General features: G+C 46.9%; 4 protein-coding genes and 1 long non-coding RNA gene across 9 annotated transcripts; 3 read left to right on the forward strand and 2 right to left on the reverse strand.

The window, feature by feature from the left end:
- Positions 1 to 20,263: 20,263 nt before the first annotated feature.
- Positions 20,264 to 20,419, reverse strand: LOC101093741 (ATP synthase subunit epsilon, mitochondrial-like). Its single transcript, XM_045048521.1, is given in 1 exon segment — positions 20,264 to 20,419. A coding segment is annotated over 1 exon segment (156 nt).
- Positions 20,420 to 22,789: 2,370 nt separating this feature from the next.
- On the forward strand, positions 22,790 to 58,982 carry SLAMF1 (signaling lymphocytic activation molecule family member 1). Of its 3 annotated transcripts, none has more exons than XM_019821312.3 (7): positions 22,797 to 23,350; positions 31,104 to 31,442; positions 33,146 to 33,427; positions 42,911 to 43,009; positions 46,934 to 47,007; positions 54,776 to 54,868; positions 56,471 to 58,982. In XM_019821312.3, exons 1-7 carry the CDS (start codon positions 23,275 to 23,277, stop codon positions 56,549 to 56,551), a joined length of 1,044 nt encoding a protein of 347 aa, XP_019676871.2. In that variant the 5' UTR covers positions 22,797 to 23,274; the 3' UTR covers positions 56,552 to 58,982.
- On the reverse strand, positions 58,818 to 66,081 carry LOC123382752. Its single transcript, XR_006591631.1, has 3 exons — positions 65,944 to 66,081; positions 61,362 to 61,491; positions 58,818 to 58,941 (listed from the first exon to the last, which is right to left on the reverse strand). It is a non-coding gene; the product is annotated as an uncharacterized LOC123382752 (long non-coding RNA).
- Positions 66,082 to 66,219: 138 nt separating this feature from the next.
- On the forward strand, positions 66,220 to 94,358 carry CD84 (CD84 molecule). 2 transcript variants are annotated; one of them, XM_006943037.5, is made up of 8 exons: positions 66,220 to 66,355; positions 77,444 to 77,791; positions 83,895 to 84,146; positions 84,517 to 84,636; positions 85,287 to 85,319; positions 86,352 to 86,449; positions 87,088 to 87,147; positions 89,082 to 94,358. In XM_006943037.5, the coding sequence occupies exons 1-8, from the start codon at positions 66,289 to 66,291 to the stop codon at positions 89,145 to 89,147; spliced, it is 1,044 nt and encodes a 347-aa protein (XP_006943099.1). In that variant the 5' UTR covers positions 66,220 to 66,288; the 3' UTR covers positions 89,148 to 94,358. The 2 variants fall into 2 exon arrangements, with proteins under 2 accessions (XP_006943099.1, XP_044904634.1); XM_045048699.1 differs by lacking the exon at positions 87,088 to 87,147.
- A 13,583-nt stretch (positions 94,359 to 107,941) lies between these two features.
- On the forward strand, positions 107,942 to 129,816 carry SLAMF6 (SLAM family member 6). 2 transcript variants are annotated; one of them, XM_006943038.5, is made up of 8 exons: positions 107,942 to 108,118; positions 120,564 to 120,896; positions 124,953 to 125,216; positions 125,645 to 125,764; positions 125,991 to 126,029; positions 127,064 to 127,143; positions 128,549 to 128,623; positions 128,987 to 129,816. In XM_006943038.5, the coding sequence occupies exons 1-8, from the start codon at positions 108,004 to 108,006 to the stop codon at positions 129,131 to 129,133; spliced, it is 1,173 nt and encodes a 390-aa protein (XP_006943100.5). In that variant the 5' UTR covers positions 107,942 to 108,003; the 3' UTR covers positions 129,134 to 129,816. The 2 variants fall into 2 exon arrangements, with proteins under 2 accessions (XP_006943100.5, XP_019677876.3); XM_019822317.3 differs by lacking the exon at positions 125,991 to 126,029.
- The last annotated feature ends 12,598 nt before the right edge of the window (positions 129,817 to 142,414 follow it).

Raw genomic sequence — 142,414 nt, forward strand, 5'->3', positions numbered from 1 at the left:
GCACATGGAATGCTGCCTGACTCATGAATAAAGCCAAGAAAGAGCTTTAAAATGTACTCGGCTGAATTTTTCATTTTTAACTTTTGACACAAGCCGTTTGTCTTCGTGCAAAGAAGATATCCCAGCATTTGCCCAAAGTTCTTACCAAGAACTGCCTCGTGTGACGTCCCCAGCCGTCCTCCCTGTGGCCACTCTGGTGAGCTCTGCAATACTGCCCTCTGCTGTCTCCACTGCAGCCAGTTGGGTCCGTGCGACTCAAACGTTCACTTTAGCTGCAGCCAACCCAGGCATTTTGTTAAAATGCAGACTGAGTCAGTAGGCCTGAGGTGGGGAGGAAGATTCTGCATTTGAGAGAAGATTCTAGGAGATGCCGGTGTCATTGTCCACAGACCATTTCTTTGAGCAGTAAGGCACAGGTGTCCCTGAGCTCTGTTGTTCTGACTTTCAGCTCCCTGGTTTCTAGGTCTGTCCAAGGGATTCCCTTCTCTCCCACTTCCTGCCCTGCTCTGCTCCTGGACACCACACTCCTTTCCCTTCTCAAGTTAACATGTCCGGTGGTTCCTCCCAGGTTCCCATGATCCCCAGGTGCACCACTACGCGACCAGCTTGTCTCAACAGGCAGCACAAGATGGCTCACAGGTTTGCAAGGCCAGGATCTCCTGGGAAGAGAATGAAGGCTTCGTATCTGGCTCTGCACTAATCAACAGCTTGGATTGGACCCCGGTGATGGGACCTGGACCATGAAATTAGACCCGGACCCTTCGGCCAATGAGCTCATTCATTCCGTTCCGCTATCTCCCAAGTGCTTGGCCGTGCTGGGTGCCTGGGAGTTGCTTAATGAAAGGTACCATTGACCGAGGCCCATGTGCCTGGCTCTTGCTGAGCAATTTACCCGAACGCGCCCCTTTGAGGAACAGGGATGGGTGTTGGGAGAGGAAGTCTTTCCAAACTCTTAATTAGGGATTTGGATTCAAGTGGCTTCCTTGACCCTGTTAATTCTACACAATTCTTGCTGACGCCAAAGCAATCTTAGAAAGGCCCCATCCTTTATCCTTACTCCTTTATCCAGGAGTAACAGATCAACCTCCTCCAGTGCCTTTGGGCTCTATTCAAGCGCATTTGTTAAAGTGGCCGTCCCTGCACCAGGAGAGGTGTGCTGTCCCCTCCCCCTGCCCGCTGCTATTGTCCCCCCCACTCCTCAGAAGACTGCATGGTGGGGGAGAGGACAGATTTAACCCAGAGCCACCTGCATGAGCTGCAAAGTGGCAAGCTCTTATTCCCTTTCACCAGCTGCACTGCCCCTCCCCCATGCTCTGCTCTTGCCTCCTTTTCTTTCTACTTCATTTAATTTAATTTAATTCATTTTTTGAATTTGCATCCAAGTTAGCTAGCATATGGTGCAACAATGATTTCAGGAGTAGGTTCCTTAATGCCCCTGACCCATTTAGCTCATTCTACCACCCACAGCCCCTCCAGCAACCCTCGGTTTATTCTCTCGTTTTCTACGCCCATCGTCTTACTATCTCTTATTTTTTTCATTCCTCTGGTCCACCTCATCCTGCAGATGGTTTTTTCACTACTTCTGCTTCATGCAGCCATTTCTGCCCCTGACATTCCATCTGCCCACAAGGGTCTGCGCAGCCCCGATAGGAGACGCCTTGGTGGGTTTCTTTCCTCTCCTCTTGAAATAGGAAGTGTTGTGCCTTCCAGCGCCGTGACCTCTGTGCCTGGGGGCCCAGCTCGGGCAGAGCTTCCTTTGGAGCAGACAGCACAACAGACACACCGGCTCATTCTCTCAACAGCTATCTGTGATGGGATTCCGATGGCACTTTTCCTTACGCTTCAAATTTAGAGCTGGGCCCAAGAGACGTCACTGTCTAAAGAGAGCTACAGATAGGTCAGGGGTAGTACCACTTCCAGGGGCGACTGATCTGATTTGGATTTAAGTGGCTTAAACCCAGCACTTCTCATCTCCATTCCCAGGGTGGGGAGAGAAGAGAGAAAAGGAACCATCGGGACTGAAATTGTCACAGTTGGGAGAGACCTGTGGCTTTTCCCTCTCCTCTCCCCGAACCAGGTGCCTTTCTCATGATGCTCCTTGAAAGGGACCTCTCAGCCAGCACCGCTTGAGAGATTCAAGATATGCAGAAGAAATAGATACTAATGTCTCCCTTCCCGGTCAGGCAGTGGATGGCTTGATCTTCCCTGAGGTAGAAACGTGACATTGGATGGGAGCCGCCTGTATACTCACTGCTTGGCATTGGCAAGGACGTAGTTTCCGAGGATGCTATAGACCAGCAACAAGGCCTCACCAGGCAGGCAGATCCCAGTGATCAGAGGTTGCTGCGTCATCAGCGGGAGCTGCACGGGAGGAGAGAGGGCCAGAAGAGGCCAAGCCCGAGAGCCTGTCCCACATCAGCACGCTCTCCAGCGGAGGGCTCCTGACCCCCACCAGCCTTGCCGAGGCTCCTAAAGCGCTGGCACCGTGCTTCACAAAAGAGCCAAAGTCATGTGTCTGTTATGGAGGCATCTGCCAGTGGGTCAGTGTCAGCCAGAGCAGCGGAGATGGTCAAGAGCAGTTGGGTAACTACGAAACAGTTTGGTTCTCTCTTCCCGGCCCTGAGCCACTTGAGAAGCTGGAACTGGAGGAGGTAAAAAAAAAAAAAGGTGGGTGGGGGAGCTTAGATCATACCTCCCTCCCCTATTGCAGCGTTTCTGGGCCATGAGACAAGCCTGAGCTGGAGTGACAGGAAGAGGTTAAAGGGGAGTTTTACTTCGAACTGTACTCTTAAATTACTAGAAGTGATAAAAATGAAACTGAGGGATTTTCCCGAAACATCCTAATGTGATAGAAGACAGATTTGACACAGACCTGGTAGGAAAGGGGAAAAGAATCACTCTTTGATGTTAACTCCTGACCAGCTGAGTTCAGAATATTAAAAAGAGTGGTTGTGTGTATTTATTAAACGATTGCTAGGCATCAAACACGATCCTAGATGTAGTACTCAGAAAGACAGACATAGATCTTGTCTTCATGCAGATGATACCCTGGTATAGAAGACAGCCCTCGCCTGGGTGGCTCGGTCAGTTAAGCGTCCAGCTTTGGCTCAGGTCATGAGCTCACAGTTCGTGAATTTGAGCCCCGTGTCGGGCTCGGTGCTGACAGCTCGGAGCCTGGAGTCCGCTTCGGATTCTGTGTCTCCCTCTCTCTCTGCCCCTCCCCTGCTTGCGCTCTGCCTCTCTCTCTCTCTCTCTCAAAAACAAATAAAGATTAAAAAATATTTAGAAGACACCCTTAAGGAAAATTAGTAATTTAATTTCAATTATGACAGTGGTACGGGTATCAGCTATGACAACTTCTAGACAGAAGAGCTACTGGGGATAGAAATAATGCATATCAGGAAGATGGAATCTGGTTTTGAGGGGCAGACAGAAATTCCCTTGGGAATAAGAGACTGAAAAAATGGAGCACGAGACAGGGATGCTCTGGAAGGAAAACACCAACCTGGTTGCTGGAGAGATTTGAATAAAAAAGTATTAAGGAAATAAAAAAGTATTATGGCCACATTTCTAGACAGCAAGTAGCCATCTTGGGTGGTGGTCCTTGAAAAATAAGCCAGTTCTCAAAGAATTGAATGTTCCTCAGCATAATAATTCTGGGGCTTTAATCTCACAAGAGTCAGGGTTGCATCAAAGAAAAATGTCATTTTCCTGATAGGACTGAGCCTGCTTATTTCTTAGAAAAACTAGTAAGAAGATCAGCTGTAAAATTTCACCGGCATGAAGACTTGATTCGATGGAGACCCATTTTCTCCCTCACCCTTTAGACTGGAGTTTACCTTTCCCCACTCCAAAACCAACTTTGATTGTACAAAGGAGAACTTCAGTCAGCATCAGGCCAAAGCCAGAGGATTTGTAGTCACAAAAGGCAAGGTGGGGGAGGATTTTACTGAAGGGTTTGGGTGTAACTGGAAGAATCATGGGAAAAGCTAAACCCTGATGTCTAGGTAGCAACGTTTAATGGGCAAATTTTTAGGGTTCCCCATCAAGATGAATCAGGTCTAATTATTTTCCAGACTTGTGACATTGCTTTGTGTGCAAATTCCTATAACTAACCACTGTTTCTTCTAAAGTTCCCTGGGCTTTTGAGATCTATTGGGCAATTTAGTAAAGGCTTTTATTTGCATCCACGGCAGGGCAGTGTTTATTTTTCTGAGAAAATCTGGAAAAACGGGAGTTACTCTGAAAAGGGCCAGTAATCCCTTTGCAAGTTCTGGTGAGGGCACTTGGAGAGGTAAGGTTGGAGGAGAATCAGCCCCACCCTCTTGTGAATTTCCAAGCAGGGTCAAGAAAGATAGTTATTGGTAGCATTGGCAGATCCGTAGGCCAGAGACCTACAGAGATACATTGCCGTTAATTCTCACCTCCTACCTCCCCTGCTTTGCACCAGCACCAAAGATTCCACACTGAATCCAGGAAACCCTAATTCAGCAAAAGGAGGAAAGCCTTATCATTCCCGAGATACAGACGGAGAGATCAGTGGGTCTGGGAGGACTAGAGAAAGCATGGCGGGAGAGGAGACGGGTGGGGTAGCAGCACCCATTTCATACAGGGTCTTGGGAATTTTATCCCAAGAACATTGGCAAGCCAATGACGGGCTTTCAGCAAGGAGGGTGCATGGCCAGATTTGTGTTTTGAAGATTGCTTTCATTGAGTATGGCAACTTTCAAGAATGTTACAGATGTTGATAGAAGTGATTCTAGAGGAACTTTCTGCAGGGTGAGGAGGCAAATAAGCAAATTTGAAATATCTCATCGGAAAATTCTGGATATCAATTTGGTTTTGTTTTATGAAAATTTTTTCCAGATATGGGATGATTAATGTAATGCGATACTGAAGTTTTAGGTAGGCATCAGAAATGATTGTGGTAAATATATATACTTTCTATAAATTTTATCATGTATCTACATATGATAGTAAATACATACAAATATATTTACATATTAAATAATTGCATATGTCTACATATACATATGTCTACATAAAAGAGAGACAAAATGGGTTTGAAATGTGGCTAAACGGAGACAACTAGGGAAGGATTTGAAGTTAAACCTTGAAGACAAGTGTTTTCTCAGAGCCAACTTTTATGACTATCTTTCTTTACTGAAATATTATATATGTACTGAAAAGTGCATGGTAAATTTCTACAAAGTAAACATACCTCAGTAATTATCACACAGATCAAGAAACTTATGATTAACTTTTAATAAACGTAAGGGATAGATTCTGTTGTGACATGCTCATCGAGAAAGGCGGATGAGTACATACCTTGGTGGATGTCCCTCTCATTCTCCTTGACTGCCAAGCACATATATATGCAAGCAGAGGAACACGTTCACCTTCTCATACATCTGATTACCAAGATGCCCCCTCTTATGATCAAACCATTCTCAGTGTGGCAGGGACTACTAATTGCTCATTAAATACTTAGCTTCTCTTTTCTCAAATCAACCAGCCTGATTGCATGTCCTGATTCCTTCACACGTAGATAAATTTTAGCCATTGCTATATAGGCAGAATTGTGTGGGATTTCTGGGAATGGGTAGGGAAATATTTTCCATTTCTTCATTTACCTTGCTACCAGGGACAAAAATGCATGGATGGAGTTTAGCCATTTTGAACCATGAAGACAAAGGCCATGATAGAACATCATATCCTAGAGTTATCCCAGATATCCTAGAAATATCCAAAAAATCATCATCCAATCTAAACTGCCTACCTCTTTTTTTAGTTGAGAGAATAGTAAACATGTATCTTGTTTAAAGCACTCTTTTTCAATTCTTTTTAACTCATCTAATATTAATCTTAACTGATTTTCATGTGTACCTTCAAATAGATTTACTGACTCTCCAATAGAAAACAACTAAAAGTTATAGCCAACTCTTATACATAGAAGTCATGTCATGGATAGTCTTCTCTGAGTTCAGTCACCCAAATGATGGCTATTTTTCCTTTAGTTCTCTTTATTACAAGCCAATCTTACTTGCTAATAGAAATTCTAAGTAAAATATTACCAAATTGAATTCATCTACATAATAAGATATGCCATAGTACTTATCATCCCCAGAATGCTAAGATGGCTTAACTTTTAAAAATCTATTTATGTAATTAACCACATTGGCTAATTAAAGGGGGGAATGCAGAAGTCACTTCAATAAACGAAGAAAAAATATAAAATACTTATGACAATTAAAATAAATCAACTTAGTGGCTGAGAATTCTCTTAACCTAATAAAATTTCACACATACACATGCACACACACACACACACACACACACACACACAGTACATGCTAGCAAAAATGGCAGAGAAAGGGCCTCCAAAAACTCTCTCATCTGTAAAAGCAATAAGAAAATGAGAGAAAAAAATAATCAAAATCGGCCTTTTCAGAATTCTAGAAATCAACCAAAAGCTTAACAGCAATTCAGAGTGTTTATTCAAGAAGGATGGGTAAATCCCAATAAGAACAGTGACCTCTGTGGTATTTTAACTTGTCCTTCACCCATCCTACTCTGTCTAGCCTCTCTCTTGCCTTTAAAACCAAGAGCCCCAAATCATGGTGAAAGCCAACAGTCTGGCAGCCGCTGGAGGGGCAGAAAGGGGTTGAAACTCCTTTGAAACTTCATTCTCAGAGAAGTGTCCTTATTTGATATATGTGCTGGTTGCTTGAAAGACCCCACTTGCAAGGCTGTCTTTATTGGACCTGACTTGAAACCACACAGTGTGAAAGTCTTTATCCTGGGAGTGTTTGTCAAAAACAATTAGAGGCAACTGACTAACTTTGAAGCTCTCTGAGGTGTTGGAGAACAGTTCCCTTGTTCTTATTTTGTTGAGTCCATCAAGAAGAGAAGAAAGCTTCCATGAATAACAGATAGGTAAGGGTTATAGGTTGGTTGTAGTTCAGCAGGGCTCTGCCCCACAAATGTCTTTCCATTCTAGTTCCCAGGCAACAGGAACAGCTTCTCTCTCTGTTGTGCTATTCTTTGGCAAAGGGTATGACTATAAAGTAGAGGGTCTTTTTAAAAAGGTGCGGGGCACCTGGGTGGCTTAGTCGGTTAAGCATCTAACTTCAGCTCAGGTCATGATCTCGCGGTTCGTAGGTTCTGGCCCTGCGTTGGGTTCTGTGCTGACAGCTCAGAGCCTGGAGCCTGCTTCAGATTCTGTGTCTCCCTCTTTCTGCCCCTCCCCTGCCCATGCTGTCTCTCTCTGTCTCTCAGAAATAAATAAATGTTAAAAAAATTAAAAAAAAAAGTAGAGGGTCTTTTTACTTTTATTTAAAAGAAATTTGTTTTAACATTTATTTTTGAGAGAGAGAGAGACAGAGACAGACAGAGAGAGAATGAGCGGGGGAGGGGCAGAGATAGGGAGACACAGAATTGGAAGCAGGCTCCAGGCTCTGAGCTGTCAGCACAGAGCCCGATGCAGGGCTCAAACTCACTCACGTATGGTAAGATCATGGCCTGAGCTGAAGTTGGTCGCTTAACTGACTGAGCTACCTAGGCACTCCAAAGCAGAAGGGTCTTTTTAAAACACACGTTTGACTGTGACATCTCCATGCTTAGAATCTTCAAAGATAGGTGCTTTAAAGGGCCTGAGGGTGACTACTAATCCCTACATGACTTGGCTTCTGTGGATTTCTTCTGTCTAATTTCTAGCCTGGCCCCTCCCTTGCAACAATGCTGCAACCTTCCCGAACTACTTGTAGTTCCCCAAATTCACCCAGTGCCTTTACTCAAGCTTTTGTATTTCCTGGAATCTCCCCTTCCCCCACCCTGCCTTGTTTGCCCAAAAACTCCTACTCATTTTTCAAGATTCAAACCAATTGTTGCTTCTCCAAAGCCCAAAAACCACTTCTTGGGGATGAGACTCTCTCCCTCCCCCATACATTATTTCTTTTTGTCCCCTGTTAGGTGGAGATGATTATTACAGAGGAGACTCGGAAATCATCAGCAGGGAAGCCCACAAAATTTATATTTCCCCATATTTTCTTGAATCCTGGAAGACCAAGAAGGGGAAGTGGCATGCCCAAGTCCATGTAACAAGTTACCAGCAGAGCTGACGCTGGAAGTCAAAGATGCTTTCTCTCTCCTTTGAGATTTGCTGATGCCCACTGAGAGCTCTTTGGGACTTGATCTATTTTCTCTCCTATGTTCATAAAGTCTCCTGGATTCTCTCAAACCCCAGACCACTGAATTTTGCAAGACTTGCTAAAATGGCAGCATTGGAGGTCTTGTTGGCACCTCAAAAAAGCACTGGAATGGGTTCCACTTGTAGGCTTATACCTAACATCTGGAACCACCAGTGGAAGCCTCTGGAAGAGCATCAACTCCAGAGTCGGACATCTTGGGTCTGAATCCCAACACCCACCAATTACAAGTTTTAGAACCTCAGGAAAAGTGAACTTTCTAGCCTCAGTTACCTCACGTGAAAAAAAGTGGATGCTTTTTTCCATCAGGATTAAATGAGTTTACCTTAGTAAATCATTCAGCAAAAATCTGGCATACAGTAAATACTCCATAAGTATTAGTTGCTTTTCTTCTTCTTCTTCTTCTTCTTCTTCTTCTTCTTCTTCTTCTTCTTCTTCTGTCTCATACTGTTCCCTCCTTTTTCCCAGGCTCAGGACTTTAATTTGAGTGAATCGAGACAAGATCTCTTGGCCTAAGTTTTTCCAAGTATAAAATAAGAGGGAATTGATTACGTGATCTCTGTACCTAAAATGATACTTTCTTTCTATCCTTCTTGCTTCTATCAATCTTCCACTCAGGTCTGTGGACCCCGCACAAAGCCTGCCCCTGGGTATGACCTGCACAATAGAGGTTTTGCTCTCAGAGGAAGTAGAAGGGAATTGGAAGGTACCTGGGGAAATGCAAATTTGGTGGCTCAATAGGACTTCCCTAGGTCTGATGACTTCCAAGATGCTGCTGAGATGTAATGCCAGTGATGATGCGAAGAGGAGAGGCCGGCCCTACCTCAGAGAATGGTTGTAATTAGCATGTCTATCACACAAATATTTTAAACACCTACTGTATGTCAGGCATTGTTAGATTGGGGAAATACAAATATAAATAGAACAAAATGAAACTCAGCGACGGGGTGGGTTTGTTGACCTAGACTGAAGAGACCTGGTTTCTGGTCATGGCTTTGTAAAACCTGGCCATGTTGCCTCTGGCAACTCCCTCAGAAGTGTTAACCTCTAAATCTCAGCTTCCTGATGGTGAGAGGAGGGAGATAGAAAAATAGCTTCTAAGGTTTTGTGTGTGTGTGTGTGTGTGTGTGTGTGTGTGTGTGTGTGTTTCCCCACATTATACCTCTCTTCTGAAATTGAGCTCTGTATGTTCAAGTACTCTCTGGAAAGCTCTATCTGGATGAACCACAGACACTTAAACTGAACATATCCCAAGCCAACAAACTAATCTTACACCTTTGCTCCCAATTTTGTCCCAAAGTTATCTTTACTTCCTATACTTCCTAGCTCAGAGACTGGCATTGCTATATGCCTAAAGACTACACCATAATCTAAAGGCCATTGTATACAGGCCCCTCTCTGTCCAGTCAGTCACCAAACCCTACAAAATCCAGCTGTGAAATGAGTCTTCCAAGGACTACCTTGTCTCCCACCTCTATCACTTCCTTAGTGGAGACCATTATTCTAATCATCTCCCTGCCTCCAGTTTACCTCCCATCTCTCCCATACTGTGGCTGAAGTAATCTTTCCGAAGCAGAAATATGAAATATGGTCACTTAGCAGCTTACAACTTTTGGTGGCTTCCATCAAGAAGATGAACAACTGTCCAAGAATGTGTTTAATTATTTGTGTGTGAAAAAGAGCTTTCTGAGCAGGCAGAAGAAGGGACATTGCCTCCTGTTGGAAGGCCTCGGTTCTCCAGGCAGAGTTTCCTTAGGAATGAATGAAAGATGAAATAATGAGGGAAAAGGAGGGAACTGACAAATATCGAGTGCCCATGTTATGTCAAATGCTGTACTTCATATACACTATGTTGTTTTACCACTTGGAAAATATACAAATATAAGAGACATTTGAGGTCAGGTTCCCCCCCAAGTAGACTCTGAGATGGAGACTGGTGAGCAGGAAGTGTACCCGAGTATTTGTGAAGGTCAATACCTGTGGGAAGTGAAGGACAAAGGGTTGAGCAGAGGGAAGGGTTGAACTCTGGAAGCGGTTGGAACAAAGGCCTCGCCTGACTATCTGAGGACCTCCAGAGCTGGGATGCCTCCTAAAGGCCACTCCAAATCGCGGCAAGGGGACGAGACTTTTATGTTCTTTCAGTGACCACCTGACCAGTTGTTGGATGTAGGTGGCGCTCAGGGAAGGAACTGGCTGAGGGCAGGTCCCGAGGAGGGACTCCCCCGCTGCTTCCAGCAACTGGGCAATGGTCGCTTTGGTTCTCAGACCTGGGCAGCATGTAGTGGCATCTGTGACATGAGGAAAGTCGCAGTGCACTATTTTATAGATGGGAAAAGTGAGTGTTACCAATAATGTGATTTATCCCAGGTCACACGACTAGTGTCCCTGTAGGTATAATTCATATTTTTCCGACTCCATGCTCCTTCAGCTACGAATATTTCTGCAATTAGAAAAGGCTTCACTGGGGTCAGGTCAAACCTGAACCCTCAGGGACTTGGGGCGGCAGCATGAGTTATCACATGCAGTGATCGTTAGAGGAAGAATTAGAACCGGCTGCTGGTGGGGCCAAATATTTAAGGTCTTAGAGATTTCTGAGACCAGACAGCGTAAGTTTCAAGATCTGAGGGCCTCAAGGTGAAATCCAGGACAAGCGGAGCAGGGCCATCCTTACGGCGGGCCCAGCATGGGTCTTTGCAGAAGACTGGTAGCTGAAAAAGTCAGCCAAGCAGCGATCATGGATGGGAGCCAGAGGCCAGAAGTGGCCTGCAAACTGGAGAGTTCAAAGGGTTGATGGGAGTGGGGCCAAGGGAGGGGGAAAGAGAAGGCCTTAAGGGCAAATGGAGGCAGTTCCTAAGAAGAGAACAGGAAATACCAAAGAAGTCAAGAGTCAGAGATAATAATAAATACGTTAGAATATGGGGTGCAGATACTAGCTATTTATCCAAAGGATACAAGGATGCTGTTTTGAAGGGACACACACATCCCCATGTCTATAGCAGCACTTTCAACAATAGCCAAAGGATGGAAAGAGCCCCAATGTCCACCGATGGATGAATGGATAAAGGAGATGTGGTATATATACACAATGGAGTCTTACTTGGCAGTCAAACAGAACGAAATCTTGCCATTTGCAACTATGTGGATAGAATTAGAGGGTATTATGCTAAGCAAAATCAGTCAGTCAGAGAAAGACAAATATCATATGACTTCACTCATATGAGGACTTTAAGATACAAAATAGATGAACATAAGAGAAAGGAAGTGAAAATAATATAAAAACAGGGAGGGGGGCAAAACAGAAGAGACTCATAAATCTGGAGAACAAACTGAAGGTTACTGGAGGGGGTGGGGGGGGGGGTGGACTAAGTGGGTCAGGGGCACCAAGGAATCGACTCCTGAAATCATTGTTGCGCTATGTGCTAACTAACTTGAATTCAAACTAAAAAAATAAATCAAATAAATAGAAAAAAAAAGTGCAAAAAAAAAAAAAAGATAATGGGGAGCAGAGCCCAGAAAGAATGATAAAGACTTTGCTAGGCAGCATGTAGCCCAGGCCAGTCTGGCAGGAGGTGGCAGACCTTAAGTTCCAGTGCTTTCCGGGGCGCCTGGGCGGCGCAGTCGGTTGAGCGTCCGACTTCGGCTCAGGTCACGATCTCGCGGTCCGTGGGTTCGAGCCCCGCGTCGGGCTCTGGGCCGATGGCTCAGAGCCTGGCGCCTGCTTCCGATTCTGTGTCTCCCTCTCTCTCTGCCCCTCCCCCGTTCATGCTCTGTCTCTGTCTCAAAAATAAATAAATGTTAAAAAAAAAAAGTTCCAGTGCTTTCCCTGTTTCTTATTCATTGCGTGGCCTCAGGCAACTTTTTAGCTCCTAAGCCTCAGTTTCCTCATCTGTGAATTGGGGATAGTAATAGGAAGATCTAGACCCGCTACAGAGCTCGTGGGAAAGATAAGCTGTTTCTGTGATGGGATTCTCCACACCCATGACCTGGCATTACTGTGTGAACAAGCTGAATTTAGAACCCAGACTCTTCAAGTAGACTCTTGTGTTTTGAAGAATTCAGTAAGCAACGTAGGAAGCAATGTGATTGCCCCTCTTTCTCCCAGCCTTCCATCCCAGTGTAGAATGGTGGACCCTACAGGATGTGGGGAAGTCCCTGTGAGTCGCGCTGTCCAGAAGGAAAGGTGGAGAAGGACTAGGTCTCAGGGTGCCATCTGAGCACACAGGGTTTAATATCCCAGCCTCGTAGGGTCCAGACAAGGCCAAGGATTAGCATTTTAATGGCCTTTACCTTGGTTCTATCGTCAGAACAGGGAGCTGGGAGCCATCCTTCCTAAGGGCAGTACAAGGCCACGGGATGGGACCTGCTCCTTGTTGTTTTAACTCTGTTATCAACAAAGCAAACAGGTAAAACTGGAGAAGGAAGCCTCCGTCTCCAGATACGGTCTACACTCTCGCCCCACAGAACGCCTTCCACAGCTTAACTTTTTTTTTAATGTTTTATTATTTATTTTTGAGAGAGAGAGAGAGACAGAGTGCGAGTGAGGGAGGGGCAGAGAGAGGGAGACACAGAATCCGAAGCAGGCTCCAGGCTGTCCGCACAGAGCCCCACGCGGGGCTTGAACCCACGAACTCAGGAGATCCTGACCTGAGCTGAGGTCGGATGTTCAACCGACTGAGCCACCCAGCTGCCCCTACAGCTTAACATTTTAAACAACCTCATGATCTTCTTTGGCTCTCCTTTCAAGGCAAGATAATTAATACAAAACTCTCTAAGAAATCATGGGTCACGAAACCAGGCAGCAGCCTCTAAGAATACATCCTTGTGTCTTTCGTTAATTAAAAAAGAACACAGAAGCGTGCGCACAGCGGTTGTTGCAATTACAGACGTGCTCGTGGAGTGAGTGGACGACTGAGGCAAGAAGAAACTGCACTTAAGCCACAGCTCAGGAAGGAGGGTCGGTCGCTTTCACAGCCTCCACGCTGGGCACCAGCATCTGGACTTCAGCCATCACTTAGAACTAGTTCAACTATCCGCTCTTCGCTTGTGATCATACCCAGAGGCGTTTTTTACTTGAAATTTCATAATACAGCAAAAGAATACACTGAGGTGGTCAGAGCCATCCTACAGAGCGAGAGCTCGACAGGCATTTCATATAGTCACGGGATTTACATCACACGATAACCATAATTACTATGCTGCATGCTTTGGACTTCCAATCCCTCCGCACGTGGATTCTGCGAAACTGAATCAGGTGTGGCCAAGGGCTCGGTTCACATTTTCATTCTGTTCCACATTTTCGGTGCCGACTTACATTTAATTGTATCGTGGCTGTTAACGTTTTAAAACACCCATCGGTATTTTTCTCAATGAAATGTGGTTTTCGACACCGCGATGTCCAACTCCTTAACACCAGGGCTTTCAAACACTTGTGGCAGAAAATTCACCCCTCTGTCTGAAATTGCTAACGGTTCTTTATGGCCCCGTCACGTGCTTTACCTCTAAGGGATGCTGCAAAGTTACTGTTGGCCTCTCGCGGGGAAGCCCGGGAACGACATTCATCGCCAGGGTGCCTATAGCATTCTGGTCCAGGTCTCTGAGGATCGTCCCCGATCTTGACCACAAGGTAGTATTTCCTGTGCATCACCTGCTGCAGCTACATGCGGTTCATCATCTAATCGCTCGTGGCCACTTTCAGGAAGCAATGAAAACAAGGGCCGCCACGTACAAAATGGTTACTGCGTGCCAGGCTCCGCGCTGAGCACCCCACTCGCACTGATGTCATTTAGTGTCCCGCAACCCTGTGAAGCATTTCCTTATATATTTTTTAGTTGTTGAGGAGGAAAGAAAGGCTCAGAAAGATTATTCAACTTGCCCGGGGTCGCATGATTTATAAATAAACAGGCTGGGGACTTGAAGCCAGGTGTCTCTGACCACAGAGCCAGGGTTCTGAGCCAGTCTCCTTTGGTGCCTTGTAAACAAAGATGTGGAGATCTGCAAGTGTGAAAACTGTTGTGACAAGGTTAGAAGACTACGGGAGATTTTACTTTATCTCTTCTTTGGAAATGTTCTTCAATACTGTATGACATGTGCAATTTGAAAAAGAGGAGACAGAGCCTAACGTTTCAACATCCCATTTCCCGCGTAGCTTGCTCTGAACTAGAAATGTTGTTTGGTAAAGTCATTCGAGTGGTTGATAATGAGGTGTGTAAGTTTTTGTATGATTACATCATTAAAGGATTTTGAAGGTCATTATATTTCAATTGGATACAGTATTTTCCTTGTGGTTAGCACTGGGGCAGGCAGGTGGACGGAGAAGGGGAAGCTACTAGACTTTCTTACTGTATTTCCCACACTTCATCGCTCTCTCCAGTGATCCCAGCTAGAGCTCTAACTGTTCCTTTTTCCCTGGGCTCACTTTCAGGTCAACGTATGTCACTGGCATGGTGGTGTGGGAATGTCACTCCATACGTGGCCTGTGAGCATCTCAGAAGGTCATTTAGTGACCTCACGGAGCACTCAGTCCTTCCTCCCCAGCTGTCTTTGTCTCGCAGAGGGTGAACATTGGTTAGGGACTGGGACTATTCAGAAAGGAATGAATCTTCCTCTTTGCCTGGCTCTGCAGGAAGGGTGATCCGTGGACTTGCCAAAGAGTCTTCTAGAACTGCTGAAGAGGAAGCCTCAGTTTGAGCTTTGCGTGAAGGGAAGAACAAGGTTGGCCATGGCTATCCGGGGTTTCTAGGGTGCTCTGCAAATGCTTTTATATTTATTACTCTGTCGGAGAAGGTGGATCAGCATTATGGGAGGCACTTTTTGGTGCACAGAAAGAATTTGAGGTCGGTGACTCAACAGCCACTGTCACTGGTTCCTAAACTCTGTTCCTTCCTAGAAGGAGTGGAATGGCATGGGCATTTCCCTCTCTCTAGCAGTTTATGCCAGTAGAAAACAGGCTAATAAATCACATGGCTGCCACGTAGGGTAATGTGGGGGATACTAAGAAGCACCCCCAACCCTACCAACAATGCTTCTCAAATCGCCGTGGAGACTGTAGGGACAAGAGACATGGAGAGTCAGTCCAGGGAAGGCCCCAAAGGGAGGGATCTCCACCTATTGGCTCTGGGGTCTGGAGGGAGGGCAGGAGCATCAGTGGAAGTGACAAGAGTTTGGGGAGGTAGCCCTCAGATTAGGGGTGCCCATGGCTATCTCTCCTCAATCTCTAGATTCCAGTGTTCTGACCCGATCTGAACCCTGGAGGAGGCATTGATGTGGGAGGGTCTTGGAGGGAGCGATTTCAGTATCACAGACCAAGTAAAGACCAGAAGTAAAGACCAAGTAAAGTATCTTCACAGGCCATACTGGGCCATGTCCCCACCTCCCCTTTCTGAGGCTGGGTCAGTCAGCGCGTCCATCTGTTCAGGAGGGTGGCTACTGGTGTGAACACCGAGGATGAAGATGTTGGGCAAAACCGGGGCCTCAGTCTGGGTGAGAGCCACCTCATACCATGGTTTCCTCCCATGTCCCCGAGGCCCTGCAACCCCAACCCACTTGGAGGGCTGTCTGCTCCACTGGTCTGTTCAGTCCCCGTATCAGACACCTGTCCCGTGGGCTTCCTCATCGCACCCAGCAGGGCTGAGCCAGGGTGTTTTTTCCAGTGATTTCCCCAGGCCGATTTTAGACTCTGCAATCAGGTCTCCTAGGAGATGTTTCAGAGTTTGGGGGAATTTTGTATTTTCGTTTTGTTTTTGTGGGGTTTTTGTTGCTTTTTGTTGTTGTTGTTGTGTTAATTTTGCTTATTCGGATAAATGTGCTTATCATGAACGCCAAGCAACCAGGTAGTCTGGTTGGCTCCTCAGGGATCCTTCCCTGTGGTGCTGGCTCATGGTATCGAGGCCTCTCTGGTCAGAGGCCATGATGAGCATGGCCGTCGGCTGGGAAGCCAGGATTCACAGGGGCAGCCCAGCCCCAGGCACCTTTAGGCAGGTCACTTTGCCGCTGTGGCCATAAAGTGTTAGGAGAGAGAGAAGCAAATCTTAGGGGGATGTTCCATCCTCCTGTTTAAGGATAAGAGATAACCTCATTGTTACAGGAGATTGTTTGGGGAGGGCTCTTTTCCACAGATATGTGGTCCTCCTCACTCTCAGAGTGGGGCTCCATTTGGCCAAAGGATTCCACATAGCCAAAGGAAGTGCTGTTTTGTCACAGGGGACGGAAGTCAGAGGTAGCAAATGTTGCTCCCACAGGATTCTCCTGTTGCCCAGAACTTCACCCGTGCCAGAGGGAATGTTCCATGGATGACAGGCCATTGGCCAACAGGAGCCTGAAGATTGGCTAAGGTCCTTGCCCATTGTGATGGAAATGAGGTGGTGAGCGGATGGAGCACAGCCTCTGGGGTCAGATAACACAGGAATACATTTGAATGCAATTCTTCCATTTTGGGGACTCTGGGCCATTAGACAAATTGTTTAGCAGCTCTGTACCTTAAGCTGTAAAATAGTGATAATTATGCCTGCTTTTTCCTGTTATAAAAATTAATGAAGGGCACCTGGGTGGATCAGTTGGTTGAGCGTCTGATTTTGGCTCAGGTCATGATCTCGCGGTTTGTGAGTTCGAGCCCCACATCTGGCTCACTGCTATCAGCCTGTCAGCGCAGAGCCTGCTTCAGATCCTCTGTCCCCCTCTCTCTGCCCCTCCCTTGCATGTGCTCTCCCCCAAAATAAATAAATGTTTTATTTAATTTTTAATTTTTTTTAATGTTTATATTTTATTTTTGAGACAGAGAGAGACAGAGCGTGAGCGGGGGAGGGGCAGAGAGAGAGGGAGACACAGAATCCGAAGCAGGCTCCAGGCTCCGAGCTGTCAGCACAGAGCCCGATGCAGGACTCAAACTCATCAACTGCGAGATCATGACCTGAGCCAAAGTCGGATGCTCAACCGACTGAGCCACCCAGGGGCCCCAAGTAAATAAATGTTTTAGAAAATTAATGAATTAAATAATGTATGTGGAAGCCCCAGACATCCAGGGGGTTCAATTAAGATTTGCTTCCTCCTTGCCTTCTTGAGTATTCATGGGGAATAATGAGTACACTCCAGGGAAAGAGAAAGGTTTTGACTTGGAGTCAGTGTTCCCAAGTTTGGTGTAGTCCCTGCCTTCCACCACCACCAGCTCTGCCTCCTTCATAGGGCTGTAAAGATCAAATAAAGGAGTGAATATGAAGGTTTTTGAAAATGGATTCATAAAAACAAGGCTTTATCATTTGTGTATTTTTAATTGTTTGTCCAAGTCTGCTCTCTTTTTTTTTTTTTAATTTTTCACGTTTATTTATTTTTGAGAGACAGAGAGAGATAGAGCATGAGTGGGGAAGGAGCAGAGAGAAAGGAAGACACAGAACCTGAAGCAGGCTCCAGGCTCTGAGCTGTCAGCACAGAGCCCGACGTGGGACTCAAACCTATGAACCATGAGATTATGACCTGAGCTGAAGTTGGGCGCTTAACTGACTGAGCCACCCAGGCACTCCAAGTCCAAGTCTCCTCTTTACAGCTGATAGAAATAGCTTGCCGTACCAGATACAGTAATTATAAACTTCATGGTAGTCGCCTTACCCCTATCTTGGTTTTCTGTGGCTGTTGTAGCAAATTACCACAAACTTGATGGCTTAACTGTAGGTTTTTGTAGATGTTCTTTATCAGGTTGAGGAAGTTTCTCTCTACGCCTAGTTGGCCAAAAATTCTTACTACCAATTTTGTCACCTGCTTTCTTCACATGTGTCGATATGATCTTGTGATTCTTCTTTATCCTGTTGATAGGATAGATTAACTGATTTTCAAACGTTGAGCGAGCCTTGCATGCCTGGGATAATTTCCACGTGGTCAAAAACATCCCACTTTATACATTGTTGGACTTCATTGGCTAATATTTTGTTGAGGATTTGTGTACCTATGTCCATGAGAGATATTGGCCTGTGGTTTCTTTTCTTTTAATGTTTTTGCCTGTTTTTGATATTAGAGGGAGTTAGAATATGGAATAAGAGTGCCTGGGTGGCTGAGTTGGTTAAGCATCAGATTCTTAAATATGGCTCAGGTCATGATCCCCGGTGATGGGATCAAGTGCTGTGTCAGGCTCCATGCTGAATGTGGAGCCTCCTTGAGATCCCCTCTCTCAGGGAGCCTGGGGGGCTCTGTCGGTTAAGCATCCAACTTAAGCTCAGATCATGATCTCGTGGCTCACGAGCTTGAGCCCCTTCAGATTCTGTGTCTCCACCCCCCCGCCCCTCCCCCACTCTCACTCTGTCTCTCTTTCTCAAAAATTAATAAACATTAAGCAAAAAAAAAAAAATCCTCTCTCTCTGCCTCCCCCCAAACCCCTGCTTGCAAGCTTTCTCTCTCTCAAAAAAAAAAAACCAAAAAAAAAAAAAAACAAAACAAAAACGGTATGTAATAGAATGAGTTAGGACGACAGAATAGAACCGGTGAATCAGTATGCTTTCTGGTTTGGAAGGTTATCAATAACTTGTTTAGATTGTCTATTTCATGTGTGAGTTCTGGGAGATTATGTCTTATCAAGGAATTGTTTCATTTCATTGAGGTTATCACATTTGTAGGCATAGAGTTGTTCATAGTATTCCTTTACTGTCCTTTTATTTTTTTTTCCTTTTTTATTAAATTTTTTTTTTTACCGTTTATTTATTTTTGAGACAGAGAGAGATAGAGCATGAACGGGGTGGGTCAGAGAGAGAGGGAGACACAGAATCTGAAACAGGCTTCAGGCTCTGAGCTGTCGGCACAGAGCCCGACGCGGGGCTCCAACTCACTGGCCGCGAGATCGTGACCTGAGCTGAAGTCGGACGCTTAGCTGACTGAGCCACCCAGGCGCCCCTTCACTGTCCTTTTAGTGTCCATGAGTTTGGTGGTGATGTCCCCTCTTACATTTCTGATATTAGTAATTTGTGTCCTGTATCTTTTTTTATTTAAATTTATTTAGCCTGGCTAGAGGTTTACCAATTTTGTTGATCTTTGCCAAGAACCAGCCTTTGCTTTCATTGATTTTCTCTATTAATTTCCCGTTTTCAATTTCTTTGCTTTCTACTCTAGTTTTTATTATTTCTTCTCTTTTGCTTACTTTGGAATAAATTTGGTCTTCGTTTTCTAGTTCCCTAAAGTGAAAGCTTATATTCTTGATTTTAGGTCTTTCATCTTTTCTGTTATATGCATTCAATGTTATCAATTTCCCTTTAAGCACTACTTTTGCTGAATCCCACCAATTTTGATAAATTGTGTTTTCATTTTAATTTTGCCCAAAATATTGAAAAATTTCTCTAGAGATTCTTTGGCCTGTGTATTATTTAGAAATGTATTGTTTAATCTCTACATATTTGGGGATTTTCCAGATGTTTTTTGTTGTTGATTTCCAGTTTATTTCCAGTGTGGCCTGAGAACAGACAATGTCTGATTTCTATTATTCTAAATTTGTTACATCAAATGCAGGGCTGTCTATTATTCTAAATTTGTGACCCAGAAGGTGGTCTATTTTGGTGAACGTTCCATGTGAGCTTGAGAAGAATGTGTATTCTGCTGTTATCGGGTTAGCATGTTTTCTCTTTCTCTATTTACTTTTATTTTAAAATTTATTTATTTTTGAGAGAGACAGAGGCAGCGTGAGCAGGAGAGAGGCGGAGAGAGAGGGAGACAGAGAATCCCAAGCAGGCTCCACCCTGCCAGCACAGAGCCCGAAGCAGGGTCTGAACTCAGGAACCATGAGATCATGACCTGAGCAGAAACCAAGAGTCGGAGGCTTCCCTGACTGAGCCACCCAGGGGCCCCTCTCTATTTACTTTTAATCTATATGTGTCTTTATACTTAAAATGGGTTTCTTATAGACTACACAGAGTTGGGTTTTGTCTTTTGTCTTTGTTTTTTTGAATCATACTTCAGTATTGTCATTGTCGATCTGTGAACAAGTATGTCTTTTTCCCATGAAGGGAGATCCTTTTCAATCTGCTGTAACACGTGCCCACACATCTTCAACTTGAAAATGTAGCTTTTCAAGCTTTAGTAAGAGTAGACTATTCCTTTTTCACTTTCACAATTTTTAGGCTGCTGCCGGAAGTCTTCTTGGCATCTGTTTTCAATTCTGTTGTCAGTGCATCTCTCACTGCTTTTGCAGAGATCTGGAAGTATCAGATGTAGCTGAGCCCAGCCTGTCACCAGTACACCACCATGATGTCTCAAGAGTGAGCACCTTTGACCAAATCGCAAGGACGTGTTACCGCCGGCCTGGCGGGCAGCCCAGCTACAGGAAGTCAGGCCCGAGAAGCAGAAGGGGCAGGGCCCACACCAGCCAATCCTGCCGCCTCTTGCCCTGCCCCACCTCCCGAATGGCCCCTGCCGCCCACCAGGAGCCAATCAGGTCTCGTTTTTTTGAGCCACTCTGACAATCTCTGTCTTTTCATTGGCTCGTTTAGACCATTGACACTCAAAGTGATTCTTGCTATAGTTAGGATAATATTTAATCATATTTGTTACTGTTTTCTGTCTGGTTCCCTTGTTCTTTGTTACTATTATTGCCTTCCACTCTTCCTCTGTCTTTTGTAGTTTCATTAAGCACTTCATTTTCTCTCCTTTCTTAGTGGGTACCTTATACCTTTCATTTTTTATTGATTTTTTTTACTGGTTTCCCTGGATTCTGCAATATACACTTACAACTCATCCAAGCGCACTTCCAAATAACACTACACTGCTTTCTGGGGAGTGTGAGTACCTTATATAACAAAATAATCTTAATTCCTCTCTCCTGGCCCTTGTATCCTTGTCATTCATTTCACTTATACATAAGCATTCATAAGCATAGATACACATAAGGGATATACGTAAGCACCCATAATTGAATACATTGCTGCTATTATTATTATTTTTATTATTTTTAATTTTATTTTATTATTTTATTATTTTTATTATTATTATTATTTTGAACAGAGTGTTATCTGTTAGGTCAGTTATGAGTAGGAAAAATAAGTTTTCATTTTACCTTCACTTACTCCTTCTCTGATGTTCTTCCTCTCCTTATGTAGATCTGTTTTTTTTTTTTTTAATTAACGTTTATTTATTTTTGAGAGACGGAGAGAGGCAGAGCACAAGTGGGGGAGGGGCAGAGAGACAATGAGACACAGAATCCGAAGCAGAGCCCGACGGCGGGGCTCGAACTCGGACTGAGCGATCATGACCTGAGCCGAAGTTGGACGCTTAACCAACTGAGCCACCCAGGCACCCCTCTGTGTTTCTGACCTATAGCATTTCTTTCTCCCTAAAGAACTTCTGTGAACATTTCTTGCGAGGCAGAACCACTGGCAACAAATTCCGTCAACTTTTGTTTGTCCAAGGAAGCCTTGGTTTCTCCTTCGCTTTTGAAGGACTCATTTCTCAGGATTCAGAAGTCCAGACTGGCATTCTTTTTCCTCTCAACTCTTTAAATACTTCGCTCTGTTGTCTTCTTGCTGATCGTCAGGGTTTTGTTTTTTTTTTTTTTTTAAGCTGAAGACAGGTGCAACGTTAAAGACATACATTGCAAACCCGTTTGCTCATCAGTGACCCTTGTGACTTTGCCGAATGAGACGACAGTTATTGAATACGACATCAAAGCTGCCGTCACGACATGCCTTTTAAGTTCAAACTGAATCATTGCTTTTTTCTCTATCACTTTCTCACATCTAGAAAATCAACAAAACATTGAGCCAAAGCTCTGGTTCTGTCGTTTGCCAGTTTCCATGGTACATATACTCCCACGCTGGCTGATTTCAAGTTACCAACGTGGTGTCATCAAACGCAGGGCTGCGGGAGCACCACAGCAGCCCATGTGATCTGGGATTTTAGTTCCACCGTAAAGATACAGTAGATGGAAGCATCCTCAAGGGCACAGATAACAGTCAAATGTTGTGAACTAATTAGGAAGTAATGCGTTTTGAGTTTGTATTCCCTTAGTTTTAATACAATGCATTTAATCGTAATTTCACATCATTCACCTTGTTAATAACGGCAATGCTGCTCAACCACCCAGCTCACAGGGTGCCTGAAAATTTAACCATCGGCTCTCAGGAGTTGGTCCGTGCTGACTCCAGCATGCCGCCGGGTAGTATTGTGGGGAGGATGGTGTCCGGTGAAGGAGGGGGGGAAAGCAGCGAGAATAAAGGGCAGGTTCACCTAGATCGCCAGCCCTTGCTGCCCTGACTCCCTTAGGGAAGCCCATTGGAGAGTGCCTGTGACCTGTTAAAATGGATTTCAAAACGCAACGGGCTGGCCTTGCAAAGTCTCTTCTTGCCACACACCAGTAAAATCATCTTTCCATTGTTTCATTCCCTATGGCTTAATTCTTGGAAAAGCGTCTGTGTTTCTTCTGCCAATTCTAGCCCCTTCTCTTCCACAGAAAGTTAGACACAAGCCCTGAGATGAAGGCTCCCCTCCCCCCACACACAACCCAGGGCTCACTGGGTTCTACCACAACGCACGCAGCTGGGAAATTGGGTTTCTGCCAGTTGATACGCCCTTGCCCCCCCTCCCCATGTCGCTGTGGCTTTGTCAGCAGGACCTCACGGCATGTGGAGGTGTTCTCTGAAGTTATGGAACAAATCAGACGTGAGACGCAAGAACCTTTTAAAGCTCAGTCATCCAAGTTCAGCCTTGAACTGAGTGACCAGATTTCGGGGTGGTCTGCCAGAGCCCCGCCTCCTCTTTGTGCTCTAAGAGGACTTAGCGGGGCAGAACTCGCAGAGGGAGCTAAAGAGGGGAGGGGGGCCGTTTCTGCTCAAGGCTGGGCTTGCTGAGCCACTTTCCCGGCTTCAGCAGTCTGTGCACTTGACTCGGACTTCTTGGGAACAGCCAAGTGATTTAAAGCCCGAAAGGAGATGAGCAATCCTCGAGACTCAGGCAGAAAAAGTCCCAGCGACACAGGAAGCCATCTGGTTCCTGATGCATAACTAGTCGGGAGTGTCAGCTCTGTCTGACACTGACCTCGCTCTGCCGTGGCATCTTCGACCAGCTGCTGGGCTCCTCACCGGGCTCCCTTCTCTTTCTTCAGTGGCTGATGGATCTCAAGGGGCTCCTCTCCTTGAACTTCCTGCTGTTTCTCTCCTTGGCTTTTGAGCTGAGCTGTGGAACAAGTAAGTGCTCATCTGTTTGAGGGTCTGAGTCCCACCATTACCTGCCAGGACTCAGCCAGCCCAAGGAGAGAGAGAGAGAGAGAGAAGTCAGCAGGGGCTGGGGGCTGTGGCTTGGCTGCCTCCTCCTCGGGGACTGGTTCTGAGTTTCTCCTGACTCTTTCAAAGAGGAAGGAATATCATGAGTCCCTGGAGCCTGGATTTTAAGGCTCAGTCTTACCAATGCTGGGAGACCAGGAGCCCTAAGCCAAAGGCACTGGCCACCTTCCAGACCAGCCTCTCAGGGCGAGAAGCTGGGTGGTCAAGGTTCTGGTTGAGCGGTTGGTTTTGCATCTGGCGAAGACCCAGGCTGTGGGGCTGAGATGGACGGGCTGAGCTCTGGGAGGAGACTCCTACATCCCTGCCCGCGGAGGGGATCCTCACACACGCGAGCAGACAAGCCAGAAACATGGTCCAACAACAACGAGGGGCCGCCGCCGTGCGAAAAGAAGTTAGAAGTGAAAACCCCAGGCATCAGCTGAGAACAGGCAGTGGCCACAGTGTGGTCGTACCGGTGGCTACTTTCCTGGAAGGGAACCTTCCACGGCAGCAAGCGGGGGGGGAGAGGCCAGGATTTTTGGTGTCCAGGGCTGGTTACAGGAAGTGGGAAATGCGAATTGGGAACTCTCAAGGGTCAAGGCATCTCCAGCCACAGCGCCAGACGCACCAGAGAGCCTTTGCGCCTGTGCTCTGCTCCTGCCTTTCTGGCTCGTGTTCCTCCGAAGGCGCGCCGGTGTTCTGTTAGTAGTCTCAGGGCTACGAGAAAAGGGATTTGAGACTAAAAAGGCCCCGCGAGAAGGGACTTCGGGCTCCCTGAGGAGTGTTTAAGCGTCTTGAGTTCGATCAGACTTGGGGAGGCAGCTCGGCGTGGAAGCAGCTTTAGGGAAGGTGGGGGGAAATCCTGAGGCTCCGGTGTTTTGCCCTTGGGGTTTTCAAGACCGCAAATCCATTAAGGACTTTTCCAGGAAAAGCCCAGAGATACGCTAGGGATGTCGGAGAGGCTGCACATGGGGTCTCTCTTTTGTTAGATTTCCAGATAAAGAGGCCCTTCCTTGACCCCGGTTCCCTCAGAATCAGGCAGACCCATGGCTCCTGCTCTCTGAGGGCTCAGGGCTCAGGGCTCAGAAAGCCAAACGGATCCGCTTCAAGCCCTTCCAGGTGCGTCCCATGTGTGACTCTAGCATCTGGGGCTATTTCTGAGTGACCGTCAGGAGGGATGGGGTTGAACAGTGGGATGGTAGTTTTAAATCTCTGGGCTTGCTTGTCTGCCGGCCAGCCTGGCCCACAGTGTCCCCATGGTGTCCACCAGGTGCTCCATTGGAGGCTTGGGGCTCCCTGGTTACCGAGAAGCAGCCCAGCCCCATGGGGCGTGTCTACCCAATAGGCAGCAGCTGTCTTCTCTGAAACGCACGCACAATTTTTAGTGTTTTTATTTTTAAATACACCCGCTTTTGTGAAACCCCAGTTAAATACAGACGGAAATGCTTTGCAAGTGGGACAGGTCAACCATGACAGTTATTCAACCAAGAAGCGTGATTCTTGTAAAATCAGGACCCAGTCTCCCTCCCGTCTCTACTCGGCGTGCCTCCCAATTCCGAGTCAGAATCGTAAAAATCAAAAAGTCCACATGTCCCTTCCCCTAATAAAGTGAATTTTCCATTCCCTCAATGGTATTTTTTTTAAAGTAGACTTTATTTTTAGAGCAGTTTGGGGTTCACAGCACAAATGAGCAGAAGGTACCAAGATTTCCCCCTACTCCCACACATGCACAGCCTCCCTATTACCAGCATCCCCCACCAGAGGGATGCGTCTATTGCAACTGATGAATCGCCCCAAGGGGATTTTGTATTCCTCCGTGGGGGTCCACCCCACCTCCTCCTCACACATGAAGGGCAAGAGTGTGGGTTCCAGACTTGGCCCAACTTTGTTCACCTGCCTGTTCCATCCCGAGACGGAGGCCTCAGCACCTTCTATTTCTCAAAAGCTTTAATAAAGCCATCACCTTCACGTCTCTCGCACCAGACTGGAAAGGGGAACGCCGGGGCTATTTGGTTTTATCCACAGACTGACTTTGGACAATCCGGTTCCGCAACCATCTATTAAGACACACGATGGGGCAGGCGTTGTGCGAAGTGTGGAGGAAACATCAACCGCAGCCTCTGCCCAGCACCTGACATGCTGTCTGGTCAAGGAGAGCCCTTCCACAAATGTTTGTTGAATGGATAATAATAGTAAGCACAGCCTGCTTGCTTTATACAAGGCACTGTGGGTTCTAAGTGCTTTATGTGTATCATTCATTGAATTCTCACACCAACCCTATGAGATATGTGTTATTGTTGTTACGTTACAGGTTTACCCAAAAAGGAATGAGAGGCACAGAGTAGTTTAACAGTTTCTCTGCAGTCACACAGCCTGACTTCAGAAGCCTCGATAAATGACACTAGATAAACTTCTGCTCGGTGGGGGAGGGGATGCTAAAATCCGTATCCAGGTCCCATGGTGAATAGTAGAATATGTTACCTATAATTGGAGCATGTAAGTTGCTTTTAATTGAATGGAAGTACAGGGAGTATTCAAAAGATGAGAGAAGGTGATAAGATCATAGAAGGAAGTAGAGGGCGTCTGGAAGTATTTGGTCTGGAGTTTGGAAAGTGGATAGGAACTGCTTTCATCAAGTAAGTTTTCGTTTAATGTTTTGTGTGAGCTAGTTTGTTTATTGGAAGGGTATCATGCATACGTCTATAAAGCTTCCTCAGTACAAAAGGGTATACAGTGGAGATAAATCCCCCTTCTGCCTCGTGTGTCTTCCCAAATACATACATCTGGTAGGTTGGGTTTTTATAGGACTTGAAGAGAATATTCCAGATGAAGGCACCAATGCAGAGGTGAAGCGTTCTGAGTGTTCAAGGGGAAATGGCAAGTGGTCTGTTGAGCTAAAGCCCAGGGTCTACAGCCACGGCTTTTCCATGTCCTCACCTGGCAAGCGGGGACAAAGGTCCCCACCGTTTGCCCCCATCCTATACTCCTGAGGGGTGATGTCAAGGTAAAACATCCTGATTTGGGAGAGAGGAGAACTTAGCCTCTCTGTTCATTCACTTATTCATCTCATTCAGTGTTTTGTTCTCTTGAGCAACTGAGTTTCTGCTATGTTCCAGCTGGGCGTTAGGACTCCAGGTGGACAAAACAGACCCAGTGACTACTCCTGGAAGCTTATTCTTAAGTCATGATGACAGGCACAGATCAGGGTTAAAAGCGTGATGGGTGAGACGCAGGTGTGATACAAAGGCACGGGATGGGGCGCCTGGGCGGCTTGGTCAGTGAAGCGTCCGACTTTGGCTCAGGTCATGATCTCACGGTCCCTGAGTTCAAGCCCCGCGTCGGGCTCTGTGCTGACAGCTCAGAGCCTGGAGCCTGTTTCAGATTCTGTGTCTCCCTCTCTCTCTGCCCCTCCCCTGTTCATGCTCTGTCTCTCTCTGTCTCAAAAATAAATAAACGTTAAAAAAAATTTAAAAAAAAAAAAAACAAAGGCAAGGGAGGCACTGGCAGGGAGGCCTAGACTAAGCCAGGGGTCAGAGGCAGAGACCTGAAAGACAGAAGGAGGCAGCCAGGGAAATACAGGGGGGCAACAGGCATTCAGGCTGGGGTAAATGCAAATACTCTGAGACAGAAAGACCCAGCAACATCAAGGAACAAGGGAAAAGAGGATGGTTCATGGGACTGCAGCTTACAAAGCAGGCTTGGACAAGTTATCTTTTCTCCCTGGGCCTAGATCTGCCGTAAGAAGTGAGAGCTGTTAAGTGCCGCCCCCTCCTCCACTTGAAAGAAACGCTATAGGGAGATGTGAAAGTGTCATGGCGGCAGGAAAATGGAGGGTGGGGGGTGGCTGTCATTAGGTAGAATCCCATCTCGTGAAGGGTTGGCTAAATGCTGCTGATTTCAGGAAAATATCCATGGGTCCACGTGAATCACTCTACTTTCTAAGTAGAATTACCCTTGAAGAAAGTGAGTTGGTGTTTCCTCCAGACGCTTTAGTAAACAGGGGCTGACTGAATCACAGACCTGCTGGAAAACACTCATCAGACGGTAGGAAGTTTCGGGAGCAGGGACTCCACTTGAAGGGTTTTGTGAACCACTTAAAAGTCCCCCTATTTTTTTCCACTTGTGTTTAGGTGGTGCTGGTTTCTAGTCCCCCCTCCCGCCCCAGCCACTGACACGGAGTCAGTTGGTAGGTCATCATTCTTCGTGTGGGTTGCAGGGTGTGAGGGTCTCTTCCTGACCAAGTTTCAATGCCACTCCCCGTGAGTGAGCGTGCACACATCACTCAGCCTGCCCTTCTCGAACCTGCTCCTTCTCTTCTTGTCCTCTTTCCCTTCCTACTTGCTTTCTTTGATTCCTTTGGTGAGGGGCTCCCCCCGTCTCATCCTATAAACTCCTTTTCCTTCATTGTTATGAGTCTCCCCCAATGTCACCCTTGTTTCAGCCCATGTGGACTGCCTTGTGCTTCCCCCCACCTCGGAATCTCTAGCCCAGTGCCACCTGGGCCCTTTACGGGCCAGTGCTGGGATTTCAGGGCATTTTTGGTGTGGAGAGGATTTGGTCTGTCCAATTCTCCAACAGCCCATCGTAGTCACAAGTCACTTGTGTCCTTTCTAAGTGCCTTAAGTGCCTGCGTTACTTAACCAGGTGGTTTTGTGTTACTTTTCTGGCTTCCTTATCAACTAGAACAATCTATGCTCTCTGAGTCATGGGCTCCTTCTTTTATGAGAATTAACTTATGGTTAAGTTCAGTTATATATTGGGCACAGCTCAATAAAAGAGATTTTAGTCAGGTAATGTCATTTTTTGCAGTCGTAGATCAAACAGATATTTGCGAAAAGCTTACCATGTACCAACTACTGCTGTCGGTGTTAGAGACAAAACAATTGAACAGAATGAAATTCTTCCTCTTGAAGACTTGCGTCCTAGCCAGGGACACAGAAATAAGATGAGCAAATATGCAATGTATCACCAGACAGTGGTAAGTGCAATGGGTAGGAGTGCTATTTTATATATAAAATGGTCAGAGCCAGTTTCTCAAAGGAAATACTTTTTTTGAGCAGAAACCTAAAATGAAGTGGAGGACTGAGCTACCTAGATATGGAAGGGAAGAGATTTCCAGAGAACAGCAAAAGCCAAAGCTTGGAGATGGGAATGATCTTGGTGAGGTGTGCGAGCCGGTGCGAGCGGAGTGCAGTGAGTGGAGAGAGAGGGCAGGAGAGGGGTCAGGGGTGGGGTTACTCGCCATCTTTGAAGCCATAATAAAGCCTTCGGATATTCTTTGCATGGGTGCTAGAAAGCCCTGGAAGTTTAAAAGCAAGAGAGAGACAAAAGCTGACATAGGTTTAAAAGATGACTCTGCCCGCTGTATGGATGCCGGGGGATGAGTTGGAAGCCAATGGCCATGCCAGGCTATGAGGGAGGTTCTAAGTGCTAGGATTGCAGATCTTTTCTGAAGGTAGAGCCAACAGGATTTGCTGGTAGACTGAATGCAGAGTATGAGAGAAGGAAAGGAGTCAAGGATGATTCCAAAGGCTTCGGTCTGAGAATTCGGGAGAGTTGTAATGCCGTTGGTAGAAGGGGCTATAGAACCAAGAGTTCATCTGCTGAGTTTGCAATGCCCTTCAGACCTCCAAGTGCTGATCTGTGTAGGCAGTTTGGGAGGGAGATCTAGCTCTGCAAGCATTCCAGAAGTATGCGACCCATGCAGCTGGGTGAACATGGCTGGGAGAGAGGAGGTCTGAGTGCTGAGTCCTGGCATGCTCCAATATTTAGAGGTTAAGAGCAGCAGGTTCTAGTCAAGGAAACTGACAAGGGGCAGCCAATGAAAGAGGAAGAAAACCAGGGGAGGTTGATGCTCCAGGGGACTGAATGAAGACTGTTTCAAAGAGGGAGTGGGGAACCATGTCAAGTGCTCCTGAGAAAGCAAGTTGAGAATGGAGAATGGACTCGGCACCACGGTGCATACAATGACCTCGACGAGTGACCTTCCAGTGAGTAGTAAGGAACAGCACCTGCCAGGAGCGGGCACAGGAAAATGGGTCAGGAAATGGAAACAGAAAATATCAACACATATTAAAGGGCTTTGCAATAAAGGAAAAGAGAGGTATGAGGCAGCGGCTAGGGATGAACCTGGGGTCAGGGGAGGGGTTTGTAAATGAGGGAAGTTACAAGCGGGTTTATTGTGTATTGATGGAAATAACCCACAACATTCTATGCCAATAACGGAGCTGATGATGCAAGGGATGAGGGCAATTGCAAGAGCAAATTCTTGAAATGGGCGCGTGCTCCGTGAAGGAAGAGGCTAGACCTAAGGGGAGCACAGACTACCCATCTAAGTAGGTAGGTTTCCTGGTCGTGGCTACAAATGGAAATTCTCCTCTTGTTTCGACTACTTTTTCAGTGAAATGAGAATTAGAGTCATCAGCTGAGGTCATCAGTTTGAGAAGAGGAGAGGAGGTGTTAAATAGTCAGGAGTAGGATCCCTTACAGTGATTTGAAAGGTTTGGTTTTGGGTTTCTTTTTCTTTTTCTCTCTCTCTTTCTCTCTCTCTTTTTCTTTCTTTCTTTCTTTCTTTCTTTCTTTCTTTCTTTCTTTCTTTCTTTCCTTCTTCTTTCTTTTTCTTTCTTTTTTTGGTTGTTGTTGGCTCAGCTCTTTTGAAAAAGAGAAGTATGATAATTTCTCACCCTTGATATTGGGAACTATTTAACAGTTTTTTGGAGAGCAAGAATCCCAGAGTTTGAACCCTGGGCTTACTACCTGCCTGGCTCCACACCCCTCAGACTTTTCTCTTTCTGTGTCATCTGAAAAAGGACGTTCTGTAGCCTTGGTGTCCTGGGCTCACAAGCTCAGAATCAGCTTTGGTTGCTCTCCACCCTTCATGTTATGTACCCAGTGGTGGTGAGAAGTCTGGTCAAGGAATTAGCAGACCTGGATTCTAGTCCAGTTACTAATTACGTGACTTTCGGGATGTCATTTAACTTTTCCACATCTTCGCTTCTCTGTGCCTTCACTATAAATCTGAGTTGAGAGAATTCTCTCCTAGATCAAAGAAATCCAGTGTCCCAGTTAGTCTGCACACCTCCATTATAAAAAAAAAGAGAAGATGTGGTTTATATATACAATGGAATACTACTTGGCAGTGAGAAAGAATGAAATGTGGCCATTCATAGCAACGTGGATGGAACTGGAGGGTATTATGCTGAGTGAAATAAGTCAGGCAGAGAAAGACAGATACCATATGTTTTCACTCATATGTGGATCCTGAGGAACTTAACAGAAGACCATGGGGGAGAGGAAAGGGGGAAAAGTTACAGAGAGGGAAGGAGGCAAACCATAAGCGACCCTTGAATACTGAGAACAAACTGAGAGGGGAAGGTGGGCGATGGGCACTGAGGAGGGCACCTGTTGGGATGAGCACCGGGTGTTGTATGGAAACCAATGTGGCAATAAATGATATTTAATGTAAAAAAAATTTAAGATTTCCATTGGGATTTTTGAAACATTGAGAATACAACGGGACTATCGTGACTGCCCTCATTGGCTGCTAAGCACCTGGTAATGCCAGGGAGAGGCCGGGAAGAAGAAGGAGCACCTATAGTCTGTCATTCCTGATCCACAGAGAGGATGTGATTCTCAAAAACTTCCACAATAAGGGACTTTCTTCTTCCTCCTCCCACAGGTGAGAGCTTGATGACTTGTCAAGAGGTCACCGAGCAGTTGGGAAGAAATTTGCTGCTGCCCCTGGCATCTGAAAGCATCAGTAAGAGCATGAACAAGAGTATCCACATCCTGGTCACAAAGTCAGAATCACCGCAAAAAAATGTCAAGACGAAAATAGTGTCTCTGAGTCTGCCGGAAAGGGCCTCTCCACGCTTTCTGGAAAATGGCTATAAATTCCATCCGGAAAACCTGAAGCTGGAGATCCTGCAAAGCAAGAAGGAAAATGAGGGCTGGTACTTCACGACCCTGGAGGAGAACTTTTCAGTTCGCCATTTTTGCCTGCAGCTGAAGCTCTTTGGTAATGACAGGGTTTCCCCAGTCCCCACCAGGCAGGGGTGGGGGGTGGGGGGTGGGGTGGGGGTGGGTGGGCAGCGATAGTCCCTTGCCTAAGAATTTAGCGAGGGTTCCAAGATTGGGAGTGACTTTTAAAGATCAGCAAGTCCAGGGTGTTTAAACTGTGGTTTAGGAAGAGGTTTTAGAGATTCACGAATCTTTTTTGTCCAAATGGCCCACTGGTGGTAGCTGAGAGCACTAATTACTACCCGCATTTGCCAAAGACCAGGAGCCTAGCTGCTCACGGACTACAGGGCCTAGGAGCCTGAGAGTCTCAATTTGCAAATAAGATCTGGCTTGAAAAAGGGTTTCGTTTTTCCCCGATTTTTAAAATGTTTGAATGCCGCGGATCAAGTCCGACCTCTTTTCCATAGATGAAGACATTGAAATCCACAGGACTGTCATGTGCTTACACACGTCCTCGTGGCTGGTCCCCTGCACTAGGGGCCTGGGCAAAGGAGAGCTGAGTCTCAGCCCATGCACCACTCCCACACCCCATGCCCAGGAACAGGACCACATCCACCTGCTAGAAGGGCTCTTTTTTTTTTTTTTTTTTTTTTTTTTTTGGCATCGCAACAGAGACTCTGGTTATAAAGTCGCTTAGTTGCAGAACTTAAACTAGAACCTAGGTCCATCTGAGTCCAAGGCCAGTGCTTTTTTTGAGCCTCTTTAACTGCCAGCCCCTCTTGAATGCACCCAGAGTTTGTGTCTTTCAAGCCCAGAGGCTCCTTTATAGAGAGACTTATCTCTGAGATGGGATAGAGAGCCTCACCTACCCAGCATTTCTTTGAAATCCCCAGATGTCTACAGGAGGACATCAGGAGAGTCCTTCCCCCTCCTCTTCCACACAGTGTATGCAGACTCCCTTCAGCCCCCTGACAGGTACCAGGGAGTTCTGGCCACTCCAGTAGTGCCCCCCAGGGATGACCCATCATGCATTTTCCAGAACAGTTCATTGCCTTTGTTACGTCTTGTCACCTAAATTCTCACCTTGGAAAGTGCGGTCTATGCGACCACGAGAGTCTTCTCGAGTCCAAGGAAGAAGCTGGATTTCCGAGTCAGACAGACCTAGGTTCTGAGCTCACATAATATGTGACCCCTGCCATCCCTGCGGGACTCAGTGTCTTCACCTATAAGATGGGAATACTTACCACTAAGGCTACGATTGTTGAGCAAGTTGTGGAGAAGATTAAAGGCTATGATGAATGTGCAGTGCCAGAATCGTGTCTCTCCTACAGTAATCGCTAAATAAATACAACTTGCTCCCTGGCCTCGGCTATTTCCTGGCATTAGAGTGAGCACCCCTTCCCAACACACACTCTAGATAAAAACCCCACCACCCAGTCATTCTTTCAGATCTAGGAGGTCATACTCAAGTATCAGATCAGGAGTATTAGCAAGAGGAGGTAGGTTCCTAACAGTAGTGGGAGGAGGGGACTAAACGACAGATTACTTTTCTCTATTTTGTCCCGAGCTCGCACCGAAAGGGAGCGTAGTGGAGAGAGAGGGATTTGGGGAACCAGTAAGTCCCCACTAGAATAAATCGCACTGCAGACCCACAGGGAAGGAAAAACACCATCAGGCTGCATTTTCCTCTGACGGAAAGGTCCAGTCAGAATCCCAGGGGGTTCACTTGAGTGAGGCCTTCTTTCCTCCCCCTCCTGACAGAACAGGTCTCCACTCCGGAAATAAAGGTGTTGAACTGGACCCAGGAGAACGGAAACTGCAGCTTGACGCTGGCCTGCGAAGTGGAGAAGGGGGACCATGTGGCTTACAGCTGGAGGGAGGAGACGGGCGCCGACCCACCGATCTCAGCCAACAGCTCCCACCTGCACCTCAGCCTGGGCCCTCAGCACGTCCACAACGTCTACGTCTGCACCGTGAGCAACCCCATCAGCAACCACTCGCAGACCTTCACCCCGGGGTCCGTGTGCATGCCGGATCCTCCAGGTGAGTGCCCTGGTGGGGGCCGGTGTGGCACATTGACGATAGGGGCTCAGTCCCCAACCGGAACCAATGGTTCCCGCCTCCACCCTGGTAACGACACTTTACGTTTTTCTCTACGGTTGATAAAAGCTCCCTCGGGTGCGCTCAGTGGGTGCCTGCCGCTCGTAATCGCCAGGAGGGCATTCTGCTCAGTTCCCAGCTGAGGACACCGGTGGGAAACGATGGAGTCAGACCCAGAGCGCGGGCCTCCCCGTTGTGATTCTTCCTTTCCCCTCCTGTCTTGGCTCTAACCCGCAAGGGTGGCAGGTCTCGACTCCCCCGGGCACGGTCTGCTCATGGTGGGACAGGTCTGCACCACCGATAAGACTTGTCGACCCCCTCCGTGCAGCAAATTGGGCACGGCCAGGAGGCCTGACCTGTGCTCTCCAGCAGCATGGTGTGATGACAAGACGTGAAGCATCTGCTCAGTAATGGAAAGCAGGGTATCATGAAGGGCCACCTGTTAACGGTATGGACCGTGAACCTCGTAGCAAGTCAGATGTCCCGGGGGGGGGGGGGGTTAGCTCTCTGACCAAGACCTGGATTTTGGCGTTCGGGAATGATGACAAACCGCACAGTACTTTGTTATTGGCAGAGCGCTTTCAGAGGTCTCATCTGTTTTGTCCTCACAACGACCCTACCGGTTAAGTGTTCATGCCGTCCTGATTTGACAGACGAGGAAGGTGAAGCTCGTAGCATTTAAGTACCCTCCCCATGCTTCCTGAGGTTTAGCACCTAAGCCTCCACCTTCTGACTGCGCATTCTCCAGGAAGCACAGCATCATTATTCTGCTATCAAAAGGAAGGGAGGGCCGATTAAGTGACCCTCTGAGGGTGGAAGCTAGCTAGACAGACCGCTGACCCTTTTCAATGACAGATCCTGTGTCTGTGCCTCAGGTGGGTTCAGGGACAGAAGGACCCGGCTGCTGGCCCTCCGAGCACTACTGATGCCCTGACATTCTCTTTTCTGCATCCACTGTGGGGAACAGAAGCCATTCCAAGGGGACTTCAGCCCGCTGTAGACTTGGTGTGTCTATGAGGGAGGTGTTCTAGGGTTTGCGGAAGGTGTCCCCAGTGGCTCTGGACCCAATGCCACTCTTGCTTACTTGCAAGCGTAAGGCCTCTTAACCTGCCTGAGACTTAGATTCTTTATCTAAAATCGTAACCACTGACAGGTCTTAACTGTTTCCTATATGCCACTTGTGTGGCCTCGCACTCAATTCTCACAGCCACCAAAGAGCATCAGTACACCCCCACTTCACAGAAGAGGAAGCAAAGACATAGGAAAGTCACACACAGAGCACGTAGCAGGGCTGAGCTGTCTGATCCTGGAATCCTCCTAAGTAGTCGTGGAAAACATAACACGCTTTAAACGCCTCGTAAATAATTGTAAAAATGCAAGGATTTTCTTGAGCCTTCTGTGGTCATGGCCAACCTCCTGGAGCAAAGACAGGGCATGAAGAGTTTTACCCTGGCCTATCTCAAAAAAAGGAAGGACTCTCTTTGCGCTTTTCTCTGTGGTTCAAGAAGAATTTAATTAGTGCTTTCCAAAGTCTTCATAGGTCACGAAGCTCTGTCCAGAGTCGATATTCTATGATTCGCTTTGCACGTACAGTGGGAAGAAGGCTAACCAAAGTTTACAAGGGATATTTGCTGCTAGGGCTGCTGTGACCGAGTTCCAGCAACGGGGTGGTTTCAACCACCAGAATGTATTGCCTCACAGTTCTGGAGACTGGAAGTCCAGAATCACATGGTCAGTAAGGCTGGTTGTTTCTGAACCTGTGAGGAAGAGGTCTGTGGGGGCCCCTCTCCGTGGCTGACAGGTGGCTGCCTTCTCCTCGTGTCTCTTCACACTCTCTTCCCTCAGAGCCTATCTCCGTTCAGATTCCGTCATCTTATAAGGACACCAGTCATGTTGGATCAGGGCTCCCCTGTAATCGGTTTTCTGGTGTTGCCATAAGAGAAGACCACGGACTGGGTGTTTGAGTGACAGGAATTTATTTTCTCACAACTCTGGAGGCTAGAAGTCCAAGATCAAAGTGTTGACAGGGCTGGGCTTTTTTGTTGAGGCCTCTCTCCTTGGCTTGCAGATGGCCACCTTCTTGCCGTACCTCCCTATGGTCTTTCCTCTGTGTGTGCACACATCTCTTCGTGTGTCCGGATTTCCTGTAAGATTGGATTGGAGCCCATCCTAATGGCCTCATTTTAACTTAATTGCCCATTTTAAGATCCCATGTCCAAATACATTTGCATTCTGAGGTACTAAGGGTTAAGGCTTCAAAATATGAGTTTGGGAGGGACACAGTTCAGCTCATAACGCCACCCGAATGATCTCATTTCAACTTGACCACCTCTGTAAAGACACTGTTTCCAAATAAGGTCACATTCTAAAGACTTCAACATGTGAATTTTGGGGGAAGCACAGTTCAATCCATAACACAAATAGAGATCCCTCCCTCCTGCCTCTGGGGTGGGGAACAATGGCGCATCAGAACAAATTCACATAGCTGGGCTGTGGCATGCCATTCCCAGTACACCAGGCTGCCTAAAGACAGAAAACAGAGTTCTATTAGCTTATTGACTTGTGTTTAATGAGTATTACTAATCCTTAAAATACTGTGCTTAGTTTGACAACCTCTGTTGAGATTCTACTACGTTCCAACATTGTGCTAGGTGCTGAGTGCACAAAGACAAAAAAAAAGACCTGATCCTTGCCCTTAAGGAAAGAGATCATTCTGGAAGTACCTAATCCTAGATCGTGTAGTGGTACGGGCAGAACAGAAGTAACAAAGAAGAAGGAATGATTGAGGCTATCTGAAGGAATCAGAGAGACCATCGCAGAGGATGCGACACCAAGTGGGTTTTGGAGAGTAAATACAAATTACCCAAGCAGGTCAAAGAAAGACATTCCAGGCAGAGGGAAACGCAGAGGCAGCTGGGTCTTGTCCTGTGTTACCCTACAGGCGATCGGAAGCGATAATCGATAGAGGAGTAACACGATCGGCTTTGCATTTCGGAGAGAGATTTCAGTGGTGTGGAGAATAGGTGGGGGCAGGGAAGAGGCGGCAGAAAGAGACACTAGTTATGGGGAAGGGCCACCCTTGCAGTGACCCATCAAGAGATGATGAGGAGTAGCTGTTAGTTTAACAAAGACTTCATACAAGGGAAATTCCAGCCTTGGGACTGAGCGGTGGAGTCTGAGGGTTTATTGGAGATCTCTTCACTGTGCCATTTTTCTGATGACATTTGTCCAGGCTCCCAGTGGTATACTCATCCTTCTTCCAATGGCCACTTCATTATGTTACAGTAAGAAACGTCTTTGTTTGTTTGTTTGTTTGTTTGTTTGTTTGTTTCTGCTGATTCCCAGTGAGCACGGTAAGAAACATCTTAATGTCTCTTGCTAGGAAGCACCTTTATTGCCAAGTCCAAATCTTAGGGTGCTATAAAGCACTCTCGCGAGGTCCCCCAGAGCATGTTGATGGGGGTCGACGGTGTGGGCCTTGCTGTTGTCCTTCGTGACCGTCTTCGGAAAGAGTTACATCTATGCTAGAACGAATAATACAAAACCTTAAGCAATTCAGCTAAAAGGGAATGTCCCTGGGAGCTCCTCTTGGAAAGAAGCTACCTTTCCGTAGATCGCCAACAAGTTGGCTCAGCAAGCCTGGGTTAGCGCAGAGGAAGAGACAGGTGACGCCTGCCAGTGAGCCCCAGGGGCTCCCCCTTTCTAACAAGGCCAGGGAGCACCCACTGCTACCGAGGGCAGAGGCAGGTCCTCTTCATCGTGCACCCAGTCCGGCCGGCGTGACAACAGTGGCGGAAGGGTGGAGCCTGGAAGGTACCTCATGGGCTGGAGCCTTGTCACATGGCCACCCCTGCCGCAAGGGAGGCTGGCCGGCCCTGGGACTGGACAACACTCGTGCTTCCGTGGATGGATGGGGAAAAGTGTGGGCACAGCCAGTAGCCTCTGCAACACAGTGTGGGTGGGATAGGCGGGCGTGAGGGGCTTTTCTGGAACCCGGAAACTCTGTGAAACTGTTCCCTTGGGTGGTCCCGGACCTCAAATTAACGTACGGGTTGTGAGCATCCCCAATTCTGAGTGGAAGCCACCGTCGACGAGAAGGTGTTTTTTGAAGGCTGGCTGACTTCTTCAAGTCGCTGTGCGCTTTTGCAGACGGCCTTGCAGACAGAACCACATGAAAGGCAGGAAGGAGATCTGTTCTCAGACCGTTATGAGAGCATCTCACTACGTCCTGGGGGAGACTACGTTTGTTTCTCAGATTCTTTTTCATTTTCTTCTCTCTCTCCTTGAAGAATGAGGTTTGGCGGACTTGAGGAGGGACAGCTTTTGTGTGTCTGGGGCAATGGACTTTTAGAGGTTAAAAAAAAAAAAAGGCCCCCCATCCTTTGCCTTGGAGGCGTGGCTCCGGGCCAAGTTGTCAGGTGTAAACCACAACCCACAGGGGAGAGGACCAAAGGTGAGGGCTCACAAATTGTGCCGGGGTTCTCGACCAGCCTCCTCAGCGGCTTCGAAGAGGCTCCAGGGGTGGAAAAAGGCCCCACCTCCCATTTAGAAACGTTCAGATGGGATTTCTTTGTGAATGAACAATGGGGCCAACGGGCCCCAGGACCACGTTGCTCTGATTTCGTTCTGAGAGGCCTCACTCACCACAGGACTGAGGAAGAAGAGGGAGAGCTGGAGTTTTCTGTCACAGGAAACGGTGGTTTGAAAATGGGAACACAGGTGGTGCGGAGGCCGCAGGCACACTGTCTCTTCCTGATTCCATTTCATTATTATGAAGCACATGCTAAGTAGGTCAGCGCTCGGTCCCTTTGATTCCACTTCGAGCCATTCAAAAGTGACCCTGCCTTCCTTCTGAGACCTTCTTATATTTAGGGCTCTAATAATTCTTAACCAAAGGATACATGCCAGTCTTCTTTCTATGGCTTTTAATTTAATTTAACTTCCTTTATCTTGTGCTCAGTAAGTGCCCCCCCCCCACATTGTATCAGGTGGTGGGGGGAGGGGGTGCGAATAAAGCTTAACACAGCGTTTACCTTCAAGAATTTACAATCTAGGTGGGACTTCTCTACCTTACCAGGTAGAAAAATCTTATCGTATTAAGAAACTTCGACTAAAATTCCTCTCTGGAAAGGAACGGGGTTTGTTTAGAATTGTACCTTAGTTTAAATGTTAGCGGGCAGGGGCGCCTGGGTGGCTCAGTAGGTTAAGCGTCCGACTTCTGCTCAGGTCATGATGTCACAGCTCGTGGGTCTGAGCCCCACGCTGGGCTCTGTGCTGACAGCTCGGAGCCTGGAACGTGCTTCAGACTCTGTGTCTCCGTCTCCCTCTTTGCCTCTTCCCCACTCATGCTCTGGCTCTCTCTCTCTCTCAAAAATAAATAAACATTAAAAAAAATTTTTTTTTAATGTTAGCGGGCAGGAGGTGACACCCCTCCCCCAAAGAATTCAGCTGTGGGTTAGAGGATTCTGTGCACGAAAGGGGACAGATGTGGCTTGTGCAGACAGAGGAAGAGAAAAAGAAGGTCTGGGCCTGTCAGATGGTGGAAAAACCCACCTGGTTCATGATGGAATCTGTTCCCTGTGACCTTTCAGATCTTCAGCAGAGGATTCACACCCACAAAATCTTGGTGTAGGTTTTTGGCTGTGTGTGTGTGTGTGTGTGTGTGTGTGTGTGTGGAAACTGCTGAAGGCATTGAACCTTGCACCCAGGACAGCCCAGACCACAGCAAGCAGAGCCATAAGAGCAAGTCTTTCGTTGTACAAGGAAGTTATCACCTGACATTGTAGGAATCACGGGCAGCCTGACAGCATTCTGTCCGTATCGATCCAAATTGCTAAGGGCAGGGAGTACCTGACATTTAGTTTCCATACAAGCGTCCATATCACGAGAGAATAGTACCAAACACAGGAGCACCACGTGCAAGGACGCCTGCTAGACAGAGAGAGAAACGAAGTCATAAGCCGACAACAGGATGGGGCTGAAGTGTCGGTGGCCAGAGAAGGGACTCCGGTGGACATGAGATCAAACCCATCGTCTTGTCCTTCCAATCCACCAGCAGGAATTTACCGAGAATGTACTGTGTGCCAAGTCTTAGGACACCAGCAAAAGGGGGAACGAAGTGGCCTCTGAGAGGCTAGCAGCTGGCGGGGGAGTGGAGGCTGGCGGAAGGAGGTGACAGCTGTGCACCTCGTGCTGTGCTCCAGGCACTGCTCTGGGCACCTCCTACAAAGATTTCCTTGGCTCGTCAGAGCGACTGTGCGAACTGGATATTGTCGTGCTCGCTTTGCAGTCGCGGAGACTGAGGCCCCAGAAGTTATGAACAGCCTCTCCGAGATCACAGAGCTATCAGGTGGTAGGTCCAGAATTCGAATCCCTCTGTCTGGTTCCAAATGACCTCACTGAAAGTGATCTGCACCGCAAAGATAATGGCACAACTCAGGTTCTAAGACACACGGCATAAACCAAGGTGCCGCAGAGTCCCGGGGCAGGGAACAAGGAGAGCTGGGACAGGTCAGGGAAACTGACACAGAGGAGGTAGCATTGGCCTGGGCGTCAACACTGGGCAGCTGAAGGTGCGGCGGGAGGAAGGGGAGAGGGCACACCACAGGGCACAAGACGGGGCGGGTGTTGGAGGGAGGGTGTTGAGGGCATGGGCACCTCCCAGGGCTTTCCTCGCGGGGTCCCACCGCCACAGGAGAAAACACAAGACTGTGAAGTCCACAGTTCTCATCCTGCCCAGCTCCGCCATCAACCTCTCTGTGGCTCTGGGCACACCTGTCTGAATCGCAGTTCCCTCAATGTAAAAATTAGTGAGTCGGGTGAGATGATGCTCCAGCTCCTCTAATATTCAAAACCTCTATGGAGCTGTCGCTTAAATCCTCGAACAGGTTCACATTACTTTGCATTCAAAGACTAGGAGAAGAATCCGGGCTGTGAAATCTCAGGATGACGGCCAGCTTGCCTCTCAGATCTGGCTGGATGGGCAGAAGCTGGTCGGTTATGTCATGGGACAAGGACAGCAGATGACGTTCATCCTCACGGCTCCCTGGAAAAGAAACAGGGCTGGCGTTGTTACGTGCTCTGGCCCAGTCATTTGTTCTTCAAGTAACTGTTGTTTTAGCAGGTCCCCAACATACACGAGGGAAGAAGGGAAAGGAAGTCGTCTCACGATAGTCAGACTCGCTGTCACGATTTTCTGGGTCGCCTCCATGGACCCCCGGAACATGGTGGCGCTTGGCTGCTGTCTCTGCTTCTTAGCTTAGGATTTGGGGCACTTCTCCATGCCCCTGGGGTTGGCAACATAAGCCCTGAGTAATCATTCTTTCTTTGTGCTGTCTCAGACACACATGCACCCACACACACACGCCCCACCTGCGAAGAGGGTTCTCAGTGACCACAAGCCATTCAGAGGGGGACCGCTCGCAGGAAGTTCCAACCACAGTGGTGTCTCCATGCTTAAATCTTAGGCTTGATATTAATCCAGGAGCCTTACAGCCACTCTCTGCTTGCACCCTGGCTCTTTGATCAGGTCACATGGCACGCCTGTCCGCTGGAGTTGGTAACTGGCAGGGTGAGAGCTTCTTCAGTCTGGGGAAGAGGGTCAATAATCAAGAGGGTCAACTGCTTACAAAGCCAGTTCAGTGAGGTTCCTTGGGATGCCTTGATGTGTGAAAGGCCTAGGAAGCAAAAGGAGGAATCTTTTCAAACCCTGGAGGCAACCTCTGGTGAGCCATCGGGCTGAAGGCCCACTTGGATCTTGCCTTTTATCGATGCCCTGAGACTTTAGCCTGTAGCTTTGGCCAACTCTGTGAATGTCACAGGTCAACTGTGTGAGTGACGCTTGTAGGGACTCTGCTCCTCTACAACCCACCTATTCCTTCATCTCAACATCTCCCCCCACTCCCCCGCAATCCACCCCAAGTTCAACAACAAGCAGGCCGATTCTACAATCATCCTTATAAACTACCCTGACCCATTAATGCCGACACCTGCCCTTATGCCATAGCTGGCCCTTCAATCCCACGGGTTTGAACTGGGTGGATCCACTTATATACAGATTTATTTTTATTTTTTTTACAAATACAATACAGTATTGGAAATAGATCTTCTCTTCCTTACAGTTGTCTCAACATTTTCTTCACCTTTCTTTACTGTAAGAACGGCATCTAATACATATAATACGTCAACTCTCTGTGTTACCAGGAAGGTTTCTGGTTAACAGTAGTTTTTGGGGAATCAACTAAGTTTTGGGGGAACTTAACTGGTTAACAGTTAAGTTTTTGGGGAATCAAAAGTCACACATGGATTTTCAACTGTGTCAGAGGGCCGGTACTCCTAACCCCCCAGGCTGTTCAAGGGTCAACTGTGTTTAGAGCCTTAATGCTGTTACTTTACTTAAAATCCTGGTGCTTCAGGTAATGATCCCACTGTTCATTACCCTGGGGTAACTCACCCCGAGCCCATAAGCCTCTCTGACTCTCCCCGAAGTCTGTCTCCAACACTCAGCCACATTTGTACCCCTAGACCGATCTCTAGTATTCGAGGGTCTCCATGCCTGCTTCCTTCCACACAAAAGGGGAGTAATGAGAACCTCCCAGGGCTGTTGTGAGGGCTGTATCTATTAATACACATGATGCCCTAAAAATAAAGCCTGGCTCATCGTCCGTTACTACCTCAATAAGCTAAATGTCTTGTTTGCTGGGACTCAGGTCTCTTTTGCTCTTTTCCAAGGTACCGCTCCTGGCTCAGAAGGATTTGGTGAAATGGGTAAAGGAGAGAAAGCATTAAAAAAAAGGGGCGGGGGTGCTCTGTGACTTTGAGCCTGCTGACTGCCACTCAAGGGCTCATGTTAAGCCTGGGGATCGCTGAGAGGAAAATGTACGTGCTTTTCTTTCAGTTCGGGTCCAGTGGCCTCAGTAAAGTTATTTGCATGGAAGGACGATCATAGCACCATCGTGTTCATTTTTAAGAGACAGAAATTGGTCGTTCTTCCTCCCAGCGTCTCATGACAATGGTGTGGGGGTGTGGGGGTGTGGGGGTGTGGGGACAGTGGGCAGTACCCATGTGTTCATTCAACCAAAATGGATGCAGGACGCATGAGGTTTAACACTAGGGAAACGGGAAGAGAGGTTGACTTGGGACAAAGATGAGTCTGATTTGAGCCATGTGGCCATCAAGGTGCCCATCAGGCATTTGAGCGGAAAAATCTTTACGGAAATTAGGAAAATGGAGTGTGGAGAGAGGAATAAGGATAAGAGAACAGGTGGGGAATCTTCGGTGATCTGAAGCCGCTATCTGAAACCATCAGAGTGGATGTCTCCCCCGAGAATAGAGAACGAAAACATGAGGCTTGGTCTCCCCACTTCCGGGAAGGATGTTTTTAAACTCGCAGTACTGTTGAGATTGCCCTTTGACCTTTTTTTTCAGAACTAAGACCCTGGGGACTGTATGTCGGGCTGTCCTCAGGGGCCGTCATTGGTGTCATCTTGACGCTCAAAGTAGCAGTGCTGCTGTTGAGAAGAAGAGGTAGGTGTCAGTGAAGAGGCTCATATCAGATTCTGCGGTAAGCAGGGACGGCTCCCCACAAGCAAAGACCTGCTTGCACCCCTTAGCACGCTTTTTTCCACAAAGCACCTTTGCGATAACTAAATACACATATCCTGGGGCCTTGCTCAGTTCGGTCGAAATCAGCATGTCTTTTTTTTTTTTTATGTTAATTTATTTATTCGGGGGGCGGGGCGGAGAGAGAGGGAGAGAGAGAATCCCCAGCAGCCCCAGTGCCGTCAGCACAGAGCCCAGCTTGGGGCCTGATCCCATGACCCGGGTATCACGACCTGAGCCGAAACCAAGAGTCGGACGCACTGAGCCTCCCGGGTGCCCCGTGATTCAACACATGTCTTGATCCCCTGTGTTGGGCTGTGGGAATGGAAAGAGGGATGAGCCACAGGTGTCTAACGCGGGAGGCCTTACACAGATCGTTCTCATTCCGTATGCCTCGCTCTGGTGTAGACGTAGATACAAGATGCTGAAGGGGTCCAGAGGCTTAACAATGTTCACCAGACGCAGAATCCAGGGGACTCCTGGATTTCATTCAAGAAACGTCAGAATTACTGACTAATAAAAAGGCACTCATCCAAGGGTTGAAACCTTTCTATAACTTCTTTTTATTCCCGCAATATCCTCTGCAAATCGTTTCTACGTGACTCAGCAACGGGGTAACAGACGCAGAGAGAGGCTACGTGACTCGTGCGAGTTCACCCAGCCTGTTAATGAGAGACCAGAACTGACACCCACCCCCCAGGGCGCGTGCCACGGGGAAGGTCCACGGGTCACCGGAAGGCAGCGGAGGGAATGCTCTTTACTAAAGATTTGTGCACAAATTCTGCCTCACCTTGGAAAACGGTACCATTTGCGAGTTGCTTAAGGCCAGACCAAATGATACGGAAGGTCACCCGGGATAGCTCTGAAGGCCCCATTACTTCTTTGCAGGTTAAGTACCTAGAGGTAGGGTCTCTTGGCCTCCCCTCCAAGTCGTCCCCTGATTCCACATCAGGGAGCAATGCGCTCAGTCCCACTCGCCTCACCCGCCCATACCACGGTCCCACAGGTCCAGTTTCCTGGGCTGGCCGTCCCGTGGTGAGGACGGGACTTGATTTTCATGCCACGAAGCTGATGGCTGATCTTATTTGCCAAGTAGATCGGTCACGTGCGACCTTCTCAAAAAAGCCCTTACCGCAGCACCCTGAGTCGGGTTGGCTTGCATGAAAAAAGTCAAGATCACAGCCCAGCCACCTACTTTTGTCTCATTTCCTCCATCTAAGAGTTAGCTGGGGAGGGGTTGGGGTGGGATGATTCAGACAGAAACCATGATGAGAGCCTAAGGGTATGGGGCAAGGCACCCACATTTGGTCTAGATAAGAAGGAAACGGCGAGATACCAGGATTGAGGACCCTGAGATTAACACGAATGCCGTCACCTCTGAGATGCCGCCTGACTCTGAAGCTCTGCAAAGGGTCTCCCTAGCAATTTCATGCCCAGAATACACTGCTCCAACACACGGGGTCGGGCACTGGCCAAACTTACATTCACACGCAGACTCGGCCACTGACGGGCTGGGTAACTGAATCAGTGAGGTCTCCCCTGCAAAACAGGGGTGAAGTTATGTAAGGTGCGGTGTTGTGGGGATCCAGGAGTCCATACGCCCAAAACACCGAATACGGGGGTGTCCACAGACAGATGGTGGGACACGGACAGATGCACGACAGATGGACAGATACATACACGCTAGACAAATCTCATAAGGGAGTGAATTCAAACACCAATGGTTTAAGTCCTATCACCAGCAGATGTGGCCGCATCTGGGAACAGCACTCAGGACAAGCCCATGAAGCCTGGGTAACAAAGGACAACTTTGTCCTTCAGGCCACGGCTGGAAAGGACGTTAGACATTCTCCATCTGAATTTTACGGTTAAAGTAAGAGAAGAGACCCAATTCGGTGGCAGGTTCTGTCCAATGCCACTCAGCCAGTGAAGACTAGGGAGTAGCTACCCTCACTCTAAGGCCACGATGAACATTTTCATTCGGCCCCAGGGCCTCACTGACTGAGCTGAGTTGAGCTGACTCCCAAAACCTGCTCTGGAGCTAGGAAGGACACTGTGCGAACGAACGATCTTGAACGATCAGTGTTTCTCTCGGACGCGGCGTTTCAGCCTCCCTTTTTCCATCTGTCTGAGCATTCGGGGCTGTCCCCACAATCACCCGTTTCGGCCAGAAGCTGACCCGAGAGTCGAAGTCCCTCAAGACGGGTGTCTGTTCTCCACTGTTTGTTCCCCTACAGACTGAGCACAGGCCAGGGCGGGCGCGGCTAACTTTGCAAACACTCTCACAGACCCAACCTGTGCCCCCCTCTCGTTACCCCATCTGTCACCCCCAAGCCCCAGCCTCCGTTCTGCACACTCGGCAGCCAGTATCAATCCTGGCCAAAAAGTAAAGCCGGAACCACCAGGCACTCCATGCACACCCCCCACCCCCGGACACAAGCACATCCTACGCGGACGTTCTTTGAGAGCTTTGAGCTTCCCCTTCTACTCCAACGATCATATATTCTCATGTGGCACCTTCTAGCACCTTCACCGCATACATACATTTTCGGCCTTCCCCTTCCAAATAAAAGCTACCGCTCCTCGGTGCTATTCCCTCAGGGACTGGCTCCTCATTTTTTTAAGAAGATTAATTGACTGGCGTTAAAATAAGTCCAACCTAAAGACCCTGTGTGATTTCCTCTGGGTCAAGCCTCCATTGCTTCTGCCAGGACTTGGCAAGAGTCCCCCAATTAGCCTCCATGCTTTAGTCTGGGACTTTCACCACGCTTCTCACCCCTGCACGAAGCGCATAAAGAACTCGAGAACAGGGGCGCCTGGGTGGCTCAGTCGGTTGAGCGTCCTCGGCTCAGCTCAGGACTTCCCGGTTTGTGAGTTCGAGCCCCGTGTCGGGCTCTGTGCTAACAGCTCAGAGCCTGGAGCTTGCTTCAGATTCTGTGTCCCCGCCCCTCCTTCTCTCTGCCCCTCCGATGCTCATGCTCTGTCTCTCAGACTGTAGGTATGCGACATTCCTGTAATTGCACAGGGTCGGTCTGGAAGGATATATGTCGAGCTTAAAAGCGATCGTTTCTGGACATGAAATTGCCTTGGTTGGGGTAGGGGACGAGGGATGTACTTTTGACCTTATGCAATTTTAATTTTTGTAATGAGAATGAATTATTTTCATAATTTAAAAAGACAAAATTCAAAAACTGGCTAACTGTTAAAGTGTCCTGCAATGAATTAAATTCCGGAGACCTTAGGCTCTGAGCAAAGTTTCCGGGTGGTGGGTGTTCGAATGACGCTGTCCCTTTATTTTCCGATCAGTCCTGGGGGATCATCCGTCTTGTACCCCCTTCCTCTACACATGCACAAAGTGTCCCAGAAACAGAGGGTTGAGTGAGAAAGCTGAACCAAGCCCCGTGCTACAAGTGGGAGAGTATGCAAGCGTCATAAGCCCCGTCCTCAAAGCACTTAGAATCCTGGGAGGAGACCAGATATGCACATTAAACATTAGAGATTAAAATAATTGAATGGCATTCCAATTCCATGTAACACATACTGGGAATTTTCTATGGACCAGGCACTGTTCTAAATACTTGACAGATGACATCTCATGGGACCATCACAACAGCCCTGTGGGGGAAGATACTTCAGTCCCATTTCTCAGAGAAATAGAAACAGAGAGATCAAGTAACCAACCTCATGTCATGTGACACATATACAGGGGGTTTGGGACTTGGTGTTTATTCCTTTGGTACTCCTGGGGAAGGGAAGGGTATGCGGTGGGGGGGTAAAGACCACATAGGTCTGAGTGGAGTTCTCTGGGTAGGCCACAGAGAGATAACCACTGTGATTTCTTTTCCCCAGGTAAAGCAAATCATTACCAGCCAACCACAGAAGCAAAAAGCCTTACTATCTACGCCCAAGTCCAGAAATCAGGTGTAAGTTCTAGACTTTCTTTGTCCGAGGTGGGCCTGTCGTGTTTCCGTGGGATTCCTGGCCAGTCCGTCTTGCATGCCTGACGTTCGTGGTTCTCCATGGGTTCCGGAGCAGAGGAAATTAGGGAAGCAGAAGTCAAGAACAAGAGCTCTCCAAAAAGGCATTAAACTTCAATGTCCGATGGGGCTATTTATTATTTGAAATGATGAAAACACTGGGTAACCTGGGCATCTGTGTCTTCATAGGGGGAGAACGAGGAAGCAAGAAACCCATGATAGACGACTCCTCTAGCTGTGGTGTTCCAGGTGTCTGTGGGACCCTGTTACCTAACTCGCCCTTCTCAAGAGACAGGGGGGCAGGCCTGAGGACAGAGGGAAGGTTTAGAGAGGCTGTGGTATGATGTGTTGGTCTGACGCAAGTGTAGGAGTTTGCAAAGCACCATAGAGACAGGGAAGGAGGATTTGAGGATTCTGGCTGGACAGATGGCTCGTCATGATAAAGTCAGGATGCAGCTATGTGAGAAGTTAGAGGGAGGCTAACGGAATACAGTTAGCCAGGAAGATATTCTAGTTTTTCAGACGTGAAGGCAATGCTAGGTGATGTACAAGGCAGAATCTGGTCATGCAGAGGAAGCAAATTCTGGAGTAAAGGGCATGAAGGTGAAGACAGCTTTGATTAACACCTTGGAAAATTGCATCAGATGGGAAGGCATTTCTGATAACCAGGGATGGACTCTTGGCCGAAGCTCTTATTTCTGCTGCCCCCTGGTGGCCTGGAGGGTTTAATACATAGGCCATCACTATGTCTGACAGCCAAGTTCCATTTGACAATGGGAGACCTGGGGCACCTGGGTGGCTCAGTCAGTTGGGCGTCCTACTTTGGCTCAGGTCATGATCTCATTGTTCATGAATTCGAGCCCTAGCGTAGGGCTCTGTGCTGACAGCTCAGAGCCTGGAGCCTGCTTGGGATTCTGTGTTTCCTTCTCTCTCTCTCTGCCCCTCCCCTGCGCATGCTCTGTCTGTCTGTCTCTCTCTCTCTCTCTCTCTCTCTCTCTCAAAAATAAATAAACAAACAAACATTAAAAATAGGAGAGTCCCGGAGCACCTGGGTGGTTCAGTCGGTTAAACTTTTCACTCTTGGTTTCGTCACAGGTCATGATCTCATGGTTTGTGGGTTCAAGCCCCACATCGGGCTCTGTGCTGACCGCACAGAGCCTGCTTAGGATTCTCTCTCTCCCTCTCTCTCTGCCCCTCCCCTGCTTGCTCTCTCTTTCTCTCCGAATAAATAAACTGAAAATATGTGTGTGTGTATATATATGTATATATGTATATCTGTATATATGTATAGGAGAGTCCCAAGACAACCTCTCCCTTGCATTTACATGCTTAGATGGCTGGCTTCAACTTTAGCCTTCCCTGCCCACTCCGTGTGAGGCTGCTGGCGTCTGTCTTCTTACGAAGTCATGCGAAGTGTGACTGTCGGCTCAGCGAATTACCCCATTGTGGAATCTAGTAAAGCAAACCTTCCCGCCTTGCTTTTCTCCAACAATTTTTTGACTCTTCCCGACCCTTTGTACTGACACGTGTATTTCAGAATCAGCTTCTCAAGTATCACAAAAGGGGGGGAAAACCCATTAGGATTGCATTGAATCTACACATCCATTTGAGGAGAAATTACGTCTTTCAGTATCGAGTGCTGTAATACTGTATTAACTACCACCCAGATCAGGGAACAAAACATTGCCAGCAACGCCCACAAGACCTCCTAGTGCCCACCCCCTCGTCTCTAGTCTCCCTCCCCTCGCCAAACATACCGCTATCCTGACTTCTAAAAATATACTTTAGCTCTCTCTCTCTTCCTTTAACTTTATAAAAATGGAGTCCTGCCGTATTTTTCCTCTTGGGCCTGGTTTTGGTTTTGTTCTGGGCTTTTTGGGTTTTTTGCCCGGTATTACTTTCACGAGATTCGTATGTCTTTGTGCTTGGTATATAATACGTTCGTTTTCATCGCTTCATTTATAGAATATCAGCGTACGGATATACTAGAGTTTACCTAGTTGACGATTGATGGACATTTGGGTTATTTCCAGTTTGAGACTATTATAAAAATTCCAACCATGAACATTCCTATGTGTGTCTCTTGGTAGATACGTGCAGATATTTGTGTTTGGTATGTATCTAGAAGTAGAATTGCTGAATCATAGGGGATGCATATCCTCAAATTGGCTGCATAAGGCCAAACTTTTTTTTCAAAGTGAGCGCACCAATTTTCTTTTAGGCCAGCTCTGCCTTCTAATCAAAACTGGGTGTTATTGGCCTTCAAAAAAATTGCTTTCATGTTTATTCATTTTTGAGAGAGAGAGAGGCACAGAGCACGAGCAGGGGAGGGGCAGAGAGAGAGGGAGACACAGAATCCGAAGCAGGCTCCAGGCTCTGAACTGTCAGCCCAGAACCCAGTGTGGGGCTCAAACTCACGAACTGTGAGATCACCACCGGAGCCAAAGTCAAACGCTTAACTGGCCGAGCCACCCAGGCGCCCCTGGCCTTTTAATTTTTGGTCATTGGATGTGTCTTTTTATAGCTTTATTTTAAATTTCCCTAATTATTAAGGAAGCTGAGCAACACTTCTTATGTTTATTGGCCATATTAATATCCTCTTTCTTGAAGTGCCTGTTAAATCTCTTACCCATTTTCCTTTGAACTTCAGGCTTTTTAGAATGGATTCGTGTAAGTTCTTTAAATATTTTTAGCTTTTTGGCAGTTACATGTTAGCAGATACCTTCACCCATTCTGTGGCTTGCCTTTGCAATTTCTCGGTGATACCTTCTGATAAAGAAAAGTTGTTAACTTTAGCGTAGAACAATTCAGTAGCCTCTTCCTTCATAGATGGAGCTTTGTGTCCCGTTGGAGAAATCTTTTTCTCTCCTCCCGGGTAAGGAAGATATTCTCTGTCATTCTAAAGACCCTACGGCTCATCTTTCACATTCTATCTGTTATGTACCTGAAAATGAGTTTTGAAGTATGGAGTGAAATGGGTCAGGTTTCATTTTTCTCCAAATGGATATCCTATCAACCACGTTTTGAAAAGATTGGCCTTGTCCTCATCCCACCACTGCCCCCCCCCCCCCCAGTGCTACCTTCATCACAAATCAAGGCTCCACATAGTGAGGATCAAATTTTTTTTTTTATTCTCTTTTTGCTCCATTGGCTTGTTCATTTGTGCCTGTGCCTGGACCATGCTGTCTTTATAGACCGGTCATTACAGATTCATTCTAAGTTTGATACCTGGCAAAATGTCTTCTCCCTTGTTCTTGTTCTCCCTCAAGAGGTTCTTGGCCATTTTTGGTCCTCGGCATTTTCATAGATACTTTAGATTCAGTTTGTCAAGTTCCACCTAGAAATCCTGCTGGAATTTTAATCAGAACTGCACTGATCACTTGAGGAGACCATACGTGTTTATAGCATTGAATCTTTCCATTCGCAAAATAATATATCCTTTCCATTGTGTCAATCTTTTTTAATTTCTCTAAACGAAGTGTTGTAGGTTTTGTGAGAGGACTTTTCCATCATAGTTTATTACTTGGCGTTGGGACAATTGATATTTTGAATATTGTCATCTTTTTAAAAATCTTTAGTTTCTGTATATTATTGGTACATAGAAATACAATTCATTTTTGTATTTTAACCTTATATTTGCAGCATTGCTAGCCTTACTTAAAATTCTAGTCATTTGTCTCTAGATGACTTGGGTTTCTTCTGTACACAACTGTACGATCTGCAAAAAAAAAAATACAGTTTATTTCATTTTCAAATCACGTAACTTCTCTTTCTTCTTGCTTTACCGGCTGAGGTGCCTTGTCCAGTATGGAATGGAAGTGTTAATAGAAGGGTCCTTGGATGGTCCCAAACTGACAAGGGACACTTTCAATATCTGACCATTAAATATGGTTTTTGCCGAAGGTTCTTATAGCTGCCGTTCTATTTAATTGAGAATGTTTTCTTCTACTGCTGGTTTGCTAAGGAATCGATGTTGAATTTTATCAACATTCTGCATCTATTGATATGATCTTATGGATTTTTTAATTTTTATTTCTTAAGCGTTTTTAATTATTTTATTTTATTTAAAAAATTTTATTTACAACCAAGTTAGTTAACATATAATCTAATAATAGTTTCAGGAGCAGAAGTTAGTGATTCGTCACTTACATACAACACCCAGTGCTCATCCCAGCAAGTGCCCTCCTTTAATGCCCACCCCCCATCTAGCCCATCCCCCCATCCAACACCCTGCCAGCAACCTTCAGTTTGTTCTCTGTATTTAAGAATCTCTTATGGTTTGCCTCTCTTTCTGTTTTTATCTTATTTTTCCTTCCCTTCCCCAATGTTCTTCTGTTTCATTTCTTAAATTCCACATATGACTGAAGTCATATGATATTTGTCTTTCTCTGACTGACTTATTTCACTTAACATAATACATTCTAGTTCCATCCATGTTGTTGCAAGTGGCAAGATTTCATTCTTTTTGATCACCGAGTAATATTCCATTGTGGAGATATATATATATATATATATATATATATATATATACACACATATATATATCCGTGGATATATATATATATATATGTATATATATATATATATGTGTATATATATATATATATATATATATATATATATATATCACGTCTTCTTTCTCCATTCATCAGTCAAGGGACATTTGGGATCTTTCCACAATTTGGTTATTGTTGATAGCGCTGCCATAAACATTGGGGGGCATGTGCCCCTTCAAATCAGCATTTTTGTAGCCTTTGGATAAATACCTACTAGTGCAGTTGCCGGGTTGTAGGGTCGCTCTATTTATCTCACGAGCCACACTGATTTGTAAAGACTATCCCACTTTTGCAGTCCCGGAATAGAAGCAATGTAGTCTGCTCCTTTTAAAATACTTCTGGGTTTTATTTCGTTAATATTTTCTTAAGAGGGTGCTGTCGGTGTCCTGTTTAGGTTTCCGAGGGGAATTGGCCTGCAATTTTCCTTTCTTGTAACTGCCTGGTGAGGTTTTGACACCAAGATTATGAGTGGGAGCTGCATGTTAGTTTCCTAGTGTCGCTGTAAGAAATGTCTACGGACTTGGTGGCTTAAACCAGAAAAAGCTATTCTCCAGTCGTGGAGGCCAGAAGTCCAAGCTGAAGGTGCTGACAGGGCCACGCTCCCTCTGAAACTTGCTTTTCCTCTTCTAGCTTCTGGTGACCCTGGGCATCTTTGGCCCTGGTTGGCTTGTAGCTACAGAACTCTAATTTCTGCCTCCTTCTCTGTGTCTCTGGGTTTTCTCCGTCCCTGTCTCTTCAGAGGATGGTCCTAAATCCAGTGAGGAGCGTAATCCAGTAATCCAGTAATCCAGCCTGACCTGAGTTTGAAATCCTTACTTTAATTACCTTTGCAAGGACCCTATGCCAAATAAGGTCACATTTAGAGATTCTGGATGGACCTGACTTTTTTGGTGGGGGGTGGGGGTCACAGTTCAACCCACCACATGGTGTATTTCCTTTGGGCAGGATAAATATTATCGTTCCCCTTAAATTTTCGGCAGGGTTCCCGGGTGAAGCTCTCTGAGCCAGGAGTTCCTTTGAGGAAGGGTTCTTTTAAATTATATTTTTATTATTCCGTTCTCCTCCCCTTTTAGTAATGAAGCAATTTTTTTTTCTGTTCTTTAGTTGCTACCCTAGAAATGATAAAATACATCCTTGACTCACCAAAGTCTAATATTTATTCTCTCCCTGGACAAGACTTCATCTTCGTTTGAAGTTCCCCTTCTGATTTATGTGCCTTTTTTGATTTTTTTTTAAAGTTTATTTCTTTTCAGAGAAACAGAGAGAGATGGGGTGAGTGGGGGAGGGGCAGAGGGAGTGGGTAGAAGAGAGAATCCTGCACTATTGGCGCTGAGCCCAATGCAGGGTTCGAACCCACAAACCTGTGAGACCGTGACCTGAGCCAAACACAAGAGCTGGGCACTCAACCGATGGAGCCACCCAGGTGCCCCTTGGCCATTATGCAATTTCATGTACGTTTTAAACATAGGAGACATATTGTTTTACGCATCAACATGTATTTACACTTCCCTACGTGTTTACAATTTTCTTTGTTCATATTTCCAATGCCTGTATGATATCATATAAAGACTAATTATGTGGACAATGAGGAAATATGAACATTTGCCTTGTTCTTATTTGCAATGGCGGTATGTTCCCATGATAAAGACCAGGGTACCTGGGAAAATTATCTAACACACGTCTACTGTCTGCCAGGGAACTCTCTAGGTCTTACCAGGACTGCTACCTTGCACAGCTCATGGGGACACTGCTCACAAAGACTATGTGAGAATAACACCCCTGGAGTTTCTCGGAGATCATGCTCCCTGGACTCAAACACCCCTGGAGTTTCTTGTAGATCATGCTTCCTGGCCTCATGCCCTAACTGAAGACACCAAGATACCAAAATGCACTAAGCCGTTACAACTATGTTTAAAATAATTCCGTAAATCCAGCTTAAAATCCTGAAGGGAAATCTAGCAACGTGCCAATAGCCATGCCAAGTGGTGAGACTATAGATGGTTTTCTTTATACCTGTCTCTTTTCCCAATCTTCTTTTTTTTTTAAATTTTTAAATGTTTTATTTATTTTTGAGAGTGAGAGCACGAGAGGGGGAGGGGCAGAGAGAGGGGAACAGAAGATCTGGGGGCGCCCGGGTGGCTCAGTCGGTTAAGCGGCCGACCTCAGCTCAGGTCATGATCTCACAGTTCGTGAGTTCGAGCCCCGCGTCAGGCTCTGTGCCGACAGCTCGGAGCCTGGAGCCCGCTTCGGATTCTGTGTTTCCCTGTCTCTCTGCCCCTCCCCCGCTCACCCTTTCTCTCTGTCTCTGAAAACTGAATAACATTAAAAAAAAATTAAAAAAAAAAAAGGTCTGTAATGGGCTCTGTGCTGACAGCAGCAAGCCTGATGCGAGGCTCAAACACACGAACCATGACGTCATGATCTGAGCTGATTTTCGCTCAACCAACTGAGCCACCCAGGCAGCCCCTCTCCTTTCCCAAACTTCTTAACTTCTCCCCCCGTGCCTCTAAGTCGGTGGGACTCCTGGCTTTGATACTCTTGCACGTGCACGTAGGAAAGTGTTAAGTCTTTCTGAGCCTTAGCGTCCCCATCGGTGACGTGTCGCTACGAGACTGAACAGAGTGGATGTGAGCCCGATGTGGCGTCTGCGGAAAAGTTCGTAAACTGGCACCTCTGGATACGTGTGCCTATTGTTAAGTTCAGTACTTGGACGGGAAAGAGAAGTCTCGGGAAGCCGTGTCAGAGGAAGGAATAGTACGAACAGCAGTGTGGGAAGGGATGAGCTCTGTGTGCTGTCGGTGACAGGAACGAGACAGATCTTATGAAGACCCCGTTCCCTCCAGCTGCCCTCATGGGAGCCACGGCGATGCCAGTTCACCATGAGGAAGACTTTTAAGACATCTGGGAGGAGCTCACGGTGACGTGGGCTGCCTCACCAGACTGTGAGCTCCGCAGTGTCGCCTAGGGCGTCCAAGCAAAGCCCCGAGAGCTGAATTCCAGGGAATTTGGAGGGACCTTTCCACCAGGGAAGGTGGCTGGGCCAATGGACTCTGAGGGGCTTTCAGCTCAAAGCTTCTGGACCTTGGGCTTTTCCATGGGGCGGATCTGGTGGAATCCACTGCCCGGCTGATTTCCTGCTTTCTTTGCTTCTCTTCTAGTCCATTCAGAAGAAACCTGATGCCCCGTCAGCTCAGGACCCCTGCACCACCATTTATGTCGCTGCCACAGAACCTGTCCCAGAGCCTGTCCAGGTGAGGAACCGGTCTGGGCCTCCTCTCTGCAGGGAGGGAAGAGGCCATCTCCTGAAGCGGAGAAGGCAGGCCCTGGCACGTGGGTCACCAGGAGCCTCTGTGGCTGCGGGACTTCCAGGAGACCCCTCCTGGATGCTCACCTGGGGACATAGCTCTCTCTGTTCCCTAGTGTTTCCCTGAGGGTTGTCCAAGAACCCCATCGGCATCGGCATACATGTATTTGCTAAAAATTCATTTTCCTGGGGCTTTCTACCGGGTCAATCAGAATGTCCATGCTGAGTAACCAGGCATCTCTACATTAAACAGCAACCTCCCCAGGTGGTCCCAGAGCACTTTGACATTTGGGATTTGCATCTTGCATCCAGGAGTCCAGCTGCAGAACAGAATCACGGGGGGGGCTTTGTTAAAAGGCTCGGGCGAGGCTCCATCCAGTCCCATCTCACCAGAAGGTCTCAGAGTGGCACTCTGCCTGGCGTGAGCCCAGAGGACCCTGTGGCGTGTGGCCCAGACTGAGCCTCGCCGGCTCCTCCCACTGCAAAATGACCATGGATTAAACTGGCTTGATGGGAACTATGCCTTTTCCTAAATGGACAGAAATTCTGGGCTGAAATCTTGGCTCTAGTGGGGCTCTATATTAAATAAAGCATTTTCTTTTTTTTTTTTTTAATTTTTTTTTCAACGTTTTTATTTATTTTTGGGACAGAGAGAGACAGAGCATGAACGGGGGAGGGGCAGAGAGAGAGGGAGACACAGAATCGGAAACAGGCTCCAGGCCATCAGCCCAGAGCCCGACGCGGGGCTCGAACTCACGGACCGCGAGATCGTGACCTGGCTGAAGTCGGACGCTTAACCGACTGCGCCACCCAGGCGCCCCTAAATAAAGCATTTTCTGAGACAATTGAGGATCAAAAGGCCACAGAAATGCTTCCATTCGCCCCCTGCCCCAAAGCTCCCACAGCCGGACAGACACCCGGAAATGCCAGGGAAGATGCCCCGTCTGCATCGGGACTCTATTCTGAGGACGCTATCCTATCCAATGGGGAAAGTGAACACAAGAATCTGGCTTTAAAAAGTTTTAAGAAAGAATACAGATTTTTAAAGAAGTTTTCTTCACCGAAGCAGTCTGTTATATTTCACATTTTACAACAACCCCCCCCCCCGAATTCTTCCATTCTTGTCTTTCTTTCTCTACCTCTTGAGTGCACTTGACCTAGAAGATGTCTTTGCCCCAAGTCCTTGTCTCCTCTCCCTTCCTGTGGGCTGCAATCTTTCCTTCTCCCTTTGGGTCTCATTAACCCTTTCTAAACCTCAGTAAATTAGAACATCTTGGCTTCCCCAAACCGTGACCCGCGTCCAACCTAGAGCAGAGCCAATGGCTTTCCTTATAAGGCAGGGGCAGGACACAGAGCAAAGGGGGGCATCTCTCCTGGTCTTCCCAGTGGTGATTGTTGGTTGTGTGCGCACACGCGGGAGGGAGCTGGAGCCCCGGGGAGGAGGGGACGCTGGCAGCGGGGGACCCGAGTGCCATCCCCGGCAGGTCCCCCCGCCACCTGATACCTGAGACCGTCTCCTTTTACTAAGCAGCACGGTTTCTGTTTGCAGCCTGTGAAGCCAGTGCCTGAACCCACAGACTTCTGTTTTGCCCTCAGGAACCAAAGTCCATCACAGTCTACGCCAGCGTGACACTGCCGGAGAGCTGACCCCAGAGACTCAGCGAAGGGACTTTCTGTAGCAACGTGGAGGGGCCCGGATAAGCACCGCGCGTGGCCCCAGGTCCCAAGCTCCCCGCGACACTGTGCACACACATCTGCCTTCTTCTCAGATCGACGCCCTGGTGATGCTTCTTCCACAGCCACCCGTGGGATGGACGAGGGGCCAAGGCTTTCCAAGCGCTCAGCCTGCTCCTCGGGGCTCAGGCCCGGAACAGAGAACTACTTGGTGCAGCTTTCCAGCTCTGTGGTGTAGCAGACAGAATGAGTCACGTGGGTCCCGTGAGCTCAGTCCTCCAGGAGTCTTGCCCCTTGCCCGGACCGGACGATAAGAGCCAAAGGCGGGAAGCTGGGGCCCCCAGTGCCTCTCAGGCGGCTGCCCACCAGCCACGAAGCCTGGGACAGCTCACGTGCCTATGCCTGGTCTTGGGAGCCGACCCCGCTCCCCACGCAGCCCCGCTCAGGGCCCTGTGCCTCACTTTCTCCCTCTGGACGGGCAGTGAAGGGTGAACTCCTTATTATAGGTAGAACACTCTGGGATTATTCAATGAAAGAAGCTAATAGAGTCAGTACTTTATTTGCAAAACCCAGAAGCTGAAGGGTCAATAAACCAACAGCAAGACTGTGAAGTCTCTGAGCTTTGAATAATGGAAGGAAAATCACCCAAGAGTCTCAAAAAACTACAGGGTATTTAAGTATAATATTATAGAACATATATATATATATATATATACTTATATATGTGATATTTAAGTATTTAAGAACTCTGAAAAAATGTCCCATGCAGATGGCATTAGGTCTAAAGAAACGTGGCGAGAGTTTGCGATGACACCGTTACGGAGGAATTCAGGATTATCAGAAGTGGCCCCAGGCTGATCTTTCACTTCTCCAAATGATTTTTGAATCCCTATTTCTCTGTTGGCTCCATTGAACAGCAGTGTCGAGCCTCAGCAGAGACCCTCTCGCCACGTTCTGAACCCGTTTTACACCCACAGGGTCCTTACCAGGCACCCGTGTCCCACCCCTCCTCACGCTGCATTTATCCCGAAGTGGGAAATGAACATATTGTGACCCAACAGCTACAAGTAATTCCACGCTTCCTGACTTCAATTGCAGGCCAGAGACAGAAAGTGTCTCTTTCAGTAAAGTCCTACTTTCTTCCTCTTCTTGCTCTCAGACAGGCCTTCTTCAGTTTAAGCTCTTTTTTTCTGATGGGTTCTTCTATGACCTTAGTGAACGTGGGTTAGGAAATCACCAGCGATCTCACAACCATATAACGAGGGTCACCGACTGTTCAGCTCAAGGACGCTGAGTGCCAGGGGCACTGCTCTCGTCCTGATGGAACTAGACCCCGACTCCGCCACCCCCTCCCCTGCCTCAGTTGGACTCAGCAACCCAATAGCGGCCGGTGCCCCGTCTGCACCAAGGTGACCTCCTCCTTGTCTCTTCCTTTCTTGTTTCTAGTTCAGAGTTGGGGCCTGAGTGGCCAGTTCTAGGTCACGCGCCCGTGTCCTACCTCCAAGGGAGACTGGGAATTGAGTATCTGGAACGTTCCATTTTCGTAGTGCCTGGTGGGCTCTCCCTCTTAGGAGTTAGGAATTCTGCAAACGCAAGCAGTGGGATTCAATTCTGGGAAGGCAGAAAAAGAAAAAAAAAAGTTCGCTACACCACCCTGGTATAAACTGAGGCTCGTTAGCTGTCTATTCTCCGAAACCAAGGGAGCTACTATCAGGGATTTGTAAACTCTGAGGTTATGAGCACTCGGTCCTTTACTACGACTCACACTGTTCTAGCAGACCGGTTCCCAACACCTGGGTTTTTCCCGTGGCCGAACCCCAGCCGGTGGAAGGAAGGAAACAAAGTGGGGAAGAAGAGACTATCCCCTCAAAATTCCCAGACCTGGGCTCAAGACCTCACGGAGGAGGATGGCTGTGCCGTGCGGACTTTCAGGCCGACCTTCGAATGACATTTGACGTCCTGTTCTGCACCATCCAGGCTCCGGGTTCAAGCCGGAAAGCAGAGAGCCCTCAGCTCACACCCTTCCCTGAAAGGCACTGTTGCTGGGCTGGAGCGTTCCTTTTCCTCAGGCCTAAAGACGAGAAAAGTACAGTTTCCCCGTGTTTCTTCTCTCACGTCTTCTTTTGACTGAGCGTATCTGAATTCTGGAGAACTCAAGAGGAACAGACCATTCTCGGGCTTAAGGGACTGGTGGTGCTCTACAATACGGGCCGGTGTGGTCCCAGGCCTGTCCAGGACACTCACTCTGGCCACGCGAGCCGATGTGCTGGTAAAGGGTGCATATGGGGGCTGAAGGACCACGATTACAGTAAGTTACGTCTCTTCCTGAGTTGTTGTTTCTACCTCCTGGAAATGAATAAAATTCAGACAATCCATCAAGGAACCTACACTTTTGTCTTGCGTCACCTGAAGGATTCATAACGTAGCAGTATGGCAAGACACGTTCCGCAGACTTGTGTCTCTAAAGCTATGAAGCGCTGGGGGTGTCTCATTCGGTTTGATGAGGTGGGAAGCTGTCCCTTTCCTAGGGTGTGGGCAAGGGTTTTAGCTCAAGGTAGGAGCCACCCTCCCACAGAGACGAGAGCTGTGTGGGCCCACACCTGCTCGTATTCCCAAGGTGAAATAAATATTCGAGTTCCCTGGGGAGCTTTAAAAATATATACTGATGCCCAGACCCTATCGCAAACTCAAATGAAATCTGGGTTCAGATCTACAGAGCCACCTCCTTAGAACCACAAAGGATTTTGTGATGAGTTCCCCACAACAGCCACAAGGGGGAGACGTAGCAATACAGTCCACCCCACACCAGCAACCCCCACACTGCTTCTGGTCTAAAGGATCAGGACTGAGTCACAGATTCGCTGAAGCTGTGGTGGAATCCTCATCAGTTCCCAGCACTTGTGGGCTGGAGGGAGAGTTGACCCCTTTCGTTAGAGATAAGGAAGCCCATTGTGAACTGACGGCCAGCGCTAGTCAAGGTTCGCTGCAATTAGTTTCTGTCACAGAAGACTCCTAATTTTATTCAACGCTTCCCTCATTCACCAGAGTTATTAAGTTCCTACTAAGTGTTAGAGCTTGTCATCTAGGGGGAGATACAAAGGACACAGACAATCGCAACATCATGATAGGTAGACGAGCACATGATGCTCTGGGATCCATGGGACGATAAAGGAGATACTGTTAGTAATTACAACGGGGCAATGGTTGGGCAAACCAGAATGTGTTAGTCACCTTAATGACAGGGATGCTCAGGAAGCTCATAGGAGGTGAGCCAGACTCAGAGGGAGGAGTGAGGAGAGTAGGCTTATTTTAGATAAAAAGTTTGAAGGAACAATGAAAATGTAGAAAATTTCCAGCCAAAGATGAAACACTGCAGCTCAGAATTAAAAAAAAAAAAAAAAAAAAAAAAAAGAATCAAGATATCAGAGTTACCTTTACTGCAGTCACACTTTGGAGGTGAGTATTAGATGAGAGGGGGGAAAAAAGCATAATTTATGCAAATATTTATGCAAATAGTCAACACTAAATGTGTGCAATTGTTCTGCAAAATTTATACTCTTGCTGACAGTACATTAAAGTTCCTTCTTTCCCTTTCCTCAATAGCAATTGATATTAGCCAATTTTCTTGGCCAATCACATATGTGATACAACACAGTTGGGTGTGGGTTTTTTTCAATGTTTATTTATATTGAGAAAGTGCATATGCATAAGACAGTTGGGGAGGGGCAGAGAGAGAGAGGACAGAGAGAATCCCAAGCAGGTCACGAGACTCAATCTCATGACTGTGGGATCATGAACTGAGCCAAAATCAAGAGTCAAATGTTTTCTGGCTCTTGATCTCGGCTCAGGTCATGGTCTCACGGTTTGTGAGTTCAAGCTCCTTGTCGGGCTGTGTGCTGATGCTGAGGAGTCTGCTTGGGATTCTCTCTCTTTCTCTCTCTGCCACTCATTCTCTCTCTCTCTCTCTCTCTCTCAAAATAAATGAACTTAAAAAAAAAATTTTTTTTAATTAAAAAAAAAAAAGTCAGACATTTAACCAACTGAGCCATCTAGGTGCCCCATAACACCGTTGTTTTAATGTTCATTAAAATTATGTCTAATTTTTAGACATGAATTTATGTCTCTTTGTAGATTATAACCTCTTTGAAAATATTTTTAAACTATTTTTCCAGATCACCATTATAATAAAAATCAATTTGTCATCCAACATATTAATATTTCAAAAAATCACAAGGTATTAATTAGTTAAGTGCCCTTTAAAATTTTTTTTAATGTTTATTTTTGAGAGAGAGACACAGAGTGAGTGGAGGAGGGGCAGGGAGAGAGGGAGACACAGAATCCGAAGCAGGCTCCAGGCTCCCAGCTGTCAGCACAGAGCCCGACCCGGGGCTCAAACTCACGAACCGTGAGATCATGACCTGAGCTGAAGTCGGAGGCTGAACTGACCCAGGTGCCCCGCCACTGTTTTCTAATATCGTCTTAGCCCATTCGGGCTGCTGTGACAAAATACTGTAAACTAGGTGGCTTATAAACAACAGAAATTGCTCTCTCGTGGTTCTTGAGGGAAGAAAGTGCCAGATCACGGTGCCAGCAGATTGGTGCGGGGAGGACCAGATTCCTGGTGTGAATGGCCGTCTTCGCACCGTGTCCTCACATGGCGGAAGGGGGAGGACGCTCTCTGGGGCCATTTTTATAAGGGCACAATCCCACTCATGAAGGCTCCATTCAAATCACTTTCCAAACCACCCCCCCCCCCAACTTCCCACCTGATAGCATCACATTGGCGGTTAGATTTCAACATATGGATGGTAGGGGGACATGAACATTCATCCACAGCCGCCATTTTCGGTCCACATACACCAGCAGCATTGCAAGAGTTTCGGTGCTTCCGTATCCCTGCCAACATGTGATATAGTGAGTCAGGTTTCTCCAGAGAAACAGAACCAATTGGATATATACATGTATAGCCAGAATGGGGTTTATCCTAAGGATTTGGCTCATGTGATGATGGAGCCTGAAAAGTCTCACAGCCTGCTGTCTGCCAGTCGAAGAGGCGGGAACATTGGTGCTGTACCTTCCAGAGTCCAGGAGCACCGATGTGCAATCCCCAGGCACAGGGCAGGAGGCCGATGACTCCGCCTTACTCCGTGCACCGATTCCCGTGCTAACCTCCCCCAGGAACACCCTCCCAACACACTCAGAAATTGTGTTTTACCAGCCCTCCGGGTATCCTGTGGCCCGGTCAGATTGACACATGAAATTAACCAGCACAGTGAGTTGTTGTTTTATTTTTTTTTTTTTCATTTTACCCATTTTAAAGGATGTATAGAAGTACCTTACTGTGGTTTGACTTGATTTCCCTGATGGCTAATGACGTTGAGCATCTTGTCACGTACCTGTTGGCCATCTGTGTGTCTTCTTTAGAAAAATGTCTATTCAGATCTTCTGCCCATTTTCTTCAAAATTTTTTTTAAATGTGTATTCATTTTTTTGAGAGACAGAGTGTGAGTGGCAGAGTGGGAGGGGCAGAGAGAGAGGGAGACACAGAATCCAAAGCAAGCTCCAGGCTCGGAACTGACAGCACAGAGCCTGATTTATTTCTCATTTATTTCTGCTCCAACCTGTGTTATTTCCTTCCTTCCACTAACTTTGGGCATCACTCGGTCTTCTTTTTCTAGTTCCTTGAGGTGGAAAGTTATTTATCTGGGACTTTTCTTGTTTTTTTTTTTGAGATAGGCATTTATGGCTATAAGCTTTCCACTTAGAACTGCTTTCGCCACGTCTCACAAATTTTGGTATATTTCCATTCTAATTCATCGTCAGGTATTTAAAAAATTTCTTTTGGTTTCTTCTTTGACCTATTAGTTGTTCAGGAACATGTTGTTTAATCTCCACATATTTAAGAATTTTCTAGTTTTCTTCGCATAATTTCTAGTTTCATACCGTTGTGGTCAGAAAAGGTGGTTGGTATGAATTCAATTCTCTTTTAATTTATTAAGAACTGTTTTGTGGCCTAACGTATGACCTATTCTGGAACATGTTCCATGTGCACTGGAGAAGAATGCATATTCTGCTCCTTTTGAATAGAATGTTCTGTGTATCTGCTAAGTCCATTTGGACTAATGGGTAATTTAAGGCTGAGCTTTGCCTATCATTTTCTTTCTTTAAAAAAATTTTTTTAGGGGCGCCTGGGTGGCGCAGTCGGTTAAGCGTCCGACTTCAACCAGGTCACGATCTCGCGGTCCGTGAGTTCGAGCCCCGCGTCAGGCTCTGGGCTGATGGCTCGGAGCCTGGAGCCTGTTTCCGATTCTGTGTCTCCCTCTCTCTCTGCCCCTCCCCCGTTCATGCTCTGTCTCTCTCTGTCCCAAAAATAAATAAAAAACTTTGAAAAAAAAATTAAAAAAAAAATTTTTTTAATGTATATTTATTTTTGAGACAGAGAGAGAGACAGAACATGAGCAGGGGAGGGGCAGAGAGAGAGGGAGACACAGAATCCAAAGCAGATTCCAGGCTCTGAGCTGTCAGCACAGAGCCCAATGCAGGGCTCGAACTTAAGAACCATGACATCATGACCTGAGGTGAAGTCGGACGTTTAACCGACTGAGCCACCCAGATGCCCCCTCCCCCCCATCATTTTCTGTCTGGATGATCTATGCATTGATGTAAATGGGGTATTAAAGTCTCCTACTGTTATTGTTTCGTTGTCAATTTTTTCTTTTAGGTTTTTTTTTTTCGTATTTGCTTTATGTATTTAGGTGCTCCTATGTTGGACGCATACATTTTTATAAATGTTATATCCTCTTGCTGGATTGTCTTCTTTATCATTATGTAATTTGATGTCTATAACTTAAGATGTAAAGGCAGACACAGATGGAAGGTGAAGGGATGGAAAAAGATATTCCATGCAGGTGGAAACCAAAAGAAAGCGGAAGTAGCTATACCTATATCAGACAAAATAGTTTTTACTTTTTTAATGTTTATTCATTTTTGAGAGAGAGAGAGAGCACGAGTGGGGGAGGTGCAGAGAGAGAGGGCGATGAAGGATCCAGTGTGGGTTCAGCACTAACAGCAAACACTTGAACCCATGGACCGCAAGATCATGACCTGAGTCAATCAATGATCAGACGCTCAACCAACTGAGCCACCCAGGCACCCCGGACAAAACGGACTCTAAAAACAAAAGATAGTGTATATTCAGGTGTAATATTTTTTACTCTATTCTGCTTTGCTTTATTTATTTTCCTGGGAATGTAGCCCTTCCCTCTGCATGGCAGTGTGAGGGAGAAGCTGCTCATTAATATTTCACTTAGAATCAAATTAAGCTGGAATAGGGGGCGCTTGGGTGACTCCGTCGATTAAGCGTCTGACTTCAGCTCAGGTCATGATCTCGTGGTTGGTGGGTTCGAGCCCAGCATTGGGCTCTGTGCTGACAGCTCAGAGCCTGGAGCCTGCTTCAGATTCTGCGTCTGCCTCTCTCTCTCTGACCCTTCCCCACTCGTGCTCTCTCTCTCTCTCTCTCTCTCTCTCTCTCAAAAATAAATAAACATTAAAAAAAATTAAGCTGGAATAGGATTCATCTGTAATTAACCTAACCCCTCACCTCCTTCGCCACCCGTGCCTTTTAGATCTTGCTGATATTTGAGGTGGGACAATGTTGGGCTGCAGTTTCTTTTTTGTTTACTTTTGTGTTAAAACTCTGGAATCCAACTATTATGAAATATGCGATACCATACAACTTGCCTCTGATTTCCAGCCCCTCCTCAGTGCCACTTTCTCAGCAAAATTCCGGGGGGGATGGGACTTGTTGGGCAAGACAATTTGGTCTTGCACTGGGGGCTTCCAAATTCCAGCCTGTCTTGCCAGCCCACACCATCACATAAGTTTCATCTCATTTGTCCTTCTCCTCAAAGTCTCTGTTTTTGGCAGACTCTCTCTTCTGCTGGTCTGTACCCCAGACCAGATGCTGCCCCAAGTCTTGAGCTGTTTGGCTCTCTGCTCAACTACAAAGGGCATATTTTTTCACCGGAATTCAGTCCATCAAGGTTTTTTTGCATACCTTGTACGTCCCGTAGAAAATCTTGATTTTTATTTTGTTGTTGTTGTTGTTGTTATGGGATGGAAGGACTTGTGTATCTTTCTGCATCATATCAAGAGACGAAGTCTCAGAAGTTAGTATCTTCGTGATAAAAATAGCCTAGTTGTCAGGCAATAAGGCTGAAACACAGAGACACCGGCCTACGCCCAACAGGAGATAAATCCCTGAGTAATGGACCAATCTAGGATTTTTGAAGACATAGACATGAGACCAAGCAAGGGCTGTGCACTGTAAGGGAAGATTGAGCATCTTACAGAGAATGAAGGCGGAAGAAAGAGAATACAAAGTCGGCTTTTCAGCAGCTCTTGGCAACTGCATACCCTTTCTTCTTTCTTCCTTCTCTGTGCCACGAATACGTGATTGATGTGTGTTTTTGCACGTGCAGCAATTACATATTTCAGGAAGACCTCTTGCGAAAAATATGAAAGTAATATGGTTCAATCTTGTGAGTGAAATACTCAATTTGGGCAGTTTCATTTTTATTGTCAATGTTTCTTCGGTGCCAGACAGCTGCCTAGCTCAGCACGTGCTACCTTTATGTAGATAAAGGAAACCAACTACTCGATTTTGGCCAAGTATGTATGAAGAATGAGGAGGAGGATAGGTCGATGAATGACCCCGAAGGCCCAGGAAGGGGCTAAGGACTCCTCTCCGTGGGAAAAGCTTTACTTAGGTCTCAGGGGCCATGTCCTCTGTTTCCCCAGCACTCTCCAGAACTGCTGGGTTCGGGTTTAAACTGCTTGGCTTCTGGGCCCCAATATTTATTCCCGCCACCGCTCCCTGACACCCCACACCCCTACGAGTTCCCTGATATTCTTCTAACAGGGAGTGGGAGGTCTCTACCAGAGAACAGTCAGTCCTGTGTTACATCTGGCTCAATCATAATGTAATTATATTCATTATATTATATAGTAGATGCATTGTGTACATAATATATAATGTATATAATCAACATAACTATACACAAAACAATTATATATAGTAGAATTATATATAATCCTATTATATATGATTACATTTAACTATAATTACATAATGTGAGTTGTTACCATTTTTAGACTCCTATCCTGTCAACACATTCTTCCTATTCCGTCTTCCCCTACCGCCTTTCGCCCAATAATGCGAACTTGCTTTTCAGGTCTGCCCCAGCTGGACTCTCAGCTCCTCTAGAAAGCCTTCCCCACACGCAACTTGCCTGGGTTAGAGACCCCTGCTGCTCTCCCAGTCCCCCGGATTTTCTCTATTGCGACTACCATCCTCTGTGGGAATTGCGTGTTTAATGGTTGATCTCCCCAGCAAGAACCTCGAGCTCCACGAAGGGAGAGACATCCGCTGCTTTGTCGCTCTTTATATTGCCCGCGCCCAGAAGAGTGCCTGGCACGCAGCAAGCATCCAATAAGCATTTGTTGAATAAATAGTTAATTAATGCTAGGCATTTTGTGTTATACGATGGGAAAAAAATTATCATCGTAATACATGGGACAGTGTTTGCCCAATCCGCTAGCTCACACTTCCTTTCTTAGTCGGGGCTATAAACCGAGCAAGGGAACTTCACGTGAAACGGTCTCTTTGCCGGAGGAACGCCTTCCTGTCCACATATGATTACACGCTGGAAGAAGATGGGTCAGCACTACCTGTGGACCTTGCTCCTTTGCCTGCAAACCTGTGAGTTCTGACCTTTGTTGATGCCCTTCCTAGACTTCCATTAAGTTTGAGAAATCGCCCTTGAGGAAGACTTTGACTTGCCCTCTTGGTCTATGTTAGTGCGCACACCCTGGGTCTCAAAAGGTATCCAACTGGCTGGGGAGAGACCTAGGATCCAAACGTAACTGTCCTTCAGCTTTAGAGTTTATATTTCTGAATTTCATCTGTGCCCAGTGTCCAACAGTTTGAGACAAACCCCTCTGCTCCAGAGCGACAGCACTTGGTAAGCCCACCCAGAAAGCCATCTAAAACCTGGAATAACTTAAAAGCATTTCTTTTTGGCCTTAGATTCTGGTGCATGGTTTTTGACAGAGGTGTGCCCTTCCCGGGGATGTGTCCTTGCTCCCCCAGGTTAGAGTAATGCATGCTCGTGATTATCATCGTGGACACTTTATCTCTCTTAGCTCCCTTTGTTTTCAAAGCACATTCAGAGCTATTATTACTCTGCTTCTGTCCTCCAAACCCTCTAAAATAAATGAGGAAGAGACTGGTATTTCCATTTTGCAAGTAAGTTAGATCTCAAAAAAGAAATGGAGAACTCGAAATACTGTTTTTCTTACCTCCGGCTTAACAGTAACCTACAAGGACACATGAATATTTGTTGTTGTTAGTACAAAGAAAACTATGCAACATTAACACAGCTCTGGGAGTGTCTTGTCATTGCCTGTATTTTCTCAGTAAATTCAAACAATAGCCTTCTGTATATAAAAATTGACTATGCTCGACATTTCTATTATTCTATTTTTTTTTGAGAGAGAGAGAGAAAGAGAGCTCACGTGCACATGTGTACCTGTGTGAGCAGGGGAAGGGCAGGCATAGGGGGAGAGAGAATTCCAAGGCAGAGCCCAATGCGGGACTCAATGTCACGACCCTGAGATCACGACCTGAGCCAAAATCAAGAGTCAGACACTTAACCGACTGAACTATCCAGGTACCCCTGATGACATTTCTAAATCTACATATAGTCTCTCCTACCCCCTTGGGAAAATGGACGAGCAAATTCCTGGCATGTGTTAGAACACAGAGAATCTGGCGGGTTGGGATTTCCTAAAAAGGTAGAAATCAATACACTTTGCTCTCTCTGGTTCCTTTGACCATTTAAAACTGTGGCTCCTTTCATTTGAGCTCCATGGAGATCGCCACTACCAGGAATAGATATTGTTAATCCCGTTGCATACAAAAAAAGTATAAGCTAAGATCAGATTAAACAATGCACCTAAAGTTTCACAGCCTGAAATTTATAAGGCTTGAAAGGGACACTGGTTCCTCCAATCCCAAAGCTAGAGATCTTTCTGCTACCCTCTTTCTGGCCTCCTCTCATTAAGTTTTCAACGTCTTTAAAAAAAATTGTTTTAATGTTTATTTTTGAGAGAGACAGAGTGCAAGCTGGGGAAGGGCAGAGAGAGAGGGAGACACAGCCTCCTAAGCAGGGCTCCAGGCTCCGAGCTGGCAGCCCAGAGCCTGACGTGGGGTTTGAACCCACAAACTGTGAGATCACGACCTGAGCCAAAGTCGGACACTTAACCGACCGAGCTGCCCAGGAGCCTCAACTTTTCAATTTCTCGATGCTCTTTGAAGTGCTCGCAGATTTAATGTGATCCCTATCAAAATACCAAGAGCATGTTTCACAGAACTAGGATAAACGATCCGAAAATTCAGACAGAACCACAAAAGACCCCCAATAGACAGAGCAATCTTGAAAAAGAAAGAGAACTGGAGGCATCACAATCCCTGAGTTATCCTACAAAGCCGCAGTAATCAAGACAGTATGATACTGGCACAAAAATAGACACATAGATCAATGGCACAGGACAGAGAGCCCAGAAATAAACCAATGATTATATGGTCAATTAATTTTCAACAAAGAAGGCAAGAATATGCAATTAAAAAAAAAGAATGTTCTTCAACGAATGGTACTGGGGAAACCGGACAGCCACATGCGAAAGAACGAAACTGGACCACTTTCTAGCATCATATACAAAAATAAACTCAAAATGGATTAAAGTCCTAAATGTGTGATAAGAAACCATAAAAATCCTAGAAGAGAGCACAGGCTGTAATTCTGCAACACGGGCCATAGCAACATTTTTCTAGATATCTCTTCTGAGGCGCAGGCAACAAAAACCAAACATAAACTATTTGGACTGTGTGAAAAGACAAGCCTTTTGCACAGCGAAGGAAACCGTCGAGAAAACTAAAAGACAACCTACTGAATGGAAGAAGGTGCTCGCAAATGACATATGCAAAAGATTCCTCTGAAATCACTGAAATAAAAGAAGTCTGGGCAGGCAAACTCATGACTCTTCCATGTTGGAAAACTTTTCTCAAAGAACCAAGAGTCACAGTCTTATGCTTCAAATGCCACTCTCTCATCATGACTTGTGACTATGATCCTGACTGACTCTGCACGTGTCTAGCCACCCACCCTCTTGGGTAGAAGGTGGAAAAGTCCCCCACTTCTGCTCCGTGCCCGTTTCCTTCTCTGTGTTCTTTCTCGTGCTCTTTTAATTCTTCCTTTTCTCTACACTTGCTTCAGTTTCTTCAACCCCTCGCCCACCTTGCCTTTCCTGCCCTCCAGCGATAATAGTAATAACTAATCACTTATGGATCATTGCTCTACATTGTCTTTAGGTATTATTTAGCTTAATCCCCAAAATAGCATATGAGACGAGTATTACCAATACCCTAACTTTGCAGATGAAACCCAGAAAACTAGAGATCGTTTAGCCAAAGCGTGGAGGAAGTAGGATTTGAACGCCAAAGTCTTTAGACTGAACCACTGAACAAGACTGCCTTTGCCCACTTTGACGCTGATACGGAAGAAAATACTGCCCCCACTGTTGATCGTGATTGCATTTTGGGACTTGTCAGTGGAGAGTGGTGATTTATTCCCGCAAAGACAGGAATATTCAGGCAGAGAATGGGGCTGGTGGGCAAGTCTTTGACAACAAACAAAAAGTGTAGGCAGGCCACTGAGGCAGAATATCCAAGGAAATGACCATATCCAGACATGGTTCAAGTACCAGTCATATCCATATGATATGAGTTGACTCAAATTAGCTTCTTCAAAGTAAACAAAGAGAGAGGCTGCTAACTTTCCCAAGGTCTCATGGCTGTCCAATATCAACAAGGTCTTGATGTCCTGTCGAACGTATAACACAGTGAGTGGGAGCATTTCAGAAGTCGATAGTTAGAAGTCTAAGAGGTGAGTGGACCCACTGGGTATCTATCTGTCCACAGATAAGTCCCAACCATCATCCTGGGGGTTAGACACAAGACTTCGTGGCTGGAGAGTCCTGTGAGATCCCACTGGTCACTAGTCCAGAGTCCTTGTAGAGAGCGACTTTTGAGATAAAGATAAAGCCTCTGTTCTAGAAAGAGGTTTGGGCAGGTTGTTGCCACAATCAGAAAGGCTTCCAAAGCGGAAGCCCAGTTATAGAAAAGAAAAAAAATACGTATGGGGGAAACTGGATATCAAGATATCAGCTCAAAAGTCCAGTTTCCAAATAGAGGCTGGGAAGCTGCATCTGTGTGCCAACACGAAACTAAGAGGAGGCGGCCCGATGCGCTGAGGCAGGCCTGGAGATCAGCATGGTGACTGACCAAGCAGCCAACGTGTCTTCACAATGGGAGCTCCAAGCTTCAGTGCTAGGCCACCCAGGCTATTCAGGTGTTTCCTGAATCAAATCTTTCCTGTCCTGAACCTTAGAGACAAATGAACCTGCAAATCTGGGGTTACTAGGCTTACCTATGCGGCAGCTGGAAAAGAAAGAGGTATGAGCAATCAGTTGGGGGACAGATGTTGGTGGCACGAGGCACCCATATTTTCTTCATTATACTCAACTTTTGATTGTACGCCACAGAGGCAAGTGGTGATAGAACAGTGGTTGGCCAGGATCCCAACCCGGGTTTGAGAACTTGTGTGCGTGTTTGTTGTCGTTTGTTTGTTTTGAAGAAATGGATCAAGTCAACCCAGACCTCAGAGAAGATGACAGAAAGTAAAAAGAATCCAGCCGACAATAGTAGAGTATCGTGTGGGGGTGTCGGTTCCTTTTCTTAAAGCCTCGTGACCGAGGACCTGCCACCCTCATGGAGAATGACACAAAACTGGCTGCTCAACCCTTTGCTTCCTCTCTGGTCTCTGCTTCCCTTCACTCAGTGTAATCTGCTGGAGCGCACTCTTTTCCGGGGGCTGTAGGGCACAGCCACCTCCAGCCCCCCTTCCGGGGCTGCAAAATCCGGGGGGGGGTTCTCCCCCGACTTATTGATCTAGGAGAGGCAGTGGGTGGGAGGAGAGGAGGGGATGGTTAGTTAGAGCCCAAAAAAGCCCAAGAAATGCTTATTTGAAGGATCCTGGAGACGCCAGGGCACGCAGATGGACGTTAGGCAACAGCACACTCTTCCTCGTCGCTGCTCTCGGTGGCAGCTCTGTGCTGGCCTTCTCCAACGTGTCTCCTTGTCCCTTTGGAGTTGCCTGGGGTGTTATTTTCATCCCTGTAACCACAGCTCTTTGCTTGATATAACAAACGCATACAAGCGCCTACTATATGCCAGGCATTGTTCTAAGAAATTTCCAAACATTAATTCATTTAACCCTTGTAACACATCTACGGGGTAAGTGCCACTAGTCGCTTCATTTTAAAGCTGATAAAACTGGGGCACAGAGAGGTTGCTCACTTTCCCAGGGTCTCATGGCTGTCCAGGCTCAGGCAGTCTGGTTTTTCTTCGCTAAGGGGACCCCCAAGCCCACACCCCAGGGTTCCAGCCTTTTCTTGCCTTTGCTTCTCCTGTAGTATTGCTATGCTCTCCCCTCCCTTCTGTGGTCTGGTGTATGAAGTCAGGAAGTCACCCTCATCGAGCGATGTTGTAAATATGGGTCACCTCTTCTTCACTGGCCTCCCAAGGCTGGTCAGCAACCCCTTTATCCTTTTAATCAATGTGTTACCGACTCTCTAGGATGTTCCTTATAGTAACACTTCCTCAACATTTTTACATTCATCGAAATAATAATGGCAACTACCATTATGTGTCCCAGGCATTAAGCAGAGTACACATCTTCGCAATTGCATTTAATAATTATCCACATTTTAGGGGTGCCTGGGTGGTCCGACTTCAACTCAGTTCATCCCTCACGGTTCGTGAGTTCAAGCCCCACGCCGGGCTCTGTGCTGACAGCCCGGAGCCTGGAGCCTGCTTCGGATTCTGTGTCCCCCACTCTCTCTGCCCCTCCCCTGCTTGCACTCTGTCTCTCTCTCTCTCAAAAATAAATAAACATTAAAAAATTTTAAAAATAATTATCCACATTTTAGAGGTAAGGAAACTAAGAGAATTTCAATAATTTTCTCAACATAGCACAGCTAGGTTCAGATAGACTGGATTCAACACCCGTGCTCCCAATCTTTACATTTAGCTAGACCCACCCTCCCCTCTTTCCTCTTAGCAGGTGGCCATACCTTCTACATTTCTAAAGAGATGCAGGCTATCGAGCGTGGCTATCTTCTCTTTTATCCTCTCTACTCCAAAATATCTGCTATGTATTAAGCACCTGTGGGTGCCCCCAAACAATTCTGTGAGGTGGGTATTTTTACATCCCATCTTGTAGCAAACGATAAGGGTCTCAGTAAATGTCAGGGATTGAACTTGAATACAGCCCCACCTGGCTCAAACCTGCGTTCCCTCCACCCCCCCAAGCGGCCTCTCTTCCACCCCCACACCTACAACAATATACGAAATGCCCCGCCCTTTCAGGTATCATCTCCTTTTTCCACACTAAGACATGACCCTCCTCTGATTGAAAACCTCTGCGTTTCCACTGCCCACCATTTCCATTCAACCTTTTGTTCAACGGCAAGTGTTAGTGGTCTGTGTCTCTGCACTGTCCCAGGTCTGGGGATTTGAGGGTAAAGTCCCTGCACTCAGGTCATTCACAGCATCCAGAAACACACACAGGTTCACGACTGCCACATAACAGGGCACACAGACTGTGAAGGGAAAACACAGAGCTTCAGAGAGCCCATGAGTAGGAAGGAACACCCAACCTAGAGTGGGGCCGATCAGGGAAATCTTCTTCTTTATGTGAAGACTCTTTGTCATCTTCTCTACCACCTACCCCAACTAATCTCTTCTCTTCTGTCTTTTTTTTTTTTTAGATAAAATTGGTATATAGCATTATATAAGTTCCAAGGGTACAACACTATGATTTGACATCCGTATACACTACAAAATATCACCACCAGAACTCTAGTTACTGTCCATCACCATGTCGTTGACCTTCACCCATTTTGCCCACCCTCCAACCCTTTATGGGAACCATCAATCTGTTCTCTATATCAATGAGTTTGTTTTTGTAGTATTTGTTTAGTTGTTTGGTTTTTTTTGTTTTTTTTTTTTAGATTTAATATACGAGTGCAGCCGTACGGTATTGGTCTTTCTCTTACTTACTTCACTTAGCATAATACCCTCAAGGTCCATCCATTGCAGACGGCAAGATTTCATTCTTGTTTATGGCTGGGTAGTAATCCATCACCATTCATATCCATTGATGGACAATTAGATTATTTCCCTATCTTGGCTATTGTAAATAATGCTACGATGAACAGAGGGGTGCATATATCTTGTTTGAATTAGCGTTTTCGTATTCTTCAACTAAATACCCAAAAGTGGAATAGCTGGACCGTATGGTAATTCCCATTCTTAATTTCTTGAGGAATCCCCATACTGTTTTCCATAGAGGCCGCACCAGTCTACATTCCCACCAACAGCGTATGAGGGTTCCCTTCTCTCCTCTTCCTCTTCAGCACGTGTTATTTCTTGTCTTTTTGATAACAGCCATTCTAATAGCTGTGGTTTTGATTTGCTCTTCCCTGATGATTGGTGATGTTGAACATCTTTTCACGTACCTATGGCCATCTATGTCTTCTTTGGAAAAGTGTCTATTCAGATTCTCTGACCATTTTTTAGTCAGGTTGTTTGTTTTTTTCATTGTTGAGTTGTATGAGTTCTTTACATATACTAGATATTAACCCCCTATGAGATATATGATTTGTAAATATCTTCTTGCATTAGTGGGTTTCCTTTGTGTTTTGATGATGGTTTCCTTCACTGTGCAGCAGCTTTTTAATTCTAGGTAGTTCCATTTGTTTATTTTTCCTTTTGTTTCCTTTGCCTTTGGTGTTGCATTCACAAATACATCACTCAGGCTGATTTCAAGGAACTTGCCACGTATGTTTCCTTCTAGGTTTTATGGTTTCAGGTCTTACATCCAAGACTTCGATCCATTTTGAGTTCATCTTTATGGTATAAAATAGTGGTCCAGTTTCATTCTTTTGTGTGTGGCTGTTCAGTTTTCCCAGCATCATTTAGTGAGGAGATTGTCCTGTCTCTATTATATGCCCTTGGTTTCTTTGTCCGAAATTAATTGACCATATATATGTAGACACCTCTTCTATTTTAAGACAAAATCAAATAAATTAGTTTTACCTAATTCTGTAGCTACCATTCTATTTTATCCCCTTTCTTTCATGATCAGGATTTTCCACTTTTTACCACTTATTCTATTCTCAGTCCTCTAGACTCTGGCCTCCAGTTGAATCATCTTACTTGCACTACATGCTTAAAGGCCATCAACAACCTGCTAATGGACAAACCCAAGGTCTATTTTCAGTCTTTATTCCACTTGAACACTCTGAATCACTAAACATCTGTTCTTGAGACTCTTTCTCCTCTTGGGTTCCATGATATTGTCCAGTGTTGGTGCCTCTCTTGCCACTCGGTCTATTTAGGGTTTTTTGGTAGTGCCTCCTCTATGGCTGTGAGCACTGTTCACAAAGCAACCTTGGACTTCAGCCTTACTCTTCTTGAGTGGCTCACCTCTCCTTCCATCCCTTCCTCTTTGCGGATGATTCCCAAACCACATAGATTTCAGTTTAATGGCAAGTGACAGTTCTCAAAAAGAAGAGTGGCTTAAAGAAAGAAGTTTATTTCTTGCTCATCTGAAAAAGTCTGGAGCTGGCAGTTCCATTGACTGAATAGTTGACAAAGTTGTGAGGGATACTTTTTCAGCCTTCCTGATCCACTGTCCTCAGCACTTGGCTTCCTCTTCTTGATACAAAATGTGTGTCTAAGATCCGGCTGTCATAACATCCCAGCCTGCAAGAAGCAAGGAAGAGATGGAGAGAGCAAAACGCCCTCTTCTTAAAGACACAGAAGTCGTATACAACACTTCCACTCTCATCCCCTTGACCTGAACTTACTCATATGACCAAAGTTAGCTAGCAGAGCACCGGGCAATATAATCTTTATCCTGAGTGACCATATCCCCTGCTAAAAATTAGGCATTCTCTTGCTAAGAATGAGGCAGAGAACACATATTGGAAATGACGGGCAGATTCTGCCATAGTCCCCAGGCAATACTTTGAGCCCATTCTCCTTCCTTACCTTCCATCCTTCCAACTACTTACTGAGATGGTCCACCATCATCTCAAATTCAATACTTCTGACACTAAATCTGTTTTCTCCTTTGGACTTTTTTCCAGCATAAACTTAGCGTTCCAGTATCTATCAGTTTTCACTGACACAAAGTAGACGCCCACAAACGTATTGTTGAGCGGTTGAATTCTCTCAGATTCCTCCTTATTCCTTGCCTTTCTTTGCGTGACCTCTCAAATTCCGCACTTCCTTTCCATTCGCATTTTCACTCTCAGGTTCATGTGCAGATGGCTACAATGGCCTCCAAGAGGGTCTCTCAAGCCCAGCTTCTCTTTCCTCTTATTCTTCCTACACATCATTACTGTAGTACTAGGACGCAAAAATATCATTTTAATCTTCATTCTCGAAAACTTTAATAGTTCCCCTCTGTGGTATAAGCTGCCTCATATCTAAACCAGATACATATCTCCACCTTATCTCTTTCTACCCCGTTATGCAAATCCATATTCATGCAACCCACACGCATGTTTTTCTGCTTCAGAACTTTTATTCAGGGCCCAAAGACCCGAGACACCCCCCCTTCCCCTTTTTATGCAGTAAAATTCTATTCCCTCTTTCAAGGTCCTCCTCAAATTCTGCTTTCTCTAAAAGGTTTTCCCGAACCTCTGTAGCTCAGTGATCTCTCCCTTCTTTAGATTCCTACTGTAATTACTGTCTCTACCATTCACTTGAATTTACCATTTACTACCTCATTTTTCAAAGGAGAGTTATGTGTATCTGTGTGTCTGTGATCTGGTTTGCTGATCGCTAATTAGGTAGCACAGGTTCTAGAGTTATTATTTCCATTCTACGGATAAAGCAACCGAGACCCAGAAAGGTTTTGTGACTTTGTGAGGTTGTCCGGCTGATACGCTGCAGGGCCAGCGCCTACATCTTCAGCTGCCTTATCTTTCCACTCCATGCGGTGCGTGGTGGCCACCTCTCTGAGACCACAGCTGGAGGGTCTGAAGGTGGCAGAGGCCGTGTCGGGTGCGTGTGTGAGCCCTGGGCCTTTCCTTAGCGAGCCTGGGATCCTCACGAGCTCCACCTACCTACCCGTGCGCCTGCCTCATCACCATATGATACACCGGCATCACTTCCGGAGCAACTTGCTCTGGGGGCGAAATCGTGTTTGAAAAACAGCATCACACACCCTCCACTCTGTGGTGGCACAATTACCATGAACTCTAGCCCTGGCTCATCTTCACAAACTGCCTCCACACTCCTGGGGTTGGAAGAGAGAAACCACATCCTGTTCTCACATGTAACTGGAATCTACAGACCAGACGAGCACTTGAGTGCGAGGGCTTGACTTTAAAAAGGTCATGGGATATCTGGCCCCAAGTGCACAACCCAGTGCAACACGGAGACATCCGCACCCTTGTTCAAATCATATTAAGAATTTCAAGGTTGGGGCGCCTGGGCAGCCCCACTGGTTGAGCGTCCAACTCTTGATTCCGGCTCAAGTCATGATCCCAGGGTCGTGGGATCGAGTCCCGATTCGCTCTCTCTCCCTCCCTCTGCCTCTCTCCCCAGCTCATGATCTCTTTCTCTAAAATAAAAAGACAACAAGGAAAATCATAACGAAGAGAAAATACATCGACAGGACTGGACTGCATTTATGGAAAGAATCGATGTATAAGCGGAGCCTCACAGCTCAAATCTGTATTGTTCGAGAGCCCACTAAATATTTTGTATCTGAGCATCTGTGGGTCTCTGATCAACACTGATCTCTTCCTTTAACTGTAAAAAAAGAACAGGAACTTTATCAATTTTTACTCGCCACTGTATCCCCCAGCTCCCTACATTATGCTCAGCAAACATGGGTATTGTAAATGTGATTAATGAATACCTGCTGTAGTATCTAGAATAAAGCTGACTTTGAATAAATACATGCATTCGTTCACAAATGTATGAATGAATAAATGAATTTTGCTTACTTCAGAAGTGGTTCCCAGAGATTCCAGGCAACACAGAGGTGAATTCCATTTATTAATTCATTCCACGAATATTTTCTAAGCACCCACTACATGTCATGGACTCTTCCAGAGACTGGAGATTTAGAAGTGAACAAAAAAGACCTCTCCCTATCACCAGCCTGGGGAATATTTACTCCAGAGCCTCTAAAGCGCTCTCTGCCAGTATCTTCCCAGAATAAAGGCATAAATGTAACTTTCTTTTTGCAGAGACCACAGCAGCCAGGCTCTGTGTCACCTCTTCCATCCTTGGCAATATGATCTGGGGAAAAGAAAGACATTTAATTCTCGAACCTTCTGGAGGTTTATGGTCGTCATCCCTCAAATCTCTTAGAGATGTGGGTCTGTAAGTTTAGACAAACGTTTCTGATGAAATAGATCCCTTGAAACTCACTGGAAACTTAGTTTTTGAATGAGAACCCTTTAGCCAATTTAGCCATCATAACATTATATGCAGAGTAGAATATCTAAAAAAAAAAAAAAAAAGGAAGAAAAACTTCCAGAAGCTGGATGAGCTGTATCTGGGGCGGATCCTCAGGGAGGCTCAAGTCTGGGGAATTCCCAAAGGTACAGTCAGATGGCTATGGTTTTCTTTGTATGTCCCCAGGTCTGGAAGCAGCTGGGAGTGACACAGACATCCTGCCGGTGACTGGGATCCTGGGGGAGTCGGTCACTTTCCCCCTAAACATCCAACAACCGCAGCAAGTTATCAACATCGCTTGGAATTCTGAGACGTCTGTTGCTTTCGTCACGCCAGGAGACCCAGGAACAGCACCCAAAGTCACCGTGACCCACCAACATTACAATGACCGAATAAATGTCTCCCGCCAGAACTACAACCTGGAGATCAGTAATCTGGGGGTGGAAGATTCGGGCATCTACAGGGCTGACATAAATCTGAAGATGGCTGAAACGACGGTCACAACCACCAGGCGTTACAACCTGCAAGTCTATCGTAAGTTGCAGGAGCCCAGGGGGCTTGTTTTGTTTTGCAAATTTGCTTCATTTCTGACAATTGGCTTCCCTAAATCTTTTTGCCCTTGTACATGCTTGTATAAACACATTAATGCTAACAAAGAGGAGATGCCTTTTCTTGTTTCTAGCCACGGAATCTTCAATCAGCGGTGTGTCCCATGGGCCTGATTTTTCTTTCCTATAAAATGCGACTAATCATACTATTCACTTCCCACAGTCACTGAGAGGATCAAGGGAGATAGGGCATGGAAAGTACTCTTTTTTTTCTTTTTTAAAAGTGTTTATTTATTTTTGAGAGAGAGAAAGACAGAGACAGAGAGTGGAGGGGTGGGTGCAGAGAGAGAAGGAGACACAGAATCTGAAGGAGGCTCCAGGCTCTGAGCCATCAGCACAGACCCCGACGCAGGACTCAAACTCACAGACTGCGAGATCATGACCTCAGCCGAAGTCGGACGCTCAACCGACTGAGCCACCCAGGCGCCCCACCTTTTGGTCTTCATAGGTCATTGTAACTTCTTTTTAATGCTTATTTTTGAGGTGTGGGAGGGGCAGAGAGAGAGGGGGACAGAGAATCCTAAGCAGGCTCTGTGCTGACGGCAGCAAGCCCGATGTGAGGCTCGAACTCATGAGCTGTGAGATTGTGACCTGAACCAAAGTCAAATGCTGGAAAGTACTTTAAAAAAAAAAACAAAACACACACTTTTTATTTTAAAATAAGTGTAGATGCATTGCGAGGTGTAAGGAACTGTACTGGAAGGTTCTGTGTGCCCTTCACCCAGCCTCTCCCAGTGGTAACATCTGATGCAATTGTGATACGATATCAAAACCAGGAAGCTGACAATGTACATCTATGGAGCCTGTTCACGTGTGAGTATACACGTAGCTTGCATGGGGCAACCGCTATCACGGTGAAGGTACTTAACTGTACCATGGCGACAAGACTCCCTCAGTCCTTCCTGGTCATCCCTCCCCAATTCCTGGGAGATGCCCATCCCTTCCTCCCATCTATCCTTCTGTGATTTCACGAATGTTACAGAGATGGACCTCGTGTGGCATGTGTGCTTTTGAGATTGGTTGTTTTTTCGCTCAGCATAATGTACTTCTGAGTCATCCTAATTATTGCAGGCCTCAATAGTTTATATCTGTTTATTGCTGGATAGTATTCCCTTGTATGGATGTACTAGGTTGGTTCTCCATTCCATCGATCAAGGGACATTTTAGTTGATTCCACTGTGGAGCGATTACGAACACAGCGGCCATGCACATTCACGCACAAGTTTCTGCATGAAACAAGTTTGTGTTTCTCCGGGATAAATGCCCAAGAATGAAAACATATGGTAAATCCATTTTTCTTTCTTTTTTTTTTCTTTAAAAAATGTTTATTGTGACAGGGGGCGCCTGGGTGGCTCAGTCGGTTAAGCGTCCGACTTCGGCTCAGGTCGTGATCTCACGGCTCCCGAGTTCACGTTTCGGATTCTGTCTCCCTGCTTCGGATACTGTCTCCCTCTCTCTCTGCCCTTCCCCCGCTGGCTCTGGCTCTCACTCGCTCTCAAAAATAAATAAACATTAAAAAAATTTATTTTGATAAAATAGACATAACATTTAATATTTTAACCATTTTTAAGTGTACTGTTCAGTAACATTACCTACATTCACAGTGCTGTACAACCACCGCCATTAGCGTCTCCAGAACTTTCTTCTCTCTTTTAAATAGCTCTATTTTTAGAGAAGTTTAAGGTTCAGAGAAGAACTGAGTAGGAAGTACAGGGAGCTCCCATACGCACCTTGCCCTCCCGGCACACACACATGACCTCCCCACACCCCACCCCCAGCACATACACATGACTTCCCCACCCCCCACCCCTGGCACACACACATTACCTCCCCCATGATCAGCATACCCACCAGCGGTGCATTTGTTACAGTGAAAATGTACATAAAGTCATCATCACCACCCAAAGTCCAAAGTTTACATCAGGGTTCACTCTTGGTGTGGTACATGTGACTCTTGAGTATTTGAAATGTGGTGAGCCCAAAGTGAGATGTACTATAAGTGTAAAAGGCACACCAGATTTCCAAGTCTCAGCACCAAAAAAAGAAGCTAAGATACCCCATTAATAATTTTTATGTTGGTTAGCGGTTAAGATAACATTTCGGCTATATTAGGTTAAGGAAAATACATTACTAAAATTAATATAATTCATTTTCACTATTAATGTGACTATTAGAAACATTTTAATTACAAAAGTGATTCCCTTTTACAGTGAATTACAATAGTTTTGTTTCTATTGAGCAGCCGTAATTTCTAGCATGCATCATCCTTGAGCCATGTCTCAAGGATTTCACCATCCACCTGCTCACGGCAGAAGAACACAGACATGTGGCTAAGCCACACTGTGATAGATAGATACCATTCAGGTATATAGTTAAGCCACCGAATTCAAGTTCCACAAAGGCGGGGACTTTGTATATGAAGTCCATCCCTGTATCCCTAGCACCTACCCTGTCAGGCACATGGTGGGTGCTTCAGAAATAGGTGTTCAATGAAAGAATGAATGACGCATAATAAATCCCAGGTCCCAACACAGTGGCGGACAATTGTAAGTGCTCAATTCATACAGCATGATTGAATCAGGTTGTATCCGGATGGAAGGCATAGTGGAAAGGGCATCAATGCTGACATTGGATCTCTTGCCAGTTGTGTGACTTCAGCCAAGTTGTTTACCCTCTCTGGGCTTCCATGTCCTCATCTGTAGAATGTAGCTTATAACAGGTGTGATTAAATGAGAGAGCGCCTAGGATAGCCCATGCCTTACAGTTGATGCCTAATGACTAGTCATTATTAACTTTTTAACCCTTAGTCCTTATTTTAAATTCTAATTATGAAGGGCTTCCTAGACGGAGGAGGCTCTGGATTGGGCACGCGTAACACAGTCAAAGAACCGCACCCTGCCGTGGACACTTTAGAAAATATCTGGTTCATTCAAGAACTTTGGTTGGGAAACTAAAGAAGGTGTTCAATTTCAAGACGTTTGTTTTCATCTTTTTATGTTTAGTTTTACCCACTCGATCTTTGGAAGGTATTATGCCACCTGCGGTTAGGACAGACCACGGGAAAGTCTCGGAGAAAGTCAGATTGCCCACATACCAAAATCTGTACCTTTTAGGGAGGTAGCTGAGCAGATGAAGAGAAGGGAACTGACATTTATTGAACTCTCTGTGTCTGGCATTCTACCACCTAATTTTTAAAAATATAGAGAAATCACACATATTTAGGCAATACATGCACAGAGAGAAAGACAATACAGTGCATTGTAACTCTTCCTTCTCCAAGGCAGTCATTGTTGCTAGTTGATTTTGATTTTCCCATAGATAATTAATGTAGATGGATAGATAGATGATAGATAGATAGATAGACATTTGGGTGTTAGAGTGTTCTTTGTTTCTTTATTTTTTAATTTTTTAATTTTTTTCAATATATGAAATTTATTGTCAAATTGGTTTCCATACAACACCCAGTGCTCATCCCAAAAGTAGAGTGTTCTTTATATACAACAGCTCATTCAGTCCTCACAACAAACAACACTGGCAGGAACAAAGCATCCTCGTGTTGTAAATGACAGAGTGAAGGTTCAGTGAAGCTGTATGTGTCCTCACTCTAGAAAGCAGTAGAGCCTGGTTAGACAGAGGTCTCCAGTGGCTTTCCCACTCCCGACCACAGCTCTGACCTCTGCCCAGCAGCTTGGTTCTGGTAACCTCTCTGTTCCTGCTGAAAAAAAAACGAGATAGGCTCTTATTCATTACCAGTCCTCCCCACTTCAACACCCAGCAAAAAAAAAAAAAAAAAAAATGGTCTTTCTAAAAATAAGTAAATACCAAGCAGAGACTTCAACATTCTTGTAAATCAAGTTTCTAAAGACACACACACACACACACACACACACACACACAGGCTTATTTTTTTTGCTATATACATCTGTACCTGTCACCTTCATAGCTCATCAAGGTTACTTCAAACTTGTTGGGAGTTTTTTCGTAAGTCACCACTAATTCTGCTCTGGAATAGACCCCTCTGAGAGGACCCCTCTGCTTAGGACCAGGGTTTCTGGTGAGGTTGGAGTAAGAAGCCTTTACAGCTTCTTACTTCCCATAGTCTCCCTCACATGCACAGACAACTTTAGAAACACCACATGAATTAGAAAGCTACATGCCGGTTCCTTCTGAGCCCTTCCCACGTGACTATGGTGGAAGGAAAAAACCCAGCACCGCAGCTTGGCCAAGCATGAACTAAATTTACCAACTCTGAATGTGGGCGTTTTCTTATCTGCTGGTAAAAGAGAGAAGATCTTCCCCCTTCCTTCTGCTGGCCCCAGATAGCTCTTACTTCAAACTAAATATAAATTGTTCTTCAGTTAACCCTTTCCTAGCCTACAACTTGTACAGTTTACCTTTTGAGTGCTTTGGTAAAAACATTTTTTTTTTCAGTGAACTTTTTAAAGAGATTGTAACTGAAGGGCACTTGTTGGGATGAGCACTGGGTGTTGTATGGAAACCAATTTGTCAATAAATTATATTAAAAATAAATACAAATAAAAGAGGCATAGAGTCAACTCCCCCCAAAAAGAGAGAGAGAGAGACTGTAACTTTTCACCATGGGCACTTCAAAACAAAACAAAACAACTTAATGAAAATACACCAGAAAACAGAGTTAAAAAAACCTCTTTAAATGCTTACTTATTTCTTTTGAGAGAGAGGAAGTGTGAGTGGGGGAGGGGCAGAGAGAGAGAGAGAGAGAGAGAGAGAAAGACAGAGAGAGAGAGAGAATCCCAAGCAGGCTACTCGCTGTCAGCACAGAACCCAACTCGGGGCTCAATCCCACAGACTGTGAGATCGTAACCTGAGCCGAAATCAAGAGTCGGTTGCTTAACAGACTGAGCCACCCAGGTGCCCCCCCAAATGTTTTTAAAGACTGTTTCGTGCAGTGGGGTGCTGATAAATGTTCAGCGGGTTCTCGATGACCCGTATGTGCGTGCTCACACGCAGAGATTTTATTGACACAGAGGACGTGCGACAATTTCATAAATGATAATAAAATATACAGCAGTCTTTATTGTAAATCCAATAGAGCCAATTATATTTGCAGATGCTTCCACAGATTTTTGCTGGACATTTATGCCACTCAACCTATGTTGCAATCGATGAAGAAGCCAACAGGAATATTGGTTGGTATTTTCGTTACATTAACCGATGAGGAAAAAGTGATTCAACAAACTCATTACAGAGCTTCGCTTGCACATCGATGTGCGCAACTTCTGAATTGGATAACAGTTTTCAGACGCCGGAAGAAGATTTCCTCGTTTTTTGGTGCTGTTCACAATGCAATGGCTGCAGACTGGAGGCATTTTTCAGCCGAATCTGCTTTAGTAATCCTTCTCCTACTGTTTTCTTCCGTCCAGAGTGACCATCAGCAACGCAGTTGGTCCAGCCCAAGTTTATAACCTTGGCCAATTTCTGCAGTGTAAATATCCCCATTGCGCGTGGCTCATGTTAAGACAGGCAGAATTGGGAAGACTTTGTAAAGCGTGACAAAAGACAGATACGACAGATGTGAGTAACTTTTAGAGCACAGATAATTGTAATTGTCCAAAAAAAAAAAAAAGAAAGCGGTGAGTTTTGAGTATGTATTAGCTTTTTTAAAAAATGCAATGTAGTTCTTTGTAAGTTTTTATGATTTAATTTTTCATGATGGCTGTGTTTCACCGCCCTCTTGAAAAAATTTCTGGAGGCGCCTCGGTGGCTTAAGTCGGTTAAGTGTCCAACTTCGACTCAGGTCAAGATCTCATGGTTCGTGAATTCGAGCCCCCCACTGGGCTCTGTGCTGACATCTCGGAGCCTGGAGCCTGCTTCGGATTCTGTGTCTCCCTCTCTTCGTGTCCCTCCCCCGCTCCCACTCTCTCTCTCTCAAAAATAAATAAACATTAAAAACATTTTAAAAACATTTCTGAAGATTTAACAGTTGGCTCTCACAGGCTGGTATAGGCTGGCTCCAGCTTACCACGGACACATGCGTTTTCCCCTCCCAGGTCGGCTTGGGAAGCCAAAGATTACTCAGAGTTCAATGGCATCTGTCAACAGCACCTGTAATGTCACACTGACATGTTCTGTGGAAGAGGAAGAAAAGAATGTCACATACAGTTGGAGCCCCTTGGGGGAAGAGGGTAATGTCGTTCGAATCTTCCAGACCCCTGACAACCAAGAGCTGACTTACACGTGTACGGCCTGGAACCCTGTCAGCAACAGCTCCGACTCCATCTTGGCCCGACAGCTCTGTGCAGGTGAACAGCTCTGTCCGTCTCTCCTTAGCTTCCTAGCGGCGAGGCCTGAACTGGGCCTCGTTCCCCAGCGGAGTGTCCCTCCCTCACGCCAGGCCCGGTCTCCAGGGACATCTCCCCCCAGGAGGACCTGTCAAAGAGCCCAAAGCTGTCCGAGATAGGCCAGGCACTTGGGGTGTTCCGGAGGTCGCCCCCGCTTGGCCCTCTGATTCCGTGTCTAATCCTGACCTTCGATAGCAGAAAGGAGAGTTTCCCTTGGAGCTTTGGCACCCCCCCCTGGAGGGGACCCCATTTTTGATAGTGCCCCTGAGTGGGGGCAAGCCCGTTAGCCTATTTCCTGAGAGCCAAGTCTCCTTGTGTCTTCTGTTTCCAGACGCGGCAGCGGGCCTCCGTCCCCGCCACACTGGGCTGCTGAGCGGGCTGGCCGTGCTCTTTCTGTTAGTTGTCATTGTGCCTTCAGTGCTTCTGTGCCTTCTGTGCAAAAGAGGACAAGGTAAGATTTTTCCAGAAGGTAAAGTGTGGAAACGCACCTTCCTTCTTCCTGGGGCTGGAGTCATTTATCCAAGGTGGTGTGGAGAGGTCCTCTGTTCCAGGGAACCTGCCTTCCTCTGAGCCCCACCCCACCACCTCCAGTGATGACCCCTCGTCCTGGATGCCAGTGCCCTGAGTGCGCTTCAGAATCTCTTCCTGAGGTCGCCGGTTTCTGGTGGGCTCAGAATTTGGGTTTGAGTTGAGTACTGCACTTAAGAGGCTGTGCTTCACGGGATAGGTGTCTTTACCTCTTTGGCTCAGTGCTGTCAACACGTGAGATGAGATCTGAACTAGAGGGTTTCCAGGGTCACTTCCAATTCCATTTTGTCTAAGACCTTTGGAGAGTCATTGAGGGACATGTACTAACTTTGCATTCCATGGTCATCGCTAGGTACCTCTGGATCCTTCTGGATCCTTCTGTGAGTGTGCCATTCGCAACTCAGAAACCCTGATCTTGGGGTCCCAGAGGATCATTATACCCTCCTGTGCCTCCCAACCCCACCATCTCCCGAAACCTTCCTTCCCCACCAATCCTAATAACAAGCCTGGATGTAGAGAGGCCCCACCTCTGCCTCCATGTTCCTTGACTCTCCTTTGGGTCTGATTCCTTAGGTTCCTACCTGAAGACCTCCAGGAAGAACTCTGGTAAGTTCTCAGCCACGCAGTTCCCCCTGGATGACAACTGGGAGAGATGAGTTCACGGCAGATTGCTTAAGACTCAGCTTCTGCTTTGCAGACCGTCTGGGCGGAAGGTCCCAGGTGCGCTGGAGTATGAAGGCCCTAGATGCTGAGGCCCTAGATTCTGGCCATCTCTTTTTAACTTCACCGTGAAGTGTTCCAAGGAGAGGAACACACTGGGGTGAATGCCTTTAACAGCTCAGGAATTCTTAAGAGTAGGGACTGGTCTCTCTCATCTTTGCCTCTCCGTGGCCTCAGACACAGCCCAGAGCACAGAGGGAGCTTAGGAAGTGTTTGACCGTGTAGATCTATCAAGCGACCATGCGTGGATTTTTGTTGTTTATTTATTTTGGGGGCGGGCAGGGGAAGGGCAGAGAGAGGGAGGGAGACAGAGGATCTGCGGTGGGCTCTGGGCTGAGAACGGAGAGCCTCATGCGGGGCTGGAACTTAGGAAGCGCAGGATCATGACCTGGGCCAGAGTTGGACGCTTAGCCCACTGAGCCACCCCGGGGCCCTACAACAGCGCATGTTTATAGAGTGTCTTCTATGTGCTTAACGTTGAGGTGGTAACAGTGAAGGAGCCCAAAACAGTGTCTAACTAGAGAGAATCAATCTGGTTGAAGAACCAAGACCTCACGGGAAGAGGCAGTTGGCCAGCCAGGCGGTCAGCACAAAGTGCCAGAGACGCCCTGGGAGGAGGAGGTCCTCTGCCGGCCCACTCGGGGCTGGGAGAATGTCGTCAGCCTAATGTGGACCCTAGAGCAAGCAGGGTCCCCACGGAGCCCTGGGTGAGCGAGGCCCCGGGCCAGTGCCTCCCACAACACGTGAAATCCCCAGAAGACAGAGAGGCACTCCAAGGACCCGAGCATCCGTCTCAGGACAGTGGGAGCCATTTGACCCTTTAGGGCTTTATCCGAAAAAAGAGAACATTACAATAGCTCATCTCTAGACTCCAGCCACCTGTCACACCCTGCGCTCCTCTGTTTATTTGTGACACAGATGCCATCTCTAGGAAAACAATATACGCTTACGTCATGGTCACGAGAGATGCCCCACCAGCAGAGGGCAGAATCTATGATGAAATCCCCCAGTCCAAGGTGAGCTGATACTACTCATGGGCCACTCCCCCCCCCCCCACATACCCCCGGGAGTCGGGGAACAACAGGTCAAGGATCTGGAGTCTCCAACCAAGAATCGTCATGTCAGGAAAATGATGCCAGGAGCCCCTCCACGAGGACAGGAACATGGTCAACTGTCACCCCATGGCGGCCTCCAGGGCTGGAGGCCATCAGCTTCCACATGGGGGCCTGGCTGTGGATGAGGCGAGAGGCTTCCTTAGGGATGGAGCACCTTCCATGGGGGACCTGGTGTGAGATGAGGGCTACTAGGTGGCCACTGGCACAGGAACAGGGGGCTAAGGGGCCTCCAAGGGCACAGAACTGAAAGGTCCCCTTGAACTCAACTTCCTGTTCTGGCTGCAGCACAGCCCCTCCTCCCATTGGCCATTCACCCGCCTGCCCCTCCCTCACCTCCCCATACCCGACCCTGACCCTCTCCGACGCTGGATGGAACCAGAGCTGAGGCGGGGGGTTGGGGGCCCTGAGGGGGTTGGGGGTTGGGGGTGGCTGACTAGTGACACGGGAGCAGGGGGCAGGAGGCGGGGCAGAAGCAGGAAGGGGAACTCGAGAGGTTTTCGCCTGGGCCCCTCACTGAGGGGAAGATGGGTGTTTTACAGGAGCGCCCCGCCAAGGAGGAGCCCGTGAACGGGATTTATTCCACACTGCAGTCTGAGAAGGTGAATCCTTGTGTTTTTATTTCTGTGGTCCCGTGCTCCAGCAAGTGCTCCGGCCACTCTGCTGTACCCTGCCCACCCCACCAGGGGCCAGCGGGTACCCTCGGTCCCCTTCTCTGTACTTCCCGAGACTAAGTGCCCAGGGCCTTGGTCTGCAGGTATCTCTCGCATGAGTCCTGCTCCCCAGGTCCACGGCCATCCGACAGCTGGCCTGCGTGTAAATGCAGGAGCCTCTGAACTCTGGTGTGGAAACGCCAGCCTCTAGAGCACCTGGGGCCATACCAGCTCACAGGGTAAAAATTAGAGAAACCAGGTGCCCCCCTCTGGACAGACACAGACCCACACCAGTCACCCAGACCGGCAAGTAGAACACAGGCTGAATTTCAGTTCCACATTCCCTACATCCGGTGGACTTTTACAGTATGCAACCCGTACAACAATCTGCGACAGAGCAGTGACACTCACAGGGCCCCGGGCCTCAGTGTCCTGCTCTGGAACACACAAAGAGGAGAGGTAGGTCCTGTGCTGTGACAGGACTTCCAGTCTGGGGGATGTCACTGTCTGAGGATCCTTTTTCGCTATAGTCAGAAGGACAGATTAGAGGTCTCTTGGCGAATCAAATGTTTTGTTAGTGTGCCTGTTGAGCAGCTGGGCAAAATCATCGTAAGAGATCCGTATGAACCTGGGGAGTCTAGGGGAAAGGGAGAAGAGTGAGGCAATGAGAACAAATCAAGAGCGGGAGGGAATATTAGGAAATTGGCTACAGTGGATCGGGAGTAAGAATTAAGCGCTGAACCGGTAGGGCGTCTGGGAGTTTGCAAGAGAACTCCGTGCACGGGTCAGTTGGGGTGTAAAGATAAGCCGGTGTCTTGGAGAATGAGACAGAAGGACCCCTTCTTCCTCAGTGCTCGGGAGCAGGAAAGAGGGAGGGGGAAGTGAAGGGGCGACTGAGGAAAGAAGGAGGGAAGGGGAAGGAGAAGCGGGCAGTGAGGGGCAGGGTGGCCGCCTGTTTGAGCCGGGATCGGAAGGACAGCGGGAGGACATGGGTGATGATATGGGCCGGGACAGGTCAGAGGAATCGATCAGGGCTTCCCGGCCCGCGGCATCTTGAAGCGTGTCCTCTGGACCAGGTGGACGGAGGTTAGGAATTGGTCCCTACGTCCTTTGAAAATTCTTTTTTCCTCCTGGGCCCGCTTTATTTGGGAGCGGGCTGGGGAGGGCTGCGGATCTGCCGGGCCCAAAGCAGAGCTCACACCTGCCAGTTCCACACTGGAGCACTCTCACCGTGGCCTTAGTCCCACGCGCGGCTCACTTCCCTTGAGAACACGGGACCCTTCACGGATCAGGCAGTAGGGGAGGTCGGTGGTCAGAATGTCAGGACTAAGGGCCCGTGCCATGTTCTCTTGGGGGATCTGGGGGGGGTTGCCAGTGGGGGAGTGGGGAGTCCTGGGAACCCCCGGTGGCGAAGCCGCCAGCCCCAAGCCCAAGCCCTACCCCCAAGGCTAAGACTCCGCCAGCCGGTGGGAAGGTTGCCTACAGAGCTCCCTGCCATCAGACCACAGGACACTAGTGGCAGTGACCCTCCGCTGTGTGAGGTGCAATTATGGGGGTTCAGAAGGAGCTGGTGCTCCGCTGCGAACCAGGAATACTGGTAGTTTGAGCCTACGATCAAAATCAGAGCGAATACCCCCCCTTCCCGCCTGCTGCTTTTGTGTGGGCCACGCACTTGATTGCACAAGGGCTTCCAAGAGGGAGACTGGAGCAGAGGCAAGGGACCCAGTAGAGGGCAGAACCCTGCTGGCCCAGATTCCGCCAGCACCAGGGAAACGGAGGTACCTCCCTGTGCCCTCTACAGAACCATCCTGGGTGCCGCCCGGGGCTGGGGTTCCCCAGCGGCAGCTCACGGTTAACCTGTCGCTCCATCTCCTCGTACGCAGATGGGGAAGACCAACACTCAGGACGGCAAACCTCCTGCGACTTCAACCTATGAAAATGTGATCTAGGCTCCTGGACGGCATTCACTCTACGGACACTGAGCTTCCCACATCATGTGTTCCAGCAGATGCCCCAGACCCAGACTCCCTCTGTTCGGATCTTACCTGGAGATAGCAAACCATCACCCCAATACGGGACTTTTCGTGACTGGAGGTGATGACCCTTCCCAGCAACCCCGTATGTAGAAAGGATTGATGTTTCGCGCACCGCCTGGGACGCCCTGACCACGCTCAGTGTCCGGGAGGGGCCCCGGTGCACGGCCTCCACGGTCCACGCAGCACCTTGGGCAAATTAGGCAAAAACCCCCTTTTCCGGAGGCGGATACAGCCCCTCCCAAGTGTGTGGCTTGGCAAGCAGAGGGTGGGCTGCATTTCAGCCTCCTCTTGCCCCTCTGCCCGGGAACTTTTGTGCAGGGGACAGCTGGCTGGACCAGCCCAACCAACCACATGTGACGGTGTCGCCTGGGAAGCCATGGGAGGGGTAGCTCTCCGCTGTGCAGACGCACCCTCCAAACGGGGTGGTGGAAAGTGGTCTTTCTGTAGGGACGAGGTGGTCGGGGCATATTTCTTCGGGCTGTACTTCAGAAGCCTTTTCAGCTTTTCTTTCTAGCCAAGCTTTCCACGTGACTGGGCGCTTGAGTGCCCAGATATTAACATTATTCTAGGGGTATCCACGAGGGTGTTCCTGGATGAGATTAACATTTGGATTAGTAGACCGAGTAAAGTAGGTTAATCCCCACTCCAGTACGGGCGCCCGTCACCAAATCCATCAAGAGCCTGGGTAGAAGAAGAAGGCAGAGTAAAGGAGGATTCGTTCTCTCTGCCTGACCGTCTTGGAGCTGGGACATCAGTGCTCCTGCCCTAGGATTTGGATTTGGATTTGGACTGGAGCTTCCACCATCAGCTCTCCAGCTGGCTGACTGCAGACCTGGGGATTTCTCAGTCTTCATCACCACTCAAGCCAGCTCCTTGTTGTAGATATCGCTTTCCTGTTGGCCCCGTTTCTCTGCAGAGCCAGACTAACACCTATTCCAAGCAGCCTCAGCAAGAAGAGACCATACCCAGTATCCTACTGGCCAAAAGGAATTGACGGGCTATATTTCTGGCACTTTAGGAGAACTGAGTACAACCCAACCATCGAAACGATCTCCAGTCAAATTAATCATGGCTTTTTAAAACTCCTTTCCCCCCTGGGTCCTCAGTTCTTTCTGCCCCACAGCATACGTCATTATTTGTTTCCCTCCACGCTGTATACGCTTAGGGGCAGGATCCATGACGTCATGACATTAAAGAGTGACCACGAGAGATGAGAGTGTCAGTCACTCGTGCCTCCACCGCCCCAAACACCATGCCTTGGGCCCTGATGTGAATAAATGCGACTGAATAGAATTGAAAATGACCAGCCAGCTCAAATGGAAGGTACACGTTGCAAGTGTGGATAGACAGAAGCCAATACGAGTGGCGGCATCCGATCATGGCAAGCGTTAAATGTCAGAAGGCAGACGTCGGTGTACGGCCATGGGGGTGGGGGGGAGACTTTCAGAGTTAGACCAACGTACACATGAACTGAAGCAGTGAACCAGGTGTGAGGTGAGAGGCAGTCACCCTAGGGAGACACGTGAAGGAAGAAATAAAGAGACTTGTCCTAAGGATGGAGAAGCCCCAAAGTGACATTCAACAGACCCTAAAATAGAAGCATGTCTCACCTTCCCCTGAGTTGAGGGACCCCTCCTGAACGTCGCCCTTCTCCAACCCGCCCCGCCTCTCCCTGGTGCGCTCAGCCAGTCAAATTGCTAGTGTCCTAGAGCCCCCCTGGCGAGTGGGGAAGAAGGAAAAGAGCCAGAGGCCAGAGTCCCTTGGGTCTCCCGTGAGAACACGCCGGGAATTCTTCACGTGGCCTTTGGGACTGAGGACCACCGAGCTCCTGTCTCTCACTCTTCCCTTCCTGTGGATCTTCCGATTTATGAAGGTGGAAGCTACTCACCCCATCCCTTCAGGGCTCGGTGTTCAGATTCCGCTTCTGTAAAATGGGGGTGATCTTCATTTCCACAGATTTAAGACGAACTAGATTGTGACCGACGGGTCTATGCAACTATTCCTTCGATGGAACGGAATCTCGTATCACGCCCAGATGGGCCAGCTTTCCCAAATGGGTGTTGAAATTGAAATCTCGGGGCCCCTAGGTAGCTCAGTCGGATGGACATCTGAGGTCGACTCAAGCCATGATCTCCCAGCTCTTGAATTCGAGCCCCACATTGGGCTCTCTGCCATCAGCACAGAGCCCACTTCGGATCCTCTGTCTCCTTCTCTCTCCGCCCCTCCCCTGCTTGCACTCTCTCTCTCTCTCTCTCTCTCTCTCTCAAAAAGAAATTGAAATCTCAGGGGCAGGGCCCCCTAGTGGCAAGAGAAGGTAAGGCAGCACCTCCCCAGGGGCTTGTGGGTCCACGTGGGCCTTTTCTGTAGAGAACTTGAGAAACAATGCAGGGAATGCCTTTCAGAAAAAGAAAGTGAAGCCGATTTAAAACGGGATGTTTTCAAAAAAAGCTATAGAATGCTCTAAACTACACAGCCCACACGAGAAGAACTTGACTGGGCCACTTTGGAAAACGGGCAAAGGAAAGGCGACCGACCTGTCTGGCATTTCTCAGATTCAGCCCGGAGAAAAGAAATGGCCGGGCCATATTTTCTTCCAGATGCATTACTTTTCTTCTGCTTGACTTTTCCCTGAGTTTTCCTTGATTTGAGTAATTTTTTGCAGAATCATTAGTGACAGTCTCTACTGGCTGTAAAATGAAGTTTGAAGAAGGAGACAGAAGGAAGAAGGGTATTGACTGGTCCCAAAATGCAGGCTTCGATGCTGGAGCGCCTGCGTCGGCATCCTGGTTTCTTGGTTCTGAGACGTCGGGCAATTTAGGCTCACCTCTCTGGGCCTCAGTTTCCCTGCTTGTAAAATGGGGGTAATAACGGCTCCTACCACATAGGGTTGATGTAGGGACTAAATGAGGCTGCCCTGTAAGAACGTGCCTGCAAATTGTTCTTATAGGCCCAACACCTCCATCGGATGCTAACTCTGTACAACAGGGTTCTTGTAGCACAAATGTAGCCGATATTGTGCTAAATTAGTGTTGTGTGCCGAACTCTTAACTCTCAGCCCTCCCACATCAATGCTTGTTCCTTCCATCATTTTGCTTACCACGCTGCCCTCCTCTGCCCCCAGCTCCCCAGCCAGACGACAGAACGGGGCTGGTCCGAATAATAATAATAATGCAAACAGAGAACTCCTGAGGGCGAGAGACCCGGACAGTTCATTAAGGGTTTAGTTTGTGTATCAGCTGCTACACTAGATGCTTTATACTTCATCCAAAATTCACAACAACCCTGTAGAGTAGAAGTTAGTTCTTCTAGGGGCGCCTGGGTGGCTCGGTCGATTGAGCGTCCGACTTTGGTTCAGGTCATGATCTCGCGGTTCGTGAGTTCGAGCCCCGTGTCAGGCTCTGTGCTGACAGCTCAGAGCCTTGAACCTGCTTCGGATTCTGTGTCTTCTTCTCTCTCTGCTCCCCACCCCCCCCCCGCTCTCTCTCTCTCTCTCTCAAAAATGATAAACATTAGAAATTAGTTCTTCTAGTCTCCATTAAGACAGAGGGAATAAATACTTAGCAAAATCAGTCAGCTTGGGAAGACAGGACTTGAAGTCAGGACCCTGTCACCAAGGGTGACTCCCAACACCCAGCACTTTGCTTGACCCTTCATAGGGGGATGACAAAATATTTGTTGAATGACTGCGTACATATAATCGTATTTTAAAGTCACCAAGAGCAGCTCCAAGTAAATGTATTCATGTATTAACTCCATTGTGTGGATAACCATTCAACCCCTCTATTGGGAACACCCATTAAAGAATCTTGCGTGGAGCTCTCCGTCTGCATTTTGGGTAGGGCTGGTTTCACAGCAAACAAGGGATCCAGGTCATAAGCACTTCTGCTGAGTTTCGCAAACCGAGAGAAATAGAGTACGAATTTCCACTATTAATATCAGAAGAATAACAGAAACAGAGGAGGAAGGAAGAATTGTGTGACACTATTTAATAGCTTAAAAACAGCTGTGTACCAGGGAGTCTGGGTGGCTCAGTCAGTTAAGTGACCGGCCCTTGATTTCGGCTCAGGTCATGGTCTCACGGTTTGTGAGTATGAGCCCCGCGTCGGGCTCTGCCCTGATGCCCAGGGCCTGCTTGGGATTCTCTCTCTCTCTGCCCCTCCTCTGCTCGCTCGCTCTCTCTCTCCCTCTCTCTCCAAATAAACAAAAACATTAAAAAAAATTTTTTTTTAAGTATTTAAAAAACCGAGCTGTGTACCTTTAAACTTTCATGACCCGCCATAATCATAATGGCTAACACGGATTAGTACCTACTGTATGCCATTTCCCACCCTGCTGTTTTATGTGTACTAACTCGTTTAAAGCCCACAAGAAACGCTGAAACTCATCGACTCCCTAAAGTGGATGCAGCCCTCCTCCATTTCACAAAGGAAGAAACGGAGTCACAGAAAGGCTAAGCTCGTCCAAGTTAATATTGAAACCAGGATGCCACTCGTGGCCCGCCAGGTCCCGGGGCTGTTTGCGGAACCACTGTGCTCGCTGCCTCCCCAGCCCGCAGCTTCCCAAGGAAGAAAACTTACATTCTTGACTCCAGAGCCCCTCCATCCAAAAGTCACTAGGTCTTGTCAAGGGCAACTCAACCATGTCCCCTCACGCTGCCCAGCTCTCAACACACCCTCCCTCCCGGGGCCCACTCTTCCAGATCATTCCCTATCACTCAGTCCTTTATCGCTATTACCTGGGCTCTCACCACATAATGAGCAATCTCCAAACCACGGGCCTTGTCCTTTGTTTTTCTGCTGAAAAATTTTTCTTGTGGGACCAGACTCCTGAGCAATCTGACCCATCAGAACTTCCAGGCCTTCCTCCTACTTTCTCCCTCGGCTCCAGTCACACGGAAGTACGCGAGTCCATGAACCCACCAGACCCTTTCCTGCTCCACCCCTTTGCCGATGCTGTGTTATCTGCCTGGGGTATGCCTTCGCCCCTTTCCAGCCCTAGCTATTTCATGCTTCAAGGATCAGTCTGAGGACCCCTCTTTGTGCAGGCTTCTAAAACCTCCCACTCAAAGCTAAACATATAGACCCCTTGTAAATTTCCATTAATAAACGATTTGTTGTGCATAAATTTGACTTTGCCAGTGCCTACGAAAGGAGACTACCTCCTCCGTGCCAGCAGGTGAACACAAAGTATCCGATAATGCACGGACTCCTTCTGTGTCTTCCTTGGTTTTGTTTCTCAAGAGAAGACACCAAGCATGTAGGAAAGATACAGGCAAGACTCTGTGGCCTGACAAAGGCCCTGTAAGTCCTCCTCTTAGTGAATCAGTGAACATGGAAGTGGTCTTGAAAGCCCCTAACACACCTCCTAAGTGTTTCTGCAGTCTGTCTAACCTCTTTCATCTACCAGGCGCTGCCGCCATCTTGGTCCCCATCATCTCTTCCTGGACAACAGCGCTTTCCCTCCAACATTCACACTTGTCCCAGCCTGATCCATTCTCTACACCATAGACAGAGTGGTCTTTCCAAACACAAATATGATAGCGGTGGCAGGAGGAACCAGTAGGTTGCTGGTGTGTAGCTTTATATCTGTAGGAGTTCATAAGTTGAAAGTTTATAAGTAGAGGGTGCCTGGGTGGCTCAGTCGGTTAAACATCCGACTCTCGGTTTTGACTCAGGTCATGATCTCACAATTCATGGGTTCGACACCTGCCTCAGGCTCCGCGCTGACAGCTTGGAGCCTGCTTGGGATTCTCTCTCCTTCTTTGCTCGTTCTCTCTGTCTCTCTCTCAAAATAAATAAATAAACTTAAAAATTTTTTGAAATAAAAAAATAAAAAAAAGAAAGTCTGTCAGTAGAGAAAAATCGGAAAAGACATTCAATAATCTAATTCCCCCAAATGTGCCAAGCCCACGTGGCCTTATGAACTAGTTCTACCACCTTCGGTGAAAGGATACTTTCCATGTAATTTTAACTGCTCTGAAGCATAGAAACTTCAAAGTTCATTGAACACCATTAATGTAACACTGATTCCAAACTAGATGAGGATGATTCTCCAAAAAGAAAAAAATAGGGCAGGAATCAGCCTGTGGACAAATCCAGCCTGCCAAGTGTTTTTACATGACCTGTGGCCTAAGAATAGTCTACCATTTTCAAAGATTGAAAAAACTCAAAAGAATAATATTGGTAACATGCAAAAATCATATGAAATTCAAATTCCAGTGTTTATAAATAAAGTTTTATTGGAACACACACAGCGATCATCTGTTTATGTATTGACTGTGGCTGTTACAACAGCCAAGTTGAATAGTTGCAATGGAGACTGTCTGGTTGCACAATGTAAAATATTCACTATCTTGACTTTCAAAGGAAAAAATTGTCAGCTCCTGATAATCTCACTTATAAATATGAATCTTAGAAATCTTAAATCAGAAATTAAGAATAAAAAAATCTTAATTTAAATTTTAATGAATTGAACCAAACAGTGCTATAAAAGAACAAAAAATGCAACCAAGCAGAGTTTATCCCCAGAATGCAAGAATGATTTAAGAAATCTTCTATTGTGGAGCGCCTGGGTGGCGCAGTCGGTTAAGCGTCCGACTTCAGCCAGGTCACGATCTCGCGGTCCGTGAGTTCGAACCCGTGTCAGGCTCTGGGCTGATGGCTTGGAGCCTGGAGCCTGTTTCCGATTCTGTGTCTCCCTCTCTCTCTGCCCCTCCCCCGTTCATGCTCTGTCTCTCTCTGTCCCAAAAATAAATTAAAAAAAAGTTGAAAAAAAATTTAAAAAAAGAAATCTATTGTAATTTACTGCTTAGAAACATTAAAGGGGAGGAGGGGCGCCTGGGTGGCGCAGTCGGTTAAGCGTCCGACTTCAGCCAGGTCACGATCTCGCGGTCTGTGAGTTCGAGCCCCACGTCGGGCTCTGGGCTGATGGCTCAGAGCCTGGAGCCTGTTTCCGATTCTGTGTCTCCCTCTCTCTCTGCCCCTCCCCTGTTCATGCTCTGTCTCTCTCTGTCCCAAAAATAAATAAACGTTGAAAAAAAAAATTTAAAGGGGAGGAAAAAACTATAATAGTCTTGACAGATTCGAAAAAATAGTTCTGATAAAATTCAACAACCACAACTGATTAGGGAAAAAATTAGCAAGCTAAAAATAGAAGGTGTTTCAGTCAATATCCAATCAGAAAAACTGAAACCATGTTAAATATCGAAAACCCAGAAACTGAAACATAAGAAACTGAATACAAAAGTGATAGAAGGGTTTGAGGACTAAAACAGGGAAGATGAGGTTACTTAGCAAGTCCGGGAAGCCATTACCACTCTTGGGGGAATTTTCATTCAGAACCAGTGATGCCCATTCCAGGATGCCAAAAGTCCACACTCCAACCCAAACCATATGAATCTAGGAGCCTAAATTGCCCTACTACTGTGGCTCCCAACATTGGAGTCAGAGCCCACAAATACCACACTGCCAAGACTTCTGGAATGACTGCAGGAACTGCACTGCTAGACCAGGTACCTTGAAGCCATATTCATTTTCCATTATTACTGCCACTGCTGGGGACATTATCAGAAGCCAAGATGAAAAAAACATGTTTCCCTTCTTCCCACCTTCCAGTCTTTCACCAGGACCACCCATTGATACAAGTACAGAATGTACAGAAAGAATATATAATTATTATGTATCCAACCAAGTCGGATTTATTCCTGGAAGGCAAGGATGGTTCAACCTACAAAAACCAATGAATGTAATAGAACACATGATAGAACGAAGAAGGGAAAAACCACACAATCGTCAGAACTTATGCAGAAAAAAAATGGACAAAATTCAACACCCTTTTCATGATTGAAAGCAATCAACAAATTAGGACTACAAGGAAATTTCCTCAACATAATGAAAGCCATGTATTGGTTTGCTAAGGCCGCCATAACAAAGTACCAAAGACTGGGTGGTTTAAACAACGGAAAGGTATTTCCTCATAATCCTGGAGGCTAGAGGTCTGCAGTGAAGATGTCAGCAAAGGCAGTTTATTGTGAGGCCTCTCTCTGGCTTGTAGATGGTTGTCTTCTCCCTGTGTCTTTATATGGTCCTCTCTCTGTGCATGGCTGTGTTCTAATCTCCTCTTCTTACAAAGACATAGGCCATACTGAATGAGCCCACCCATATGACCTTATTATAAATACATTATCTCCAAATTGGGGGTGGGGGGACACATTTCAACCTATGACATTCTGCCTTCTGCATCCCCCAAATCCATGTCCTTTTAACAAGTAAAATGTGCTCACTCCATCCCAACAACCCCAAAGTCTTAACCCATTCCAATATCAACTCTCAGTCCAAAATCTCATCTAAATCTCATCTAAATCAGGTGAAGGAATCTCAAGGTATGATTTATCCTGAGGGGAAAAATCAACTCCAGCTGTGAATCTGTAAAACCGGACAAGTTATATCCTTCCCTAATATAATGGTGAGACAAACAAAGAATAGACATGCTCACTTCAAAGGGAGGAATAGAAAAAAAGGAAAGGAGTCATATTTATTTTTTTTTAGGCTCCATATACAAGTGAAATCATATGGAATTTGTCTTTATCTGTCTAACTTATTTCATTTAGGATAATGCCATCAGGGGCCAAACATGTAGTTATGATTTCCCTTATATGTGGAATCTAAAAAACAAAAAACAAAAAAAAAAAAAGAAAACAGGGGCATCTGGGTGGCTCAGTAGGCTAAGCGTCCAACTTCAGCTCAGGTCATTACCTCGCAGTGTGTGAGTTCGAGTCCCACGTCGGGCTCTGCACTGGCAGCTCAGAACCTGGAGCCTGCTTCAGACTTTGTGTCTCCCTCTCTTTCTCTGTCCCTCTCCCACCTGCGCTCTCTCTCTTCAAAAATAAATAAACAAACATTTTTAAAAATAAAAAAAAATCAAATTATGACAATAACAACAAAACACCCAAGCTCGTGGACACAGATAGCAAATTAGTGGTTGCCAGAAGGGAGAGTGGCATGAGGGGAGGTTGAAGTGGGTGAAGGGGGTTAAAAGACAAAAATATCCAGGCATAAAATAAATAAGTCATGGGAGGTAATGTATATAATGGAAACGACAGCTATAATACTGTATTCCATATTTGAAAGTTGCTAAGAGTAAATCTTAAAAGTTCTCGACATAAGAAAAAAGAAATGTGTAACTATGTATGTTGACCAATGATAACTAGACTTATCCTGGTGGTTATTTTCCATTGTATACAAATATGGAATCATTATGTTGTACACCTGAAGCTAATAAAATTATATGTCAATTAAACCTCAATTAAAAAAAAAAGAAAGAAACAGAGTCACAGGTCCCAAGCAAGTCTAAAACGTAGCAGGGAAGATTCGAGTGGATTTTAAGACATGGGAGTAATCCTCTTTGGCTCCATGCTCTGTCCTTTGGATCCACCTGGGTGGCCCTGCCTTCTGGGACCACTAGGTTCATCCTGTCCACCTTCAGCAGTGGTCCCACATCTCTGGAACTAAGGATAAAGTAGCCCTGACCCCTGAACTGTGCCCTATGGCCCATAGAGGCAAGATCAGCCCTGCCAACCCCTGAGCCACTTTTGAGTGGCTCATTTTTTCCTCTTCTGGAAGGTCATTTTTCCTTCTTCTGGAAGGATAACACATGTTTGCAACTGGATAACTTTCCTGGTCTGTCCTGTAGAATTCCAGAAATCCCATGGCCTTCCTTCATCTAGTCCTGTCTCTGTCTCCTTCAGTCAAGTTGACAGCATTTCTGCTGGTATAAAATTCCAAAAAGCCTTGTTGGTCTCCTCTGCAATTCACAGAGGCCCATGGCATCAGATAAGAGGGTCATCCCCAGATCTTTCCTGGATAACCCCATCTCTATCCCTGGCTTCTGCTGATTGTATCATAAGTCATAGACCTGTGATTCAGCCCACAATAGGACATATATGAAAAACCCACAGCTAACATCATACTCAATAATGAAAGACTAAACACTTTCCCCCTAAGATAAGGGAGAAGACAAGGATGCCTATTTTTACCATTTCTATTCAAAACAGTATTAGAAATTCTAGCCAGAGCAATGAAGCAAGAAAAAAGAAATAAAAGCATCCAAACTGGAAAGGAAGAAGTAAACTTATCTCTGTTCATAGATGACACGATCCTATATATAGATAACCCTAAAGATTCCATGCACACAAAACCTATTAGATGTAATAAACGAGTTAAGCAAAGTTGCAGTATACAAAATGAATACACAAAACACAGTTGTTTTCATACACTAACAATGAACCATACAAACAGGAAATTGTGAAAACAATTCCATCTACAATAGCATTAAAAAGAATGAAATACTTAGGAATAAAATTAACCAAGGAGGCAAAAGTCTCAAACACAGAAAATTATAATACATTACTCAATGAAATTAAAGAAGGCAAAAATAATGGAAAACATTCTGTGTCCATGAATTGAAAGACTTAATACTATAAAATGAAAATAGTATCCAAAATGATCTACAGATTCAATGCAACCCCTACCAAACCCCAACAATTTTTTTTGCAGAAATAAAAAAACTCATCCTAATATTCATAGGAATCTCAAGGGACCCTGAATGGACAAACAATCTTGAAAAAGAAAAACAAAGTTGTTTGATTCACACTTCCTGGTTTCAAAACTTACAAGACAATTATAGTAATAAAAAATGGTACCACACAGGCATAAGACAGACCAATGGAATAAAATAGACAGCCTAGTTATAAACCCTTGATTTTTGACAAGGATATCAAAAACAGTCAATAGGGCCAGGACAGTCTTTTCAACAAATTATGCTGGGAAAGCTGGACATCCACACAAATGAACGAAGTTGGGCCCTTATCTTGTTCAATGAACAAAAATGAATTCATATAGATCAAAGTCCTAAATACAAGAGCTAAGACTAAAAACACTCTTCGAAGAAAACATGGAAGGAATCTTTATAACATGGATTTGGCAACTATATTTTTGAATATAACACCAAAAGCATAAGCAACAAGAGTAAAAAACAGATAAATTGGCCTTCATCGAAATTTAAAACTTTTGTACCTCAGAAGACACTATCAAGTGAATGGAAGACACAGTCACAGAATGGAAGAAAATATTTGCAAATCACATATCTTATAGGAGACTAATATCTAGAATATATAAAGAACTCCTATAACGCAGTAACAACAACAATAAAACCCAAACGAACAAATTTTAAAAGGGGCAAGGGACTTGAGTAGCTATTTCTCCAAAGAAGATACACAAATAGCCAGTGAGCACATGAAAAGAAGCTTCATATCTCTAATCATTAAAGACATGTAAAGCAAGGGGCGCCTGGATGGCTCAGTCGGTTAAGCGTCCAACTTGGGCTCAGGTCACGGCTTGTGAGTTCAAGCCCCGTGTCAGGCTCTGTGCTGACAGCTCAGAGCCTGGAGCCTGCTTCAATTATGTGTCTCCTCTCTCTGCCCCTACCCTGCTCACACTCTCCGTCTCTCATAAATGAATAAATATTTAAAAAAATTTTTTAAAAAGGGGAAAAAAAAGAAATGTAAAGCAAACCACAATGAGATACTGCCTAACATCCATGAGGATGACTATTATATATAAAAAACACACGCGCAACACAGATGTTGGCAAAGAGGTAGACACACTGGAACTCTTATGCATTGCTGGTGCAAACGTAAAATGGTATAGCCACTATGGAGAACAGTTTCGTGGTTCCTCAAAAAGATGACTATAGAATTATCAAATGACCCAGCAGTTCCAATCCTAGGTATATATCCAAGGAATTGAAGGCAAGGACTCAAACAGATACAGGTACCCCAGCGTTCATCACAAAATTATTCACAATATGCAAAAGGTGGAAACACTCCAGTGTCCGCAAACAGATGAATGAATAAAGAAAATGTAGTATATGCAAACAAGCGAATCTTTGAAATTGTCTTCTTCAGCCATAAAAAACCAGGATGAAATTCTGATACATCCTCTAACGTGGATACGCCTTGAAGCCGTTATGCTATTTGATATAAGCCAGACACAAAAGGGCAAGGGTATTTCCACTTATATGAGGTACAGAGTAGGTTAGGTTACCGGGGGCTGAAGGAAAGGATAGATGGGGAGTAATTGTCTAATGGTTATAGAGCTTCTGTTCCGGGTAATAAAAGGTTCTGTAATTTCATTGTGTGTCTTTGGTAGGGGGAGGGTGTCTGAACAAAGAAGGGGTTTTCCAACACCAGCTTGGTGTCCTATAATTCAACTCCATCCTGACACCATTTACCTGGAGGTAGCATCCGTTTCTACAGGTTAAATGTTTAGTCTCACGGGCTGCTTTCCCCCGCCCACCACCACTTTTTCACATACCAGTCACAAATGCAGGTTGTCATCAGGGCCACTGACCCCCAGGCTATAGATGGAAGGTTCCAGCGACCATCTCCTCAGGTTCAATTAATCTGCTAGAGCATCCCCCAGAATTCAAGGAAACTCTTCACTTACCAGATTACCCGTTTATTATGAAAGGGTATAACCCAGGAATAGCCCAAGCACCCACAGGGCACAGGCTGGAGAAAGGGTGAGGAGCTTCCATGCGCTCTGTGAGGTCACCATTCTCCCAGATCTCCACGTGTCCACCAACCAACCCAGAAGCTCTCCCAACCCACCCCCTCCTTCTGGGTTTTCATAGAGATTTTGTTACCGAGGCATGATTGATGAACTCATTGACCACTGGTAACTGAGTCAACCTCCAGCCCCCTCCCCTCCCGGGAGGTCAGGAAGTGGAACTAAAATTTTCAACCCTCTAACGATGTGGCCGGTTCCCCTGGCAACCAGCCCTCATCTTAAGGTGCAGTCCAAAAGCCACCTCATTAACATAAATCCAGTTGTGGTAAGAAAGATTTGTTATCCACACGACACCCGTTTCACTTTTAAGGCTCTGAAGAGACTTTAGGAACTGAACCTTAGAGATCTTGAGATCTTGAGATCTTGATCTTTAGAGACCAAATATTATAACAAAAGATACTTCCGTTGCTCTACTCACTGAGAAAATTCCGAGGGTGTTGGGAGCTGTGAGCCAGGAACCATGAACAAAGACCAAATATATACAAGAAATGAATGACCCAATACGTATTTCTCACAAATCACAGTATCACAGGTCATGAAAACATTTTGGACCCCAATACAAGCACACCTCAGAGATATTGCAGGAACATCTCCAGAACACCGCAGTGAAGTGAATCTCACAATAAAGCAAACCAAGTGAATTTTTTGGTTTCCCTGTGCATATAAAAGTTACGTTTACGCCACACGGTAGTCTATTAGGTGTGCAATGGCATTTACATCTAGGAACAATACATACCTTCGTTTAATAATACTTTATAGCAGGGGGTGGTGGGTGCCTGGGTGGCTCAGTCGGTTAAGCGTCCGACTTCAGCTCGGAAGTCATGGCTTGTGGGTTCGAGCCCCGCGTCGGGCTCTGTGCTGACAGCTCAGGGCCTGGAGCCTGCTTCCGATTCTGTGTCTCCCTCTCTTCTGCCCCTTCCCCTTCTTGAGCTCTGTCTCTCTCTCAAAAATCAATAAACATTAAAAAAAATTAAATTAAAATACTTTACAGCAGGGGAGCCAGCCTGGCTCAGTCAGTAGAGCACTTGACTCTTAAACTCAGGGTCATGAGTTCAAGCCCCACGTTGGGCATGGAGCCTACTTAAAATAAATAAATAAATAAAATATAACAAAATAAAGGACACCTCCACCTTGATACCAAAAACCCCCAATCAATGAGATTAAAAAATCTCAAATAGACACTTTTCCAAAGAAGACAGACAGATGGGCAATAGACACATGGAAAGATGCTCAACATCACTAATCAACAGAGAAAAGCAAATCGAAACCACAGTAAGATGCCACCTCACACTGGCCCGAGTGGCTAGTGTCAAAAAGATAAGAAATAACAAGCATTGGTGAGGATGCGCGGAAAAGGGAACCTTCACGCACTGTTGGTGGGAATGCAAACTGGTGCAGCCACTCTGGAAAACAGTATGGGGGTTCGTCAAAAAATTAAGAACAGAACTACCCTATGAGCCAACTATTTCACTTCTGGATATTTACCCAAAGGAAGTATAAACACTAATTTGAAAAAAAATATATGTATTTCCATGCTTATTAAGAATTATTCACAACAGCCAAGATAAAGAATTGAATGCCCACTGATAGACAAATGGATAACGAAGATGTGGCGTATATACACAAGGAAATATTACTCAGCCATAAAAACGAATGAAATCTCGCCCTTTGCGACAACAGGGGTGGACCAAGGGGGTATGAGGCTCAGTGAAATAAGTCAGACAGAGAAAGATCAATACCGTATGCTTTCACTTACATGTGAATATAAGCGATTCCACCATATGTGGAATCCAAAAAAACACCACCAACAAAAACAGACTTATAAATACAGGGAAAAAACTGGTGACGGTCAGTTTGGGAAGGGGCTAGGGGCCTGAGTGAAGTAGGTAAAGGGGATCAGGAAGTACAAACTTCCAGTTATAAAATAAACAAGTCACGGGCGTGAAAAGTACAGCATAAGGAATACAGTCAAGAAATTGCGATAACCTTGTATGTTGACAGGCAATAACTATACTTATAGGTCACCTGAAGCTAATGATACTAGCTTTATAATCAACTGTAGTCGATATCGTCAACTATGCTTCAATTTTTTTAAAAAAAGGGGGAACAAAAGAAAAAATATCTTGTAGTCCTTACGTCGGGTTACATTGCATTGCATGTATTCATTAACTTCATAAATATTTACTAAGTGCCTGTTGTGTTCCTAGGTGCTGTGTTAGGCTGTGGGTAAGGATGGTTATCAACACATTCCGTGTCCTCAATTAGATTATAAAGAAATAAAGGAGACAGGCCAGTGGAAACATGCTGAACCATGCGAGAAATGCCAGGATGTGAATCGTGAGAAGTCACTTCACCTGGTTTTCAGGATGCTGGGGGAAGCTTTTCAAGGTAGATGATATCTTCTCTGTGAAATTGTGTTACATGTGCTACGAGAGGATTGTAGACACAACCAAACATACCTCAGTTTCAAGGTGATCATGGTTGGGGTGCGTGGGTGGCTCAGCCGGTTAAGCATCCGACTTCGGCTCAGGTCATGATCTCGCAGTTTGTGAGTTCGAGCCTCGCAAAAGGCTGTGTGCTAACAGCTCGGAGCCCAGAGCCTGCTTCGGATTCTGGGCCTCCCTCTCTCTGCCCCTGCCCCACTCACACTCTGTCTCTCTCCAAAAATAAATAAACATTTAAAAAAATTTTTTTTTAAAAAGATGATCATGGTTTCGAACAGAAGATAAAAGGCAGGTCAATGAGGTGTTGGATAAAAAGTAAAAATATCCACTAGCATTCAAAGGACAAGGGGAAGCCTTTCCGAAAGAAAAGATTTTTTAATTCAAAATTTCCAGAGCTGCAGAGGGCCAACAGCGTCACTTACCAAGTTCTAGGTAAGGGAGGAACAGGGCTACCGTGGCTTACTTATATGGGGACTTCAAGAGTCTCTTCCGAGTATCAGATACATGTATACCCAGAGACAAATGACATCGTTCAAGGTGCTCTCTCTCTGTTCCTTGACTCTCATTATCTCTGCTCGTCTGTGGTGACCTAATTCTTTTCTCCAGCAAACACCGCTAAGTCAGCATCTTTAAACCTCAGCCATGCAGATACAAAATCATATCTCTTTATCTCTTAACATGCATATATCAGATATAATAAAAGACCCTAAAAATGTTTTATTGCTAAAAACTGCCAACCCTCATCCGAGCTTTCAGTGAGTTGTCATCTTTTTGCTGGAGGGGCGTCTTGCCCCCATGTTGCTGCTGCTGACTGGTGGGGGTGGAGGTTACCGAAGGCTGGGCTGGCTGCGGCAATTTCTTAAAATAAGACAACAATGAAGTTTGCCACATGAAATGACACTTCCTTTCAGGAGTGATTTCTCTGCCACAGCCATGCTGTTTGATAGCATCTTTTTTTTTTTAGGTTTTTTTTTTTTTTAACATTTGTTTATTTTTGAGAGACAGAGCGAGAGCAGGCAAGGGGCAGAGAGAGAGGGAGACACAGAATCCGAAGCAGGCTCCGGGCTCCGAGCTGTCAGCACGGAGCCCGATGCAGGGCTCGAACCCACGAACCAGGAGATCATGACCTGAGCTGAAGTCGGATGCTTAATCGACGGAGCCACCCAGGCGCCCCTGCTGTCTGATAGCATTTTACCCGCAGCAGAACTTCTTTCAAAACTGGAGTCAATTCTCTTCATCCCTGCCGCTGTTTTTTCAACTACGTTGATGGGATATTCTCAATCCTTTGTTGTCATTTCAAGGATCTTCATAGCATCCTCCCCAGGAGTAGATTCCATCTCAAAAAAAAAATTTTTTTTTTCTTTTTCTCTGCTCCTCCATGAGAAGCAAAGCTTCATCCCTGAAAGTTTTTTCCTGAGATTGAAGCAATCCATCCCGTCTAGAGACTCTGCTTCTGATTTTAGTTCTCTTCCTGTTTCTACCCCATCCGCGGTTACAGCCTCCGTGGAAGTCTTGAACCCTCAGAGTTATCCGTGAAGGGCTGTGATCCGCTCCCTCCAGTTCCTGTGAGTGTTGATGTTTTGACCTCTTCTCACGAACCATGAACGTTCTGGATGCATCTAGAATGATGACTCCTTCCCAGAAGGTTTTCAGTTTTGTTTTCAGGTTTGCTTTGTCCAGATCCGTCAGTAGAATCATTATCTAGGGCAGCCACGGCCTCACAAAATGCGTTTGTCAAATAATGAGACGCGAAAGTCGAAATGATCCCTTGATGCGTGAGCTGCAGAACGGGTGTTGTGTCAGCAGGCACGACAACCACACTCGTCTCGTTGTCCATCAGAGCTCTTGGGTGCCCGGATCATGGTCAAGGAGCAGTAATATCTTGAAAGAAATCTTTTTTTCTGCACAGCAGGTCTCGACAGTGGACTTGATATTTGGTAACCCGTGTTGCAAACAGATGTGCTGTCATCCAGGCTTTGTTGTTCCGTTTCTAGAGCACAGACATGATAGATTTAGCGTAATTCTTAAGGGCCCCGGGATTTGGGAAAGGGTCAATGAGTCACCAGCTGCGTTAGCCTCTAACAAGAGAGGTGGCCCATCCTTTGAAGCTGGGGAACCAGGCATTGGCTTCTGTCTAGCCACGAGAGTCGTAGATGGCCTCCTCTTCCAATATGAGACTGTTATGTCTACACTGAGAATCTGCTGGTGAGTGCGGCCACCTTCTCTTCGCCGGATCTTCCGGAGAACTTGCCACAACTTCTACATCAGCACTGGCTGCTACTCCCTGAGCTTCGCTGTTCTGGAGGCAGTTTCTTTCTCGAAACCTCACAGACCGGCCTCTGCCAGCTTCTCGCTGTGCCTGCACAGCCTCCTCCCCTCGCTGGGCCTTTGCAGAATGAAGACAGTCCAGGCCTTGCCCCGGACCAGACTCTGGCTTACGGGGACGTGGCGCGTGTGATGTTCCGTCCAGACCACTCAGACGTTCTCCACGTCAGCAGTAAGGCCATTTAGCTTTCTCATCATCTGCGTGTTCCTTGGAATGGCACTTTTCCTTTCCTTCAAGAACTGTCCCTTTGAGTTCACAACTTGGCCAACCGTCTGGCACAAGAGACTTAAGCGTTCAGTGTATCTCAGTTTTGGACGCACCCTCCCCCCTGAGCTGAATCACCGCCAGCTTCTGATGTAAAGTGACGGGCACGAGACTCTGCCTCTCACTTGCACACTTACCGGCCGTTGCAGGGTCCGTGATCCGCCTAATGTCACTGCTGTCCTGTCTCAGGGAACAGGGAGGCCCGAGGAGAGGGAGAGAGACCGGGAACAGCTGTCGGTGAAGCATCGGCACACACACAACATCTAGCAAGTTCGCCGTCTTATGGGGGCACAGCTTGTGGCGTCCCCAAATCATTACAATGCTGACATCAAAAATCACTGATCACAGATCACTGTAAAAATATAAAAATATGGGGTGCCTGGGTGGCTCCGTCAGTTGAGCATCCAACTTCGGCTCAGGTCACGATCTCACGGTCCGTGGGTTCGAGCTCCGCGTCGGGCTCTGTGCCGACAGCTCGGAGCCTGGAGCCTGCTTCGGATTCCGTGTCTCCCTCTCTCTCCGCCCCTCCCCGGCTCGCTCTCTGTCTCTCTCTGTCTCAAAAATAAATAAACATGAAAAAAATAAAATAAAATAAAAATAAAAACCGTGACGAAGTTTGAAGGACTGCAAGAATTGCCAAAACGTGTCACGGAGTAAAGAAAGGTTGGAAAATGGCACCAACAGTCTGGCTCGACCCAGGGTGGCCACAAAACCTCAGTTTGTAGAGAAACACGATGTCTGCGAGACTCAACAAGGCAGAGCGCAACAGAACGAGGTAAGCCTGTAATATTGGCCTCGAATGCCATTCATGCCACCGAATGGGACGGTTACAACAGTGACTCTTGGGTCACCACACCACAACCTGTCATTTGGGCCATTCCACGCCACCACCCCCCAAACCCGCCGGCAAAAAAAAAAAAGTCAAAAAATGAAAAAAGGAACTAGACAGAAAATGAAAATTGCAACTCATGTCGCACACTTAAGAGCGTTGCACTCCACTCAGAAAAGAGTAAACAGAATAGCAGGCAAATGAGGACTGTCAGTGCACAGGAAGGCTTACCACACCTCCGAGAGGAAGGAGAAGTCCGGGTGAGAACCACTTTCAGTTGATGACAGAAGCACCAAGGGTGGACACCAGCCGCAGGAGGCCACCGGCTCCCGTCTGCCCCGCCGTCATGCTCTGTCTGCTCCTGCCTCTCGCGTTGGTCTCCTGCCTCGGCCCAGGTAAATGCGGGGGGTGGTCGCGCAGCCCCCCGAGCGACTCTCTGGTTTTGTGCAGCTCTCTCAGTCTACACCACTCATGCATAGGTGTCTGTCTGTCCCCCGCGGGGCCGGGTGGGTGTCACCGCCTCTCCGCTTGGCACACGAGGCGCTCCCTTGGAGCTGACAGCTTCCCCTGTGTCTGCATTTATCTGCGGGGCATGGGAGATGAGCTTGTTCTAAGAGCAGACGGTTTGGGGTTTACAACCAGCATGCTGTGAAATACAGAGTTCTGCCGTTAGGAAAGTGAGTTCTCTCCCCAAATGAGCTAGTCTCTTGCTGGGTGACCTCAGGTGGGTTCCTTGTGCCTCTTGAGTTTCAGTGTCCGCGTCGAAAATATTGACAACCCTATGGTTCAGTGTGGCCAAAATTTCTAGGCACAGGGCAAACGCTGGAAATAGCCCTATTTTATTACTGTGATCGCTGGCTCTCCCTTCCTGTGATTCATATCAGAGGCTAGCTAGGCTGCCAGTACTTTATATGGCCACAGAAAGTCCTGGCCCGTCCTGCCTCCCCGTTCCCCACTGACCAGTACGTGGAAAACGGGAAGGTCCGTGTCATGTTTGGGGAATCACCGGTGGTTATTGGAACCAAAGTACAGGCTTCAGGGACAGACGGGGCAGGAGACGAGACAGAAAAGCTAGGCCAGATGGGGCGCCCGGGTGGCTCAGTCGGTTAAGCGTCCGACTTCAGCTCAGGTCACGATCTCGCGGTCCGTGAGTTCAAGCCCCGCATCTGGCCCTGTGCTGACAGCTCAGAGCCTGGAGCCTGCTTCGGATTCTGTGTCTCCCTCTCTCTCTGCCGCTCCCCCGCTCACGCTGTTTCTCTCACTCTCAAAAATGAATAAATGTTAAAAAAAAAAAAAAGTTAAAAAAAAGAAAAGAAAAGCTAGGCCAGGGTAGTGGATGAAAATAGCGAATACTTCCTGACGCCTTCTGTTCAGGGCCCTGGGCCAAGTACTGTGCGCGCATTATATACATAAGCCTCAGTACAGGTCTGGGGAGCTTGTGCTATATTGACCCCATTTTACAACGAGAATTTAAATAACTGGCCCAGATTTCGTTAGCCAGCAGGTGGCAAGCTCTTGCAACAGTTCTGAGAAACAGTGACCAGTGCCCAGACACAGCCTCAGTGCAAGAGAAAGGGCCGCGGTGACGGTCACCATGGATGCAGAATTAACTAGACGGACACCAGGAGGGTGGGGGAGGCTCTGCTTGTCTAGCTTCTGGGGACACATCGTGAACAGAGCGGGTGAAAACTGTTCCCCGTGAAGCTCACATCTGAGCAGAGGAAACAAGTTACCTAAGTGAAATGGCAGAGTGGACAGTGACAAATGATAAGGAGGGAAAAAAAATCAAGCGGGGAATGGGGATATGAAGGATGGTGGAAGGAAGGGGCAGGGAGATTTCAGACAGAGTCGCCAGAGGTGATAAAGTTGGGGGACGAAAAGGGGCGCCTGGGTGGCGCAGTCGGTTAAGCGTCCGACTTCAGCCAGGTCACGATCTCGCGGTCCGTGATTTCGAGCCCCTCGTCGGGCTCTGGGCTGATGGCTCGGAGCCTGGAGCCTGTTTCCGATTCTGTGTCTCCCTCTCTCTCTGCCCCTCCCCCGTTCATGCTCTGTCTCTCTCTGTCCCAAAAATAAAAACGTTGGAAAAAAAAAAATTTTTCGAGTTGGGGGACGAAGGGAAGGGAGGCGGGGAGTTCAAGGCCGGATCTACCGATTTGAAGACATCAGGGTGATATCCGTGAGATTTCTGGGGAGCAGCTGGAAATTGAGGGCTAGAGGCTGGAGGCGCGGACATCACGGCAGGGAGATCATCACCGAAGCTAAGAGAAAGTGCAAAGAGAGCAGAGCCGTGGGAGATAACGTGTCCGTCCTGTCCTGTCTTTCTAGAGGTCTCCAGGTGCAGGGCGTGGCCTCCATGCGATGTCCCCAGCTCTGTCTATCCCAGACATGACCTTTGATGGGAAAGTCAATGCGTTATCGCTTTGTAGCGATCTCAGTAGCCCAAATCAGGGGAATATCCATTTTGATAAGGGCCTTTGTTACCTCATTGGCCATTCCTGCCCCACAGGGAGAGGCCTCAAGCCATCTAGTGAACGTAACTACAAATATCCAGTATTTGAAACCCCCAGGGGCTGCTGGCATGACAGTAAAACCCGTTTGCCAGTCTTCCGCAGGCAGGGTCCCCCTAGCCTGACTTGCCTCGGCTAATAATAATAATCTCTTTCATCCCTGGACCGTATATTGTCTCTGTTGACCACAGGCATGAAGCTTCTCTGCCACCGTCAGTTGGATCTTGTGCACTCTTTAAACGCTTTTTTGTAATGTTTATTGATTTTTTGAAGGAGAGAGAGGTAGGGACAGAGAGAGAAGGGGCGGGGCAGAGAGAGGAGACCCAGAATCCGAAGCAGGCTCCAGGCTCCGAGCTGTCAGCCCAGAGTCCGACGCGGGGCTGGAACCCGGGAACCGTGAGAGCGTGACCTGAGCCGAAGTCGGATGCTTAAGCGACGGAGCCCCCCGGGCGCCCCTAGATCATGTGCACTCTTAAGAAGCCCCCAAGAAGTCTGCTTGGGCCCCTGGACTTTCCCACTGCTCTTTGTCATCTGATTATCCGGGCCCATCCTCAGCCCGGTTTTGCTGCCTCCTCTGTCTCCACATGGGGGGAGGTTGGGGCGGACTGATAACGAGGCAAGGAGGTTATCGCTGTGCTGCGAAATCTCCCGTGACCTAGCAGCCCTTCCTGTGGCTGCGGCCGCCAAGCTGCCTGCCTGTACGACTTCTGAATTTCCTTTCCGGTGGCACTCGCAATGCACCATGGGCACCTTGCTCGACTTGTGCGCGGTTTCCAACACCCCGCGGGTCTCTCTGCCAAAGCTGGTTTCTTCATATCCAGGTTTCGTAAGCCTTTCCTCCCATTTGGCTCCATGGGCATGGAAGACAGAGAAGGTGTATTTAGAATCTTTTATGTAGAATAAAGTGCTAATTGGTAGCACTTTATGTCTGCCTTTCGGGCCGAGGGGCCTGGGGTCGGCCTCTTGGCCTCTACAAGAGCATTCAGGGACACCACGTCCCTGCCTTTCTTGCCCATCTACAGATTGGCCTTCCTCCGCCCTGGCCGGGGATCCACTTGGGAGATCTCTGCGACTTGAGACTTGACCGGTTCCTTCTGGGCAACTGTGGGGGGGTGGAGGAGCGAGGTCAGGAAGCAGGGTAGCTGGGTTTAAAGTGTGATGCGGCTTCAGCCGTAGCTGAGGGGGATCTGGCAGGTGGCTTGATATTGTCATGTTCTGTGTCGGGACAGCCACAGATGTCCTTTGGTTTCTGATAAACCGGAGACCAGGTGCAGGGTCCAGACTGTCCTAGGTGGACCCATACTTTCTCTTTACCTCTTTTATCAAAAGGCACGTGGCTGCCCCAGCTCTCAGGCAGGGACACCAACTCCTGGCCACCATGTCCGAATGTTCAAAGAAATCAGCCACCACGCTCTTATTTAAGGGCCCCAGCATCTGTGTTAACACCCCGACAGCCACGCCTTATCTTTCACGTCCATGTAAATCAAATGCTTTTCAAGGTCTGGTAACGCTAAGGTTGGGGCTTCTGAACACAGGGGATCTCTTACTTTTCTACAAAATAGTTTCCATTGCAATGTGCTGTTGAGTTTTAAAGTTCCATTTTCTGGGGGCGCCTGGGTGGCTCAGTCGGGTGAGCGTCCAACTTCGGCGCAGGTCACGATCTCGTTGTCCCTAAGTTCGAGCCCCGCATCAGGCTCTGTGCTGACAGCCGGGAGCCTGGAGCCTGCTTCAGATTCTGTGTCTCCCTCTCTCTCTCCCCCTCCCCCAGTCTTGCTCTGTCTGTCTCTCCCTCTCTGTCAAAAATAAATAAACATTAAAAAAATTTTTTTTAATAAAGTTCCATTTTCTGACCATTTTCCTCCATCCTCTAAAGTCTATTGTGGCCAGGCTGCTGCAAAAGAACATCACTCGCTTTCCCATCAAAGGGGAGTATCCAAAAGCCTTCCAGTGCTGGAGGCTACAGGCCACAGGCTGTTGTTCAGAATGGAACTTGTCCCATGTTCTGGGAACCTTCCTTAGAGCCTCTGAACTTCCAAAGGTCGCATACAGTGATTAGGGGTGACACAAATGCCACACGATCTTGCTCACAGAATATTTAAGCCTCGAGTGGCTTGTCCTTAAGAAAAAGGCCATGGGATGGGGCGCCTGGGTGGCGCAGTCAGTTAAGTGTCCGACTTCAGCCAGGTCAAGATCTCGCGGTCCGTGAGTTCGAGCCCCGCGTCGGGCTCTGGGCTGATGGCTCAGAGCCTGGAGCCTGCTTCAGATTCTGTGTCTCCCTCTCTCTCTGCCCCTCCCCCATTCATGCTCTGTCTCTCTCCGTCCCAAAAATAAATAAACGTTGAAAAAAAAATTAAAAAAAAAAAAGAAAGAAAGAAAAAGGCCATGGGTGGCTCCGTCGGTTAAGTGTCCAACTGCGGCTCAGATCATGATCTCGCGGTTCGTGAGTTCGAGCCCCGCCTCGGGCTCTGTGCCGACAGCTCAGAGCCTGGAGCCTGCTTTGGATTCTGTGTCTCCCCCTCGCTCTGGCCCTTCCCCCTCTCTCTCTCTCTGTCTCTCTCTCTCAAAAAATAAATAAACATTTAAAAAAAATTTTTTTTAATTGTAAACAAAAAGGCTAGAGAAAGAAAGGTCTTGGGGACTGCCGAGGACTCTGGGCGTCTATCTTAACTGTTAGTAAGTGAAGTTACACCAGAGAACTGGGGGCCCTACTTACAGATCGCCAGTACCGAAAAGAAGGGAAGGACAAGGTATACAACGGCCAGGCACTCAGGGTGGAGATTCAGACAGTCGACAACAGTCAATTGAGTAAAAACATACTCACAGATACTAGACCAGCCGGGACGGAGACGTCCGGCAAATCTCCCGGACTCTAAGCACGAGACACCAGCACAACAGGGTCCAGCGTCCCCAGAGAAGAGGCCAAGTTTACCCTCTGACTAGTCTCAAAACGATCGCTCCCGTTTCGCCAGGCTGGAGCATCCAAGCCTCCCGGATAGCCAGGTTGTGCAATCTTCCTAATGGTCTTTCCCAGTTCACCCAGACTTTGTGAGACACTCTCTAAAATCTGTGCCGTAGACCCGGCCTATGCCAGCAGAGAGCCTTCCGAATAAAAACACTCGGTGCAGCCGCTGGATCTCGGGGGAGGTCCCAACACCGGTGGTCGTTACAGGCACCAAGGAGGGAGAACCCCGCAAGGAATCCACTTCCCGCCCGGCCCCGGGAGCTTGAATGGGTTAGCCCAGGACGAGGGGACACTGCCCTCTACTCCATTCACCAGACACCAGGGAATCGGAGGGCAGAGTCGCAGAAGGACAAGAGTCCCACCTGGGTCACCAACATTTGTTACCGAGCCAATGTGGGTGGGCCCCTCGGTGAGTTACAGAGAGAAGCTACACCGGCCGGAGCTGCCTTACCAAGTCCTCTATTTGCAGCAAATACGGAGAACACGGAGAATAATTCCCAAGGCGGTGACTCCCCAAACAGGAGTGAGCGGACTCCTTTTTTCCTTTTTCAAACCAATTTTTTAAAATTCAAGTGTAATTATTTTATTTTATTTTATTTATTTTATTTTTGTTTAATTATTTTCTTCATGAAATTTATCGTCCAGTTGGACTCCACACAACACCCAGTGCTCATCCCCACGGGTGCCCTCCTCCATGCCCCTCACCCACCCTCCCCTCCCTCCTACCCCCCATCAACCCGCAGTTTGTTCTCAGTTTTTAAGAACCTCTTCTGATTTGGCTCCCTCCCTCTCTAACTTTTTTTCGAGTGTAGTTACCAAATAGTGTTACATTCGTTTCAGCTGTACCACGTAGTGATTCAACAATTCAATACATCACTCAGTGCTCATCCCGATAAGTGTGCTGTTCACTCCTTTCACCTCTTTTCCCTATCGCCCTACCCAGCCCCAGCTCCCCTTTAGTGCCCAGCAGTTTGTTCTCTGTAGTTAAGAATCTGTTTCGTGGCCTGCCTCTTCTTTTCTTTGTTTTATCCCTTAAATTCCACACAGGAGTGAGACCATATGTATTTGTCTTTCTCTGCCTGACTTATTGATTTCACTTAGCATTATAGCCTTCAGGTCCATCCATGTTGTTGCAGATGGCAAGATTTCGTTCTTTTTTATGGCTGAATAATATTCCATTGAACGTACATGCCACATACTCTTGGTCCATTCGTCCGTCGATGGACACTTGGGCTGCTTCCATATCTTGGCTATTGTTAACAATGCTGCTGTAAACACAGGGGTGTGTGTATCCCTTTGAATTCGTGTTTTTGTATCTTTTTGGTAAAGACCCCGTAGTGCAACTGCTGGGTCGTAGGGTAGTTCTATTTTTCATTTTTTGAGGAACCTCCCTCCTGTTTTCCACAGTGGCTGCACCAGTTTGCATTCCCACCAGCTGTGCACAGGGTTCCTTTTCCTCCACAACCTCGCCAACACCTGCTACTTCTTGTGTTTTTTTTATTTTAGCCATTCTGACGGGCGTGGGGTGACATCTCCTTGTGGTTTTGATTTGCATTTCCCTGATGACGAGTGGTGTTGAGCATCTTGTGTCTGTTGGCCATCTGGATGTCTTCTTTGGACACCGTTCATTTCTTCTGCCCATTTTTTCACTGAATTATTTGGTTTCGGGGTGTTGCGTTGTAGAAGTTCTTTATATATTTTGGCTACTAACCCTTCACCTGATAGGTCATCTGCAAGTATCTTCTCCCATTCAATAGGCTGTCTTTTTATTTTGTCGATGGTTTCCTTCACTGGGAAACAGTTTTTATTTTGGTATAGCCCCAACGGTTCAATTCTGCTTTCGTTTGCCTTGCCAAAGGAGACGTATCTAGAAAAAAGTTTCCATGGTTGACGTGTTTTCTTCTAGGAATGTTATGGTTTCAGGTCTCGTATTTAGGTCTTTAATCCATTTTGAGTTTATTTTTGTGTATGATGTAAGAGAGTGGTCCAGCTTCTTTCACATGTAGCTGTCCAGTGTTCCCAGCACCATTTGTTGAAGAGACCTTTTTATTTCCCATGGCATGTTCTTGCCTCCTTTCTCAGAGATTAATTGACCATATAATTGTGGGTTTGTTTCTGGGCTCTGGGCTCTGTTCCTTTGACCTGTGTGCCTACTGTGTGCCAGTAACGTGGTGTTTTGATTACTACAGCTTTGTGGGATAACTCAAAATCTAAAATTGTGATACTTCCGGCTTTGTTCTACTTTTTCAAGATTGCTTTGGCCATTCAGGGTCTTTTGCGGTTCCATCCAAATTTTAGGATTGTTTGTTCTGTTCTGTGAAGAATGCTGTTGGTATTTTGACAGAGATTGCATTAGATTTGTAGATAAGCAATTAGTCAGAGAAAGACGCTATAACATGACTTCACTCACATGAGGAATTTAAGACACAACACAGATGAACATCAGGGAAGGGAAATAAAAATAATATAAAAACAGGGAGGGGGACAAAACATAAAAGACTCTTTTTTTTAATTTTTTTTTCAACATTTTTATTTATTTTTGGGACAGAGAGAGACAGAGCATGAACGGGGGAGGGGCAGAGAGAGAGGGAGACACAGAATCGGAAACAGGCTCCAGGCTCCGAGCCATCAGCCCAGAGCCCGACGCAGGGCTTGAACTCACGGACCGCGAGATCGTGACCTGGCTAAAGTCGGACGCTTAACCAACTGCGCCACCCAGGCGCCAAAAGACTCTTAAATATAGACAACGAACAGGGTTGCTGGATGGGTTGTGGGAGGGGGGATGGTCTAAATGGGTAAAGGTCATTAAGGAACCTACTCCTGAAATCATTGCTGCACCAAGTTAGTTGTAAATTAAACAATAAATAAATTTTTAAAAAGAGAGTAAAAAGGCAAGCCACAAAGTGGGAGAAAAAGATTTTCGAAATATATTTTGTATCTAGAATACACCAAGAGCTCCTAAATAATAAGAAAAAAAAACTGAGAATCCATTTAAAAGTGGATCAAAGATTTCAACAGACAAGTGACTAAAGTAAATATTCAAATGGAAATGGCCAATAAATATATTAAAAGGTATTGAATGTAACTGATCGTAAGGGAAAGGTAAATTAAAACCACAACAAGCTACCAAGATATCCGCATCAAGCATTGGGAACTTTATAAAAATCTGGGTAATGGAAAAAGAATTGTAGATAAGCAGGTTCCTCTTATTGGGGTCTGGGATGGATACTGAGAGGGGGAGGCCTGATCATCACGTGTCATGGGCAGGCATAGACCTTCACATGCACACCCAGAAAACGTGCCTATACATATATTATATGGTATGCTAATGAGGTTTATGCCCGTCCCAGGGCAGGGATTTTAATATCGTCCTAGAGCTGAGGTACCTGTCTGGCACTTTATGACTCAGCTGCCCAGGCATGTCCTGGGGGGTCCTACTCAAAATGTTTCTTTTCCTGTTCCAGCAATTCATTAGTTGGTTTCTAAAAGATAAAACCGATAGCTGGGCAGAGGGTTTGAGGAGTTTCCGGAGTGGAGGGGTTCTCCCTGCTGACAGAATCACATCGCCTGGACCCCAAAGCAGCTCTCGTGCCAAAATTCTCACAGAAGGGCTTTTGAACATTTCCTGTAACTTCTGACCTTCCCCTTCCCTGAGCAAAGTGCCCTAAGCCTTTTTCTTCTTCTTAGACCTTCAGGGGACTAATTCTACCTTCCCCTTCTCTACCTTCTTCCCCTTGGTCTCTTTTTCAGCCAGACTCTTTTCTCCTTCCCCTGAACCAAAACAAACTCCCCACAAATATAAGCAGAGGCAAACAGATATTTGAACCCCTCCTTGAAGGATAAATAGGGACTCAGCAGGTGGAAAAAGCGACAAAGGGCATTCTGGGCAAAGGGAACAACGGGGCAAAGAAAGAGCGGGGCACTCTTGGAAGAATCACAAATCGTTGGGCCATAGGAACCCCTTGTTTTTATTCAGAACCCTGCTGTGATGTTATCGCCCCTGTGAAGGGTTCCCTGACAACCCCCAGCTCCCCCAGCCCCGGATGCTCATTTATTTGGGCTCCTCTACAGCACGTACCTCTGTTGGGTCAACATTTATTGAGCTAGAAATTGTGTTCAGTGCTAGGAACACAGAGATAATAAGCACAGTCTCTATCCCCAAGATGCTGGAAAAGAGAGGAAAACAGTCTCATAATTACAACAAGAAGAAAGAAGTACTTGGTGTTGAGTGTACCGGGTGCAACTGATGGTCCGTACAAGGTCAATGCAGAAGTCAGCCCCTTCCTAGCTCCAGACCCGGCTCATTGCACTGAAACTACTCGCTTGCCTGTTAGGCTCCTCTTCGACATGGTGAGCCCAGAGGACCAACATTTCTTATTCATGTTCCCAATCTTCAGCCCAGAAACTGGTCCATAAAAGCGATCTAGTCCATATGGTCTGAATGCCGTGAGTTCTAAAGCTCTACTCACTGAACTGGCATAGAACTGAGCAAATGGTAGAAAGAATGACTTGTTCAATGAATAGTTGCCATCTATAAAAAAAAAAAAAAAGGAGACGTCAAGGAATGTGCTAGGCAGGAGGCAACAGCTCCTGGGGAGTCCTTGGGCCCCAGGGTATGCCCAGGCTCCTTACAAAAGAGAAACTGCTCCTTAATATCTTGGACAGAAAACCTCCAAGAGAAAGAACGGAGTGTCCAGTCACTCAACAGATACTCACTGGATGAATCCTATGGGCCTATGCTGTGCCAAGCAGTGTTCAAGAGTGATCACAACAATGAAAAAGACAGACGGAAACCTTTGCTCTCAGGGAGCTTACATTCTAGCAGAAGGGAGAGAGAATTTTTTTCTTTAAGGCAAATTATAAAGTAGGCTAGGTGGTAAGTATTACAGAGAAAAGTCCAAAAGCAGCTGAATGTACAGGGGTGAGGGGTGGTGATGAGGGAAGAGCGGTCCTCTCTGAGAGGGAATGTGTGCATTAAAGACCTTCTAGAGGTGAAAGAGTGAGCCACATGCACACCTGAGAGACACATTTCCGGGCGGAGGGAACGGCAGGTGAACCAGCCCTGGCTTGCTCCAGGAATGGCCAGGCCAGCGTAGTTTGAGCAAAGTCAACTGGTCTGGGGAGAGTTATAGAAAAAATAGGTCAAAGACACAAACATGAGCAGATCATTTTGGTCTTTAAAAAAAAAAAAGTTTTCTTAATGTTTATTTATTTTTGAGAGACAGAGAGAGAGAGAGAGAGAGAGAGAGAGACAGAGGAGAGCAGGGGAGGGGCAGAGAGAGAGGGAGACACAGAAACCAAAACAGGCTCCAGGCTCCGAGCCATCAGCACAGAGCCCGACGCGGGGCTCAAACTCACGAGCTGCGAGGTCATGACCTGAGCCAAAGTCGGACACCCAACCGACTGAGCCACCCAGGCGCCCCACCTTTTGGTCTTCATAGGTCATTGTAACTGTTTTGGTTTGGTTTGGGTTTTGTCATCATTCTAACATTTTTTTAACTGAAATATACACATGACGAGAAAACTGTACAAATTCTAAGTGTGATCTCAATGAATTATCACAAAATGAATAAATCCGAGTATCCAGACCCAGGTCAAGAACTAGGACATTCGCAGCACCCCAGAGTCCCCCTTTTTGCTCCCTCCTACCTGCTCTCTCTCGCTCCTCCTCAAAGGTAACCACTGTCCTGACGTCAAGCAACAGATCTGTTTTGCCTGTTTTTAAACTTTCAGTAAGTGGGATCAACAACAGAAAAAGGCAAAATACATCTTTTGCTCAAGATTTTGCTTGGGATCGTCCCCCATGCCGTTCCTAGAGGGAAGAGAGGTTAAGATGAGAAATCTTCCCCATCACGTTAAACCCCTGATGGGAAAGATGGGGTGCGGGGTGGAGGGGTGGGAATGGCCGGCAGCGTTCAGTGCCTGGCGTCTGCACAACCATCAAGGAAGGAGAGAGGCAGTGTGATCTCGCCCAAGAGCTGAGCGTCAGGATCCCGAGAGGTAGTTCCTCCCTGCTTAGATCTTCTCCTGAGAAGTAAGAGATCTGGAGAAGGTTGGGGGTCCTGGTTACAGTTACATATTCACCGACTCACTCAAACATTTCCAGATCCTCCTTCATGTTAGGCACAGTGCCGGAATAGAAAGATAATCAGGGCACGGCCAGTTAGACAAACAAGCAAACACAGGACCACAAAATGGTGTGATGCGTGCTACGTATTTGCAGAGGATGCTCGGGAAGCATCCTCTTTAAGAATCGTTGTGACCAGGGGCACCTGGGTGGCTCAGTCGGTTAAGCGCCAGACTTCGGCTCAGGTCACCATCTCATGGTTTGTGAGTTTGAGCCCCGCTCTGGCTCTGTGCTGACAGCTCAGAGCCTGGATCCTGCTTCAGATTCTGTGTGTGTGTCTCTCTCTCTCTGCCCCTCCCCTGCCTATGCTCTCTTTCTCTCTCTCTCTCTGTCAAAAAAGTAAATAAACATTTTTAAAAATTAAAAAAAATGAATCATTGCGACCATTTCACTTTTTTTGCTCAAACATGAATGGCTCTGAGATAGGCTCACGAGAACAAGACCACCGTCTATTCCTTTGAAGTTATATTTATCGCTTCTGTATTTATCAGTTTTAGCTCCTCCACTTTGAGAATAGAAAAGATATTTTCTGGTATCACCAAAAGAGCAAAAAGCAAGTGAGGTCAAAATCGTTGAGTCTGAATCCTGACCCTTATTCTGTAGCTGTGTGACCCTGGGAAAAAAAAATGAGTTAAACAATCTATGCCCCCGCTCTTTTATCTATAAATGGAGATGATAATATCCATCCGATCTGCCTCCCAGAATTGCACCAGCATCGAAGGAAATAATGAATGTAAAGAGCTATAAATTCCTAGTATCAGTCCTCTAACCACCACCCCACCCACCCACAAACCTACTATGTTGGGCACAGCAGATAATCAGTGAGTGTTGAGCTTTCATTAAACTTCATCAGCAAAGACTTGTGATTGCTGGAGTCTATGCTAGGGAGCTGACGCAGTTCCCTCTCTCCCTCCACCTCGGGCCCAGAGAACTCAGAGGCTGGAGTCAGATATTGTGGTCATGACCCAAGAGTGACCAGCCAGGATAGGAGGGTGGACTGGGCCAGAACCATCTGGGCCAACTTCCCATTATCCAAGAACACCAGACATTTTGTTGGGGGTGGGGCCTCTGTGATTGTCCATTTCCACACTTCTCCTAACCCTGTGTCTCATCATCATATGTCCGGGCATCAGTATCAGAAGGCTCTAACAGATGGGCAGAGGTAGGGAAAGGGTGTGGGGAGCAAGGGGTGAGCCGGCGGGGGTGGGGGGGGGTTTAAAGCAATTTCTCTTCTGTGTTTACAGGGAACACAGCTTCACAAGCCAGCTCAACCCCCCTGATGGTGAATGGGACTCTGGAGGAATCGGTAACTTTTCCCTTGAAGCTTCTTATATCTGAGGATACTCATTCCATCACCTGGCTTTACAACGGAACATCTATAACCTTCATACAACTAAGCGATCCTTCGGATCCGCGGATCATACTGACGAATCCAAAATGGAAAGACCGACTGCGATTCAGCAGGAACTACTCCTTACAGCTCAGCAATCTGACAATGGCTGACGCAGGATCTTACCATGCCCAGATAACCACACAAACCTCTACAGTGTTTTCCAGTTACAAGCTGAGGATCTTCAGTGAGTGAAAGCATGGGGGTTAATTGTGTATGGACTGAAAGGTAGGACGTATGTCAATCCTATGTGACAGCCAGTATCCACCATAGCCTAGTGGTAAACAGCGTAGTAATTCGAGTCAGACTGAGGTCCAGCAGTAAACAATCTCAATGGCATTGCTCAGCCAGTGAGTGACAGAGTGGAGAACAGAACTTAAGTCTTGTGACTCCTGGCCCCCAATCACATCACTCTCCCTCACCCAATAAAATAGTCCCTCTTGGGGCACCTGAGTGGCTCAGTCAGTGAAGCATCTGACTTCTCATTTCGGCTCAGGTCATGATCTCAGAGTTGTGAGATCGAGTTCCACGTCCAACTCCACGTAGACATCACGGAGCCTGATCGGGATTCGCTCTCTCTCTCTCTCTCTCTCTCTGCCCCTCCCCTGCTCTAGCTCACTCTCTCTCTCTAAGTAAATAAATAAAGTTAAAAAAAAAATAGTCCCTCTTGACCAGAAATGTAATGGAAGTGGGGCACCTGGCTGGCTCAGTCAGAAGGGCATCACTCTTGATCTCGGGGTCATGAGTTCAAGCCCCACATTGGGTGTAGAGATTACTTAAATAAATAAAACTTAAAAAAAAAAGAAAGAAATGTAATGGAAGTAACAGAATTGAAATAGCTGTGACTCTGTTACAATGTGCATTACCTGTATCTGTTGGGTAATCTTCACCAAACTCCACGAGGTAGATACGAACCCTTAACCCTGAGGCACAGCGTCAGTCACAGCAACTTGCCTACAGTCACAGAGGAAACAGTAAGTGGGAGAGTTTCCCACATGACTAGCTGGCATGACACGTCCCTTTACACAAAGGCTCGTCTGGCTCAGTGGAGAATGATCAGTATACAGAACAGTGGTGTACCTAGAAAGTGCTCTGTAAGGATGAGTTGATAACGAGAAAGATCTTTTCTACAAGGTTATTTAATTTCCAAGAACATTTTCCCCAGATGGTTCACGTCCTCAACATAAAATTATGGAAACCATGAGACAGCTTGCCAATCAGTATCAGAAAAAAAAAAAAAAGATCCTTCTGGCAATCAGTGGTGTTCGAGATGCCTTGAATGCCTTTAAGACCATCTCTTAGCAGGAATGTTGTATAGGAGATTCAAGCTTGAACTGGCAACTTTGAAGGTCACCGAGATTCTGTACGTCTCATCTACCCGAGAGCCTATGGTGTCTAAAACTCACCCAGAGCCCTTTGGTTTAAGACGTGGAATCCAAAAAAGCACTTCAGTTAAAGTAAGATGTCACCACAAATAGGTTACTTGTGAACCTTTATAATCCCCTAAATATTTGGCAGATGTACCGTGTTAGATTGGTCAAAGTCATGTCCCTAAAAGAACAGGACACAGAACAGGTAAATATGATAGGAAAGAGAGGTTGTCTAGAAAAGTCTGCCACAGGAATTCCAACCAAACGGGCAAAATCACCCTGGGACAGGGTATTGATATCTTGAAGCTGTTAAACAAATCACCACAAAGTCGGTGGCTAACATCAGAAATTTTATTCTCTCACAATTCTGGAGGCCCAAAGTCCAAAATCAAGGTGTGGGCAGGGCCACCGTCCCTCTGGAGGCCCTAGAGGGCAATCTGTTCTTGGCCTCTTCCAGCTTCTGCTGGAATACTGCTGGCACTCCTTAATGTTTGTTGGCCTGTGTCTGTGTCACACGAGTCTCTGCCTCCCTGTCACATCGCCTCCTCCTTTCCCTATGTTATCTCCTCTTCTGTCTCAAATATCTCTCTGCTCTCCTCTTGCAAGGACACTTATCACTGGATTTAGGGCCCACCCAGATAATCCAGAATCATCTCTTCATCTCACTTAATTACACCCGCAAAGACCCTTTTCTGAATAAGATTCTGGGAATTAGGACGTGGAGATATCTTTTGGGAGGGTGTCATCATTCAACCCACTACAGGCAGAATCACTCTGGGTGACCAGAGGTCATCAAGTCAGTGCTAGGACCCTGGAGAGAAGAGAGACATCCGGTGGAAAGTCTGAGAACAGACCCCGTATCAGTCTCCATTACACTGTTGAGATAATGTTCTTTAGCCACTGGTCAGAAGACAAAGCATGACTTCTGCAATAACCACACTCATGAGGTTCAACACCAAACCCTTCTCAGGACCTTTTGGCATCAGGAGTGACAAGGAACAGAAGTCATTGTTAAATGGAGTGGTCATGGGGTGCCTGAGTGGCTCGGTCAGTTGAGACTCCGACTTTGACTCCGGTCACGATCTCGCGGTTCATGAGTTGGAGCCCCGCGTCGGGCTCTGTGCTAACAGCTCAGAGCCTGGAGCCTGCTTCAGATTCTGTGCCTCCCTCTCTCTGCCCCTCCCCCATTTGCAGTCTGCCTCTCTGTCTCTCTCTCTGTCTCAAAAATAAATAATTATTAAAAAAATTTTTTAAATAAATGGAGTGGTCATAATAGGCTGAGAAGATAGCATTTGAGCCAAGACCTGTTGGAGGTGAGGGAGTGAGCCATGCAGATAGTTGAATGGAGAGGCCTCCCCTGTACCTGGCAGGCTCAAGGAATGCCAAAGAGGTCAAAGACCAAGGAGCAGAGTGAGGGGAGAGGAACAAGAAACAAGGTCAGTATGGAAATAGAGGCCACATCACGTATGGCTCTGAGAGCCTTCACAGGGGCTTTGGTCTCTACTCTTGGTGAGACTGAGAACCATCAGAGGGTTTTGTGAAGTGCTTGGATTCTGGATATACTTTGGAGGAAAAGCCACCAGGGTATCCTGATGTGGTGGTGTGAGACGAAGATGTAAGTTTGTGTAAGGCGTGGAGAGATTTAAAAATGTCTCCACGGTCACATAACCAGGAAATGACAAAGCCATAAGTCTGGCCAAGGTCTTCCTAACTCCAAATCCAACACTCTCCATTCCATGAAATTCCTTTCTGTGAGAATATGTCCCACCTCTACTCCACTAACTAAGCTTAGAGCATTCCTCAATATCTTCCCACCAGACAGTCGGGGTCATTCTGTTCTTTACTGGGTCATCGTTACCTCAGGCCAAGCCCCGCTCAGTGGCCTTTTTCTGTACCACTCCCACATCCTTACTGATTCGCAGCTCCAGACATTTGTTAAAGATATCTTTTAATGTTTATTTATTTTTGAGAAAAAGAGACAGAGCCCAAATCGGGGGGCGGGGTCAGAGAGAGAGAGAGGGAGACACGGAATGTGAAGCAGGCTCCAGGCTCTGAGCTGTCAGCACAGAGTCTGATGCGGGGCTCGAACTCATGAACCACAAGATCGTGACCTGAGCCGAAGTCCGACTGAACCACCCAGGCACCGCGCTACTGATGTCTCAATAGCCAATATTTTCTGATCTTTGCTCTTAGAAATTTCTCAAATGCCTGGATATATTGTACTTCTTGGTTCTCCAGAATTACTTGCTCGTTCAGTTCCCTCACTTCTTTCTCTAGTTTTTTGGCTCTCGACATTTCCCTTTCTGTCTTGCTGACATTCCGCATCAGGATCTCTTTGTCCTCGCTGGAGCCAGCATCCGATACAATGAGGACCGACATTCCTGCAGATTCGTGAGAAGTACAAGTCCCCAAGGACACCGAGCTTTTATCTTCCACCCCAGCTAGGGAACTCTGATGGTGGAGAGAATAGGGCTCTTGAGTCTGGTTTACTGGCTTCTGCCCTGACTAAGGGCCAGTTGGCCCTCAGCTGAATTCCCCAACGTCTTCACACAAGGCCAGTGTACAAGGCTGGAAAGGATGCCAGGAATACACTGGGGCCCAGAAAGTAAATTGAGCAGCCCAGAATCACGCAACTAGTTGGTGATGGCCGTCGTGTGTCCCCACTCACTTCTCCCCCTGGCTGCTCTGTCTCGTGCTGATGTCCCTCATCACTTGGCAATACAAGCCAAGTTACTTACAGAGTAGACAGGCCATAGCATACAGTAGAGTGTTGGGAGGAATACAGAAGCATTTTGCGGTGGGAAGGGTATTTTTCACAATGGCCTGAAGACCAAGCCATTTGGTCTCAGGCCGGGCCTTTTCCCTGCGTGCAGGACCACTGAGGAACTTAGAAGTGGCCAACCACACTTGGCGATCCGAGAATGGGACCTGTGAGATCCACCTGACCTGCTCTGTGGAGAATATGAATGACGACAACCTAGTAAGGTGGGAGGTCGCAGGAAGCATATCTATAAGAGAAGCCAACCTCACTCTGTCCTGGGACCCCAAGAACTCCAGCGAAAAGAAGTACACCTGCATAGCTGAGAATCCTGTCAGCCAACTGTCCTTCTCTGTTTCCACCCAGAGTCTCTGCAAAGGTAACAGTCGGTCTCAGGTCTCCCCGAGAGCCTTGAGCAACTGTGGGATGTGGTATGTCTCTCCTGCCCAAGGTGACTTCCCAAAACAGGGGCTCAGGGGGAGGCCACCCAACACTGCCGGGGTAGGACTAACACCCCCCCGCAGCTCCGTACCTCTCATTGCCTCCAGAGGCCTCTCCTCCCTCCCTCCCCCTAGTCCTCCAGCCCACTCAGGGCCCCGGGGCCAAGTCCTTGGGAAGTCGGAACTGCTCCCCACACCGGCTCTACCAGGCTCCTGCCCCGTCCACCACAGGGACTCCCACTCCCAGAAAGGCTGCCCAGAGCCGGAACCCACCCAGCCCCCAAAGGTGGCCTAGAAAAGGCTCAGCAGAGACCCTCAGGAGGGGTCTTTTCAGAAGAAAGACACTCTTCTCTTTTTCTTTTTTCAGATTTTTTGAATGATGAATCCATTGGTACCCTATGGATTGCACTTGTGACTGTTATTTTGATATGTCCAGTCATCGTGTTACTTGTTGTTTGGAGGAAGAAATACTGTTTGTGCAAGAGAGGTAAAGGGAGGGAGGAAGGTCCACTGGGACGGCCCCTGGGATGTGACCGCACACGTGCTAATTTTCTCCAGAAAATGCATGACCAAGCCTCAAGGCCTGGCTGCCCTTCCCCTTCAAGTCTCCCTGCACCACATCCTCTAGAGAGACACCTGTGGGCGAGGGGTAGGGCGTGGGGGCCTCTCACACTGCACTCACAAATTTCCATTTCCCTGATTTTATTTTTCAGGCATCTTTCATTTCTCTGCTCAGCAAACCCAGACTTCTGGTGAGCTTGTAGACTCTTAGCTCCCAATCCTAAGACAGAGGCAGAGTCCTAGTGAAGGAGGAAAGGGGCCAGTCAGAAGGCTGGGTAATGAGAGAGGAGGGAGTCAGAATACCATTACTCAGGGGGACCAGGTGATGAAAGAGAGGTGACCCGTAACTATGCATGCCTGTCCCTGAAGGATCTCAGGCGTTGGGATGAGGGTGGCTCCCCACCCCGTTGATGAGAAACCAGGTACCGGTGAAAGGCTCACTGTCCATTATCAACCAGCAAGTCCAGGGCAGGGACAGGGTTAGAGCATCAAAGGTCCAAAGACAAACTGCCTGACCCCGTCACTCTTTCAGCCAGGGGATTTGAACACTGAGTAGACCCAGTCCAAAAAGAAAAGTGTGATACAGAGACAGGAACACAGGCTCTGGACTCAGACTGGCTGTGAGTCTCATTTCAGGGGTCAGAGATACACGATATCGTGTGTAGAGGACGAACGTGAGGTTCAGAGTCAGAAGGCAGGCATCCGAGTTCCTGTTCCATCACTTCCTCTTTGACTTTGTGCCAAGTTAATTGAACTTCCTGAGCCTCCGGTTTCTCATCAGTAATAATAAATACAATATAATATAATATAATATAATATAATATAACTATCCATAGTACAACCATCTGTAATAGAATCTGAGAAGTTTCCTAATACTTTATATGTGACATAACCCGGCTCCATTAAGCTTGCCAATGGCGTTCCCTGGCCCCTGTGGAGGCAGTGCTCTTTGGTCCCGGGAGCTCACTGGTCCACATGTGAATCCAGAGGGAGACGCTGAAGCTTTAGGACACCTCAAGACCACGTCCCCCCAAGAGATGAGGTCAGAAATAGAGCACACGGCTGAGAAGGTTCTAGTTCAACCCAGAACTTCAAAGAGTGTCAAAAATGAATGAACCCTAAGGAAGGGCATTGCCTCGACCAACTGCCTCTTTGGGGCCACAAAGTGCCGTGGAGTGGGACACTGAGAGAGCGGGACACTGACTGTGCCTTCCTGTGTTAACAGCAGAGAACATGAATAACTTAGAGTATGTCTCCATCTCTTCGGGGAACACCGTGTATGCTCATGTCACTCATCCAAAGAGGGTGAGTCCCTTCAGCTTTATATTCCATCATTGGCACGGTTTTTAGAGTCTTCGTACGCAAACTTGTCACCACAGTCATCTCTTTAATCCAATGACCCCCACTGTGGAGGAGAGGAGAGGCAGTGGCAGCAGCGACGACGTTGCATGGGGGACCTTGCCAGCCCCCAGGGCTCTCGCCCCATGATGTGTTTGCTCACGCCCTACTTTACATGGTCCTCTAACTGCGTGACGCATCAGTAAGTCTTGTCCCTTGGCAGCTTAATTACGAGCTGCCTGGAAGTGAAAATGATGTTTTCCTCTCTGTTCCCTGAGCACGGTTCCCAGTAAACACTTGCTGAATAGATCGGAATTCAATGAAATTTGAGAGTTTCCAGAGAGCACAACTGTGTGGCAGGGGGGTTTCTTGCCCTGGATGGAGTAGAAATAGAGGAACTGAGAAACACTCTCTCAAGGGGGGGAGGTGGGGCAAGGATTCGCAACAGTAGAAGACGGTAAAGGCATGAGCGGCCTTCAACGCTCCCCTCCCCTCTGCAACATAGCAGATGGCCTTGGGCAGCCACCAGGAACTCCTTTGCCACACATCAGCAATTTCCCACCACCCCCAAAGTAAAGCATCCGCAGGTCGACCCTTCTAAATAACACCATCCACCTTCTGAAAAGTAAGCCAAGGTAACTCAGCACTCACCCACTGATGGAAGCGATGATCCTGCTAGAAATCTTAGGTTCCCCAAGCAAATGTCCCTTCACACAGCTCCTCGTGGTATTTCCAAGGTAGGCTCCTCGAAGGGAGGTGACAAGAAGGGTACTCCCCCTGGTCCAAATATCTCTGCTGCCTTTCTAATTCTCTCTTGGGGACAAGATGCATCACCCTCAACAACCCAATAAACGGCTCTCCAGCCAACTTGTTCACTTCTTCAGAAAAAAAAAAAAATCGCACTCTGGAGAGTTTCAGAGGGTTTCTCCATGCCCTAAATATTCCTTAGTTCGTTTTAAATGTCAAAACCCATGAGCACGGGGGACTTCTGCCGAAGGAGCTAAGACAAAAGATACAATACTCCTATACACTCTGGCATAAGGTGGATGAAGGACAGCAGAGTCCGATGCAGGAAAGAACGCTTCCCTTTCTTCACACACCCGCCAACAAGGTTGCCCTTCTGTCCCTCTCCGGCTCGCGAGCCCGCTGGTTTGCCGGGGTGTTGTGCTTCTTGTGTGGGCCTCGGGAAATGTCACTCAACTTTCTCTGGCTTGAGAGCTCGTGGTGTTCGGTCGCCAGCCCCTCTTGCTACGCACTCTCTTACCCTTTCCTCCTGGAGGATGTTGACATCGCCCCTCTGTGTTGCGTTGTCTTTCTCTGCACAGATATCTCTTTGTCTGTGAGCCGAATGTCTATGATTATTTTTTTACAGCAAACAAGTAACCCAACGCCTATGAAAAGCACTGATTCCTCCACAATTTACTCCACGGTTCATCAGTCCAAAGAGGTGAGCCCGTGAGTGTGCCCTGTTCTCACAACTTACCTCTCTCCTTAGACTTAGAACTTTATAAGGGAAGTAAAAGTAAAGGGGGCCACGGGATAGATGGCACAGACACCAGCGGAGTGTAGAAGGTCTCAGGGCATCACCAAAACGTAGAAGTTATCTTGTATGAGGCCCGTCACCCATCACTGAGTTTCCAACCTACCTGAATTCAGTTAAATTGTTTAAATTAAAATGTTAAGTCAGTTTTGCCTTAGCTCCGTATTCCTATCTGTCACTTAGTGCTTTCCAGACCTCCTCTAGAGCCACGAGAGATAGCCCGAGACACTGGTCCCCATTAACCTGCTTGATTTTCCTTTTTGCCATTAGAGTAAGCCCATTTCTCCCCGGACGACTGCCCTCGGCAATGTCATCCAAGTGGCTGAGGGGTCTCAGCAGGAATGCAGGAAGCACATGGCTACTCCCGATCCCTTGGGAGAGAACAAACACAGCGTGGTTTCTGCCTGGAGAACTTGAATATCTAGGATCATCACTTCCAGTTCTGAGGACCGGAACCTGTTCGCCTACGTCAAATATCGAAGGAATGACATCATTTCCAACATGGGACCCAAATAACATTTTCTAATGTGCTCCGGGTCAAAACACGCCTCGGCGAACAAGCCTGGATATTGACTTTCTCTTTGGCGACGGATGGGGTTGTGGTTGACAGGGACTGGTAATTCAGAAGACAACGACTTCTCTCCTTGTAGAGAGCAGCAGGACTGCGATTCGCTGGGAGAGAGTACCGTGTGTGACGTATGTTGCCTCCGGAATCGGACGGACCCATCCCCAAACCCTCACGCATCGTTTACTAGACATACCTCCCGGGACCCGTGATGGAACCTCTTGAGCTCTGGTCTGCTAGACTGAAAAATGGGGATCAGCCTGTTAACTCAAACCAGGAACCAGAGTTATCCTTGACTTCAGCTGTTTCGTCACCAGGCCCTTTGGACTCTACCTCCACACATGTATGTCAGATCAACCCGCTTGTCTCCAAACCTTCAACCTCCATCCTGTATTAATTAACCCACCATCATCTCCAACCTGGGCTACGACAGTAAACTCCAAACAAATGTCCCCCAGGTTGGCTCTTACCTCCCCCCGGTCCATTCTCCACAAGACAGCCGGAGTAATGTCTTTAATATAAATCAGACCCTTCACTTGTCTGCTTAAGATGAACCCTGCGGGACTTCCCGGTCACTCGGAAAGAAACTGAGTCTCCGTGGCTCTGGACGGCCTGGCGCCTCTACAACCTCGGCCGTCACCACTCACCCCTCTCTCTCTGATTTGGCCTCTCTGATTCTCTTTCAGCTCCTCGGAGGAGTTTGCTCACATCTGCCTCCAGACCCTTCTCTGCCTGCCTCCTTCCTCCTCATTCTATAGGTGTCGGTGCATATATGTCACTCTCCAAGAGAGACCTTCAGACCATTCTATCTGAAGTGCATCCCCTTGTATCCTGTCACACTTTCCATGTCGTCTATCACATGCCATCGACTATTTATTATATTTAACGTCTCTTTCTCCGACTACTCCACACGCTCTCGGGGAGCAGGGACCGCAATGATTTCATCTCAGTATCCTGACCACCTAGCACAGGATCTCGCACCTAGAAAATGTTCAACCGAGCTCCTGGGTGGCTCGGTCGGCTAAGCGACTGACTTCAGTTCAGGTCATGATCTTGCGGTCCGTGAGTTCGAGCCCCGCGGCGGGCTCTGCGCGGACAGCTCGGAGCCTGGAGCCTGCTTCGGAGTCTGTGTCTCCCCCTCTCTCTGCACCCCCCACCCCCTGCTCATGCTCTCTGTGTGTCTCTCAAAAATAAACAAATGTTGACAACAGCGTTCAATGATACTTTTTAAATAGATAAATGAGCATCTAGTGGAGTCCTGGAAGAATTAAAGACAATGTGCCTGCAGCCCTTGGTGTATTCACAGAGCCCGATAAACATGAGCGTCAGTGTTGCGTTGTTACCATTCCTGTTGTTAAATTGCGTCCTCCTGAGTTCTTACAGTCTTCTCACAAACCCTCACCACAAGAAAGAGAAGGGATACATTGTCTGGGACCCACTTCCCTACCGGTTTGCCAGTTTACATCATTCCCTACCAGTCTACTCGGCTCAGATTTTAAAACTTCATTCTTTTATCCCCAGAGCAGAATTCTCTGATGTTTTTGTGCGTTTGAGATCTTCAAGATAAACAGTTTTTTTACAACGCTCTATGGAGGTGTGATCGACATACAAGAAGCTGGACGTCCTTCATGGCACACAACTCGATGAGTCTGGAGAGAAGTATGCATTTGTGAAACTGACCACAGTCGGGACTATAAACATAACTGGCACCATGAGACGTGTCCTCTAGCTTCTTTTACTTTCAATGTTTAGTTTTTGGTGGGACGCGAACACTTAACATAAGACCTACCCGATTCGAAAAATGTTAAGTACGATATTGTTAATTATAGGCCCTAGGATGTACGGTGAATCTCTCTAGGACTCATTCCTCGCGCATAACTGAAATTTTATCCCCTTTCTCCCAACTCCGCGGAGCCACGCCAAGTGCCGAGGCACCGGGTCTATCTTCCCCAGGGCAGCACACAGATGTACCAGGATAATGGGTGCCAACTCCTACCTCTCCTTCCCTGGTGAAGGAGCAGTCGGGGGTAAGGTGCTTTCTCCCCCTTCTGTAGAGCCAAAGCCAACTGCTGGGATCCAGGCTGGCTGCCGAGCTGTGCGTCCCCCTATGGGGGACCGCCTGCAGGGGTGGCTGCGGGCCTGCTGTGGGGGTCCACTGGTGGACCAGCTCACTGGCAGGGCCCCTAGGCTGGTTTCTGAGATCCACACGTCAGTTGCCGTGGGCCCCAGCCCCCTTGCTTTGTTCTTAGCTGCCCCCCAATGAGACAGAAACGCAACGTCCCTATGCATTCCAGGGGACAGAAGCAAGCCTCCCGGGCCCCTTGCGAAAGGCTGGGGAAGGAGGACACTCATTTCACGGGGTCTCCTGTGGGAGGAACCAGACTGAGGGAGTCTCTCTAAGCACTGAGCTGTGCCAGCTTGGGGTGACGTGAGTAAAGTGAAATTGTTCTCACCCTTTGCAATGTGTCTGTTCTCGGATTCTGTGCTCCACTCAGGCGCTAGGACCTCTCAACGGGACCCCGGAGCTCTCGTAAAAGTGTATTTGTCCAGGAATGGCTGCTAAATCAGGGTTCCCCTGGGAGGACCAGGGCTAAGGCCCTCGTATCCACCGTCTAGCTGACGTCACTCTAATACACCATTTTTCAACGTGTCTCCTTCTGATCACAAAAATAATAAATACATGCTCATTATAAATGATTCAAACATCCCATAAACAGAAATTCCATACAATCCCCAACATAACTACCACAAATCGTTCCCTATCAAAGGTATAAGCTTTTTACCAAAATGAAATATTTTTTACAATTTTTCTGCTTAAGAATATCTCTTCAGGGGTCCCTGGCTGGCTCAGGTGTTAGAGCATGAAACTCTTTGTATTTATTTATTTGTTTATTTATTTAGAGAGAGAGAAAGAGAGAGAGAGGAGTGAAAGAATCCTAAGCAGGCTCTACGCTGACAGTGACAGAGACAAAGCCCCAGGTGGAGCTCGATCTCACAAACTCTGAGATCATGACCTGAGCCAAAATCAAGAGTCAGATACTTACCCGACTGAGCCACCCAGGCACTCCTAGAGTGCAGCTCTTGATCTTGGGGTTGTGGGTTCGAGCCCCACACTGGGTGTAAAGATTACTTAAAAAATAAAAATAAACAGTTTTTAAAGAAAGAGTATCTCTTAAACAACTCGCCAATGTCAGAACATGTAGTTGTGCTACATTTTTTTTTTGCTTTTGATTAATTTTCATTAGTTTTATCTACAAATAGTTCAAATAGTGCTTTAAAACGCATATAACAACTGGGGTGGCTGGGTGGTGCAGTCTGTTAAGCGTCTGACTCTTGACCTCAGCTCAGATCATGATCTCACAGGTGGTGAGTTCGAGCCCAACATCGGGCTCTGTGCTGATGGCATAGAGTCTGCTTGGGATCTTGTCTCTCCTTCTCTCTGCCCCTCCCCTGCTTGTGCGCTCGCTCTCTCATGCACGCACTCACTCCCTCTCTCTCAAAATAAAGAAATAAACGTAAACATTTTTTTAAATGCATGTGACAACGAACTACAGTCTCTCGCTTTATATCTGCCTCTCCCATACTGTCCTTTCTACACACACACACACACACACACACCCCACATTATCTACTGACATCTTATCTGTTTAGATTCATTCTTTCCTTAATCCATCCTCCTAATATGAAGACATCTCAATTTTGGCTAAACACATATTCAGATGCTTTCATCATTATGACTGTAAAATACTGCTGATTACTGAGCCAAGAAGTGACTATGATTGCATTTCCCTTCTTGCACAATATTTAGATTTTCTTAGAGTTAATTTCCTCATTTGCCTCTTTGCTTTGTTTTCATTGAACATCTATATTCCCATGCCCTCCATTATCTCTGTCAATGTGATTCTCAATATAATTTTCCACTTAGTGAAATCTGTTAAATAATTTATCGGCTTTACATTCTTCTAGAGGCGTGCCCGTTGGAGCATCTGACCCCATATTCCACCCTGAGTTGGTTATTTTCTATGCCTGACACAGAGCAATTGTCCTGGGACTCCCTCACTGTCACCTTTGACAACCCTTTACCTGTCTCCTCTGTGAGATGGTCCAGCTTTTGTACCCTATGATTTCCTTTCTGCATTTCTGAATTATTTAAGTAGCAACAGGAATAGTGTATTGTTTTGTAATTTTAAACCAATTCAATTCTTCTAAAATTTTCAATCCATTTTTATTTTTTTTTAATTTTTTTTTAACATTTATTTATTTTTGAGACAGAGAGAGACAGAGCATGAATGGGGGGGGGCGGGGGTCAGAGAGAGGGAGACACAGAATCTGAAACAGGCTCCAGGCTCTGAGCTGTCAGCCCAGAGCCCGACACGGGGCTCGAACTCACGGACCGTGAGATCATGACCTGAGCTGAAGTCGGCGGCTTAACCGACTGAGCCACCCAGGCGCCCCTCAATCCATTTTTAAAGTTACATGCAAAATTTGGGGGCACCTGGGTGGCTCAGTCGGTTGAGCATCCGACTTTGGCTCAGGTCATGATTGCACGGTTCATGAGTTCGAGCCCCGCGTCGGGCTCTGGGCTGACAGCTCAGAGCCTGGAGCCTGCTTCAGATTCTGTGTCTCCCTCTCTCTCTGCCCCTCAGCTCCCTCACTCTGTTTCTCTCTCTCTCTCTCTCTCTCTCAACAATAAGTAAACATTTAAAAAATTGATTACTTTTTTTTAATTTTTTTTTATTTTATTTTTTATTTTTTTTAACGTTTATTTATTTTTGAGACAGAGAGAGACAGAGCATGAACATGGGAGGGGCAGAGAGAGAGGGAGACACAGAATCTGAAACAGGCTCCAGGCTCTGAGCTGTCAGCACAGAGCCCGACACGGGGCTCGAACTCACGGACTGTGAGATCGCGACCTGGCTGAAGTCGGACGCTTAACCGACTGCGCCACCCAGGCGCCCCAAAAAATTGATTACTTTTAAAGTTATATGCAAAATTTTAAACAGACCAGGACTGTTGAAGAGAGCCCATGTGCTAGAAACTATGTAATGGAGACCAGCTTTTAAGACCTCAAGATTCAGTAGGGATGGGTGGGGGAGTCCAAATGGGGAATAACAGAGATGATGGCTGCAAACAACAGACGAGCCAAGCAAAATTCATCAAAGTTAAACTAATCTCACATAGTGGCTATCAATTACATTAACAGTGGAATAGGACAGGACTGGAGAAAAAATTTGATCAGGAAGAAGGAAGAACTTCTAGGAACAGAGTTGTGGAGGCATGAAAGCGAAGAGAAGAGGGTTACTACCATGCCCATGCAAGATGGCCTCAAGCTCAGAGGAAATCTCTTTGGGCACCAAAGGGTATCAATCAAAAGAAGTAAGACTTCTAAGGGCCTGCAGAGGGGAAGAAGGAATAATCTGTGACGTCAGGGCAGGTAGAGAAATGCGTTTCAACATCTAGGTTGCCAAAGCCCCGTCAGAAAATTAGAGATCGTGTCATGGCAGGGATGCTAATCCATCCAGAGCAGAAAATCTACGAGAATCTACCTTGAGTCGGGACAGCACTGAGGAGGGTCACCTACCAAAACAAGAATTAGAAATGTGTCCACGAATATCTGACAGGTGAGTGAGAAAAGAGCTTATAAGAAAAATTAAGCTGGGGCACCCGGGTGGCTCGGCTGGTTAAGCGTCTGACTTCAGCGCAGGTCATGATCTCACAGTTCGTGGGTTCGAGCCCCACGTCGGGCTCTGTGCTGACAGCTCGGAGCCTGGAGCCCACTTGGGGTTCTGTGTCTCCTTCTCTCTCTGCCCCTCCCCTACTTGCACTGTCTCCTCTCTCTCTTAAAAGCAAAAATTTAAAAACATTTTGAGAAAAATTAAGCTTACATTTCACTATAGACCAGGTAATAAAATATAGACTTCTTGAGTCTTATGTTTCCTTAAACCTTTTAAACATCCTCATATTTATTATCGGTGCCACCCTCTCTTCTCTTGGCTTCTGTGACACCACGTTCCGCCTAGTTTTCCTCCTTCTTTACCAGCCGCTTCTCAGTTTCCTTCTGAACCTCCTTCTCCTCTGTGGGACCAGTAAACACTGGAGCTGAGGCTCAGACCTGGGCCCCTTTCACTCTTCCGTCGACATGTTCTTGTACAATGTCAACCAAGCCCATTGTCCTCATACTATTTATATGCCAGCGGTTCCCAAATTTCTATCTCTAGCCCTGGCCTGTGGGCTTATGTCACTAACTGCCTACTTGGCATCTCCCCTTAGATGTCCACCACACGTCTCAAGTTCAGCATGCCAAAAAGCAAAGAAAGAGAAAAGCATCAGATTTCCTTCTCCAAGCCTTTTCTTCCACCACTCTTTCCCGTATCAGTAAATGGCACCATTGTTATGGGACACGGTCAGGTCTCCTCTACAGGCCCGGAGACCACCCAACGCTCACCATATAATTCATCATTTTTTTTTTCCTTTCTGGTGGGAAACAAAAAGAATTAGCCGACTGTAAGTAATCCATTGTTATGAAGGTAAACACATTAAGACCTGGATGGCCCATTCCCAAGGGATAGAAAACGCATTTTGCAGCAGGGTGGGGGAACCAGGCAACGCCTGCATGATTCCTACAAAAGGAAAACAAACATCTTTCTTTGTCCAGAAAGTAAGCTTGTTCCTCAATGTTTTCATTGTAGAATGGAGGAAAGGGCACCGCAGTTCAACTGCTTTCACTGAGGGAAGAAGTCTGTGATTGGTTGTCCCGGGAAGATAACGGAAGGGAAGAGAAACACTCCCCCCTTTTGAGCAGCCCCTCCCCCCCCCAGTCACACCCACCAGCAGTCCCACACCTTTGGCGTGACCTGCGAGAGCCTCTCCACCCTTTCGCAGCATCTCAGCCACACTGGTTTTCATCCGCTCCTGGACTAACGCCAACCCTCTTTCTTGCCTCTGTGCCTTTGCACATTCAGTTCCCTCTACTAGTCTACGAACGCACGCATGCGCACGCACACACACAAGCCAGCTCCTAGGCATCCTTCAGGACCCCGCTTCTACATCATGTCTCCAGAGAAGCCTTCTCTGACATATTCTCCGTCGCTATTCCCGTGATGTGGTCTCAGAGCCCCGTGTGTTTCTCCAACTGTTGGTACAAATTCAAATTTTATGAGCATTTACGTAATTTTGTGTTTGATGCATCTAATAGATCTCATTGCGTTCAAAGTTCCAAGCGAATAGTGACTGTGTCCCAGGAACCTCACGTGGTCCCAAATCTATCGAAGTAGACATTCACTACATAGTTGTTGAATAAACAAGCAAACAATAGATCGGAAGTAATTTGGTGGCTGGGGGTGGAGGAGGGAATTTAAAGGCTAGAGGAAGGAGGGGCACCTGGGTGACTCAGTCAGTTGAGTGTCTGACTCTTGATTTCAGCTCAGGTCATGATCTCACGGTTCATGGGTTCGAGTCCCGCATCAGGCTCTGTGTTGGCAATGTGAAGCCTGCTTGGGATTCTCTCTCCCTCTCTCTCTGCCTGTCCCTCACTTATGCATTCTCTCTCTCTCTCTCTCTCTCTCAAAATAAATAAATAAACATTAAAAAAAAAAAAAAGACTAGAGGAAGGACCAGGGTACAGAATGAATGACAGTAAGATTGTTAGAATACAGGGCAATTCTGATACTGGGTAAATCAGTCAGTTAACTGTAAGCCTCTTGATTTCAACTCAGATCATGATCTCACTGTTCGTGGGTTCGAGCCCCACATCGGGTTTCATGCTGGCAGCGTGGAGCCTGCTTTAGGTTCTCTGTCTCTCTTTCTGCCCCTCCCCAGCTTGCACTGTTTCTCAAAATAAATAAATAAACTTCAAAAAAATTGTTAGAATACAACGAATTTAGGTGAATGCTGGAAACACCAGAGGGGGTTCCTTGTATACAGAGGGACAGCTCTCCAGTCAAGTCACGCCAGGATGACAAACCCCAATGTCTCTCGTCACAATGCCCTGATCTGCCTCTGAGATCTGAAATTTGAAGTCACCACTCTTCCTTGTCCTTATATTTCCCCTACACTCACTGGTGTTTCCTCCCCGCTTCACTCATTGTGAGTCACCAAGACCCTTGGTCCCTATCTGAATAGCCTTCATTCCCTGTCCACAGATCAATAAAGTCATTATCAACACTCTATGTGCCCTCTTCCTTAGCTTTCCATATTGCTGGGCCAGCATCCAATCCAAAGGATTGCCTGTCCTCCATCTTGATTCCCCGGTGCAACCCACAAAGTCCAGAGGAGAAAGCCCATGAACCATGCAGCACATCACAAATCCACACAATTCCTCTTTGGACCTTGGCTCTACTCAGGGACACTTTTACTCCCCCAGCGAATCCAAACTCCCCCAACCTTCAGTATTCACCTATCCAGTGGTTAGGTGCTTAGGTGAATATTTTCAGTATTCACCCATCTGGTGGTTTTTAACCCTTGACCGCTCACTAGAACCTCATGAGGAGCTTTGAAAACCACCAGTGCAGGAACATCCAGAGATACTGATCTAATTATTCTAGACTGGGATGCAGGTAAGCAGTTTGTTTGTTTTTTTTAACTCTCTGGGTGACTCCAGTCTACTTAATAGCAGAAACATTTTCCTGTGCATGGAGACTACATGGGGCTGTCTTTGAGAGGAGAGTGATCCTCCTGGGGAGGTAACGTGTTGATCTTCAGGTATTCTAAGAGAACGCCAAAGGCATGCTTGTGGACTTGAGCTAGAGGTCCATAGGCCACTGCCCACTTGCTCTCTCCCTCAGAGCCAGCACAACAGAGAGGAGGAGAAAACAATCTCAGTCGGTGAAGGGTTGAGGAAAGTGAGCATGGGAACCATGATGGGGGTGTTGGGGGCTGGGGAGGAGTCAGTAATGGAGCAAGGAAGGAGGAAAGTAGACCTCGGCATATTTTCTTAAGTCCTACACCAGAAATCACAAACTGGCTGCTGGAGACCAGGATCCTATCCACAGATATTTGGCCCCACAGTGCTCTAATTTTGTTGTCATTGTTATTGCCGTGCTGTGCTCACCACAAGGGTAGCCACCATTTGTCACCGTAGAGCGCCATTACAGCACAATTGACCATACGCTCTATGCCACCCCCTTCATCCCCATGACGCAGTCATTCCGCAGCTGGAGGCCTGTATCTCCCACTCCCCTCCACCTTAATTTTAAAATTAGTAACATGAGAAATTGAGGCAATTTACCTGGAGATCCTCATTTCTCACTCTTCCTTAAAAATGTTTTCCAGATACCTGACTACATTGGGACCACATGCCTACAGGGCAACAATATCCGGTGCTGAGGGACATTTGTCCTGTTCTAAACGGGGCCCACACTCTACACTTCATCCTTGGCCTGGCCTGCCTACCTCAGTCGTTTATTTGATCTGCCTGATATCTAGAAACATCTAAGCTTTCAAACGCTGGCCTAAGCCATGAAGCTTTGCCCCATTCCATATTGGTCAAAGAAGCAAATCAGCAAGTCAAGCAAAGTCATAATGCCTGATCTCCCTTGCCCACTCCCATCCCCCCCAAACCAATAGTTGGACCCTGTGCGCCTTTTCTAAATGTTTTTCTAAAGCTCTTAGTGAAGAACCACTGAACGTCCACCAGGGTCTAGTGTATCTGTCGATAGGAGGAAGATCGTCACAGATGGACGCAGAACAGAGAGAAGGCAACTTTGCTCCAGAGTCTCAAGGCAGACATCTCATTCTAAACTTCACAGTGATGAGGGGCACCTGGGTGGCTCTGTCAGTTAAGCGTCCAACTTCGGCTCAGGTCCTGAACTCCTAGCTCACGGGTTCGAGCCCCGCATCGGGCTCTGTGCTGACAGCTCAGAGCCTGGAGCCTGCTTCGGATTCTGTGTCTCCCTCTCTCTCTGCCCCTCCCCTGCTCACACTCTGTCTCTCTCTCCTTCAAAATAAATAAATATTTCAAAAATTTTTAAATTTCACAGTGATGAGAATGAGCTGAGAAGTGACGTCTCAACTAGAGAGAGAGAGAGGAAGTCTGAACCCCTGATCCCCCTCTTCCCAGAGATTACCTAAAGACACTTCCTGTGGGGAAGAAGGAAGGGGACATTGTTACTGACCTCTGGCCACCAGACCATAGCATAAGTGACTATGCCCAAAGCTTTCCCTTCCTCCTCCTTGGTCCAACACTCTTCTGAAGTTTCCCTCTTAAAAGCACCAATGTCCAGGTACATGCTGGTGCCCCCTGTGGCATTTGACATTACAGAGTCCCCTCCACCCCTAAAGTTTCTCTCTTTGGCTCTCAGTATATCTTGCCATGCTAGCCCTCTCCTCTGTCTTTCTGGCTCCTTCTCACCTCTCCTTGGCTTGGCTTCCCTTACAATTCTTGTCTCATAAATAAATTTGTTTCCCTAGATCCTGCTGACTGGATACTTCCTGGATGTCCAATAATCACCTTAAATTCTGCTTCTCTCCCGCCCTTTATTTCCATAGACTATATATCATAAATATTCCTGGTAACTCCAAGAAAGGAGAAAATCCCTATCAAAGCCCCTCTCGGGATCTGATAACAATCCCAATCATAGGATGAGTTCATGGCGATCTAAAACAAAGGGGAAGGTACCTTAAATGTTGAAGCTCTCACAACAGAGATTGTTGAGAGAAGAAGCGTGCAGGAAAGGAGTCTGCTTCTGACAGAGGGCAGAATATGCTAGTTTGAAAAGGTGTAGTCAGTATTACATTCAGGGTTTACATTCCGAAAACAAAATGCACCTCTTCAACAGCTAATCCTATAGATGGTCATATTTACTAAGCAGTCGTTACCTAGTTATTTATTCATTCAGTAAACTTCCCTCTTCCCTGTGGGCCAGGTACTAGGTGCTAACCTTTAACAAGACGGGGCCTCGGTCCTCAGGAATCGCGGGGATAACAGGCGCTAAACAAATGTATAGTAGATCCAGGTAGATAAACACAAATACACGATTACCTCCACGGTAAGTGCTATAAACGAGTCCTTCAGAGGTACTGGCGGTATCGTTGAGCCCACCAGGCTCTACCACCTCAGGGCCTTTACACCTGCTACTCTCTCCATGCACGTCTTTATCCCCAGGTCCTGGAGTGGCCAGCCCTTTCTCACTATTCATTACAAGGAGGTTTTCTCTGACTTTCCTACCTGTGCTATAGAAAGGGAACCTCTAACCAACTAGATGTTCTAGACTTCCATGAAGCTGGGAAGTGCCTTTCTGTTTTTCTTCACCAACTTTTCGTTGCACAGATATAGGTTTGAAGGAGGCAAAGGGTCAGACTCAATCAGGGTTGACAAATCAGATTTAGAACTCAGAGTTCAGAAATAGAATTCACGGAATTGGTGACTTGCCTATATATGGGAGACGAGGAAGAGAAACATGACCGTGATGAGTCAAATACATCAGTGATTGATTGAAATTCAAAAACAAAGAGAAGGAAGTTTGGAGAAGGTGATTAATTTAGTCTGGGATGAATTTAAGCTGTCCGAAGGACATCCGAAGTCTCTTCAGTGAACAGTCAGAAATCAAGGACTAGAACAAGAGAGCACAGTCAGGGCTGGAGCTACAGATCCAGAAGCCTTTGGGTGGCGGCCAAAGCCATGGGATTGGGGGGTGGGGGCCACCCAGGAAATGTATGTACAATGAGAACAGAGGAGGACACATTGGGAGCCCTGGGTAACTGAGATGGAAAATCCAAGAGATGACAGCAGAAGGAATTGACAGAGAGAGACAGGAGAACCAAGAGATCTCAGAGTCACAACAGTTCAAGATAAAAGAAGTTCAAAAAAGTGGAAGCGATGACAAATTCTGCAGAAAACTTAAGATAAAAGTTGGGTAAACAGGAGATCATGCATGACCGGACAATGAGTAATTTTAGCTTCGAATCTAATGTTGTAAGACTGGAACGCTCTCATCCTTCCTATTAGAGTCACCTGCTATCCTCGGGTCACTGCCCCCCAACTTCTTGAAGAGTTCAGCTCCTGGCTGACTTGTACGCTCTCCAGCCCTACTCCCCTTGAACTTACATCCATGTACATGGCCCTTCCATTAGCCTCACTCTTCAGGTCTCTGACCTCTTCACCTCCAATGAGCTTGTCTTCCACTCCTTTCAGTCCATTAGCCTTTCGGTTCCTCCATCTTGGTTTTCTCCTCTGTCTTCCTGGTTTCCTTTTACCATTCCTTGGCTTGGTTCCACTTGTGTGCGATTCCTGCCCCTCAGGCTGATTTGTTTCTCTAGACATAGCTGATTAGACATCTCCTATCGTCATGCTCTAATGCCAAAATCTGCAATCTTTCTGTAATCTTAGTTTTAAGCATCCCACTCTCTCTAATCACCATCTTCTATCTTTCCATTTCCCTCCTTCTTTCACCCCAACCCCAACAATCCCTTCACCTCCGTGCCCCAACCAATAGTCCATTGATCCAACTACCTCTCGCTATCTCTCCTGACCCTTGTGGCAACACTCTTCTCCTTACCCAGTTTAATGTCCATGGTGAGTCATTACCACCACTCCCTCTGATACGCCCTCACCTCCCTTGCTCCATTTTGAATTGTACTGCCCGGCCAAAAGCCAATTTAAAAAATCAATACTGCTTAGTTCCAACTGGGGCTCATTTGTACCTGAATTGGCACCACTAGCTGGAAAAAAGCATGCAACCATGCTATGACCAGTCTCACTTAAAAGTACGATCCTTAACTCCAATGCTGCCAGGCAATTATAACTTTATTTCTCTCGTCCATTCTCTTACTCTCCTGAACGATCAGGAGGTGAGAGCAGACAAGCTGTAGAGGGCATTGCCTTTCAATACTTCTTCCACTGTCCTCACTCTCAGTTTCCTCACTGAAAAGACAGATGCCATCTGAAAAGTATTTCCTTATGCTTCCATTGTAACATCTATCCACCCCCTTCCTTTGTGTCCTGCTCTGTCTTCTCTTCCTCTCTGCATCTTTCTCCATTCTCCCGTTACTCTGGACGAATTGAACTGTGTCAAGTAAGGGACAGCTTCTCTACTTATGCACTAGAACCTAGCTCCTCTCACCTGCTCGAGGACATTGCCCCGGTAATTCTTCCCGTTTACACTTGACCTCAGCCAAAAGGCCAAGAAGCAATGCAG

Source organism: Felis catus, chromosome F1, assembly GCF_018350175.1.
Source record: "Felis catus isolate Fca126 chromosome F1, F.catus_Fca126_mat1.0, whole genome shotgun sequence".
Classification (NCBI taxonomy): domain Eukaryota; kingdom Metazoa; phylum Chordata; class Mammalia; order Carnivora; family Felidae; genus Felis; species Felis catus.

What these genes read in the sequence shown, in the direction of transcription:
- SLAMF1 (XM_019821312.3), top strand. Translation starts at nt 23,275, where the DNA reads ATGGATCTCAAGGGGCTCCTCTCCTTGAACTTCCTGCTGTTTCTCTCC. An exon ending in CCTGCAGCTGAAGCTCTTTG is followed by an intron (nt 31,443 to 33,145) that starts GTAATGACAGGG and finishes CCCTCCTGACAG; the next exon opens with AACAGGTCTCCACTCCGGAA. An exon ending in GCTGCTGTTGAGAAGAAGAG is followed by an intron (nt 43,010 to 46,933) that starts GTAGGTGTCAGT and finishes TCTTTTCCCCAG; the next exon opens with GTAAAGCAAATCATTACCAG.
- CD84 (XM_006943037.5), top strand. Translation starts at nt 66,289, where the DNA reads ATGATTACACGCTGGAAGAAGATGGGTCAGCACTACCTGTGGACCTTG. An exon ending in TTACAACCTGCAAGTCTATC is followed by an intron (nt 77,792 to 83,894) that starts GTAAGTTGCAGG and finishes TTCCCCTCCCAG; the next exon opens with GTCGGCTTGGGAAGCCAAAG. An exon ending in ATGAAATCCCCCAGTCCAAG is followed by an intron (nt 86,450 to 87,087) that starts GTGAGCTGATAC and finishes GGTGTTTTACAG; the next exon opens with GAGCGCCCCGCCAAGGAGGA.
- SLAMF6 (XM_006943038.5), top strand. Translation starts at nt 108,004, where the DNA reads ATGACAGAAGCACCAAGGGTGGACACCAGCCGCAGGAGGCCACCGGCT. An exon ending in CACCCAGAGTCTCTGCAAAG is followed by an intron (nt 125,217 to 125,644) that starts GTAACAGTCGGT and finishes TTCTTTTTTCAG; the next exon opens with ATTTTTTGAATGATGAATCC. An exon ending in TCAGCAAACCCAGACTTCTG is followed by an intron (nt 126,030 to 127,063) that starts GTGAGCTTGTAG and finishes CTGTGTTAACAG; the next exon opens with CAGAGAACATGAATAACTTA.